Source organism: Pinus tabuliformis, chromosome 5_1 (assembly GCF_031772625.1).
Source record: "Pinus tabuliformis cultivar Carrire ecotype Pingquan chromosome 5_1, CPIR1, whole genome shotgun sequence".
NCBI classification, from domain to species: domain Eukaryota; kingdom Viridiplantae; phylum Streptophyta; class Pinopsida; order Pinales; family Pinaceae; genus Pinus; species Pinus tabuliformis.
This window is the reverse complement of record NC_142305.1, coordinates 257,966,605-258,110,783: the sequence shown is the minus strand read 5'-3', so window position 1 is coordinate 258,110,783 and position 144,179 is coordinate 257,966,605.

Sequence of the window (144,179 nt, the reverse complement as noted above, 5' to 3'; positions counted from 1 at the left end):
GAGGAGTGGTAATTTCTTCCAATGCTTTACAAGACATGGTCGGATTCATTTCTTGACACTTGATGTGATCTTTGACTTCTTGAACATTTTTCTTCTTGATATGTCCTTCTATCTTGATAATTTGATGAGTGATAATTCCAGCCAATGCATTACAAGATATGGTTGGATTCATTTCTTCTTTCTCGATGTGATCTTTCACTTCTTGAACCTTTTTCTTCTTGATATGTCCTTCTATCTTGAGAGTTTGAGGAGTGTTAATTCTTTCCAACGCTTTACAAGATACGGTCGGTTTCATTTCTTCTTTCTCTGCGGTTGGTTCCTCGTGTATATACTCTTCTTTTGATGTTTCTTGATCCTTTTCTTCCTCCTCTTCATATTCTATGTAAAATAATTTCTTCTCGGCACACTTATGACCTTTAGTACATTTTCTATCACAATTGTAACAAAGCCCTTTTTCTCTTTTCTCTTCCAATTGTTGTGGTGTAACCCTTGTAGGTTTTGGAAGGCTAGGAGAAACAACACTTCAATTATTATAGTTGTGAGGAGTATACTTCCTTGTTGCCATAATTTTACTTTCCACTATGTAACAAAGCTCTTTTACTCTTTCCAATTGTTGTGGTGTTGCTCTTTGTGTCCTCATAATGCGCTATCATTTCCTTTGTAAAAATTCACCACGTAACAAGTTTTTTATTAGAACAAAGCCCTTTATACCATAAAAATTGATCCAGTTCTAAATATGAATATGAAATACATACCTTTTTTAACAACGGTACACCATGTAGATCAAAATATTGCTCCATCTGAAGTATCCAATTTATCGGATCCTTGCCATCAAACTTCTTGATATCATCTTTTCTTGATCTTAGGGGCTCGAATCTTGAAACGACTATAACTCTATAATTTCGGATCTTCCAGTTCTAAAATTGTGAATTGTATTAGCCCTCTGCATCCTCTTTCCAATGCCACTACTCTGATCCAAACTAGATTCTCCAAGGAAGAGTTATGCACAATCTCCCAAGATGACCTGAGTATAGACCTTTCCAAAAGAGCGAACTTGTATGAAGTGCCACGTGTCACTGTTTCAACCTCTGGCTCTGAAAAATATATAGAACAAACTAAATTCCATCCTCTTTTTGTACCTTCTTACAAAATTTCAACCCAAAGCTTAGAGAGAAAGTTATGACGCTTTTCCCCAAGTCACTTGTTTGGAATGTATTTTAGGAGTTTGCATAAAGACCAACTTCCTTAGGTCATATCTCTGCAAATATCATGCGAAAAGCTCTGAAATTCAGACCCAAGGTTCAATGAGATTTCATCTCAAATGGGTTTTTCTTTTCGATTCTGAAACATCACAAAAAAAGGTGGTAGTGAAAATTCCACGATGACCTATTTGGAGTAGCGAAACCCTAGAATCCAAAGCTTTGATACCAAATGTTATGAAACCAACTCACAAAAAGATAGAAAAGATAGATCAACACCTTATAATTCAGCCTCTTTGAGGGGGCAACCTCCTTTACATTACACAAATGAAAAATTCTTAGATGATACAAATCAAAGGACCTCCATTCTATATATAGGAGTCTAAGGGGTCGTAATATAATTAGACCCGACATAACAATAACAATGTAAGGCCACAATAATAATAATAGTGGGCTTCTATGGGGCACAATAGTAACAATATGGGCACTACATGGGTACGTCAATATAATAAGTGGGTTGTACTAATAAAAATAAGGGGTTACACTAGTTGTATAGGGGCCTAATAGTCTCTCTCATGGAGACATCAACCACAAGCCTAATCTTGTCTCATACAAGAACATTGTCGTAATACATGAAGATATATTTGTTCCAGCTAGATACGAGATTATTTTCCAATGGGATCCCAATCTTGTTGTCGAAATATATCGTTGTTATATCAAGAACCTATTCAAATATCTCTCCACAGAGCTTCCTTAAGAAAAATGCCTCATAGCTAGCTATGCTAGCAACAGTGTATTCTAACTCTGTTGTGATTACAGCTATGAACTTCTATTTCTTGCTCATCCAAGATACCATCATAGATCCCAAGCTAAAGTAGCACCCAAATGTTTTTTCCCATCAATAACGATTCTAGCCCATTCAACATTGTTGTATCCATGTAGTCTCACATATTTGGAAGTCTATCTCAAACCAACATTGATTGTCCCATGAAAATAAATCATAATGTGTCTAGCGGCAATCCAATGTGCATGAAGGGGCTCAATGATGAATTGAATCAAAATGATCATTAGAAAGCATATATCTAAACTGGTGTTCAAAAGGAACATCAATGCTCCAATCAAGATGATACTTAGAAGGGTTAACTAGGTTGAGTCCAACAACATCTCCACATAACTTCTTATATTATTTTCCATCAGGGTGGCTAATGAATTTCATTTATTCATTCCAAATATCACCAATAACTTTACTATATATTTTCGTTGAGAAACAAAGATTTCTCTGAGTCTTTGCCAAACTTATAATCCCATAAAGTAATACATCATGTCAATACCCTTCATATCAAAGTCAGAGGCTAGGTCTATCTTACACCTGATCATCAGAGGCTCACTACCTATCAAGACTATATCATCAACATATAAAACTAAAATCAAACTCGTACCTTCAACCACCTTGAAGTAGAGGTTGGAGTCAACACTGCTTCTTGTGACTCCAAGTTTCACCATGTAACTATCAATGTGTGTATACCAATCTCTGGGGGCTTGTTTCAAACTGTATAATGCCTTCTTCAATCCGAAAACATGATTATTCTTGTCTTGTACTTCAAATCCATGAGGCTTCTCAACATACACTTATCATTGTAGTATGCCATGAAGAAATGTCGTCTTTACATCCATTTGGTGAAGGGTCTATCCTTGACTAGCATAAAGGGAAATAATTTATCTAATGGTGGTGTAGCGGGAAATTGACGCAAATATGTCATCATAAAATTCTCCCTTTTTTTGGGAGAATCCTCTAGCCATGAACCTTGTGTTGTACTTTTCAATTCTTCCATCGACTCCATGTTTGATCTTGTACAGCCATTTAGAGGTCACGATGAACTTTCCTTTAGGTCTCAGAATGACATCCCATACTTCATTCTTCATTATTGATTCATATTCTTTGGACATGGCATCCTTCCAAACTTGTTCCTTCACATCTTCTTCAGCTTGAATGACTGTACTCATGGCTACAATGTATCCTTGATACCGACATGGACTCTTACTTTCTCTTTTCCTACACTTGTAGAGTCTCCAAAATGTCTTCAAAATATAATCCACTTTCACCTTTATCACCAGCATTTCACTCACATGTCGTAACTCCATAGCCAAATAATCTTTCATTAGCCTCCATTTTCATAATTACATGGGGTTACCTTTATGTTTTCCAAAAGCTAACTATTTCTAGTATTTTCAGTGAATTTATGGTTAAAATGTAGAAAAATGACATATACTTGCTAATACTTAAAAGTGGCTTGAGTTTCACGACATGTGTAGGTCATTTGGAAGCTTCCAAGGCACCCTTAAGTTGCCTCCAATGCTCAAATTCGAATTCCCTTCAAGATATGGAAGAATATTTGGATAAAGTTAAAAGAGGATATGTGTCTCATCATTACCTATTTGAGTTGTAACTCGATGAGATTTTATAGGGATCCAAGGGGAGAACAATGGACCTCCATTAATGAGGTATCTTCTTATGTTTTTGTATAAATAGGATATCCTCCTCCTTTGAAAGAAATGTGTAAAGTTGGAGATACTCGGGTGTCTATGTTAAGATTACTTATGAATGGAATTTAGATTTAACACCATGCTCATGAGTGTTGTTCACCTCTTTCTAGTAATGCTTGCATTGGGAGCCTCTCAAGTTGTCATCACTCTTGCTTTTTGATTGGCCACCTACAATGTGTGAGATTTATTGTTTTTCATAGATTAAAATTTATTGTTTTTCATAGATTAAGATTTATTGATGTCATAGATTAAGATTTATTTATTTCATATCTTTTCCTGTGTGAGAGGTTAAGAGTGAATGTTTTTATTGTCTTTCATATCTAGAGGTTAAGAGTGATTTTTTTTATTTGCTTTCATTTCTAGAGGTTAAGAGTGATTTTCTTTATTTGCTTCCATATCTAGAGGTTAAGAGAGATTGTCTTTATTTGCTTTCATATCTAGAGGTTAAGAGTGATTGTTTTTTTTTACTTTCATATCCTTTCCTGTGTGAGAGGTTAAGAATGATTGCTTTTTCTTTAATTTCATGTCATGTGGTTTTGATTATTCATCTCGTAAGATCTTGATTTGATAATTCACACATGAACCCTTAGAGTAGATTTCATTTCATGCAATTTCAATTCCTGCAAGTGTGATAGATTAAGATTTCAATTCCTCATGATGTACTATAATTGTATGACAATTTTTTTTGAATTGATTTTTGAATTAGAATAGGTGAATTTGGTTTGTCGTTATTTGGTTTTGTAGTTATATTGATCTAAATTGAAAGTTAATTTCTAGCATATAGAGTTCATGCATGCTTCACAAGTTTTAAGAAACCCTCGGGTTGACAATTAAATGATAGGTAATTAATTTGCCTCAACAGCACCTTAGATGATCCTCAAGAAGGATTTGTATATCACATCCGATTTGGAGGTTAGAAGTATCCAAATACTCAAATATCCATGTAGGATAAATCAAAACAATAAATCTAAACAAGAATCTTGTCATCAAGAAATAAATAAGAAAATGTACTCATCTTTAATGAGAGGTGATCAACTCCCTCTTGGACCATCCTTCAAGATTGACTACTTTCCATTATCCATATACAATTTTGCCTTCAATATTTCCAATCGTGTTCATCAGCAATCAGGCCTAATTGATATTATCCCATCTAGGGTTACACTAAATCTATAACTTCTCATTGATCATGCTAGGGTTTCAAGACTATATAACTCAAGCCTTCTTCATACTCCAAGGTTTCTTCCAAAATCTAACATCATGTTATCCATCAAACCCTCATAACCAAATTTTCCATGATTTCCTTCAATTCCTAGAATTCTTTTAGGTCTCTACCATCTTCTCTTACTTCCATCAACAATGTCTTCACATGGGTGAGCTTTAATGACTTTTCTTCATGCCAACTCTGAGACCATGTTAATATTTCTTATAGAAGTATTTTTCTTTGCTTTAGATAATTGCATTAACAAACTTTTCACCATTTACATTGCATTCACCCCATATCATAACATTTGTAGTAATTATGTAGAAATAATAGTAACATCTACTATGAAACAAAATAGTAAAAATAACATTAGAAGGAAAGAATGCACAAATAGAGACCCCATGATTTGGTTAGGGGCCAAGGAAAAAAATCACAAGGGGGAAACCCTTTAAATTTATTCCTCTTATTAGATTGTCATAGAATGTTCAATAAAAAGAGAGTACAATATTCCAATTCAACAATCACAAGATTATCGAGTAAAATAAACCAAATAATATCTAAGAGATAATCCTAATAGACATATATGTTTCATATCATTGTTTTCCAATATATGGTTAATCTATGGTTAATCTATGGTCAGGTTTCTTTTCGTCTCCACAAATCAAAACACTTCTGATATATATGTGGACTTATAACCCATAGTCATGCACGGAATCTTGTAAAGATGCAGTTTTGGTGATTTAAAGCAGTTTAAGCTATCATCAGAGGATCTATAGGAAAACTTCATCAGCAGTCAACCCACAAATTTGAACAGTGAGTGACAATCACCAATCATACTCAAATTTCTGTTACTTCTTGTTATCTTGTTTTCTTGAGAAGAATTAGGTGTCTTTTACCCTCCAATGTAATATTATGTAATGATTTTTACTTCAGGCAGTTAGGAGATAGTTAAGGAGTTTGAAAATTTTGGTGATTACCAATTTTCCTATGATGTGTAAAAAGAGGAAAAATTACATAAAAGGGCTTGAATTTTGAGGAACCCGGAGACGAGGCTACTTTAATTTTGAAAAATTGTTGATTAATGAAAGAATCAGAAGTTTTCCACACATTGTTGGGGATGTTTTTATAACTTCTCTGTTATGTGTCATTGCATGTCTTCTTTCCTTTAAGTATAGTAATGAAGCTACAGGTCTTTGTTTACTTATGCGAATGAAGTTAAAATTCCTTAAAAGAGCACTCCTATACTTAAAACCCGTACTTCTACATTTCTTCTAAGTTACAGATAATAGTTTCTCTGAAAAACAACATATCGTATCTAACTTCTCAAAGTGTTACACATAATAGTTTCTGTGAAGAAAAACATATTGTATTTAACCATTCAAGGTATTCTTTATTCAGCATTTATATCGAGCATCATATGGAATTCCGAGACTTTCATATCACCTATATATTAATGGTTGAAAACAAGGTCTTTCAGGTCCTAGCGTTATATCCAATGTTAGTACATGAAACTAATACCCATAAAATTAATGAGTGTACCTAGTTGAAATGACTTGCCTTGATGATCTTCTGAAGGCATTCTTTCTTGTAGGTGGATTAATTCTTCGAGAAAAAACACTTTAAATATTCTTCTATCCTTCACTTTAATTTGGGATTTGAAGGATTTTTCTCTCAGCCTTTTCTTCAATCTTGCTTTGTGGATGCTTGGAACTCGTACCTTCATTACATGCAGCTTCACCTGCTTTTTTTTACGTCATATTTAAGCAAGAAATTTCTTGATCCTTTTTATTAATGACACAATTCCTCCTTTCAGAATCTTTAATTTTCAAAATAGTCTCATGTTTCTTTTGGGTAACTCACACTTCGTACTTAAAAATAGTTTCCTTCAACTTGGATGTTAATATTTTGACTGTCTTTTCTGCTTCCTCAATTTGAAGTCTTAGAGGGGAAACTTCTTTGTTGCTTTGTAAAAATCCTTCATTTTTTCGTTCTTCCATTCATTTCCCTTTCTAATCAGGTTTACTTATGCTAGAGATGCATCAAGTTCCTTTTTCTTTTGAATAACTTCAGCTTCAAGTATTTTAATTTTCTTCCTTGTTTTGTTAAGATCACTTAAGGCATTGGTCAATTCTATCTCCATGTCCACTTTTTCTTTTTCTTAATTGTCACTAGGATATTTTCTCTAAGTGTCATCATTATCTTCATATTTACTTGCATTCTTTTTAAAGTAAATATTTTGAAGCTTCTCGCAAAGTTATTTAGTTGATGAGCATTGACCTACATTTGATCTCATAGAGTCTAGTAAAGCACTTAAAATGACATTCATTTCTTTCGTATTGTACCTTCTTAAGTCATTGGTAGATATGTTTCAATAAATAATTGAACACCATACATCATATTCAGGAGCTCCCAAGTAGGCTTCCATTCTACCTTTCAAAAATTCATAGCTTGTTTCATTGAAGAAAGGAGTTGGACCAACTTGTTTCTCTTCATCCAATGTAATAGGACCTAAAACTAGGGAAATACCAAAGACTTTCTTTGATAATTTGGATGTGTGCTTCCTTGTCCTTCCCATCTTTGATCTCCTGAGATATTCCTTCCAGTTCTTAGGCTACAATTGAAGCAACCCACTCTGATACCTATTGTTGGAATATGCAGCAATACCAACAGAGGGTGTGAATCAATATTGGGCACTTTTTAACAATTTAAACCATATCATGTAAACATTAAATAATTAAAAAAACCATTCAAAAATGCACAACATCAAATACATTACACAATATTTTTAGGTGGAACCCTTCTGGGAGAAAAAACAGCAAAATCTTTTAATATATGTCTTAAAGATTACATCAACAAGAAGATCTAACTTCTAAGATTCTCCAAAAACAATTGGAAGGGGGCTCCAACCCCCTGATTTATTAGCTCCTATTGAAAGGATGTGCCAACACCCAGGTTTACCATCTCCAACTAGAAGGAGGCTCCAACCCCCTAGTTTGGTCTCCTCTATGCACCACACAACCACCCTAAGGATGAGAGATAGAAAAATAATTGTGGGATCTTGTACAAGGGACAATGACCCACTTTCAATGATATCCAAATAACCATTATTATTGTCTCTGCTAATGTATGTTAGGGATTCAATGATGTAATTTCAATCAACTTCTAAACTTATTCTTGTACACTATTGAAGGTTTTCCTACTAATATTTTACCACAAATCTTTCCTCAACATTCAATTCAAACACAAACTGAACAATTTTACAAAAGCTTCTCTCATGCCTCAATTAATTTTGTTGATGAGAGGTTTTCATTTTTCTACCACTGATTGCTTCAAACTTTTTCAAGTTCTCTTTCCTTGAATATTCCCCTTGTTAGACCTTAATCATTGTCAATATTATGCCCCCAATAAGCCCTTCAATTAAGATCCTTCCTAGGCTTCTTCTAATGAGAATTCATTTTTTGCTTTTAAATTGAGTGAGTCTTTAAATTGTAGATTTTAATTAGCCCTTGAAACTACCTCGGACCTCAAACAAGGCTCAGTTTAATCTTCAAGAAAAGTGCCAATGTCATGCATTGGGGTTCTTCCATAAGGAGCGGTAAAAACAAAGCTTCAAACAACTCCAATACTTAACCCTAATTATGACCTTGATAAGCCTCCAAAAGAACTAGAATTATGCATCAATTGTGACTTTGAAACAACCTTGGATTTTCCTTAAACATCTTGAAATGATCATAGAGAAATCAGTTGTAAAGGTGATGGAAAATATGGCTTAGAAAACTGAACCTTCATCTCAGAAGTATGGCCCCCAGGAGGGGGCCCGAAGTTTAGCCTCTAACACGGCCAAAAATACCATGAATCTAGCAAAAAAATTTGCCTCAAACACCTAATCTTTGTCCAGTCAAAAACCTTCACAAGAAAGATAAAACTATGAATCCATTAACCCATAGAAACTCGACCTCCAACAAATCTTTTCCATTTCCTAGGACTCATAACAAATTTCAATGTAATTAAATTAGATAAGGCATGATTGATTGATACATATTGAAGGGAGATAAATGCCCTAATATATAAAGGAATGAGGGGGCTAAATGGGGGATCAATGAACCCTAAAAGTTATGGAGTTGACCTTAATTGCAAGTTATAATAATTTCCACAATTGAAATTCCTTTTAGGGGCCAAATAAATCCTCCTTTGGAAGCTAGTTTAACAAAGAATACTCTTCAAATTGAGGGTTGATTAGACAACCCAATACCCACTCAATTTAATCATTTTTTCTTAAACATAAATGCCATATTTTGATCCAATATAAGGTTGTCTTTTATCATTGATTTTGAAATTCCTAACCACACATTTGGGGCATCATCTTTGAAGGAACATATCTCCTCAATTGTGAGAAGTTATGTGGTGTGCCACCTACCATTGAAATCGACATGACAAGGAATACACAATGATGATGGTCTTGCTTAAAAATGTCATTGATCTTCTCATCCAAATACCTCGCCAAATGTTTGACATCATGATCACACGATAGAGGCTTCTATACAATTGGGCTTCCTTCTCTTCCTTCAAGGGCTTCTTTTTTTCCCATAGGAAAAATCATAATTTTATTAATAATAACGAAATTACATTTTTTAGATGTTGAAGCACATATTCAAAAGTAGGTCAAAGGCTATTATTCAAAGAAAAATCTAGAAAGGAATTAACCGAAAATAAAAAAAGTACTTTTGGGGAGAAAATTAGGCTTTGCTCCCTTCTTTCTTCTGAACCTTCCTCCACTCCCCTTGAGTCACTCGGGATGAAAATAGCACTAGTGAAGTGTCCTCCACTGAGCAAGGATTATCCTTGTCTGAATCAAAGTGATCTAAAGAATGTTTTCTTTTAACTCCATTGGTGTCTGTTGTGTCTGTTATCTTCTCCGGAAAAGAGTCCATCAGATCATGTGATACTAATTCCTCAGTCTTTGGCTCCTTGTGTGTCTGATTGTTCTCTTTGAAGATGTGGTGTTCTTTTTCCGTAGCTTCATCCTCAACCGAGACATCATCACGATCGGGTGGAGGGAATTTCCATCCTTTGGGTTACTTTCCTTCTTTCTTCTTCCTATGCATATCTTTTTTAGCTTATATGCATGTTTTCTGAAGATGCCATGTTTGGCGACATGTTCTGCATCTGATTGCAACATTTTCATAATCTAGTATCTGTATCCAACATCTCTGTTTATACTTTAGTTGTATTTGGTCGGGCAGTTCTTTGCTGAGATATACTTCCACACACATGCACGCAAATGTGTAAATTTTCTCCTTTGTTCTTTATGTATCCATTTTAATGAATCGCCCTATGGTGTTTCCTATACTAGACAGAACTTGAGGGCTCCAAAAATGTAGTGGTAGGTTGTGAAGGTGAACCCAAACTGGCATCCGAGATACAACCATTGTATTTGGATCAAATTTTGGGAACCATGGAGTAGTGAAGAGACCTGTGGATCCCATAAACCATGGTCCTTCCCTCATAATAATGTCCCTTTCTCTGTTGTACAGAATTTTACAATGAAGAACCCTTTGGAACAGAGATGGATGTCACATAAATTGGTCCAGGTTTTGAAGACCCAAAGGAATAGGTCCATAGGTTTGGGCCAGAAGCAGTTGAATCTGCAAATTAGGGCTTGTTTTTCGAATGAAGAACAATACTCGTATGTTTCTGGTATATCCATATTTATTTCTGGGGTGTAGCTTAGTTGTTCCACAATGTATGGGGTAGATGTTATGCCAACTTGTTTTGTTGATGTTGTAGCTAGTTTATTTCCTTTAAGAATGTATTTTAAGGATAACCCTGCACTTTTTTGCTTTTGATGTGTCTCTAGGATTTTGGCTATGTTGCTTCCTAGACCACTGCCTGAGGGATTTGTTTTTCGATGGTCTACCCCACCACCTCTCAGCCGCATGTTGAGAGTGATGGTAGACTCACGTGAAATTTTGTAATCCATTAGTGATTTGTAGTCTTGGAGTATTCTGCCTCCAGAGATCAAAACCTGTGATCCTGTAGGGTAACTAGTATACTGGAAGATGTTGTTCTTCAAAAGTAGTACTAGTTTGGTTATCTGTACCCAAGCTAGATGTGTCCTCCTAGAAGGGGTTTTAATGAAAACTTGAAAGGGAAGTGGATTTACGTGCAATGCAGGTTCTGGTTGCCGATCCACATCAGTTTCACCAGGCATCTTTGTATTCCCAAATATTTCGTTCTCGGTACACTGAGGAAATTCTTAGGGGGCGATTTTTGGTCCCGACTGAGATGTTCCATATGCAATGTTTGGTAAAACTCTGAATGGAGGTCCCATGGGTCTCAGAGTTATCCAAATCCCCACATTGTTCATCAAACCCCAATTTGCAGTTAAATCTGTGACCATGCACATATATGATGGCTCGGAAGATACTGTGTAGCTAGCGCTATCATACATAGCGTCCACTGGTAGACGGAACCAACCTCGCACACCCCTATGAGAAACATAAACAACAACCCAAAGATTCCTGCTTTGTATCATAAAAGCTCCAACAATGCGATGCTCCCATCCCACTACGTCTTTGTTATCCGAGTGAACAGTCTTCGGTATAAAATTTACTATTAAGTCCGCAGCTGGGTCAATACCCCCACAACCATATGACTCCCAAAGCATCAATCGTGATAGAATCAAAGGGAACTCAGTGAGAAGGGGTGAACGATGGCACCATCCATAACTGGAATCACAACATTGAACAATCTCTGCTTGACCTTGAACACTGCGGCCCGCAACATGTAACCCTAGCCTCTCATTGGTGCCATGTCTACTATTGCAGGAAGCCAAAACCCTAGTATGCTCTATGTACATTCTCTCTTTTTCACCTTCCACGGCTTCTTTCCCATTGGAGCTTCCAATTAATGCAATCCATTGACATATATTAAGAGCATTCAGAAATTGATGTTGGAATCGATGAAAACACTACTGAACATCAGCAATGAGGACTATCTATCTTGAAGGAATGGTTGTTGGTTCAACAAATCCTATTTCTCAAGTAGATCAAGTTATTGTTTCTTACAATGCCATGTTGAAATGCAGATCTACTCTTTTGATTTTTCAAGAAGCTCCTACGTGCAATTTTCCCCTAAAGGATGAAGCCTTTAGTTGTATCAAAACAGATATATATATATATATATATATATATATATATATATATATATATATGAGCTCAACTTGGTCTATAAATTTAATCGATTTTGCCCACAGTTGATTGATCTTCATAAGTGGATCTATGAAACTTAGAAACCCTTACTATCTCAATATTTAAATAGTTATCTAATGGTTTAGGGTTTTTCTTTTGTTGTTTTTTATTCTCTTGAGGATAAGCAACTTATTTGTGATTTTGGGCCCTGATTTTGAGGTAGTGTTGGTCTCTTCATGTAGCCCTAGACTCCTACTTTTGAACTAGTTGTAGCATTGATATCTATGATTCTAGTTTGGGTAAGGCTCTTGAATCTTCCAATGTTGACTTATATTGGAAATGCAATAGGAAAAAGTTATTGCGGTAGTTCAAAATTTGAAAATTTGTTAAGACCACTTATGCTCGAATATGTTTGGAAATGGATTTTAATAATGGTTTCCCTATCGAGATAAATCTAATGGCACCAAACTATGTACGGGTTCAGAAGCTTGATTATGAAAATGTTTCATTTTGATGTCGAGCGTGTTATGAAAGAGGCATGTAACAAGACATTGCCACAAGTGATTATAGAATCATAGAGGCATGAGAAGTAGTTGAAGGCCCAAATGATGGAAAGGATCTCAAAGTGAACATCCTATGATATACAAGGAAGAAGAGACTTAGAAGAAAGGGAAAGGAAAAAAGTAACTAGGAAGCTCTTGTTCTAAAGGATTCATTGGAGGAAACAAAAATTAGTGAGGAAGAAGTACATGTTGAGGAATCTTCTAGCCTAATAATATATAACGCTCATATTCAACAATCCCTTTTGGGAGCGAGTGACTCTAGTTCGTCCAATTTGAGTAGGCAAAAGTGTCCATCTACTGCTTTGTAGCTCTAGGTGCTTGTTAAAAGGCCATATTTTATAGAATAAATAATCAATTTCTATTGTCATTGGATAAAATGGACATTCCTTTGGATTCTGAGGAAATAACACAGGAAAAGCAACATCTTAGGTTGATCAGAAAAATGCAAAGGAAGATAAAGACAACAAAGATCACTCCCAAATGAGTGACCTCTTAGATTGAGCTAAAAATATGGGTTGGATTCAAGTTGGGAAAAAGGATAAAATTATCTCATCAAAGAAAACAGGAAGCCAGTGAAAATCAAACTAAGAAGTAGTAAAAAATGGAACATAAATATATCTGGATTTTGGGAGTCTTGGAAAAAAATTAGTTGGAAAGGGAATAAATGTTTTGGGATATGGAGTTCACCCTTGAGGGTTTGGATTGTGTCATCATGCTCAATTTGAAATCCACAATAGATATTGATAATGCTAAAGAAACATAACAATTATAATTGGGATACCAAATCTCTTTCTTAATATAAATCTTCATATCGATTTCAATAAAAAAATGAAATAAATTAGACTAAAGAAAATTTATAATATAAATCATTTTGAAGTTATTTGCAATAGAGGTAAGAATAAGGCAACCTATTCATCTATACTTATTATTATTCTCCATCCAAATAATCATTTTTTTAATATAGAGAGATTTTGGAATGTTACTTCATTTAAATTAATTTGAAAAATAAGAAGAAATAAGTATTAAAAATATTAATAATAATTATAAATTCCAACAATCCAAAAAAAATCCACGGGTCCAAAAACTTAAAGCACCTTGTTTGTTTATATATAACCCAATCACTTGTCTTAATCTAGAAAATCAAAATTCTTTAATCATTGGTAAGTAGAAGGGTGGTTCATCCATAATTCATCCCTAACTAACCTTAATTGTTTTTATTCTTGAAGAAATAATATAGAAAAATATAACATGACTTAACACCCATGTTGCACTTAAATTACTTTTATTCCTGAAAAATTAATATAAAAAAATATAACATGACCTAACACCCATGTTGTAATTAAATTTTTTTTATTCATGAAAAATAATATAGAAAAATGTAACATGACTTAATACCCATGTTTCAATTCCAAGGCTTCACTTGTGAAGCTTCAAAATAATTCAATGCATATCTTTAAAGATAAATTTTGCATAAATGCCACTATTATAGATTCCAACAACTTAAAAGAGTCTATGAATGCAAGCTTTGATGTAGCTTTGAGGGTTATGTTCCTACCTAGGCCTTTCCAGTGTCTCAACCTTCTAACTCATTATGTAATCCAATGTCTTATTCAGAATATTGATATTAGCCTTCTAACCAAATAATACAAAGTCAATTCGAAAATCAAAGTCGTGGTCATTTAATAAAATAGTAACAATTTTTTCTAATCAAAATAGCATAGAAAGAAACCAAATAACTTTGTTTCAGTAATTATGGTTAAACATTTATGATATATCATTTTATTTTATTTTAAATAATTAAAAAATGTAAATAATGATAGTTAATCATTTAAAATATATTATCTTATTTTTTAAACATATAATTAAAGTAGTTAAATAAAAAATAACTTACTTCTTCCATATGGCCATCCAAACTACACTCTTTTGACCAATAATGTTATTCATTACACTCTTATGATGTCTCCTTGAAAACTTAAAACACATGAATAAAAATTTACTTCCTCCATATAACTCTCCAAACTATACTTTTGAAAATACAATGTTATTCATTATACTTTTAATGATGTCTCCCTAAAAAGATGTGAAACATATTTCCAAAAATCTGCAATGCATCATGGTTCATGTCTCCCCTGGTTAGATGGAAAGAGGCTTTTGTATTATACCTTCAACGATTGGTTGAAGATTGCTTGAAGGTTGCTTGAGCACTTTGGTATGAATAAATAATTTTAGGTAGGTTTTATATTTGTTCTTGTTATTATAGGCTTCGCAAAAAAGGTTACTAGATATTATGAAACAATTTAATGGGAGAGATGTTTAATTTTCATAAGGAAGAAAGCATCATTTTTTATTAATAAAAAAACATGAACTAAATACATTGGTGATATTGGTGACATTGATGAAAACCCAATGACAATAAATTTTAGGTCATTGAACTGTCAAATTTAAACATTAAATAAAATAATAATAATAAAATATAATGTCTACTTAATTTGAAAAATAATAAATAAATTATTTGTGTCGTTGCAGTCTCCCTAGACTGTCGTTGCAGTCTCCCTAGACTAAGTACCACATTAATAGTTTGTTGAACTATATACCATTCATTTCCTTTATGTTCTCTTCTTTATTTGTCCTTTTGCACATTGGGATTGGCTTTTGTCCCCTCTATGTTGGCTTTATACCCAGTAATGAATACCGAGTGACAACAAAAAATTTACGCGTTGGGATTGGGTTTTGTTCCCTCTACGCTAGATTTATACCCTGTGACGAATAGCGAGTGAAAAAAAAACCTTTTTCGCGTTGGGATTGGTTTTTTCCCCTCTATGTTGGCTTTATACCCCATGATGAAAACCAAGTGACAACAAATTTTAGGCCATTGAACTGTGTAGATAAAGCATTAAATAAATAATAATAATAAAATATAATGTCTACTCAATTTGAAAAATAATAAATAAATTCAATTTGATTTTTTATATGGTAATATATATACATATATATGATTTAGATTCCTAACCATTATATTTAATATATTTACATCTAAATTGAATTATTAAATATTTATAATAAAAAAAATTAAGGTCTAATCAATGATATATATAACCCATTAAAAAAAATTATAAAAATGTATAAAATATGTGAAAAGAAAATTGTCAAGCATATTTATATGCAACTATTTGTAATATCAAAGTTATGCAACTATTTTTATTGTCAAAGTTTTAATCAATTGAGAAAAATATATCCAATTTTTTTTTTTTTTGCAAGCTTGGTAGCACCTTTTTAAAAAAAGAAGTAGGTTACATCCACATTCTAGATTGTTAGGTGGCCTCAACCTGCCCCATGGGAAACCAAGTCTGTTGACCACCTAAAGGCATGATAAGCAATCCAAAATAAAAATATGATGAGTCTCACAAGCCAGGCTAAATAAGTCTGAATGTCCTTATACTTACTACATTCTAGATAACTGTAAACATTCTAAAAAGTATGAAATTTTTGCATACAAAAACCAAAACAAGGGGCGCACCAACACACTATGCATCTTCAATTGAATCAACAAGAGGAGGGTCCTTTGCACTAGAGCCTGGTAGCTCAGTTTCAAGGGTACGTGGAATATGTTCTGTGATGTGACTGATATGGCAATTTTGTTGTTGTAGTTGGAATTGAATCTTCTGAAACTCCTTGCTATAGTTCGGGTACCCATGAGAAGACGAAGGTGCACCTATTAGGACATGCTCGAGGGATTTTCACAGTAGGTTCTTCATCATCGAATATAAATGCATTGTTTGTTTGTATTGGGTGGATCTTCCTCAAGAATGACCACGGTCTAGCACAAAATTATACCAATCTTCCAAATCAATTTCAAAAATATCTACTTTTTGGTTGAGCTCCTCTTCCCATTCTACAGTTGTCTAACTGGGGTAGAGTTTCCTAAGTTGTATACATAGGCCACTTTGTTAATGATTCAGGAATCCAACTTATTCCCACCAACTTTACCACCTGATGCACTACGTTGACTACTTGTAGGGGATGTTTTCCTCTATTTACCTTAATTGTGATATCCTCGGGCAACCTTTCCTTTATTAGATGTGGCACTAGCCATGTCGCTGAGGTTCCTACAAGGCTTGTTATAGATTAACTATAACCCTAGAAGTTGATCCAATTGGAGTTAATACACAAGGGCAAGAAGATTCCAAGGGTCACTTCAAAACATGGCACCTTCCAAGGTAACCATATAAGAAGACGAGAAGAAAAATAGAAACCAATTCAATTTCTTATTATCTATGGACAACCAAGAAGAAACAAAGTCCGCAAACCATAACTTAATACAAATTTTCCATGATATGTCTCGGGTTGTAAATATAAATAGAATCTTCCAAATACCATAATGTTGAAGTTTCCAGGCCTAGCACACTTATATTCACACCATAAATAAATCCCTTGTACCGGGGTAGAGACAATAATAGAACCAAGAGAGACTCAAAGACCAAACCCATGCGCAACAACAAGATTCCATAAGCCATTGACATAGTAACATGATAAACAAGAGACTCCTTACACAATTATGTAACAACCATAAGTAATTACTTATAGGCTTCCTTCCACACCGAGCCATTTTAAACATAACCATTCATGAGCCATAAGGGCAGGGATATAAGAATTGGGACTAAAAAACATACACGTGAAAGGAAACTTGAACCAACTGAGATTGAACCAATGCCTAGTGACGATTCATGAGGGCCTCCTTCCCTAGGACAATGATCATCTCGAACCAGATCCAAATCAAAGGGAACTCATACACACAAAACTTATCAAACTTGTCGAGAAGAGACATAGAAAGGTAGCACCTTGATAATACCTCTTTCCACCTTCACGGATGGAATTAATTAACTCCATGCACACAGCCACCTATCCATGTGTTTCATGCATGTGGAGGGTGGTAGAAGATTGCAAATTTTATCCAAATTTTAATCAAATTAAAAAATAAGAATATTTCAATATATAGATATATGAAATTTATATAATATAAATAATATTAATTTTTGTGTGCTTGGAGTCTCACTGGACTAAGTACCATGATAGTTTTTTATGTTAGTTGTTTGTTTAACTGTATACCATTCATTTCCTTTTATGTTCAGTCTCATTCCCATACACTTCTTTGTTTGTGCTTTTGCGTATTGGGATTGAGATTTATCCCTTCTATGTTGGCTTTATCCCATGCTTATTCATACCCTGCACTCCTTCTTTGTCAAGACTCTTTCAACAAAGTTATAACAATTTCAAGTCAACTCATGAGAAGTCACAAAGGCTCCTCTTCTTGAGTAGGAAGGAGTGCTCTTGGAGATCTAAGAACACAAAATGTTGCTCAACAATATCATGATCAAACCCCTACTCCAATACAAGAGGTTTCCCAAGATGATGATGAAGTGCACACAGATTGATATGAACACACCGATGACGTTTGCACTTCAATAGTTGATTGGGTGCAAAACTTAGCTCACACCCAAGGGTGCCAAAATCAATATCTTTTCACAATAGAGCTATATGAAGTGTGAAATTTCTACCCAGAAAAGTTATGTTAGATCATAACCAATGCAGATTAATGAGTTACAAAGGGAACACAAAACTTTAAGACTTGACCACGAGGATATCTCCACTCAATTGGCTAGAATTAAAACTTTGCAGAAGGGCAAGGGACCCCTACATGTATAGGTATCCAAATCTTCCTAAGCACCTTTCATGGATCATTGTTTTGTTGATTTTGTCCTTTTGTTGTTTAGGTCATTCAATACTTAATACATAAGGATTTTTATAATGGCTATGCCCAAGTGAAATACTTTTTATCGCCATAAATGTTTAATATTGTTGTACATCCATTGTTACAACATGCACACTATCTATGTAATTTTTTGGACTACATCTTGGTTATTCTGACACTCCTCAGATGTCAAGTGATAAAAAAGACGACAATTAACCCAAAAGAATGATATAATCTGAACGAATTGGATTCTTGGATAAGAAGTTGAAACAAGAGGACTATAGAATCTACTAAAATAAAAAAAAAAAAAAATTCCAAACAACTAATTTTTCATTTCAACGTACGAAAAACCATATGAATACCCCATAGTCTACATCCCCCTCTCTCGAAATTTTCATAGATTTTCATATTCCTTTTGACTGTGTTTTGAGGGAAGAATTACTCCAGAGAATCAAAGATATTGGCATCTTAGTGAACCTATTGACAACTATTATGCGCCTGTATGAGTCTGTCCTTGGTCGCCTTTGCACGGCTCATGGAATGTTTGATTTCATCCATACCACTATTGGGGTTGAGCAGAATTGTCCACTGTCCCCTACCTTATTTTGGATCTATATCGAGGAGTCAAAGGCATTTTTACATGAGCATAGTGAGGACACTAACAACTACCTTCTTCACCAGCTTCTCATATCTATTTTAGTCTTTTTTTGTGACATGGTTCTCCTTTCCCCATCCTGAAAAAAGATTACAGAGGCAGTTGGATGCCTTAGCTTTGTTTTGTGATCTTCGACAATTGATGGTCAACCTGGGTAACGCCAAGGTTATGATCTTCAATGGGGTGAAGAAATATTCAGAACTGCACTTCCTATTTAGAGGGAAGGAGGTTCAGATGACCAGCACATATACTTACTTGGGGGGTGAAATTCTTAGGTCCTAGATTTAGTTTGCAACCAGCATTTAAACCTCAGATCAACAAAGGATATGGATCCTTAGAAGTTCTCGAGATACAGTGCTTTCGAAGTAACTTCTAGGACATCTCATCCAAGATGAGCCTCATGCACACCTTGATTCATCCCAATATTCTATATAGTTCATATATTTTGGGGCCAACTTTACTTGAGTCAAATTTGGCATTAGCTAAGAGAGTCCAAATTCTTCTTCTCTGCTGCATCATTAGGATGCAAATAGACAGTGCCTCAACACATCATCCTTGCAAAGCTTGGAGCTGAGCCCTTTCGGCTTGAGATGGTATTCAGATTGGTCTCATTCTTGCATTGTGTTTGAGGCTTTGCAGACTCGATCAAGAGTAGGGATTGATATCCGTACTTGTAATATTTATCTTCTGAGACTATTTCCCATTCTACTCCCTCAGGTTGGGCTAGATGTTGGTTTACAGGATTTTTAGATCTTGTTGATGGTGCTGGACCCCCAAAATTCAGGGGATCTCCTCGGTATGAATTCCCAACTAGACCTCACACTATTTCGTGTAGGAGTCTCATCTGGTACAATGGCCTGGTTTCAATTATCTTAAAGACATGCCCTAGATCTTGCTTGTCAACACATGAGAGTGGTATACCTAGTCTTGAAGTAGCAAGGTTCTTGTGCCTCATGAGTGCATCATGTAACTTGTGTCTAAGTTCTTTCACTGCAAAGGGAGGGGTGAGAGTGAGTCTTAAGATGAAAGGGAATAGTCCCAACTCTATTAGAGAGACACAACACAGTAGGATATGCATAGCTTCCAACACAGTAGTCCACATGAATGCATAAATCACAAACACAAAGTGAACAAATAGCACGTACAACACCCAACAAAATAGTCCACAAAGTGAGATGGTTTTTATAACAATTTTACAAGAATGAATCTTTCGAGTGTTCAATAGAATATTCCACACTCGCAAGATATGGTTAACAACTAATACAACCCATTTCCAAAAGAATATTCACTAAAACAACTGAAATAGTTCAACTATATTAGTACAAGTTAAAGAGAAATGCATTACAAGCATCCAAAGAATAGTCTTACAAACAAATACAATACATGTGTGAAAACATGCTAGCATGTTAACATGATTCTGAATTAGCTGAAATTTCGAAGACACATTCGTACAATACATAACTAACCCCAATAATAGGGCATTGGAGCCACTCCTTGCCAATCAAAGAAAAGGACTACAGACTCTCAAGGCCATGTCGGAGGAGCTAAGGTTAAAATTCCTTTGCATGTACAAATGAGGGGTATAAATAACCAAGGGTGAAATTGACCCTTGTGATTGTTCAACTTCCCTCATGACTATTCGACATACATGAATCTTCGACTTACATGACTCTTTGACTTCATCCGTGGGTCTCTAGGACTTCCACATTACATTACATTGATTACACAATGATAACCCAAGGTAGTGATGTGGCTGGGGCAACTCAGGAAGGAACTCGACATGAAACTACTGGTATGCAGATGCTCGTTGTGTTGCTCGTGTTGATTTGTTGTGTTATTGAGTGATGAGTGTGCTCGTGGTGTACCATAGCTTCACCTACGCATGCCAGGGTACGCAGAGTCTTCAATGGTCTTGGTGTTCGCTTGATGGTTCATGCATGTGCATGTGTCTCCTTCACTCTTTACTTTGTATGCTTTGTGTGTTTGTCAAACTGTGAGCAAGCCTCTAATATGTGCACCTTTTTCATCTCATTTTTCGTCATCCCATGTCTTATCCATGTACCTATTCCTGTAATCCCTCACGATGACCCGACATCAAATCCAGAAATCCCCAAGTATACAATGGTGCATTACGTTCAGTTTCCAGGTGCAAGTGACTAGGAGAGAGGACAGGGCTCTGAAACAACGCAAAGCACATGTTATGTCAGGATGCAAGGCTTTGAGGCACTGTCGGGAAAAACTACGTAGAGGTCACTTAGAGGCTGGGTTGATCAGTCTGGGATAGTAGTCACATCTGCAAGATCTAGCTCAGCTAGGAGGAAAAACTCCGTAGTTCTTCCAAGGAGGGAAATGCGAATAGCAAGAGGTACTCGCAGTGAAAAATTCACAGATTTCTAGAGGAGACCAAGAGCGGGTTATGGGAGCTTACTGTAAAAAACTATGCAGATCTCGAAGGCATCCATGCAGGACATGTCTACATAGTGTCTAGGTGGAGTGGGGTGTCGAGCAGTAGGCACACTATCCAAGAGAACTGCACAATTTTCAAGAGAAGTGGCAGGTGTTATCCTCCATAATGTCCCAGGGTGAGAGGAGATTGATAGAGGTAACCGCAGACCAACCTTTCATTTTGGTAGCTGTCCCAACCAAACGAGAGAGAGATCTCTCTATGATCACAACCAATGAATTGACTGGAAAAGAAATAGATTTTAGGCTAGGTATACTAGGCTCATATAGGGCTTGAAAATTTTCATGGTTTGATTCTTGATAAGGGAGAAAAACTAGGTAGTTAGGTCAAAGGATCAAAGGGTTACAACAACAAAGATATGAAGGAGAAAGGTAGAAATAATTATGTGATGGACTTAGGGTTTTTTAGTGTAGAGTAGTGTTTGGAAGATGAAAAAGGGTCTTCATAAGCATGAGCACATGAATTCATGAAACAGGAACTAAATTAACACATAATGATATTCCCATAAAAAAAGAGCTTTATGCAAGGAATTCTGTTTATAAACTTTAAGGAAACTACTAAATAACTGATGATTGGAAAGGAGATGAATATATTTCATATAAAGCTATAATAGAGAAAAAACAACATTAAACAATTACTGCACATGAATTCCTACATAATAGCTACAAACTACATCCTTTGATTTCCATAAAATGTCCAAGTAAAAGCTACAATAGTTCTCTCCTCTGATGTCCAACCCTTTCTATGACTGACAAAAAGATACATAAAGACCAAAACAAAATCTCTCTACTCTCAGGAGTCGAATCCATGAGTCTAGGAACTACTCCATGTTGTGTTCCAACCAAAACCCTAAAGACTAGGGAGGTTAAAACAACTCCTCCAATTAACTTTGACTCCAACCACTCTCATAAATGAAGCTAAATATACATCAAAACAACGTTAACAATACTAATTACCTACTATTACATCATATTTATAGTAATAGGATTAAACAATTACATCATAGAAATCCGAATCCAACTCACCGTACTCGAGAAAAAGTTCCACAAACAAAAAGGTAGTGAAATTGGCAAAAGTAGTTTTGGAAGGCCTTCCTGAAGTCCAAATTCTAATCTTGATAGCGCATTGGAAAGATGAGGATGTCTACTACAAGATGGACTCTTCAAGAGCTGAAATATGTTACTCTAGGCCCATAAAATATGCAGTCTCCCACAGTTACTCTCGAAAATGTAACATGGCCTCCATGAGGGTGGCAGAAAGGTGGTTTTTTTATGTTTTTTCTTATTTTTTCACCTGTTAAAATTTGTCAAAAGTATGTTCCCCTAAGGGAAGAAATGATATATGGACCATGATGAATCTAGAAACGAAAACCTAACTTCATTTGGAGCTCCCTAACTAAAGCACAACGTCAGGCACATTGTGTTTTCTGGTCCATGACAGTCCTAAAATATGCAAAAAATTTAAAAAATCTACATTTCCACAAAAAATCTTCAAAATTGGTATGTGAGGTCACCAAGTGGTATGCTATGCTATGAGTGTGGCATCACAAATCTATTCTAGCTTTTCCTTCCTTGTTTTCTTGATTAGGGTTTCATTGAGCTTCTCCGTCAACTCCTTGACCTTAATCTTAGCAATTTGGCTTCTCGTGTACTAATGGGAAACCATGTGTTTTTGAAATATTTTGCCTCTATTATCCCTCCTGAGAAACATCTCCAAGTGACAATTTACATTGTCAAGCCAAAATTCCCTATCTTCATTGAGTTCTACTTCAATTAGGTCAACAAAAGTCATTTGCTCTCTTTGTTGTTCAAGTGCTCTTTTTAGGCCTCTCATCCTTTGCCTTTTCCTTGTTAATTTCTCTTGATGTTCCTCTGAAACTTCTGCATCCATCACTACCTTTCCCTTGACATCCTCTTTACCAACATCGACCCCACGCTTTTCCAAAAGTGGCTACTTTACCTCCAATTGTTAATTTTCACGCTCTAGAAATGAAATCATGAAGTTTTCCTTTGATATACTATCCAATGAAATGGTTTTGATGACCTTGGGAGTGTTTTTTCCTCTGAAAATGCTAAGAAACTACTTTGTGATGGATGAGAGCTTCTTTGGCAATGAACATAATGGTGAGAGGTGGAACGAAGTGGTCTTTATAGGCTATATAACTCAGCTTTATAATGATAGGGTGGCACACCATAGTTTTCATTTTGCTTTTTATAAAACTATGTAACTTGGAACTTTTACATGCATATTTGAAACATAACTTATTACGTCATTTTGAAGTGAATTACACTTAGAAACATAAATTTTTGATTAAACCCTACCACTACTCCTTCATTTCCCAGTTTATTGACTGAAATGAAAATTTTGATGACTCTAACTCTAATGACCTAATTGAGACATTGTGCTAAATGAAGACCATGGTGAGATGACTGAGATGAGAATGACGATTTGTTCAATGATGGCACATCCAACTGAGTGATGGCGGTGACGAAGCATAAAAACCTTGAAGGAGAAACAATAGACCTAGACACACTAGCCAGTGACCAAACTTTATTTTGAAAACCTAATGAAATGATAAAATTTGACTTTGATACCCCTAACAAAGCTTGTAAGAGAATATTTGATCATTGGTGACAAGAAGAACTAACTGAGACTAAAAGAAGGAAGGATGGCAGAGGGACTCATAGTGTAGTGGCAGGTAGCATTTGCTTTTCCCTCTTGTCTGCACAATTTATTCAGGTAGGTTGGAAACCTCTACACAAGTTTTAGGAGGAGCGTAGTCCTGGGACACTATGCAAGTAAAATTCTCTAGTTGACCAGAGGGAGGCTTGATGGATAGGCTTGTGGGGAGCTTAGACTGAGATAGCTTCTTGGGAAACTTCTATGTTGCTTTGAGTGAAATTTAACCAGGTTGATTCTAGAATTACGTAGTGAAGACTACCTGGAGGGCAGCCTTAGGCTCTACGTAGTTATTGTCAACAATACTTGATGAGCCTACACAATGCAACTCAAAGGAGGCTCTGCTAATGGAGGGTGGTTTGATTGACATATTTTTGGAATAATGGTTGTGTGTCTGAGTGAGTGAACTTGTGTATACATGACCTTGTGAACACACACTCAACATGACTCGACGACAAGACACCTCAAACCAACAAGACAACCTATCATAGTGTGACCCACTGCGGTACTATCTAATGGTGAAAGCGACAAGTGTGAAACTTCAGATAGACCTTCGGACGACCATGGAAAAAGTTTTGTGACAATGCTTAGAACATCAAGTGTGAATGTGATAGATGTTTACGTAGTGAACCCAACTCATACAAATAATTTAACAACACCATAACAAGCTCACAAGAATGACACAACAATCGACGTGCTGAAGACAATAGTTGGTCAAATAAGCGAAAAGAAAGCAATACATGTAGAGGAAACACATGAAATGACATTTGTGTTTGTGCAGATGCATGTTAATGAAGGCATGACGACATGAAACTGGAAAGAAATCCTACAAACTCAACTAAGAGTTGTACTTTGAAAGGTGTTATTTTCTTACCATACTTACCGTCGAGATGATCATGCATCTAATGGAGTTTGCATGTGTTTCTGACCTTTACCATCACTTAGTCTTATTGTTCCTTCTCGCCAACTCCTTGGGAGTGATCTCAGCATGTCACATTTTCATATTGTCACTGAGAGATAGATCAACATAGTTTCAGCGGGTAGTGATTGCTGCCAAAATGAGGCCCTAGGAAAACCATTTGCATAGTTTCTGCATGCAAGATAGACAAGGAAGATTGGAAAACACTGCACAGTTTTGAGGCACCAGACACTGTTGTGGGATGGGGGTCCTAGGAGGACACCTCTATGCAATTTCTGAGTGCAATGTAGTCAGACAATTGGGAGGAAATATTGCACAATTTCTAGATGCAAGGAACTATTACAAGATGGGTTCCATGAGGTGACATCTATTCAGTTTCACGCTGCAAGAAAGACTGAGGAGCTAAGGGACAATACTGTGTAGTTTCTAATGATAGCAGGTTCTGACTGAGGAAGGACATTATAGGAAGACACTACATAGTTTGGATTCCAAGGGACGTTGGGGTCTCTACACACTGTGAGGTTTTAGTAGGCATGGGAGGAAACCTGGGGGTTGCAGAAGCAAAATGCATAGTTTTCGGAAGCTGAGTGAGGCTAGGTTTCTTGGGAAAATGGCTAAGTGTGATATCAGTGAAACTTATGTAAACATCGATAACACTTGACTGTGATTGAACACGAACACTTAGTCATGCAACATAGACCATCCAAAGTGTATAAAGGATAGTTTTCTTAATGCAACAACCTTCATGACAAGAGTGCATGAAGTGAGTGTGAAACATGTCTATGTGATGATAGCAACTCATGCGCGATGTTTTCCCTTGAAGCAAAACAACATTCTATTTACATGAAAAACAACAATCCCTATGCCCAAATATGACACACACTGCATAAATATGAGAGCATGAACAACTCTTAAGATCAATGAGGGGAAGCTTAAGATCATCAGCTTACTAACAAGTGACCAAGGATGATTGATCGCAGGATCCAATGTAGGCTCCGAAATTTTCATGTGAGGCAAAATGTTGGAGGGTGGTTGTAGACGCTACAACATTGGTAATGCAGTGGTACAACTCCAACTCTCTGAATGGACCTTGTTTTGTGGAAATCGAGTCTAACCCTTCCAAAAGTATTGTTTGATTCACTGATCGTGATGGCTTCCACACTAGCTTGTGTTAAAGATGTAGTCGCTGCAATTCTCTTGATCGGTCAGCAAGCCAAGTCAACTTAGTTGTTTCTATTGGGATGAGGGGTACATTGGTGCAAAAGTAATATAATTGTCAGAGTTTAAGTTTCATCTCTAGTGCTGCTCCACTACAAGTAGGCCTAGACAATATCCTGACAGAGCTACGCAGGAACACAAGCATTGCTTTGCTACTAGTGAGATTGGTTAGTAACCCCACGGAGTTACTTTCATCACCTCTCTGCACAAGATGCCTTTATCTTCTTTCACCTTATTCATTTTCGTTTTTTCATTTTTTCACTTTTCAAAGAACTGTGCATAGGCACTTATTTATTTCAAAGGCAGAAGAGGGATCCCAACTTATTGAGAGCAAAAGAGGCTTCCCTTCATAGAAGTATGTTATATATACATCTAACATACTTGTTAAGGTTTTCCCCCTCACCTTACTCTACTTGACTAAGCTGACAAGGGTTAACCCAAAAGAACAGATTAAAGTAGGTGGTTTTAGTTAACTATGAAATGATTGTGTTTTCACAAATAATCACTCTGAACAGAATGTATTTTCCATCAAGAAATCATCGATTGAAGACAACAAGCTCTTCATAAAGAGACAGGACAACAGATAACCCGATCTTGGTAGTTGTATAAGTCCTTTTAGATTTCCCAACTTGTCTCAAGATCCAAACACGGTTTCATGTGAGGCTAACCTACGGATACAAGCAAGCCAAGATAGCAAAAAACAAAAAGCAGAAGTAAATCGAAAGTGAGCTAAGAAGCCAAGAAAGCAAGCAAGCAAACCAAACTACGTAAAAAAGAAAAAAAACATGCAAACAACACAACAATGCAAAGCAAGAAAGCAAACACTACTCCTACTCCTATGCTAAACAATGCATGCGCCTACTCACGTGAATTGACATTTCCAATGCAACCATTGGTGCATTGGCTGGCCCATGTTGGTGAAGGCATGCTAAAGAAGAAAGATATAAATGTAAACCAACGAACAAGAAAGATAGATCAGTGAATACCAACACACTTTGAGTTCTAAAACATCCACAGAAAAGAAACGAGTGAATGCAAAAGACAAACATTTTGTAGATGTACCATGGTATTATGACACACTACATGTAGACATAAACATACACAATATTTGTGCTGTGACATACAAGAGAATGTGAGAAATACAAACAACTTATCCTTTGCAAGCATGCTCATTGTGTAAGATTCATCCAAGGCCGGAGCAATGGTATCATGTGATTCGAGTGGAGGAAGTGAACTCTATGTCTTATTTTGATCTTCAATGTGAACAATAGAGTGATGAGGAGCCTTTGGTGTTTAAAAAAAAATTTGATCAGAAGTGGAAATAACCTCAGGACAACGAGAGCCTAACATAGCCATCAACTCAGGCTGAAGTGCCTCAACATCTTATGGGATTTCCACTTCATCAACAAATACATCATTAGAGATTAGTGGCTTAGAAAGATTAACAATGAGTGAATCAATATCGTGATCAAATGAAGTACAAAGATCACGAAAACCATGATCAAAAAATTTAGGATGTTTGTTGGCATCCTCATGATTTGATGGATCATACAAAGACATAGATGAGAAGCAAGAATGTTCACCCTCTGCCTTTCTGAAACAAGTAGATGAAAATTCAAGTGGATTCTCAACGAAATATTTTTTTTCTCCCTTATCAAATGATGGACTAACATCGGGTGCGTTCTGTGAATGATTGGAAGTAGATGCATTTACAGAAGGAAAATCAGAGATAACAAAATAATCAAGGATGTCACGAAAAAATGGAGGAGTCATAGGCAAAAAGAGGTCAACCTTCACTATGGATTCATGCTGAAATTCCGAGTCACACTCTTCGTAAATGATAGTGCATGTTGGTTGTGCATCATCAACTCCATCGATAGCTTGATCCTCGTTCACAACAAGTGTGGATTCTGAAACAAAAGAACACAAGATAGTACAATCCTCAGGATCAGCAAAATGTGTGGACAGTGTTTGACGTAACAAGTGCATATGAAAACCCATGGGCTCTTGGTGGGCTCCAGTATTTTAGCAATAATTCTACAACTCCTCGAGCTTCCTTCTCTAATTTTATCGACCAGGTAGTTCGTAACAAACTTGGAAGCGACGGTGCTGTATGCACAAGTACTAGCTCTTTTCGCAGCCCTCACTTGGTCAGCTGGCACAAGTCCACTAGGGGCTCAAGCCAACTTCTATGAGCTCTTAGAAGAAGCTTTTTAACCGATGAAAGAAAGCTAACTCAAATGAAATTAACCTACTGCAGGAAGGAACTGAAAGCCATCAAGAAACACAAACCCTAACAAACCCTAATTCTACCAGCTAGTCCTACTGATGAAAAGGTGGGAATGCAAACTACTGAAAGAGATGCCATTACTTCTAGGAAGGTGAGATGCATGTGTCTAGACTACTTTGATCTGAAGAAAACATATTTTTGTCTCTTTGTTCAAGTTGTTGGAATTATTATGCATGTGCTTCTAACTGCGTCTTGACTGTGCAGGTATAGATCAAGGGGAGGAATGCTTGGAAGAGGTCAGGAAGGCTCACAGAGGGTCTAAGGAGTCCCTAACGTCCTTTCAGAGAAGTTCACAAAGTTTAGATGCCTAGAAACCGTGTTTATGAGCTTCTACAGGAAGTCTGCAGGGGTTCTATAGGATGTTCAGGATTTCTATAGGAAGTTCAGTAATTCCTACAGGATGTTCTACAATCGGATTTTTGGGTGATGGATGAGTGGAAGAGGCTGCATGTATGGATAGGAAGGTAGGAGTGGAGCTTGTAAGGACTCAGTGAGAGAGAGATGAGATGAAGAGGGGGTGTGCTAAGCTGGTTAGTCTAAAGGAGAGTAGAGGGAATGGAAGGCCGAAAAGGTAGGATAACGTGGGTAATAGAAGAGTTGGAGGGCAAGTGGTCTAACTGGGAGATGAGTAGATGGCCTAGGCACGGCTTAGAAGAATAAGGGAGTGAGGGAGTAGTGCTAAAACAAATCATCCACGTCCTACACATAACCGATATTTCATCAACCTATTCTAACTGTTTTTATAAAACCAAAGAACATCAACGTTATTTTTAAGGAAAATCATGCATGGTACTGAAGCAAAGAATCATTCCAGAAGATCTAAATGCCTGGACACTTCTACAAACAAAAATATTGCATCAGAGATTGCATGAACATGTAAAACAATGTTTTTGGTGGGTGGCACTGTCTGCAATTCCAGTCCCTAAACAGAGGTGAAAGTGAGTGTGCAGTCAACCCTTTTTGGAACTCTTATTAACTCCAATCTCCTTACTCTATTCTAAACTACTGAAGCAACTTTGTTCATGAAACTAACCTACTTAACCACACCAAGAAATTCAACTCAGCAAACTGCGTTTCCAAATGTATGTAAAGGAAAAGAAATACAATGCTGAAAGAAAGGTAACAATACAAAGGAAGGAGGCCTTAGGCTCTCAGGTTGGGCCCAACCCCGAGAGCTATGGCTCCTTTAAGAACTCAGAAATGAACTCAAATCTTCCTGCTTTTCATTAGAAGATAACAATCATAAGTCAAATAACATGCCACTAATGGCTTACAAAAGAGCAAAACAGAGCTATCAACTCGTAGTTCAGAATATGCAACAAGGTTTCAAAAGTCTTTTCTCGAAGGCTACAGCCCTATCATTTATACATCTTGAGGCCCCAAGCTGGCCTCCTAAATCAGTGGGGCTTGGCTGACCAAACTAAGAGTGATCTGCTGCTTCCTCAAAATCCGTTTGCCTGCCTTCTAACTCGGTGGTCGTGACTGTTGGAGCTCGGAGTTGGGGGTGAAGATCACAAGGAAGGCCATTCAATGCTGTGGACAACCTTCCTACAAAATCTCTATCCCATCTTGGCTGTCTCCTAGCCCTCTTCTGCGTGGTTTTGCTCCATTAAATGTCAAAAAACCTGAAATAAACACGTGTTAGCCACCTAGGAATAGTGACTACCCTCATTCATACAAATGACATAAATATACTAAAAAATGATGCATAAGTTATGAAACATGAAGGGTTGAGCAAGGGTAGTTAGGCCAAATGAGCCAAAATGTTACCAAATTTGGGGCTCATCATCACCCCCCAGCTAAAATGATTGCTCATCCTTGAGCAACTAATCCAGCTCCTCGTCCTTCATTGCCTTTACTGCCACCCTCACATCCCAGGCTTCTGCTGTAGTGTGCTCCTTACTGACATGGAATCCAGACTTTCTTTCCACCTCTTCCCACTTTTCATGCTCATCTTTCTCTGTGCTGCCTTCCATCAATCCTAACAGCAGAGGTGGGCTTAGCTTGAGGCCAATCCAGCTGGCCTAGAGGTTCTGCATAGATTTCTTATAGAGGGGCACCTGTACTAGAGCTTCCCTCATTCGAGTTGGAGTGTGATATTCCCTGATTTTTAGACTGTGGGCCAATGTGTTCCATCAAAGGGTGCAAGCTTAACTACAGTTGTCCCCTAACAGTCTCTCCATATCCTTGAAATGCGCTATGGCCTGGACCTGCTGATCCATATATTTCAATAAAGCTTGAGGGTTGGTGGATAAGTGTTGGTGTGCCAATATTAATGCAGTTGGATCCCCTGGCTCTGCTCTAATTAGTAATGGCTCATTCAGCTCCCGGTTCATGACCGCTTTGGCTTCTGCTGCTCTTTTGTCTTCATGGTTCAACCATGAGGCAAAAGCCATTAAATGCATATCCCCTAAGACCGTGTTGGGATCCCATGAAGTCACATTAGTAAGGGCCAAATTATGGAGGTAGAACTCTGATAGTTTGGCCTTATCCTTTGATGAACTGGTATTGCATAATTCAGTGAACTGCTGCGGGTCTTGGAGCTGAGAGATACCCCTTTGCGCCAAGGTATTGATTTGAAATTGCAGCCACTGGTCCTTCAGGTACAGGCCATAGGATTTGGCCGGCTGTCTGCATTGTATAGCATCCATGGCCCAACTGGCCATGCAGGCCAATTGTGCCTCTTTCTGCTGCAACTACTGTTTGAGAGCTTGTATCTCAATTTGTGCCTGCAGTTCTGTTTCCTGTAGATGCGAGGTTGGCTCCCCAAGACCAGCTTGCAGTCCTTCTCTACCTTGTTGTTCTGCTGTGATTTCCCCTGAGGATGTACCCGTTCCTCTCCTTAGCTCCTGTAGCTGCAGTCTAAGTTTTTTGTTTTCTTCCTGTAGGAACACCCGCTGGCAATTTGCCACGTGTTTAGCCATAGCTAATTCCTTTATTGCCTCCTTGAGTTTCTCCTCCAAGGGGCCTATGTCTTCCACACCTTTTGATTTGGCTATTTTCATCCACGTGTCGGTTCGTACTCTCTCTTCCTCCAATGCAAAGAACAGTGGCACAGTGAATTTCTGTGGTATAATTTTGCCAGCTTCTAAGAAGTTACAATATGAGCTCAGACTTGGCTGAGGGCTAGGCTCCGGAATATGCTCTTTCTCTTCTTCTCTTGGTGGCTCTACTTTGTCTTCCCTCGGTGGTGATGAGGGTGCTTCTCCTTCCATCCTCTTTGTCTCCTTAAGCCGGGCCAAGGTTTCCTGTAGAGCGGCCTCAGCATCCTGTAGCCGGGCTTTTGAAGCCAACTGGTCCAACCTTTCTTTCCAAGTAGTTTTTTTCGGGCTCCCCCTCTCGTAGCTGACTGATATCTTTGAGGGGGACCTCTCCCTGGGCGAAGTAGGGGTATCCTCTAAAGTAATTGGGCTGCTGGATGGAGGCCGTGGCTTGCCCGTTTTGATTCTCACACTTCTCCTAGCTTTAAAATATAGAGGGGACTCCCTCTTTCTCTTTTCCTTTGGCTTAGGAGGTGTACTGAGGGCGGCCAGCACGGATGCTGCCTCCCTTGCAAGAATGTCGGCTCTCTTTTCCTTGGGTTTTCCTTTTTCAGGGCTTCCTGTAGAAGGCCCTTTATCAACTGATTTCTGGCTTCCTGTAGAAGCCGATTTTGGTTTTCCTGTAGAAACAGGTGGCACCATTTTAGTTTGTTTTGCTGAGTGTGTTTTTCTTTTTCACTTAGTCGAGGCTGCTGTCGAGGTTCCTTTACTGACGTGGACCTGCTCAGTCTTGTCCACCCTACTTTGTAATCTTTTCTCTCTGGCCGTCAACATGGGTGTGTCATCCTTCTCTTTGGCACCCTTTTTCTCTTGTTTCTCCTTTTTCTCTTTCTTCGGTGCTTTGGCCATGGGTCTCTGGCCTTTTTCTTTCCTCTCTATGGGTACTGACTCCTTCTCCTCGCTGCTGGAGGAACCAAGCTCTTGGGTCAACATTTTTATATCGCCATCCTTAGTCAAATTTCGGAAGGCTTGCCACGAGAGAGGGACTTTCTATGTGTGGAGTGCATCCTCCACGAGGAGCTTAATGAGCCCGTGATGAGCTACCTGGTCTGGTGTGCCTTCTCTCAACTTGGTGGCACATTCAGTCATAGACTGCGGTAGAAAGTAGGGAATACTTATTTTGTTCTCTACAGGTAGGTCCATCTGATGCCTTAATTTTGTGAGTAGCCGAAAATGGTACCCACACACAATGCTAAACTGTCCTTCGCATGTGATGTATTTCATAATTTGGAGGCTGACCTCGCTCCATAGTGGTAGTAAGCTAGTTCTGCGAACCCCTTTCTTATCCTCTGAGAATTGCTCCTCTGGTGGGAAGAATTATTTTTTGGCCTTTTGGCCTAATTTCCTCTCCTCCTTGTCCCACGGTACCCCCATTGGGAGCTCAGTGACTCAGCTGATGAACTGTGGGGTGAGTCTGAGACTCAGACCCCTGAAATTGACGGTGGCCAACGTTTTTGATTTTGGCTTCAAAGCTCGCAAGAACTCATCTGCCACCTCATCATCATATCCTTGCAATTTGTCGCAGAACGACATCCATTGCGCACGAGTGAACAGATCCACCACCTCAGGGTTCTCCCTTAGTTTCTTTGAGTCGGTCGGTTCCTTTCTGATGAATCCACCCGGCATGGTGAAAACCTGCTATGTAGCTGGAGGTGGCGGGTGAGTATCAAAAACTAGCCTTTTGGGACAGAGCGTAGAACTACGCCTCTGCCACGCACACAATTCATGAAGACTATCTCCAGATGAGCCTTAACAGGGCTTAATTACAAATCACATCCTGTAGAAAACCTTACATACACTTCGACGACAATTCATGCAAACGGAAGACAACACTTGCAATTTTTATGATCAGACTGTAGAACGTCAACTCTACCACCCTCGAAACCAATTGCATGGGAGGCACAGGTTCAAGCTTACCTTTTTAATTCGCCACCTTTGACGTGAAGAGACCAATTTTCCTCGTGGCAGTGAGCTTCCTGTAGCGGAGCTTTCCTGTAGAAGCGGCGCACGGGTTCTGGAGAGCACTGCAGTGGTTCTACGCCTTCTGTGCTGCTATCAGACGTTCGAACAGGCCGAAGAATTGGAGTAGCGAGCTTCAGAGGAATTCGGACGCTCACTCGACTTCTAAACGGCTGATGATAAATGCGTGGGGTGGTGATCTAGCCGATAGATTTGAATCCGGCGGAATTCGTGGCACGGGGGTGAGCTGTCCCTGCCGGACCGTTGGACGACGTCATCTACTCATTCCACTGTAAGTTCCCTGACTGTTGCATCATTCTCCGCAGATCCGCCACCGTCATTTCTTTTAAAACGCGCTTCTCCTCGACTGGACGGTTCACGTGTCCACTACCCGTTCTTTTTGCCACGACCACCACTTTACACATCCGACTAGACCATCTGACTGGTCGTCGTGGCCAGCTGAATGGCCATACGACTGCTCAACCCGTTCATCTCATACTTGCAAACATTTCAAAGTATTATTCATGTAATTCGACGAAAGAAAGGGCGAGGCACTTACATGTGCGGCCGTGACATGATTTACTAGGGTTCAGGACGATGATGATTAGATTTGCTTGTTGCTGCTATTTGCACAGGCCCAGAGGTCCTTCCTTTTCGCAGGCTGCTGATGGTTACGATGCTTATTACCTGGCTGCAGGTGGTGCATGTGCCTGCTCTATTATTGCATGTTGCAGGCGATTTAATGGTGTACACTCTAGCTGGATGAACTGCTACGGGATTCCTGTAGGATGTCCTGTAGCAGTTTTTCCTCCTCGGGTGCATGCTGAACGGTGAAGACAGTGGCATCACGATCACGCTCGCAGGGCCCTTGGATAGCTGTGATGAGTATTGCATGGCATCTCGACATCTTTTTCCATTTGAGAATCGCTTCCTCTTGATAATTCAATGATCTGTTTTGATTGTGCAGGTATTTTCATTGCATGGCAACTGGGGTGGTAGAATGAGGTGACAGCAGTGTGTGATGGAGAAAATAGTAGCTTGCATGCCTCCATGCCAAACCTTGGTCCTTAGATCTCCCCACACAATTAGTTCTGGGCTGTCCAAAACTTCTACAGGAAGTTTCCTGTAGAAATAGAGAACTTCCTGTAGAAAGTCTGTAGCTTCCTGTAGAAGACTAAGCTGTGATGAAATTGTGCCCATACCTTGGAGAAGATGAGTGTTTTCGGAGGGGGTGCTGGTGAGGTCACCTGGTAGCATAATAAGGACCCTTGTCTTTGAGTTGAGGGACCTCTTTTCCTTCATAGAATACCTGCAACCTGCATGCATTGCCACATTGTGAACTTGTTGTCCCTGTTTTTTTTGTTTATTGTTTATTGTTTTTTTTTTTTTTTGAAAGACAGCAGGGGTGCCTCAATGAGGTTTTCACCCTTGCCATCTGCCTTAAGCGCCTCAGAGAAGTTTTCACTCAAGGGTCTTTTTCAAACCTCTTTTTTTTTTTTTTTTTGAAAGACAGCAGGGGTGCCTCAATGAGTTTTTCACCCCTACCATCTGCCTTGGGAGCCTCAGAGAGGTTTTCACCCAAGGATCTTTATTTATTTATTTATTTTTAAATCTTCAGGGCATGCCCAAAACAGAGGCAGAACCCTTCTCTATGACCAGCACTCATTTTTCCACAGTTTTGATGAATTCTTGTCTTGAGAGAGGTTTCCTGTAGATCTTCAGTCGATGCCCATTGAAAAGCATGGGGATGGCCTCCTCATCAATGGTATGAATAAGAACAGATCCATTGCCATGACATTTTTCCACTGCATATGGTCCCAGCCATCTGGTTCTCAGCTTCCCCTTGAAATCTTTATGCCTGGAATCATACAACAGCGCCCAATCTCCCGGCTGAAATTGCTTGTCATTGAGGTGTTGGTCATGCCACACCTTCCTCTGAAGTTGGACCACTTCTGAGTCAAGAAGGGCCTGCATTCGGTGCTCGTCCAATCCATTCAGCTGCAATAACCTTTCTTGTTGGGCATGGCTGAGATCTAGGTCCAGCTGAGCTGCCATCCTCAAGGTGTTGTACTCGAATTCAATTGACAGCAAAGCTCTCTTCCCATAGACCAGCTCATAAGGTGTGAAGCCGGTTGTGGTCTTCCAAGTGGTGTTGTAAGCCCATGTGGCCTCAACCAGGTGATCTGCCCAATATTTCCTGCTGCTGCTCACCACCTTAGTCAAGATCCCTTCCAATGCTCTATTGGTGACTTCCACCTGCCCATTTGCTTGAGGATGATAGGGGGTGGAAGTCCTATGCTTGATTTTGTGATGAGCTAGTAGGTCTTCAATTAAGTTGGAGGTGAACTGGCTTCTTTGATCAGTGACTAGCTCTCTTGGGTAGCCAAATTTGTAGAAGATGTTTTCTCTTAAGAACTCAGCCACCTTTTCTTCTGTCGCTGCTTTGATTGCCTTGGTTTCTGCCCACTTTGTTAGGTAGTCTGTGCGCACAATGATGTAAGACCTTTGCCTCGAAGGAGGGTTGATTGGACCCACAAAATCCATACCCCACTTCTTAAATGGCTCAAGAGTCACTTGAGGTTGGAGAGGCATTTCATCCCTTTGAGTCGATTTCCCCATCCGTTGGCATCGGTCACATTGGCTGATATACCTTCTGACATCTTGATGAAGCATGGGCCAATAGTAGCCTGCCTGCAGGATTTTGAAGGCAGTCCTCTTTGATGTAGATGTGATGGGTACAGACCGAAGGATGGACTCCTTTCATCTCCTTATAGCTCCAAGCAAAAGCATCTAGATGACTGGCCAACAGACTACACAGCTCCTTTTCCTGGGAAGGAGATAGGGAGGAGCTGATCTTTAACGTTCTCTCAGGGCCGAACTCCACATTTTTTACTCTGGGAGTGACAGTGCTGGTCGCACAAAGGTCCACTAAGGTGCTGGCTTGGGCATCCTCCACCAATTCCTCTAAGGACAGTGCACTGGGAGGTGGATTCTAGATCAAGGTCTCAATCAAATCATCCTCGGTTGGGGGGTCTCCCTTAGTGGTGTCTAGGGTGCATAAAAGTGCTGAGTACACCTCATCCTCTTCTCCTTCCTCCAACCAAAGTGGTAAGTCATGCTCTAATGAGGGTTGGGCAGGAGGGTACAAGACTAGCTGTTTGGACATAAGACCATTTTTGATGGTCATGTTTCCTGCACGACAGCTTATGTAAGCATCTGCAGTGGCTAACCAAGGCCTTCCCAAAATAAGAGGGTATCCAGTAAGCTTTGCCTTTGGTTGTAGAACCAATAAATCTGCAGGGTATTCCCAAGAGTCAACAGAGACCAAGACATCCTCTACAATCCCTTCGGGAGTCACGGTGGAGCGATCTGCTAGTTGCAGGACTGTCGAGGTCTTTCACAAGGAACCCTGAAGGTTGAGTTTGAGCATGGTATCTCTGGTCATCACATTAATGGCAGCCCCTAGATCAATCAAGGTGTGAGGTATGCTGGTGCCATTGATGTGGACATCTACTACAGGACTCCCAGGATCTAGATAGTTTGGGCAGATGACTTGTCCCAACATAAGATTAGAGAGTTGTCCTATGACATTGATGGTTGAAGCATCTCTCTTTCGCCTGCCTGGGTGTCTGAAACACTTTTCCTTAACCAGTTTGTTGTATATCGGTACATCTTTGATGGCTTGGAGAAGTGGTATTTTCACACACAACTGTTCGAGTTCTCTCAGAAGCTCATCCTCCTCTGGGTTGGGTTGTGTGGTGGCCGTTAGTCTCTCAGGAAAGGGTGGAATAGCCTTTGGTTCACTTTCCTGTTTATCTTCCTCGTCCTTTGGGGGAGGAGGTTGGCCATCCGGAAGAGTCTTTCCAGATCGCAGATTGATCTCCTGGATCTCCACAGCATAGGTAGGGCATGATGTTTCCCCAGTATATACCTGCTGGGCCTGTCTGTTGTTGGGGTTCGAGTTTAGTTGCCTTGGAGGAGCAGGAGGTAATGGTTGTGGTTGAACTGGTGGTGGAGGAAAAATGGGAGGAGGAGTATTGTACTGGGGCCTCCACCCTGATTGAGGTGCATTCCACTGAGGCTGTGGTTGGGCATGTGAGTGATATGAATGAGTAGTGGGTTTAGTATGGTACTGAGGTGGGTAAGACCATGGAGGAGGCATAGACCAGGAAGGATGAGCAGGGGGACCCCAGGAAGGCATAGGAGTATATTGGTTGGGGCTGTAATAAGCTTGGGGTGTCCCTTGCATCCCTTGCTGGTAAGGTCTAGGTCCTTGTGGCCTCCTTTGGTTGAGGAAATAGAGAGGTTCAGTGGAGGCTTCTGTCCCTTGATACATGGCTTTTAAGCCCAGGTAAGGTTGGACATTGGTTTGTGGGGTGGTCCTCCTCACAAACAAAACATACTTCAACCGAATGTAATGGGGTGGTTCTCCCTTGGTTTCCTTGGACATACAGTAGTCCCGGTATTTGGTATTGAAAGCTTGCTGCATCTGAGCCCAAGTGGTGATACAGTTCCCAGGTAAGCCCATGAACCAGCGTAATGCTGCATCCTTAAGGGTTGAGGGGAAGAGTTTCAACTTCTGCTCATCTTCAGTATAGTCATAGGTTCGACAAAGGACAGAAAACTCAAACAGGAAGGTTTCAGGATCTTCAGTAGTCAGTCCGTGGAAGTGAGGTAAAGCGGAGGGGCTAATGTTCTTCATTTTCATGTCCCCATTGGTCTCTCGGATGGGGAAGGCACGTTCTATTCTCTCATATTCTCCCTATTGTCAGCCATAGCTTCAGATGGAATGGTCTCTAACTCTTCTTCTGCTATAGGATATTCGTATATCTCAGGAGGTTCACCTATAGGCTCTTCTGGATCACTGTCACCAAAGAAGAGAGAAGGGTGACTCAGTGATGTGGTGGGGGTGTTGGGTAATAATTTACCTGCTTTATCTCGATTCCTATGAGGCATGAAATGGAAAGACTTTTGATTTCTTTTGTTTTTTTCTGGTACCTGCAAAAACTGAAACAGATTGATCTAGAACTAACTATCTTACTGAAATGAAAATGCAGAATCGAAATGAAAGCAGGAAAGAACTAGTCTACCTTGCTCAAATGAAATTGCAGGAATTCAAATGCTAGTCTACGTTTGCAGAATTGAAATGCTAATCTACGCTTGCAAAAATGAAATTGCGGAATTGAAATGTTAATATATGAAAACAGGAAATGTTTATGCTACTTTTGCAGAATGGAAATGAAATAAACTACTTAGCAGAAGGCGAGAGTAGGAAAAGTAGAAGAAAAGCAACAATTACTAATACTCTGACACTTCCCCGGCAATGGTGCCAAAAAGATGGTGGGCTCCAGTATTGTAGCAATAATGCTACAACTCCTGGAGCTTCCTTCTCTAATTTTATCGACCCGGTAGTTCGTAACAAAATTGGAAGCGACGGTGCTGTATGCACAAGTACTAACTCTTGTCGCAGCTGTCACTTGGTCAGCTGGCACAAGTCCGCTAGGGGCTCAAGCCAACTTTTATGAGCTCTTAGAAGAAGCTTTTTAACTGATGAAAGAAAGCTAACTCAAAGGAAATTAACCTACTGCAGGAAGGAATTGAAAGCCAACAAGAAACATGAACCCTAGCAAACCCTAATTCTACCAGCTAGTCCTACTGATGCAAAGGTGGGAATGCAAACTACTGAAAGAGATGCCATTACTTCTAGGAAGGTGAGATGCATGTGTCTAGACTACTTTGATCTAAAGAAAACATATTTTTGTATTTTTGTTCAAGTTGTTGGAATTATTATGCATGTGCTTCTAACTGGGTCTTGACTGTGCAGGGATAGATCAAGGGGAGTAATGCTTGGAAGAGGTCAGGAAGGCTCAGAGAGGGTCTAAGGAGTCCCTAACATCCTTTCAGAGAAGTTCACAAGGTTTAGATGCCTAGCAACCATGTTTATGAGCTTCTACAGGAAGTCTGCAGGGGTTCTACAGGATGTTCAGGATTTCTACAGGAAGTTCAGTAATTCCTACAGGATGTTCTACAATCAGATTTTTGGGTGATTGATGAGTGGAAGAGGCTACATGGATGGATAGGAAGGTAGGAGGGGAGCTTGTAAGGACTCAGTGGCAGAGAGATGAGATGAAGAGGGGGTGTGCTAAGCTGGTTAGTCTAAAGGAGAGTAGAGGGAATGGAAGGCCGAAAAGGTAGGATAACGTGGGTAATAGAAGAGATGGGGGGCAAGTGGTCTAACTGGGAGATGAGTAGATGGCCTAGACACGGCTTAGAAGAATAAGGGAGTGAGGGAGTAGTGCTGCACAGTGTAAACGAAACAAATCATCCACGTCCTGCACATAACCAAAATTTCATCAACCTATTCTAATTGTTTTTATAAAACCAAAGAACAACAACGTTATTTTTAAGGAAAATCATGCATGGTACTGAAGAAAAGAATCATTCCACAAGATCTAAATGCCTGGACACTTCTACAAACAAAAATATTGCATCAGAGATTGCATGAACATGTAAAACAATGTTTTTGGTCGGTGGCACTGTCTGCAATTCCAGTCCCTAAACAGAGGTGAAAGTGAGTGTGAAGTCAACCCTTTTTGGAACTCTTATTAACTCCAATCTCCTTACTCTATTCTAAACTACTGAAGCAACTTTGTTCATGAAACTAACCTACTTAACCACACCAAGAAATTCAACTCAGCAAACTGCGTTTCCAAATGCATGTAAAGGAAAAGAAATACAATGCTGAAAGAAAGGTAACAATACAAAGGAAGGAGGCCTTAGGCTCTCAGGTTGGGCCCAACCCCGAGAGCTATGGCTCCTTTAAGAACTCAAAACTGAACTCAAATCTGCCTGCTTTTCATTAGAAGATAACAATCATAAGTCAAATAACATGCCACTAATGGCTTACAAAAGAGCAAAACAGAGCTATCAGCTCGTAGTTCAGAATATGCAACAAGGTTTCAAAAGTCTTTTCTCGAAGGCTACAACCCTATCATTTATACATCTTGATGTGGTGGGGCGTGGCTGACCAAACTAAGAGTGATTTGCTGCTTCCTCAAAATCTGTTTGGCTGCCTTCTAACTCGGTGGTGGTGACTGTTGGAGCTCGGAGTTGGGGGTGAAGATCACGAGTAAGGGCGTTCAATGTTGTGGACAACCTTCCTACAAAATCTCAATCCCATCTTGGCTGTCTCCTAGCCCTCATCTGCGTGGTTTTGCTCCATTAAATGTCAAAAAACCTGAAATAAGCACGTGTTATCCACCTAGGAATAGTGACTGCCCTCATTCGTACAAATGACATAAATATACTAAAAAATGATGCATAAGTTATGAAAAATGAAGGGTTGAGCAAGGGTAGCTAGGCCAAATGAGCCCAAAATGTTACCAAATTTAGGGCTCATCAGCTATCCAATCAAATCTATGCAAAAATTGAGTAGTGAGGGTGGGAGGATGTGAAAATTGAACAGACTTATGTGCACGCTCTCTCACATCACTCTTTGGGGGTGGATTTGTCTGAGGAGGAGAAGGCAGACAAACACTTGTGAAAGTGACTATGTCTCCTTATGATTGTGCAGCTCCATCACTGATGTATGTTGAGTGGGGTTTGAGCCTTTTCTTCATTTTTGGACAAAGAGATTTGTAATAGACATACTCATATCTTTCAATAAGACATTGGAATTTCATCTGACTTTTCAAAGCTTCAAAAGAGAGACAACGGAAGCACCCCCAAAATTCTTCAATAGATTCACAATCGGTCTTCTATTGTTTTAACATTTTCTTATCAAGTGCTTCAAGATCAAAATGGTAAAAGATAGATTCTATTAGATCATTGAACTAATTGAATGAGTGCACAGAGTTATCAGGCAGTATGCTACACCATAGAAATGGGCAGCGGTGAACTGTGTGCGAGCAGTGTACAAACCTCTATTTCATTAAAATCTTCCATGTTCTCCATGAGTGCATGGAAGTCATCTAAATGCTCACGCTATGCCACTTCGCCTTCACCATCATACGTGATTTCCAAAAGGTCATCCCAGAACTCCCTCTCAACGTCAAAGATATGTCCATTGGACAAACATTTCGAAGGGTGAACTATAAAAAAATCCATGATAGATGTGTGAAGATTCAAAATAGATTGTGAGGACTCAACTTTTCATCTGGCCCTCCTAGCACCAGAAATGTTGACGGTGTTAGACCCACCAACATTGAGGGGATCTCCGTGGTATGAAGTCGCAACTAGACTTCACACTATTTGGTGTAGGAGTCCCATCTGGTACGATGGCCTGGAAGGGCTAGCTACCAGGTTAAGCATGGTTTGATGTTAACCTATGTTACAGGGAAAAGTGTCTACTCATAATTGCTTATCCCACTAAGGTGTGATAGCTGCCTTAGAAACAAACAAAGTAAAGCTACTTTCGTTTTTCCTTTATGAAGTATAGATAGAGAAGAACAAAGAAGACCAACCTCTATCTTGCGCTAATCTCCTGGTTCGATTCCTCTCTTCCTTGATAGTCTTTCACTACTTGTTCCCTTGCACGCCCAACTTCACAGAGTACTTGTAAGATCACAGTAGCATAGCACTATACAAGAACATGGATCTATAATTATAAAAAATCTAGGATCAGATGTAAATTGACCATACAAATGCAGCAAATATAAATGACACAAGAGTATGGAGGAAAACTTGAATAGCTTTTATTGATAAACAAGAAAGAGCCAAGGGGAGTTACAGCCAGTTGTTCTGACCCAGAATCATCCTCTCAGCAAGAAAGCCCCTCTTCACCTCATACAAAACTTAGATCACCCAATAATCTGATGTTTGTCTCAAGAAACAAACAACAATTCCTTACAATATGCAAAATTCCAGCCTCTGGATCTCTGGGATGAGGGATTGATATATAGATATCTGTAAGGGAGATGAGTCAGCTTGTGATTTGATTAGTGTCTTCCCTCTGATAGCTCTTGCTTCCACTTGGAGATTGATGATCTCTTACTCATCCTTGGTCGAATTCAGAGAGGCAAGTGTCACAAGAGAAGTTTCTGGAAGCTTCCATTGCCTCTCCACCTTGTCGAATGACACTGCCATTTGTCATTTCTCGCTCATCGCACCCAATAGAAGGGCTTTTTGAAATTCAATGCACCCACACAGTGTGTTTAGGTGAGATGCAACGCACTTAGCCTATGGAGCAGCTGAAATGATCCTGTTTTGACCAATTCTGAGCAGTTTTTCATGGAGAACTTCTGGGAGAAGCTGTAATCAGTTGACCTTGTTCCTTTAAGGGTTAGAAAAACACTTTTAGGGACTTAGGAGCCCTTGGTTTAGGGAAATTTCATTCTTGGGGTTGTAGTGCCCAAAAATGTCTATAACAGTTGCCCCCTAAAGCATGAGGTCGTTAATATTTTTTATGTCGGGTGAAATGCTTTATCATGAGGATCCGAAGTTCTTTCAAGTTGGGAGGAGACCTGTAATAAGATACAATACAATAAATTATCTTCATAATATTTTCATGATCTAGCTAAGGTAGGCATTCCCATGCTCAACTTTATAAATTAATTTTCATATACATATGACAGACAATCGTCTGAGTGTAGAGTGATGATTCTGGTAGAGCCATCATCCCTTTGATTGGATGATTATCTGTGCAGCAACAATGTACATTTAATGTCTTTATTTCCTTGAATATATATCGTAGCCCGGATGGATGAAACTAGATCCGGGTTCTTCAATCTCGTTCGATCTTCACTCGAAGTACAAGTCGATCCATGTGAGAGATGTTCTGGAGTCGAACATGGAAAGACATCGCCTGATTACCAGCCAATGATGTAAGCTGTTAACAGGCACGAGATGAATCACCGATAATGATAATGACCATCAAGGTACTGCAGTACAATTCACGTGGTGCGAATAAAGGACTTGGCATCGAACAACACGCAAAATATTTCGGTCGAAGGCCATTGATGTAAACCTATCGCCAGAAGTGAAAAACATGCCATTGAGGCATGCAAGCTTCAAAGTATTGAATGGGGCGTTCCTAGATCGACTTCTTGGATAATGAGCTGATGTCGACAAGAATCGACCCGTCACGGGAGGGCCTTAATGAATCCCACATCAATGACACAGAACGGAGCAAATGATTTTAATGGAGGTGAAAACGATCTGGTGATATAAGGTTCAGGGTGGCGGTCATGAAAGAATGGAATGTAAATGTATTGTAGCGGGTGAGACACAGGTGAATTCTCTGAATGACTTCTCTTGAACATATCGGCGACATTGACGTGATGGATTGGTAGCATTAACCCCAAATGTGGATGGTATTATGGGACCATGGTGATGTGACCGGTGAATGAAACAACCCAACCCGACTTGGATGCGGCGTGAACATGTCATGTTCAAGAGCATCTTGCTACCAACAAAGTTTCTTCAAGTTTTCTTCCCAATTTTTCCCCAATCATTGCCGACCAGTACCTCTTTATTTTTGTCAAGCTTGAGGAGGATAACATATGCTTGTTCTATAATTTTCCCTTTGGGCAAAACCATCGTTATGTTTTAACGAGCCTAGCGATAGTGAAACTCGTTCTCGTCTATAGACAAGTTTGTCGCTATTAAAATTTTAACGAGTTTAACGACAAAGATAAATCGGTCCTTTTCAATTTTAGAGATTCTGAAAAGGAACGTAAAGGAAACTTTAAAATTCCTTTTTCGTCATCTAATCCCTTAAATGCGAAAAAGTATAAAACAATATAGAAGGGATGAATTTTCGATCCTTTTAATGAGCCGAACAAGACAAGCGCTCGATCTTTTTGTGTAATAATCCCTCAAGTCAAAAAAGATTAAAATTTAAAGGAGGGATAGCACTTCCGGTCCCTTTAACAAGCTGGAGAGTCCAATGGCTCGACAATCTTTTCATATTTTACGAGTCATTTGAAAAGAGCTTAAAGGATACTCGTATTTTGAGGAACGAGTGATAAAATTGGGTAGCAACTGATTCCAGGTAAGGTTTGGAATTTTCCAATCATGGCAGTGTTACAAGGATGGCTAACATGATCACTCTTCGCAGCTGTTCCTTAAAATGGGTAAACAATCAAATGGAGGTGAATGATCGGCCAATGTAAAAGTGGAGGTGACGGTGCAAACACGACCAAGGCTTTAAAGGTTGAAGTGTTACATTCACGATGGTTATTTACCGGAAATTGGTTCATTTTTTAATGAGCTTAAACTTTGGAGGAACATGTGCTCATTGCTTATGTTTATTTTTTAACGAGCATGAAGTCCGCGCTAAAACTACTCAATTAATCCAGTCGTGTAATAAGAATGTCCCATTTAAAATGACTATTTTTAGAGTTTTTCCCCACATCCTTTCTTTATGCAAGTTAGGAAACGAACAATCCAAAAAACAGATAAAACAGATAAATGATCGCTCTTTGCTTTCACTCCAAAAGGTTTGCATGCCCCCAGGTATAAAACAGAGTTTCAAGGTTACCCCTTCTTTCTTCCGTTAAAACATTTGTTTTACCGAGAGAGGTCTACCTCTTACAGGTTACCAAAGATTGTTCTATTCACGGTGTAAACAAAACACTTCTTCGGCGATGTATACTGAAATAGACAAAGGTGAGTGGCAATGCCTGCCAACTCACATAAATTTGACAAGAGAATCTTATTCCAGTCCAACTCCCTCTTCTACTCCCAGACAGGAGTACGAAGCTCATATACTCTCGCGGAAACCTACCCTATACCCGAAGTTTTCTTGCCGAAGCAGACCAGGGTGCATGCCCCCTGGGTTTCGATCATGTCCCCCGAATCACTCGCACTCATCAGGCGGACGGACTGGGGATTGAGACATTTCTTGCATGAAAAGACCATTCAGGGATGGTATATGACTACTTGCTATGCGTGAACCGGGGAATGAAAGCTGGTCTACGAGCTTGACCACTCTTCCTTTGTGCGGAAAACACATTACTCTAAAGAGTGAGGAGACAATCGCTCCCATGCAATAAATATAGTCTCGTCCAAGGAGTAGATTATAATCCAGGGGTCCTTGAACTACCATTACATTCATTTGAACGATTTTCCCCCTCAATGTTATGGGCACATTGGGAAGGATCCCTAACGGTCGACTGGTTCCTTTATCAAAGCCTGTTAGATTTCTCATCTCCGGCAAAAGCGATGGCGAACCAAGCGCTTTCCAAGCAGTAGAGTAAAGGATACTCACAGAAGCCCCTTCATCTATGATGGTACCGGCCATAACCATTCTATATACTTGAACAAAGATTCGGAATGGTACACTAGACGGTAAGCGGGGTCTGCCTAGTTGATTCCAGTCAAAGGAGACAACTAGGTTGCTTGGAGGTGGGACCAAATAGACTGCCAGGTACGAATCTAACGAACTTCCTTCCTGGAGTAAAGGAATGGGTAAATATCCCCCATGTTCATCGGAGTCTGTGCTTATGAAAAGAATTTGGACGGTGTCATCCTTGTTCTCTTCGGTGACTGTATCATCTGAAGATGGAACATCTGAAGGCAAGACCGGGTCAACTGCCATCTCAACCTTTTGACTTTCGTCTGGTATGGGTTCAGATGGTTTGTCTTCAATGATAGACACTTCGACCGACCACCTGAGCGGGTCAGCCAGCTTTTCAAATAGTGACGGACTCGGCAAGAGTTTTTTATGTACAGGAGGAAGTCGTAACGGTGAAACCGGACAATCGTCCAAAAATCTTTTAGCCTCATCTAAGAAGTGACAATGGTGGATGGCATGACTGCCTTCGCACAGTTTACAAGGAAATCTATATTTTCCTTTTTGTCCTAGGGCTTCACTTTCACCAGTCGATGGTGTGTTTTCAACATGATCATCAGAGGTTGATCAGACCAGGTTGTGCAAACGAGGATACCAATTCCTTAAGATCCGAGGTATGCAAGGATAATCTCTATGATAGTGGTCTCCTTTGCAAATGACACATGGCGATTTAGGCCTGGTCGGTGCAGTGTGTGCATTTTCGCTAGACGACGCTTGGTTGCCCCCTTTGGCTTTTAGCTCCTTCTTCTTCTTCTCTTTCTTCTTCTTTTCCTTCTTCTTCTCTTTCTTCTTCTTTTCCTTCTTCTTCTCAGGTACATGACTTTTGGCTTTACCAGCCCCATCAAGCGAAGAGGAAGGAGGAGAGGAAGAATTAGAGGAAGTAGAAGTTTGGTGGGTGACTCTGGAATCATCTAGTTGCTGACTCGATTGTTAAGGAATTGTGGTGTTCTGAACGACAGAGGTTGAGAAGAGCCATATAGGCAAGCCGATTTTCAGTCCTGGAAGCAACAATGTGGCCATATGGGGTGCACCAACATCTCCCCAAGAGGAGAAGGGACTAGGATTTCCTCCAAGTGGAATTTCTTGTTTGGTGGATTCCATTTTCTCAACCCCAGATCAACGTAGGAAAGGGTGATGAATATTCCGTTTAAAATAAATTTTAGATGCTTTGACACAACATGTTTTTTTAATTTTTAAGAGTCGAGAAGAAACAAAAGATGACTCTAGTCTCGTTTGATTTTTAATGAGCCTGAAGTGATAAGTGCTCATATGGAACTTTTCCATTAAAGAGTCTAAAAAGGAAATCTAGGTAGAGGGATTACCAAACCAATCGCAAAACTGCAGAATAATTTTATGGTACGGCAGTCAATCTTCCCGAATGCTGTGTTTAGTGCATTATGATCGATAGGGCGGCAGACATGGCTTCCTATGGATAAAGGATTAAGCCTATTGTGGTCTCCCAAAATATACTCGACGGTACGTGGGAGCACAAGTCCGTACTGGAACTTATCGTCTCAAAGTGGAGGAATCACCCAACCATCAGTGAGAACAACAGTTACCAGTCTTTACGACGCCGGAATACGTCTGTAGCCTAGACTTCTAAATGTTGTGCGTTAGGTTCCAAAGCATTGTTAGATTCATTGAATTTATTTTATAGTTGATCTTGTTTATGAAGTTTGCCTTTCAGGTTCACCGCGAGATGTGGTATAATTACTAAAATGCAATCTAAGATGATAAAAAATCTTTTTATCTTCTTTGTGCAATGAAAATCCTAGCTACTAAGGAAAGAAAGACAAAATTCTTTCACAAAGAGCAAAGAGCACACTCTAAATGCACTTTCCTAAATCAAACCAATCATACTGTCTAAATGCAAATGCACATGCATGTATTTGTTTTCGACTTTCTTAGTATATGAATGATAAAAAGAAAGTTGATGCACAAATCTGAATTTCTTTTCAAGCGACAATTATCAACAAGTTTCTTTTCGAAATAAAAAATGGAGACAATCACAACATTCTACGATTTGGAAATGAATACTTGTTTTCGACCAAAAACAATAGTAACAGGATAATCGACTATCTACAGTAATCAAACTCTTTCCTATGCTTGAAAACGACACTTGCGATGTTTTCAAATCAAAGGACGATGGTACGATTACGTTACTTTTGCAAAGGAGAACTGAAAATGACTCAACAAACACACAAAAACATTTACAGTTATTTTGTACAAAGGAGACGGAATAACAGCAAGGAAAAGGGGTCTCAAACAGAGATATACTGATCACAGGAAGCAAAATTCATGAATAGAACTGGAATGAATGAATCACAGAAACCAAAACTGAATAATGCCTAGTCTGATCAGCACACCTGTATCACAGGGAATTTGAAATGCAGTGCACGTACTACACTTGAGAAGTGCGCTGAATTTCATATTCTTAGAACAATACCTGCGTTGGGCCAGAGACGAGACTTTGGTTGGGTTCCGGGTGACAGTTTACAGTTCAGATCATGGGTTTTGTCTGAGCAAATGGTAATCAGTAATGCAACAATCGTGGGTAGATTAAGGAGGATCTAAGAGCTACCACAAGGGCAATCAGAGAGTTTGTGAATCAGTTGTTTAAATCATAAACAAATCCCAGAGATTGACTGAAGTGGCATTTATCTACTTTGCATTTGCATAGAAAACGCAGTTCGAAAGCTACCTGGCACGACTTCAGACTCCATTTGTAAGTTTATGAAATAGACAACAAGGAAGATAAACAAACAAAATAATTTGTCCCCAGTGGAGTCACCATTTTGTTACAGGGAAAAGTTTCTACTCAGAATTGCTTATCCCACTAAGGTGTGATAGCTGCCTTAGAAACAAACAAAGTAAAGCTACTTTCATTTTTCCTTTATGAAGTATAGATAGAGAAGAACAAACAAGACCAACCTCTGCCTTGCGCTAATCTCCTAGTTCGATTCCTCTCTTCCTTGATAGTCTTTCACTACTTGTTCCCTTGCACGCCCAGCTTCACAGAGTACCTGTAAGATCGTAGTAGCATAGAACTATACAAGAACATGGATCTATAATCATAAACAATCTAGGATCAGATGTAAATTGACCATACAAATGCAGCAAATATAAATGACACAAGAGTATGGAGGAAAACTTGAATAGCTTTTATTGATAAACAAGAAAGAGCCAAGCCGAGTTACAACCAGTTGTTCTGACCCAAAATCATCCTCTCAGCAAGGAATCCCCTCTTCACCTTATACAAAGCTTCGATCACCCAATAATCTGATGTTTGTCTCAAGAAACCAACCTTAATTCCTTACAATATGCAAAATTCTAGCCTCTGGATCTCTGGGATGAGGGATCCATATATAGATATCTGTAAGGGAGATGAGTCAGCTTGTGATTTGATTAGTGTCTTCCCTCTGATAGTTCTTGCTTCCACTTGCAGATTGATGATCTCTTACTCATCCTTGGTCAAATCCAGAGAGGCTAGTGTCACAGGAGATGTTTCTGGAAGCTTACATTGCCTCTCCACCTCGTGGAATGACACTGCCATTTGTCATTTCTCACCCATCGCACCCCATAGAAGGGCGTTTTGAAATGCAACGCACCCACACAGTGTGTTTAGGTGAGATGCAACGCACTTAGCCTATGGAGCAGCTGAAATGATCCTGTTTTGACAAATTCTGAGCAGTTTTTCATGGAGAACTTCTGGGAGAAGTTGTAATCAGTTGACCTTGTTCCTTTAGGGGTTAGAACAACACTTTTAGGGACTTAGGAGCCCTTGGTTTATGGACATTTCATGCTTGGGGTTGTAGTTCCGAAAAATGTCTATAACACCCTAGACCTACCTTTCCCAGCTTGAGGTAGATTTAGGCCCTAACATAGCGACGACCGTGCTGGGGAAGGAAAATTTGTTTGTTCATTAATGTTCCTTGCTTTATGAACTACATACAAAGCCTGAAGTTAGCTAGGTATCCTTCGAACTGCTCTTGCTTTGTGAGTGCATAAGTGGATGAATGCTGCTTCAGTAAATCTCTCGTTTAGTTTTATAAACAGAACATCTGTCTTGCAAATTGCCCCAGTACATTAAATAATTATAAACTTTTTGATGATGAGTTTAGAATTCAGTAGGCTAACAATATTTTAATGTCAATTTGATTTTTGGGAATAATTCAACACACTGGAATCCATAAGATACACTAGAGGCAATCCTGATCCCAATCCTCCTCCCGTATATTAAAATCCCAATCTTATTCCAAGAATTATCCGCCAAGAAAGTTCTGTGATTCCTGTGTTTAGGTCTCATTCATGCCCGATTGTTTTTAAATATCTCGAAGATCTCCCATTTGATGAAAATTTTGAGCTATCATTGTTTGAAACTAAGTTTCAAAGTGCAGTTGGTGCTACTATTCTAAATCTAGAGTTTGTTAAAGATCTTGAAATTAAAAGGGCAAATCGATCAATTGGTGCTTATATTTTGAATATTCAAACTTCAATTGTGGCTACCAATATTCCCGAGTTCTTAGAATCCACATCTTCTACTCTTGGTTCATCTGTCATTGTGTTTGGGTCAGAAATTCCTACAAAGCCTCCTTTTGTTCCCACCATTCCCGTGCAGCCCACCATATCTGATCAGAAATCTACAGTGCTTTCACCCCTTTACACTCCTTCTACACCTCAAACATCAAGAATTTATTCACCTCCTTTGACACCTCATACACAAGTCACATCAGCTGCTATCATTGTTCCAACTCCTCCTACATCCCCAAGGCCAGTTGTAAATCCACCTAGAGCAATGGCTACTAGATATGCACCTCTTGTTCTGCCACAGAATTTGGATGCCATGCCTGCTGATTACCAAAGTAATATCCCATTGTTTGAGGTTTCTCAAGGCATCACAACACAACATCATGTTGATATGATGAGCAATTTCTTTGATCTCCAGAAGATAGATGCAGAGAATGTAACTATGAGATTGTTTGTGCAATATTTTGGAGTCGAAGTGCGAAAGTGGTTCAGATCATTTCCTGTTGGAACAATCAATTCATTGGAGGTTCTTCATAGACAGTTTCTAGATTGCTGGGTGGTAAAAAAAATCCCACTCCAAATCTTTTCTGAATATGAAAATATAAAGAGGAATGTTGGTGAAAGTGTCCAGGACTATTGTGTTAGATTCAATATTGCTTATAATTCCATTTGAGCTGATATCAAGCCACTTGTGGGGCTGGCTTTGATCAAATTTCCTGATGGTTTTGGTCCCAACATGGCATATCAATTGGTAGAAAGAGACTCGGCTACATTGGAGGACATGTAGAAAATTGCAGTAAGTGTTCAAGCAAATCTGCTACCTAAGAGAGCTAGGACAAAGACAGAAAAGAAGGTTACCATAAAGGAAGAGGCTTCCTCCTCAGATCAAGTGCTTTGTAAGCTTGACAAGATGTTTGATAGATTAACCATTACCTATAAGCCTAAGACATAGCTCAGAAATCCAAATTTCATGGTCAGCAGCAACCACAGTTTAGAATCAAGCAACGGGAGTAAAGAGCTCAAGATCCATAAGCTCAACAGCAAGTCAAAACACCATTACAACAGAACTACGTCCATGGCACTGAATTAGAATATGACGAGGCTACAATAGGAGAAGAGAATCACTTTTTTATACTAGATGATTTTCCAATTTATATCACCGAAGATGAGGAGTATTCAAAAAGTCCAGTTGTACAAAAAGATGAAGATTTTATATTAGCAAATGAAACAGTCCTAGAAGAGGAATCAGATCAATATCACAGAGGATACATGAATGCATTGACAGCATAGAAAAGGCAATACTCACTCAGGAGTAGGGACGTACCCATCAATCCAATTCAAAAGTTGAAGGAAGCAACATCACCAAAGAATGATTCTCTAAATGTGCAGAAAAAGGGAAAGGAACCAGCAGATCCTACTTCCATCAAAGTGCAATCAGCAAACGAAAAGTCAAATCATCCAAGTGCAACAAAGGAGAAGACTAAAAAGAAAAATTCTCCAGTCGAAGAGGTAAAGAAAACTACAGCCTCTAGTTTAGAAAATGAAATTTCTAAGTTAAAAGTGTCAATACCTTTGACTGAATTAATGAAGAATAGTAGTTATAAAGGTCAAGTGGCAAAGATTTTGAATATAGATCCTCTGTCTAATATGGTTAATGTGGAAGATGGCCAACCCGAACTTATCTTTGGTCCAGCATTAGAAGGCCAATCTGAGGATAGTGATGTAGCTCCTTTTTACATCAGCCTTAGATTGCATGATTATGTTTTGCATAACACCATGTTTCATTTAGGAGCATCTCACAATTTTATGCCAAAGGCAATTGTCGCATGGAATAAGTCGATCTTGCAGACAAGATAGACCATCCTAGAATCTAAAGAAGACCTAATGACAAGCAAACCAACCAGAAACTATCTTTCTCTAAATATGATTTTATAAACAATGGCAAACAAGTGCTTTTAGGGCCTACCTTAGGTCCAATGCAAGTTTGTGGATTCCCTCGCTCCTTCGATCCAAATGAGCTCCTTTGTCGCAAATCTGCAAACACAAACAAAGCAAACAAATTAAATAGCACCTGAAAAACCAATATCATAAAACATATTTAACATGAAAGTCAAGGAGTCCATGAAACAAATAACATGAGATACTTGTTGAGAAAAATGAGTTTGATTGTATTAATTGAAAAGAAGAAGAACTTTACAACCTGTGCCTTGACGTTGTACAAGCTCCTCCCAGGGTCCAGCAAGAAGTCTCCTCTACTTTGAAAAGTTTCACTCACTCCCCAATGAAGCCAAAAAGGTATGTAATCTCTCCTCTTAAGGTCAACTAGGAAGTCTTGATTTCACCAGCATTGACCCTCAAAAAATTTTAGCTTCTAACCTCCTCAACAACCAGCCCAATGCCTAAATTTATAGTGCAATGGAGGGAGGTTACTAGGTCCTCCTTCAAAGGGATAAAGCCCTCCTTCAAAGGGATAGCTCCTCTCATCAAGGGATTAACTCCTTCTATTTTGGGATGCATGAACCACCTCAGAGCAAACAATCCACGTCAAAATTCCTTCTAGAATCCTCTAGAATTAACCCAAAGTGAGTTTTTTAAGATAAAACTTGAGCGTTTTGACTTTCACAGGGGTCCGCACCCACACCTTTAGGGACAGAGCGGGCAGGTCCACAGTTTTTGTAAACAGAAGGTGCGGGACCGTAGGTGACAGTGAGAGAAAGTGTGGAACCAGAGTTTCATTGATTTTTAATGTCTTTCTCCCATTTTCAAAGCTTGACTTGAAGAGATGAGGTCTGAGACTTGCTTAGGAGGATAGTACAAGTGATGATAGACTCATACTGACTACGAATAATCATGGTGACGATATTTTTGTGTAACAGATTGCCCCTTGAAGTGCGAAGTCTGTAGTAGATGAGGATTTCATTTATCATTTAGGAAGAGTGAAGTACTTTATCATTTCGAGGATCATCTTGTGGAGAGCCCGGTTGGAACTTGTAAAAAAATTCAATGCAAGATATATATATGAGATCATATCATCGCTGAGGTAGGCATTCCCATACTCAAATCAAAACTAACTACTGCTCTGATACAGGAATGATCTTGTAAAACATCACAAGTATAGACTCAGGTGGACACAGTATGGACGCAACCATATGTTTATGAATAGTCAATTATATAATGAATACAAAATTCCTCGCAACCTGGATTGTGGAAACTAGATCCATGGTCTTCATTTCTACTTCCCGAAATAGTACGATTCTATCCATGCGAATGAATGTGTTGATGTCAAACATGGTAGAAACCACTTGATTACCAGTCAATGATGTAAACTGTTCACAAGTGTGAGAGAAACCACCAGTGATGTCAATGGCCCTCAAAGTACCCACTACAATCCATGAGATGCGAATAAATGTGTTGATGTTGAACATGTCATGGAATCCTTTGATCGAAAGTCAATGATGCAACCTGTCGTCAAAGGCGAGAAACCTGCCATTAAGGCATGCAGATCTCAAGGTACTGACGATTTCTAGATCATCTTTCTAGATAATGGGCTGAAGTCGATAGAAAGCGATTCGTCATAGGCAAGCCCACAACACAAAATCATAGATCAAGTCGAAGAAATTTAGTTGCAAGGACTGACTCAGGGATGGTCAATATGGATGACAGATATTTTGCAGATGAATGACTTATTGGCAGTGACCTCTTGAACACATAATGACACGACAGATGGTTTGGTGACAATTGACCCAAAGTTAATACCCAGAAACTAGCTGAAGACTTTCAATGTGGTTTGATCAACTGTTAGGCAAAGGATTTCCCAACCCAGGTGAATAAAAGTGTCATGTTCAAGAGTGGTTACAAAGTATGACCAACAGGCTCATTTTTCTCTCTTTTCCCCCACCATTTCTAGCAAGTACCTCTTTATTTTTGACAATCTTGATGAGGATAACATTTTCTTGATTATAAGCTCATCCTTCAGATGACTCCAACTTAGTTTAAATTCGAACCATAAGAAGGAGTGGTTTGTTCCTGTTTGTAATTGAACAGGTCCTTTACTGTGAAATTTTAACGAGTCCAGTATAGGAGAAACACGGTGTTTTTCAATTTTAGAGAGTCTGAAAAAACATAAGAAGACTCCAGGGTTGACCTTTTTTGTAAATTTTTGTCTCCCAAGCTCAAAAAAGTATAAAATAATACTTGAGAGAACCGCTTGATCTTTTACAACCAAGGATTACTTTTCATCATTAGTGCCCTTGATCCGAAAAAGTAAAAAAGCGATCAATGACACGTCGTTTTCTAACCAATATCGAATTTGAAATGACAAAAATCCGGCAATATTTTCATGTTTTTACGGTCGGAAAAGAGCTGTAAGTGGATCGTCCTTTAATTCCATTTTAAGGAGTTTAAAAGAAGAACTCGGCAATCTTTTCATGTTTCAGGAGTCAGAAAAGAGCTTAAAGGTGACTCTAAATGTTTTTTCATCGAAAATGATAGATTTCGCCTGAATAATCCATTATCCTACACAAAAACACAAACGTTAATCATACATGTTTGAAATGGATAAAAAAGTCGTAAAAATACATTTCCAAAGTGAAACATAAACAAATTTGCAATTTATTTACTCAAAAAACTTATAAAAAGGGCCTTCATCAATTCATTTTCACCGCTTGAGTTTTGGGTGAGAAAATAGTGCTTTTGCAAAACTTCCCGTGAAGATTGCGGAAAATCCAACCGTCGGAATCGAACGTCGTCTTCTCCAGGTAATCCACATCATCCTACTCTTCATTTTTAACCATATCAATTTTTTTTTTAGTCATTAATTTCATTTTTGGGAGGGTTTTTAGGCTTAAAACTCGCGCGCGGGGGCTCGCAGGTTTACCATTGTTGGCCTGCGGACCCCGACTTTTTCTCCATTGGGAAAAATCTCGGGGTCTGCACCTTCCATGTAGACAAGGTGCAGTCCCACGCACTGTTTCTAACCAGGAGGGTACGGTCCCCGTCACAAGGGTTTTTAACCCAAAAATTCTCAAAAATGGACCAATCAAAATAATTTCTAGCAATTTAATTTATGCTTATACTTGATGCAGAGAATACATCATGCTAGATTGGTGTGAATGAGAGCATGAGGACGTGGATGCTGCCGCATGGAATCATCAGCCTTCACTTGATGCTTTGAGGGCATGCGGCTTGTACAAATTCTAGGCCATTCCTGGCATGAGGGTTCAGGTGGATTTCTTAAAGTGTTTGGTTGACAGATGGAGCATACAGGACTAGTGCTTCTTCATTGGTGGCCACCAGCTTGAAATTGAGCTGGCAGACATATATTTCTTGACTGGTTTGCCTAAGAGAGGCGAAGACTTGACTCTGTTTGGGGCTAGGCCAGGTGGCTAGTTTGTCTATAGCCTCCGACTAGAGTACTGCAACAACCACGCTAGAGACAAAGGGATAGACATAAAGACCATATCCCGTCCTGAACTCATGGTGATTGCGTTTACTGTCACCAGACTTTGCGGGGCTGCCACATTACATATTGCCACCGGATCCCAGATGCGTATGGCAGTTGATTGCTTCCGAGGCACCATCTTCAACTGGTGCGATGTCGTGTTGGCCAATCTGAAAGGCCAACTGACCAGGGCCAAAAGCGGACAACTAAAGGCCTTTGGTTATGGGGCTTTGGTTGTGAGTTTTGGCCTAGAGAGGGTTCCTATGTTGATCCCGCAGCACCTTACTCTTGGAGCTGCGCTTCCTCGAGAGCCCATAATGATGCGATGGGTCGCAGTTATGGCCTGTCACCCGGACGAGAGGACAAAGGCTGCTTGATTCAAACCTGAGTATTTCCAATGGCTGGAAAACTAGGTCTTTTCTATTCAGGACTTCCCTTACGCTGGGGTAGATTTTCGTGGTGACCCAGACATGGTTCTTCCACCAGGAGAGCAGTGGGATGACTCAGGTAAAATCATTTTCAACATTTTTCCTATTTTATTTTTTTTTATTTTTCCATCATATCAAAACTAATAACAAAAGTTTCAAATGCAGATATGGGTCCATAGCGACCAGCCACTCTCCGACCTTACGAGAGGAAACAACCAGTTGCACCCGCGCCAGCCCCACAGGACAAATCAGCAGAGGTTTTGGCCGAGTTGGAGGGTCATCTCGAGCGCTTGACAGGAGATATTCCGGAGACCACTATAGATGACATTCCTCGTTGACTTCAGCGCTATGTGATTGGGGTCCCGGGACCTTTCAGGAGGTTCCTTTACAAGGTGGCCTGTGCAGTGGTTTCTTATAGAGATCATCACCAGTGATAGGATGATCGCCTATTGTGGGCACATATGACATTTTTGTTTTTTGTACTTATCAATTTTTCCGATCATAGGGTGTTTTTCAACATATGATCGAGGATGATGTATTTTTTGACACACTCCTATATATATCACTATTACCGGCTTATCTTGTAAATCATGTTATGGAATGGTTTTAAATTTACATGTATGATTATTGCAAATGTCTATTTAACATTCGAGAAGCAATTGCATCTGCTAATGTATTTAAAGATCTTGGAATATGCTGATATTCAATATAATCAAATTCACGTTTGAAGAGATGCACTCTCAAAAATAATCTTAATAACACTGGATTTCCAATGGCATACACTCTATTACGTTGTAATACAACGAGTTCATAATCTAACCTCACTATCAAACTCCGAATCCCAAATGAAATAGATTCTGATAATAACTCAATCACTGCACTATACTTGGTAATGTTGTTTTTTGTTTGACCGAGGCTTACCCCATGCATAGATACTAACTTGTTAGAGGGCGAATAGATAACCCAATATGCGGAAGAAATGTTCCGTGTATTACGACAAGCACCATCAATGAAACCAATGTATGTTTGGAGAGGCATTGACATCTGCAATATCAAGGGTAAAACCAAGATAAGCACGAATAATGACAAAAAAAAACACTCTCTAAGCTAAGCACATTGTTTAAACTAAAACACACCAGCTAGAAAGAAAAACTATCCTAACTAAAATTCTCCATACCCATTCTTTAAGCATAATACCTCTTCAAGTAAAGACCATTTATGGGTTTACCCAAAGAGTCCCTGTCAAACTCTACCAATTCATAGGCCCCTTTTGCTAGCTTTCGCTTGACAATATAGGGACCATGCCACATAGGAATGAATTTTCCAGCGCCTAATTTATCATTAGCTTGATCGTAAACTAAGACTACATCTCCTTCCGAAAAATTTTGAGGGGTCACATTTCGATCATCCTGAGCTTTCATGCATTTTGCGTGAGCCTCGATCGCCAATGCAGCATCACGTCGATTCTCATCTAATTGAGCCAAGTATAACAAACGCTTTTCCTCTTTGGAAGTGGCTAGAAGTAACTCGATGGCCATTTGCAGTGATGAGATTTCGCATTCAATGGGTAACAGAGCTTCCAAACCATAGACTAATTGGAAAAGAGTGAACCCTGTTTATTTTTTTACTGAAGTTCTGTACGCCCAAAGCACTGAAAATAGCATGTTATGCCAATTCGACTGATGAATCCCAATGATTTGTCGGATCATGATAACTAGAACTTTGTTGATGGATTCAACCAGACCATTAGCTTGTGGATAATAAGGGCTTGAACTATCGTGAAGTAAACCAAGCTGGCCTGTAATTTCGGTCATCATAACGTTTCGAAAATGACGCCCATGATCCGTGATTATCGCTTGCGGGACACCAAACCTAGCAATTACATGATTGAACACGAAAATTGCAGTTGTCTTGCCGTCTGCCTCAAATGTAGGCATCGCCTTGGCCCACTTGGTAAAATAATATACCTCAAGAATGATATACGCATGCCCCCCGGCCGAGCGAGGGTTACATGTAATAAAATCGATACCCAATTTGGAAAAAGGACCAACGGAAATTATATGGTGGAGACGAGCAGGTGGAGCACGCATATTTCGATAAAAAATTTGGCAGTTGTGGAATTTTCGGAGTGCCGTAATACAATATTTAAATAAAGACGGCTAGAAGTAGCCAGTGCGCAATATCTTCTGGGCTGTGGCATACCCAGACATATGACCGCCACACGCCCCAGAGTGACAGTCATTTAGAACCCTTTCAGCTTCCTCGTGAGTTAAGCAACGTCAAAAAACAGAGTCCGCCCCACGGAGATAAAGAGTATCTCCAATAATACCTTGAAATTTCTGGCCGAAAGGATTGGGTCTGAAGATAAAGGATAATATCCCCATACCACCGATCTAAAGTGCTAATTAGAAACAAGGATTCGTCTACAATGGGATCCTCTGCCACAGTTTCCGTATCAGCACGTGGGAAGTCACACATTAACTCCGCAAAAACTAAAGATTTCTTAGACTTTGATTTCTCAAATTCCAAGTCGAACTCATGCATGATAAAGATCCATTTAGAGTACTTGCCCCCTAGCAATCACTTGGTCAAAATGTAGATAATTCAGTTGCAATCCCAAATTATTGTAGTTTTACGTAGTAAAATGTAGTGACAAAAACATTGGACAGCTTGAACGGCTGCCAATGCCAATTTATCCATATGTGAGTATTTTAACTCAGTTGGATTTAAAGTTCGACTAAGGTAATATATCACATGTTCAGTTCCGAATTCATTTTCCTGAACTAAGACCATTCCAATGGTGGAATGAGAGGCGGTGAGATACAAGAAGTAATCCTAGTTGTAGTTGGGAGGATGCAATAACGGTGCATGGGTCAACGCGTGTTTGAGTGCATCAAAATATTTCTGAGCTATCTCATCCCAATAGAATGGAGTATTCTACTTCAACAACCGGGTAAAACCCTTTGTAACGTCGGCGTAGTTAGGAATGAATGGTCGTAAAAAGTTTGCTTTCCCTTGCAAACTTTGGAGTTGGCGAAGACTCGAAGGAGGAGGCAATTTGATGATAGCTTCAACCTTCGAGGGATCAACGCGAATGCCAGCTTTCGAAACTACAAACCTCAGTAATCGACCCGTTTCTATACAGAAAACACATTTATGTGTGTTCAACCGAATCCGATAATGCCTACACCTCATAAACATTGCTCGTAAATGGACGAGGTGGTCAGCTCGATGTAATGAATGAGCAGGCAAGAATTTCTGTCCTAAAGGATTGGGTCTGGAGATAAATGATGATATCCACATACCAGGGATCTAAAGTGCTGATTAGAAACAAGGATTCGTCCACAATGGGCTCCTCCACCACAGTTTCCGTGTCAGCACACAGGAAGTCACACATTAACTCCGCAAAAACTAAAGATTTCTTAGACTTGGATTTCTCAAATTCCAAGTCGAACTCCTACACGATAACGATCCATTTAGAGTACTTGCCTCCTAGCAATTGCTTGGTCAAAATGTAGATCATAGGGTTGCAATCCAAAATTACTGTAGTTTTACGTAGTAAAATGTAGTGACGAAAACGTTGGACAACTTGAACGGCAGCCAATGCCAATTTCTCCACATGTGAGTATTTTAGCTCAGTTGGATTTAAAGTTCAACTAAGGTAATATATCACATGTTCAGTTCCGAATTCGTTTTCCTGAACTAAGACCATTCCAATGGTGGAATGACAGGTGGCGAGATACAAGAAGTAATCCTGGTTGTAGTTGGGAGGATGCAATAACGGTGCATGGGTCAACGCGTGTTTGAGTGCATCAAAAGATTTCTGAGCTATCTCATCCCAATAGAATGGAGTATTCTGCTTCAACAACCGGGTAAAACCCTTTGTAACCTCAATGTAGTTAGGAATGAATCGTCGTAAAAAGTTTTCTTTCCCTTGCAAACTTTGGAGTTGGCGAAGACTCGAAGGAGGAGACAATTTGATGATAGCTTCAACCTTCGAGGGATCAACGCGAATGCCGGCTTTCGAAAATACAAACCCCAGTAATAGACCCATTTCTATACAGAAAACACATTTATGTGGGTTCAACCGAATCCGATAATGCCTACACCTCATAAAGATCGCTCGTAAATGGACGAGTTGATCAGCTTGATGTAATGAATGAGCACGCAAGTCATCGAGATACGGTTGCACAATGTGTTTGATGTCATGAAACGCATAAGACATGGCCCTTTGAAAATCTACTCTGGCATTCTTGAGCCCAAAAGGTAACTTGCAATAAGAAAATGCCCCCCATGGACAAATGAAAGCCGTTTTTGGTTGATCGGCAGGTAGAATATTGATTTGTTTGTATCTGGAAAAACCATCCATGAAGGAGAATATTTCGTTGTTGGCACAATCATCAATAATTTAATCGATATAGGGAGTTGGGTAATTGTCCTTTGGACAGGCTCGATTAATGTCCCTATAATCGATGCATATTCTTATTGTTCCCTACTTTTTGTTAACTGGAACAATATTAGATACCCAATCCGTTAATGGGATCGGATAAATGAAACTTGCTTTGAGTAATTTTTCAACTTCTGCTTTAATTGCAACAGCTTTTCTTGGGTGAATCTGACGCAAACATTGCCGGACAGGTTTAGCGTCCGGGTAAGCCTTGATCTCATGAACAACAATTGCGGGGTCAATGTCTGGCATTTCCTCATAGGACTAGGCAAACACATCACGGAATTCTTGAAATAGGGCCTTATATAGCTGGATTTCGTCATCTGTCCACAAGGCACCTATATGAATTTTATCAACAATTCCAGGCTTAATCGAAATGTTAATAGGAATAGTTCGAGAGATGTTTCCCAAATTTAACTCTGAATCATGATGTTTCGTTGGATTTTGAGGTTCCTTGACATATTCAGTCGTAAAAATTGATGAGAAATCATTTTCAAAACGATCATTCTCGGGTAAAAACGAAGATCGATCTTCCCATGGTAAATCATCTACACATAGGATTTCACGAATTTGCTCATCAGAGTGAACAAGTTCAGAAAATGTTATTAAATCTGAGTTTGATGTGAAAAGTGATTCCTCACGGACCACATTCATGAAGTCATTTTCAGTTGAAGTTGGGTCGGCAAAAGACTGCACAGCTTCATAGGCAATTTCATATGGACTCAAAGGCATGACATTACCAAATGAGTCTATCTCAGATTCAGAAGGAACAATCCAAGGATCATCATAAACAATGGTGTCTGATGTGATCATATGAATGGTTGCAAATGAAGACGATGCGTTGATCAGAGGAAAAGGAAAAGTTCCCAGTAAACCAACATCTTTAACTAGTCCTACTCCAACATCCTTGTATGGGATAGTCGTTTTACCGACATGCTGAATACTTTCCGAAGAGGTTGTGTCTGATGAAAAGTAAGCCAACTGGTCTATTGTTACGATCTTTCCATTATGTGGAAACTTTATTACTCGAAAGACCGATGAAACGACCACTGTCATAGTGTAAAACCAACTTCGACCCAAGAGAAGGTTGTAATCTAAAGGGGCATCAACCACCTCCACATCTAGACTAACGGTTTTTCCTTCAACCCCTATAGGAAAATCATGTAGAATGCCAAAAGGATGAAACCCACGGCCATCGAAGGCCTTTAGAATCGTCGGGGATTGATTTAGCGAAGGAGAACCAAGAGATCTCCAACAATGTATCGACATAATACATGTTGAGGCTCCCTCATCAATTACAGTCCGATGAATAGGCATGTTTTTTACTATCACTGGAATCTGGAAAGCCATTTGATGAGGCAAATGTGGTGTACTATTTTCTAGATCAAAAATTATTAGGTTCGAGTCCTGAACGTCAACGGCTCCTATAGCTGATAAAAGTAATTTACATTGTGCTGGACATGATTGTAGCACTTCCAAAGCCGAAAGTGCTGAGGGTGAAACAACTAAATCCTCAGCAATGTTATAATTCTGAGCTGCTCTCGCATGTGGATTGAAAGCTGACTTTCGAAGTATACCCTTGGTGGGAGGTTTGATTACCAAGTCTGGATTAGGTTTCTTGATCTGTAGTGGATCAAAACTGGGAGCTGAGGTTGATGGATTAGAATGAGAAGATTCTACTTCTTTACCATCAACAGGACTCTTACTACAATAATCTTGTGATCGAGTTGCAATCCTAACATGGGACATCATCAATATGGGTTATTCATTGGCACTCGAGGACGAACCTATCATCTTACTGTCTTGAGTTGGAAAAGGATCCTTCAAAATAGCACGAGTTTGGGAACCTTTGAAAATATTTCCAACCTCTACACGATGAGGGCAGTCTCTTGTAAAATGTTCATCATCACAAATGAGACAAGGATAACGAGATTTGCGCTTTTCATCATTGGATTCCGATTTTTCTGGTTTCTCCTTTGGATTTTTGTCTGTTTTATTCTTCTTCTTTCCTTTCTTCTTCCCACTGGATTTTGATTTGGCTGTAGATGACTCTACAATGTGAATATCGACAGAAACCTCTGCAGAAGAATCTCCTGTTTGGGAATCGGGAAAGGTTATGATAGGAGAAGAATTCTTGGAAGATTTCTTCTTACTTTTAGTGTTAATTGTACTAATCATACCAGCAGCGGCATGAGATCCCGAAGGAGCTGCAACGATTTGATTTTTCTTGGGAAGATCGGGGATTTTCTCGTGTAACATACTTGATTGAGTATAGACCAAGTCAAGGTACTGTGCTTGAGCAATTACTTTCTCCTCAGTAACAACTTCGGCTTTAGCTACATCTTCAATGATCTTTGGCAACAAAGATTTTACAAACCACTTGGCCAAGATCTGATCCGGAATAAACACCTTCACTAAACGTCGTCGACGTCTCCACTCATGAATATGATCTGAAATTTAAGTGGATGTCGATTGTTTTAACGAAGTTAACAATTTCGTGCCATTGTCATATCCGACTGGCAACTGAAAATGAGTTAAAAATGAGGTAGCTATCTGACTAAAATTATAAAAAGTGCCTCGCGGTAACTCAATGTACCACTTGGCCGCGAGACCAATTAGAGTGTGCTCGAAAAGTCTAAGAGATATTGAATCATCTGAAATGGAGTTAGACACACACCAGAGGTGTTAAGTCAACACATGGTTCGACGGGTCCTCTCCTGATTTACCTTCGAACTTAGGAATGTCACTGGGCAACTTATTCAGCATTGGCGGCCAAAACGGAAGATAATTAATGGGGTCATTTGTTAGGCACGACAAGTCAGGTAAGTCCAAAGTTGCGATAAACGGTAACTGACGATTAGGGTCCCTAAAACTCTGGGTCATGAGACCAGCCCGAGGAGGAGGATATCCAGGATAACTAGGAATAGGAATTGCATTTGGGATATTGTATCCTCTCGGAAAACCAGGATTAACCGGACCAATTTGAAGTCAAAGCCTACTGGATGTCTTTTTTAAGGATGTTTTACTTAGTTGTATGTAAGCTAAGGACCAATTTATGCAGAATCACAAATAAGTCAAGAACAACCAATTTTGTTTTCTTTTTGAAAATGAAAATCCAAACTTTTAAACACAAGCTTTTCAAAGTTTTGTAAAGAGAAAACTCAAAGCGGATTCCTCAACAAGGGGAGATTTCATAAATGGTCAGACTCATAAGAAGGCTAGTAGACACTAAGGTGATCTGAAGTCCCTACAGCTTCTGAGCTCAGAGACACTACACAACCAAAATGAAAAACAAACCCAACAAGAAAAACTCCTAGGAATTTCACCTAAAACTCTAACACTAATGAAATCAACCTAAAGAAAGCTTCTGACAGGTTATATGCAGGTTTGGGCAGTGGATAACAATTTCTAAACAAAAAACTAAGCTGACTAATAGAGGAAATCTTAGGTTTTTCAAAATTTTGACAGGGTCCGTAGGCCCACAATTGACACAGGTGCGGTCCCGCTCTGTGCTAAAAGAAAAGGTGCGGATAGGTATGCACTGTGTCAAAGGGTTAGGGTGCGGTCCTCTCCAAAAGCTATGAAAAACAAAAAATAACCCTGGATCTACAAACTCTACCCAATTTTACACACAACAAGCCAAAAACAGAAACAAAAACACAGTTTCTCAGATCAAAGTAAAAACAAGGAAAAAAATCAATTCCCCAGTGGATTTGCCATTTTGTCGCACGGAATAAGTCGATCTTGCAAACAAGATAGACCTTCTTAGAATCTAAAGAAGACCTAATGACAAGCAAACCAACGAGACACTATCTTTCTCTAAATATGCTTTTATAAACAATGGCAAACAAGTGCTTTTAGGGCCTACCTTAGCTCCAACGCAAGTTTGTGGATTCCCTTGCTCCTTCGATCCAAATGAGCTCCTTTGTCGCGAATCTGCAAACACAAACAAGGAAAACAAATTAAATAGCACCTGAAAAACCAATATCATAAAACATATTTAACATGAAAGTCAAGGAGTCCATGAAACAAATAACATGAGATATTTGTTGAGAAAAATGAGTTTGATTGTATTAATTCAAAAGAAGAATAGCTTTACAACCTGTGCCTTGACGCTGTACAAGCTCCTCCCAGGGTCGAGCAAGAAGTTTCCTCTACTTTGACAAGTTTCACTCACTCCCCAATGAAGCCAAAAAGGTATGTAATCTCTCCTCTTAAGCTCAACTAGGAAGTCTTGATTTCACCAGTATTTACCCTCAAAAATGTTCAGCTTCTAACCTCCTCAGCAACCAGGGATAAAGCCCTCCTTCAAAGGGATAGCTCCTCTTATCAAGGGATTAGCTCCTTCTCTTTTGGGATGCATGAACCACCTCAGAGCGAACAATCCACATCAAAATTCCTTCTAGAATCCTCTAGAATTAACCCAAAGTGAGTTTTTTAAGATAAAACTTGCACCTTTTGACTTTGACAAGGGTCCGCACCCACACCTTTAGGGACAGAGCGGGCAGGTCTGCATTTTTTGTAAACAGAAGGTGCGGGACCGCAGGTGACAGTGAGAGAAAGTGCAGAACCAGAGTTTCATTGATTTTTAATGTCTTTCTCCCATTTTCAAAGCTTGACTTGAAAAGCGGAGGTTTGAGACTTGATTAGGAGGATAGTACAAGTGATGATAGACTCATACTAACTGTGAATAATCATGGTGACAATATTTTTGTGTAACAACAATTATGGAAAAATTGGGTTTGGACATCACTCGAAAGTATCATGACCTCTATTCCTTTGATTCCGGTAGAGTAAGATGTATTGGTCTCATTAAAGATTTGGTTGTGACTTTGGATCAGATTCCAGTGAAAAATGTTCTTATGGATGTAGTTGTGGCCGACATTCCCCCTAGATTTGGCATGCTTATATCTAGGTCATTGGGTGCAAAACTCAAAGGGACCTTGCAGTTAGATTTCTCCTATGCCACTATTCCCATGTTTGGTCAGATGAGGAAATTATATAGGGAGAAAAAGATGAAACATATGATAACAAGCAAGGAGAAAACATTGAATCATCTAAGTAATTATGTACATACAAATTTAGTGTATTTTGTTATTTATTCTGACAGTGGTTTCAATAATGTAAATAATCAATTACTTGAAGTTGAAGATATACCAGAGATAACAAAAAATTTCAGAGTTGTGCTTGATCAAGAGAGACAAAGGCTTGATAGTACTGCTGAACAGTCAACATTTCGTCAGTAGTAGAAAATTGATGGATAACAGCCAAAGGTAGAAGAGCAGGTAGAATTCCAACACTTGGAGGAAGAAGCCAGTTTTTGGAGTATGGACTTTGATGGAGGAGTAGGTAGGGAAGGTGTCAGAATTGGTATTTGGACATGCAACCATGTTTTCTCACCAAATAAAGTCCCAAGTAATGTAAGAGTTTGTTCATATAAGTTGGCTTTTGATTGTTCCAATAATGAAGTGGAATATGAGGCATTAATTATAGGCTTGAAAATCCTCAAAAAGTTGAATGCAAAGAGAATTTCAGTTTATGGCGACTCTGAATTAGTAATCAGGCAAGTCAAGAGAGAATACCAAGCCAAAAATCCTCCAATGAGGGCTTACCGTAATGTGGTTTTATATATTTTGAGGTTGTTTCCAGATTATACTTTGACATGTGTTCCTCATGTACAAAATGTTATTGCAGATTGCCTTGCTACAACAGTAAGTAGCTTGAAGATTCCGATGAATTCAAACAATAAGTTGGAAATTCATGTGAAGCATCACCTAGCTGTCCCTGATAATCAAATATACTGGCAGGTGTTTCAGGATGAAAAAGAGATTGAATAATTTCTGCGAAATGAAGGCAAATATGAAGACACTTCTATTGATGGTGAGCAAGATAATGGTGAACCAGACTTAGAAGTAAATCAGATGGAAATTTTGTAGCTGAAAGACAATGTCATCCCTAAAGGCATTATACTTTTAGAGGAATTATTTGACCAAGATGATGTAGCCCGGAAGCCAATTTTGATTCCGATTGAAAAGGGAGTCGAAGATGTGAATATCGGAAGAGCAGAAAATCCAAAAATGCTGAAGTTGTCAAAGGCATTGCCTCCTCAGGTAAAGGAAAAGTACATTAGTTTATTGTCTTCATATATTGATGTATTTTCCTGGGACTATACACATTTGAGGGAGTATAATAAAAGCATAATTTAGCACATAATTCCAATCAAGCCAAACCAGAAGCCATTTTGCCAAAAGTTGAGAAGGATTAATTTGAAGTTGTTGCCATGAGTAGAGAAGGAGGTGAATCGATTATACAAGGTTGGTATAATCATTCCAGTAAGATTTTTAGAATGGATTTCCAATTTGGTGCCCATGCGGAAAAAGACAGGTGAGATTAGATTATGTATTGATTTTAGAAATCTGAATAAGGTGTCTTTGAAAGATAATTATCCATTGCCAAAGATGGACCACATACTCCAAAGAGTGGTTGGGGCATCTCATATGTCACTACTCGATGGGTATTCTAGCTATAACCAAATTTTGTTCCATGAGGATGACAGAGACAAAACAACATTCACCACTCTGTGGGGAACATTCCATTATTCCAAGATGCCATTCGGTTTAAAGAATTCTAGTGCAACTTTTCAACGAGCTATGGATATCGCCTTTGAAAATGAGAAAGATGTATTTTTAGTAGTTTATCTTGACGATTTGACAATTTTTTCCAATTCAGATGAGGAGCATCTTTTAAACCATTTGAAGATTGTTTTTCAGCGGTGTAGGAAGTATGGCATATCTGTTAATCCCAAAAAGAGCTTGTTTTCCATGGATGAAGAAAAGCTTCTCGATCACATCATATCTAAGGAGGGCATTTGGATCGATCTTGCTTGAGAGGAAGCTATTCATAAAATTGATTTTCCTCGTAGTAAAAAGAAGATCCAAGCATTCAATGGTAAGATGAGCTTCTTACGTCATTTTGTACCAAATCCAGCTGAACATTTGAGCGAAATTACAAACATGTTGAATAAATATAGTGTGGTAAAATGGACTGCAGAAGTCATCAAGTCTTTCAATTTTGTAAAGTTAGCTCTTTCTTCAGCTCTGATTTTGATCAGCCCAGATTATTCCCAAGATTTCATTCTATTTTCATTCACTTCAAAGCATACTATGGTAGTGGTCTTAATGCAGAAAAGAGACCAGCTTGAGAAGCCAATTGCCTTTTTTAGCTGGAAAGTAAGAGATGTAGCCTTAAAGTATAACATTATTGAAACAAAATCTCTTGCCTTGGTGAAAGCTTTGAAAGATTTCTCGGTATATATTCTGCACTCTCATATTCTTGCTTACGTCCCTAACACAACCGTCAAAGATCCGGAAGGGAGAAGAGGAAAATGGATCAAAACTTTGTTAGAATATGACTTGGAGATAAAGCCAACAAAGCTCATCAAGGGGCAGAGTTTAGCAAAACTGATGGAGGAGTCTAATTTGCATGCCTTGGACATAAACTTGATTGTTTCTATGCCTGAAGAAGATGAAGACAGTTCACTTGTTCAGGTATTTGAAAATTTTATCCATTCGCCTTGTATTTAGATGTTGTATATGTTCTCCATAATCTTTCACCGCCACCAGGGATGACTAAAAAAAAAGTAGAATTCTGAAATTAAAGGCTAGTAAATTTTGTATTATGAATAATGCATTGTATTGGAAAGATCCTGGAGGTATGTTGCTAAATTGTTTGGTTGAGGAGGAAGCAAAACAGGTCATGGATGATTTTCACAAGGGAGACTATGGAGGTCATCTATTTTGTAAGACGATGGCAAATAAAATTTGAGACCAGGGTACTATTGGCCTACCCTCTTTGCTGATGTTTATAAAATTGTTACAAGTTATCACACATGTCAAGTTTTTCAGGGAAGGAGGAAATTACAACCACTACCTCTCAAGCCGGTTGAAGTAAGTGATCTGTTTCAGCAGTGGGGCCTTGATTTTATTAGAGAGATTCACCCTTCATCTTCATCTCAGCACAAGTGGATCTTAACAGGGACATATTATTTTACAAACTTTATTGAGGCAATCCCCACTTGGCAGGCCACAGATGCAGTAATAATTCAGTTTCTCGAAAATAATATTTTGTCACATTTTGGTTGTCCTAACAAGCTGATTACAGATAATGCAGCAGCTTTCAAATCTAAAAATATGATTGATTTTTGTAACCAATACCAAATTACCTTGAGGCATTCTATTGTATACTATCCGCAAGGTAATGGATTGGTAGAATCTTCAAATAAATCATTGGTTAACATCATCAAAAAGCTATTGGAAATAAACAAAAAGAGCTGACACAAGAAGCTAGTTAATGAACTATGGGTGGATAGAGTAAGTCAGAAGAAATCAATTGGCATGTCTCCGTTTGAACTAGTATATGGTGTTGACATGGTGTTCCCGAAATCTCCCGTAGTCCGAGTGGTAAAACTTATGCAGGAAGGTGGTAGCGAGGAGGATAATTTTTAGTGAAGAATAAACCAAATGATCCATTTATAGAAGACAAGAGAGGAGGCTTTCCAGAATACCTTCAGGCTGCAAGAGAGAATCAAGAAAATCTATGATCGGAAGGCAAAGGTAGATAGGTTTCATATTGAAGACATAGTGCTTAAGTGGGATGCTAGAAATGAGGACAAAGGCAAGCATAGAAAGTTCCATAATCTGTGGAACGGACCATATAGAATTGTTGCATATCAAGGTCAAAATCCTTTTCTCCTCAAGGAAATGAGCGGGGAAGATTGTCCAGGAGGGTCGGTCAATGGTTGGTTGTTGAAATGATATTATCTTTGAGAAATTTTCTACTGTCATAATTTGTCATTGTACATACCATTTTATTTCCTTCATTGCAAGTGTGTACTGTCATCATTCATTCAATTTGGGGCCCGAAGTGAAGACTATAAAAATGAAGGTCTGATGTCATTTTTTGGTTATTCAGTGTGGATAGTTTGAGTCAGTTTTGAGTTAGTTTCATTCTTGTAATAAAATCAGTTTTGAGTCAAGATATTCGTTTTAGGTTTTCTGAAATTATTGACTCCATTTAGCCCAATGGAAGAGGCATTATCTGCTTCCTAAAGATCTGTAGTTCTTGGCACCTCCCAGGAGCTACAATCCCCATTGTATCCAATGTTAGTGTCGGTATCTTCATCCCTCCATCAGTGATCAAATTCTCTTCTTGCATGCATTTTAGGTGTCCCATCTAATCAGTTGCATTCCATTAGTTCATGGATCAACTGATGGAAGTGGTTCATTATCAAAACTTCCCTCCTGGACTTTACCTGTTGGCCAAGTTTAACAAGTTCAGGTCATTTGTAGTCATTTTTTGTCATTACATTTGCAAAAGCCATTTTTAGGGTTTTAAGGTCTAATTAGGTCTAGGTTTTGCCAACATGGTCTTAAAAAGCTCAATAAGAAGTTAGCAGGCACATGAGGATGTCTAATAAGTTCATAAAATCACAAATTTTACAGATGGTTTGCTCCATAAAGTGTTGCGGGGAAAAATGTCTATGCAGGACGATCCTATCCACCTAAGGCGTGATAGTGCCTTAGCAACAAACGAATGCAGCTACTTCGATTTCTTCCTTTATGAAATATGAAAGAGAGGAGATTGGTAGACTTACCGTTATCTTTCGGTTGTCCCTCGATCTAGATCCTCTCTTCTTTGTGTGTCCACAGCTACTTGCCTCCTTGCTTTTGCTCCCACGAGATCACAAGGGAACAACTACCTGTGACAAGAGAACAGCTACATGCAACAAGAGAAGGACACAATACAAAGGCAAATATACATATTCATAAATGATTTAGGATTAGAAGTAAATCAAATACACTAATGCAAATCATACAATAAACACCAGCATATAGGAAAGAACCAAGAAGCTTTATTGATTGATAAACAAGGTTCAGGAAGAGATACAACCCATAGGGTTCCAACCCAGCATCTCCTTCCCAGCAGAATGGAATTCCTTCTTCAGCCCCTTTCAAAGCATAAGCACCCAATGATCCAACCACAAACCAACAACAATTCTTTGCAAATACAATCCAACCTCCTTAGACCTCATGAGAGAGCTCTATATATAGGAGTTTTGGAGAAAGGATGAGTCAGCTTGAGGCTGGCATGAAGCTGACTAGTGTCCTCTCCCACTTCAGTTCTTGAGTCCACTTGGAGGTCCTTGCTTCCACTTGGAGATTTGGAACCTCTTACTCATCACCAGTCGAATTCCCTGATCCAAGTGTCATTTTGGAAGCTTCCTGGGCATTGACACCTTGAGAAATGAGTCTGCCACTTGTCCAGTTACGCTCAGCGCAGGTAGCCTTCTTTGCAGTTGACATTCAGCGCAGGTAGACAGTGGAGCAGTTGACATTCAGCGCAGATGCTCAGTGGAGCAGTTGACATGATCCAGAATTGCCTTGTTTTTGAGTGTTTTCAGGTGGAGAACTTTTGTAAACTGCTGTGGTTTGCTGGCCTTGTTCCTCTAGGGGTAGGAACAACATGTTTAGGGACTTTGGATCCCTTAATTATTGACATTCCATGCTCAGTGATGCAAGGCACAAAAATGTCTATAACAGTTGCCCCCTAAAGTATGAGGCTGTTTATCGTGTGAAATGCTTTATCCAGGGGAGTCCGAAGTTCATACATTTGCTGGGAGGAGACCTGTAATAAGATACAATACAATACATTATGATTCATTCTGCTTTCATGATCTAGCTGAGGCGGGCATTCCCATGCTCAGCATTATAAATACATTTTGGTACATAGAACAGACGATCGTCTGATGGTAGACTCATAATTCTGGCGAAACTATCATCCTTTGAGTAGGATGATCATCTGTTGCAATGATGTACATGTCAAATGTCTTTATTTTCCTGAATATATCACGCAGCCCGGATGGATGAAACTAGATCTGGGGTCTTCAATACTCGTTCGATCTTCACTCTAAGTACAAGTCGATCCATGCGAGAATTGCGCTGAAGTCGAACATGGAAAGACATCGCTTGATTACCGGTCAATAATGTAAACCGTTAACAAGCGCGGGAGGAATCACCGATAATGATAATGACCCTCAAGGTACTGCAGTACAATTCACGTGGTGTGAATAAAGGACTTGGCGTCGAACACCACGCAAAATCTTCTGGTCGAAGGTCATTGATGTATACCTGTCGCCGGAAGTGAGAAACTTGCCATTGAGGCATGCAAGCTTCAAAGTACTGAAGGGGTTGTTCCTAGATCAACTTCTTGGATAATGAGCTGATGTCGACAAGAAGTGATCCGTCAAAGGAGGGCCTTAATGAATCCCACATCAGTGACACGGAACGGAGCTAATGATTTTAGTGGAGGTGAAAACAATCTGTGACATATGATTCAGGGTGGCGGTCATGAATGGATGAAGGATAATGTATGGCAGTGGATGGCACCTGGTTGACTCTTTCTGAACGACTTCTCTTGAACATATGGCGACACTGATGCGATGGATTGGTAGCATTACCCCAAGTATGGATGGTGTGGCAAAGACCATGGTGATGTGGCCGGTGAATGAAACAACCCAACCCGATGTGGTACGGAGAAAAAGTGTCATGTTCAAGAGCGACCTGCTACCATCAAAGACTTCTTTGATTCTTTCCCAATTTTTCCCCAGTCATTGCTGACCAGTACCTCTTTATTTTTTTCAAGCTTGAGGAGGATAACATATGCTTGTTCTATAACCTGCCCTTCGGGCAAGCCCATCGCTATGTTTTAACGAGCCTAGCGATAGTGAAACTCGTTCTCGTCTAAAGACAAGTTTGTCGCTATTTAGTGATTTTAACGAGTCTAACGACAAGGAAAACTCGGCCCTTTTCATTTTTAGAGAGTCTGAAAAGGTACATAAAGTTAACTCCAAAATTCCTTTTTCGTCATCTAATCCCTTAAGTCCGAAAAAGTATAAAACAATACAGAAGGGATGAGTTTTCGGTACTTTTAACGAGCCGAACAAAACAAGCGCTCGATCTTTTTGTGCAATAATCCCTCAGGTCCACAAAGATTAAAATCTAGAGGAGGGATAGCTCTTCCGGTCGTTCAACGAGCTGGAAGGCCAAAACTCGGCAATCTTTTCATATTTTATGAGTCAGTTGAAAAGAGCTTAAAGAAGACTCGTCTTTTGAGGAACGAGTGATGAACAGGGATAGCAGCTGATTCCAGGTACAGGTTGGAATTTTCCAATCACGGCAGTGTCACAAGGATGGCTAGGCGAAATCACTCTTCGCAGCTGTTCCTCAAAATGGGTAAACAATCATATGGAGGTAAACGATCGGCCAAATGAACGGTGGAGGTGACGATGCACAAACACGACCAAGGCTTTTATGGTTGATCAGGTTACATACTTCAATGGTTATTTACCGGGATGGGTTTATTTTTTAATGAGCTTGAATGCGCCGCTAAAACTGCTCAGAGCTTATGTTTATTTTTTAACGAGCATGAACTACACTGCTAAAACTGCTCTATCACACGGAATCAGTCAAGGGTGCGGACACAGCTGACCTTCCTAGAAGTCTAAGACATTCTAATGACAAACAAAACAAACTGGAGCTATCCTTCTCTAAACATACATTATGATATGAGTAATCAAGTGTTTCGTTCTTACCTCTGTCCAAACGCTGTTGTAGAAGTCCAAGTTTTGTTGATCTGGATGAGCTCCTCCGTTTCTCCAAAACCTGTAATCACCAACAGTCAAACAATTAAATAGCACCTGATTATAACATAAAACAAAGCATATTCAACACATAGACCAAGGAGTACATGAAATAACCCATTAACAACAAGCTATTGAGAAGAATGGACCAATTTGCATTAAAGGTAATCAAAAGGAACCATTACAACCTGAGCCTTGGTGTTGTGTAAGATCCTTCCAGGGTCCACAAGAGTCTTCCTCTACTTTGACAAAGCTCACTCACTTCCAAATAGAACAAGTAAAGATGACAATCTCTCCTCACAAGCTTCTAAATGGGAGTCCTAATTCCTGCAGCATTTACCCTTAGAAATCTATAGCTTTCAACCTTCTTCCTTCTGGCTCAATGCCTCTTTTTATAGTGCTCAAGAGGAAGTTAATCAGGTCCACCATCAATGGGATAGTCCCCTCTTTGGATGGGATCACTCCCTTATTGATGGGATAAGTTCCTCTTTGATAGGAGTGCATGAACCATCTGGAGGCGCTCAATACACGTCAAACAACCTTCTAGAATGCTCTAGAAATGACCACAAGTAAGTTTTTGAAGATAAAACTTGCGCATTTTAACCTTTTCAGAGGGACGCACCTGCCCCTTTAGATACAGAGCGTCCTTGGACACAAACCTTATGAACAAAAGGTGCGTACCCGCAGGCAAGGCTTGAGAGAACCTGCGTACCCAGAGATAAACATATTTTATAAAGACTTTCTCTCTTTCTTGGAGTTTGACATGAATAGTAGAGGCATAAGACTTGCTCAAAAGGGTAGTATGACTGTTGATTGAGCCATACTGACTGTAAATAGCCATGGTGACATTTTTTAGTGTAACAGATTGCCCCCTAAAGTGCGAAGCCTGGAATAGATTAGGGTTTTGTATTATCTAGGAAGGGTGAAGCGCTTTATCATTTCGAGGATTATCTCATGGAGAACCTGGTTGGAACCTGCAATTTTCAACACAAAATACATGGATAAGATTATATCATCACTGAGGTAGGCATTCCCATACTCAGATAAAAACTTTAACTAACAAACTAACTACTCTGATACAGAAATGATCTTGTAGTACATCATAATCATAGACTTTTGTAGACACAGTATGGATGCAGCCATCTGTTTATGATTAGTCTACTTAGATAATGAATACAAAACTCCTCACAGCCTGGATGGTAAAGATTTGATCCAGGGTCTTCATTCCTACTTCTCGAATTGGTACGATTCTAGCCATGCGAATAAATGAGTCGATGTCGAACATGGTAGAAACCACTTGATTACCAGCCGATGATGTAAACTGTTAACAAGCGTGAGAGAGACCACCAGTAATGTCAATGGTTCTCAAAGTACCCAGTACAATCCATGAGATGTGAATGAATGAGTTGATGTCGAACATTTCACGGAATCCTTCGATCGAAAGTCAATGATGTAAACTGACGTCAAAGGCGAGAAACCTGCCATTGATGCATGCAGACTTCAAGGCACTGACGATTTCTAAGTCATCTCTCTAGATAATGTGCTGATGTCGATAGAAAGAGACTCGTTGCAGGCAAGCCCACAACACGAAATCATTGTTCAAGTTGAAGAAATATTGCTGTAAGGACTGACTCAGGGATGGTCAAATGGATGACAAGTATTTTGCAGATGAAAGTTTTGTTTGCAGACCTCTTGGACACATAACGACACGACAGATGGTTTGGTGCTAAATAACTCAAAGTTAATCCCCGGAACCCGGTTAAAGACTTTCAAAAGTGGTTTGATTGACTATGAGGTAAAAGATTTCCCAACCCAGGTGAATGAAAAGTGTCGTGTCCAAGAGTGGTAATAAAGTTTCTTTTGAGACAAAAGGTAACAAATAGGCTCGTTCTTCTCTCTTTTCCCCCACCATTTCTGGCAAGTACCTCTTTATTTTTAACAAGCTTGAGGAGGATAACATATGCTTGATTATAAGCTCATCCTTCGGATGAGTCCAACCCAGTTTTGATTCGAACCCTAGGAAGGAGTGGTTCGTTCCTGTTTGTAATTGAACAAGTCCTTTACTGTGAAATGTTTAACGAGCCCAGTATAGGAGAAACTCGGCGTTTTTCAATTTTAGAGAGTCTGAAAAACTTAAGGAAACTCCAAGTTGAACTTTTTCGTAAATTTGTGTCCCTCAAGCCCGAAAAAGTATAAAATAATACCTGGGGGAACCGCTTGATCTTGCGACCAAGGAGTACTTTCATAGTTAGTGTCACTGACCTGAAAAGTAAAAAGCGATCAGGGACACGTCGTTTTATTTCCGTATCGAGTTTGAAACGACAAAAACACGGCAATCTTTTCCTGATTTTACGGTCAGAAAAGAGCTATAAGGGGACCGTCTTTTAATTCCGTTTTAACGAGTGTAAAAGAAACGCTCGGCAATCTTTTCATGTTTTAGGAGTCAGAAAAGGGCTTAAAAGATGACTCTGATATTTTGTTTGTGAAAAATTACAATTTTCCCTCTAAGTCCCTTTGTCCTGCACAAAAGCGACACATTACTTATACCTGTTTGAGATAGGCAAAAATTCATCGAAAAACATCTTTCCATGGTGAAAAATGAACAAATTCATCCAAAAAACCTATAAAAAGACTTTTTACCATGTCATTTTTACCGTTTGACTGTTGAGGTTGAAAAAGGAGCTTTTGACAAGAAACTTCCCGTGGTCGCTGCGGAAAATCCGACCGTTAGAATCGAACGCCGTCTCTTCCAGGTATTTCACAACATCCTCCTTGTCAATTTCATCCGTTTAGAATTTTGTTTTAAGTTTCATTTTTGATTTTTAGGGGGTTTTGGGTTTTGGAAACCGCCCTGCGGGGGACGCAGGTTACCTTCAGGCCACCTGCGTCCCGGCGCACTGTGCGCCAAACGCGGGGTGCGTCCTCCGCAAAACGCGGGTTTTGAAACCCCAAACTCCCAAACCAACCATTGAAATTTCTCAAAACTAATTTTAATGCCTGTTTATTCATGTGTAGGGCACTTATCATGCTGGATTGGAGAGAAAGAGAGCATGAGGAGGTTGATGAAGCTGCAATCAATCATCAACCCTCCCTCGATGCCCTAAGAGGATGTGGTTTATACAAATACTGGTCCATACCCGGTATGAGAGCTCAGGTAAGGTTCTTGGAGTGGCTGGTCGAGAGATGGAACATTCAAGAACAATGCTTTTATATCGGCGGGCAAAAACTCGAGATAGAGCCTGCTGACATTTACTTTCTTACTGGCTTGCCGAACAGAGGTGAGCAACTCAATCTGGCTGGGACTAGGCCGGGTGGCCAATCCCTTGATAGTCTCCGAGCAGATTGGTGCCTACCTGATCGAGAGCACAAGAAAGGCATAGAGATCAAATATGTCTCTCAACGTGAACTCATGGTTTTAGCTTTCACTGTGACCAGAATTTGTGGCTCAGCCACTTTACATATTGCTACTGGGTCTCAATTTTGGATGGCAATTGATTGTCTCCAAGGCACCATTTTCAACTGGTGTGATGCGTTGTTGGCTAACTTGAAAGCCCAACTGACCAAGGCAAAGACCGGCAGACTAAAAACCTTTGGATATGGGCCTATAGTCGTGAGCTTTGCCTTAGAGAGGATACCAATGCTGATCCCTCAGCATCTCACTATTGATATTTCGGGTCCTCAGGAGCCAAAGCTGGTACGATGGGTTGCTGTGATGGCCCGGCATCCGGACGAGGGTGCGGCAGTTGTTCGATTTACTGACAGTTATTTTCACTCGTTAGAGGACCAGGTGTTCGCGATTCAGGACTTTCCGTATGCCGGAATAGATTTTCGAGGTGATCCGGACATGGTTCTTCCACAGGGAGAACAATGGGATGACAGAGGTACTTTATTTTTCACGAGTTTTCAAATTATGTATTTTTTTTTTTTATATATATCGTCTCAAAACTGACAGTAAAATTTTCAAAATGCAGATGTTGGTCCACAGCGTCCAGCCAACCTCCGGCTTTTCTAGAGGCGACATCCAGTTGCACCGCTACCGGCCCCACAGGACGCGGCGGCTGCAGAGGTACTGACTGAGTTGGAGAATGATCTACAGCGTCTGACGGCAGATATACCAGAGACTTCTATGGATGATATTCCTATCAGACTTCAGCGCTACGTAGTCGCGGTCCCTGGACCGTTGAGGAGATTTTTGCGCAAAGTAGCCCGTGCATTGGTGTCGTATAGGGAGCACCACCAGTGATTGGCTAGTCACTTTGTAGACACATGTGACATTTTGACTTTTTGTACTTATTATTTTGCCGATCATAAGGTGTTTTTCAACCTATGATCGAAGACGATGTATATTTTTTGACACACTTCTATCTATATATATCACTATTACCAGCTTATCTTGTTTAACATGTATGATGAAATGTTTTTTAAATTTACTTGCATGATTATCGTAAATGTCTGTCCAACACTCGAGAAGCAATTGCATCTGCTAATGTATTTAAGGACCTTGGAATATGCTGATATTCAATGTAATCAAATTCATGTTCCAAGAGACGCACTCTCAAAAACAACCTTAATAACACAGGATTTCTAATGGCATAAACTCTATTAAGCTGTAATACAACAAGTTCAGAATCTAACCTCACTATCAAACGTCGAATTCCAAATGAAATAGATTCGGATAATAATTCAACCACTGCACTGTATTCTGCAATGTTATTCGTTGTTTGACCGAGGCTTACCCCATGCATAGAAACTAACTCGTCAGAGGGTGAATAGATAACCCAAGCTGCGGAAGAGATATTCCATGTACTACGACAAGCACCATCAGCAAATCCAATGTATGTTTGGAGGGGCGTCGACATCTACAATATCAAGAGCAAAACCAAGATAAGCCAGAATAACGACGAAAAACACACTCACTAAGCTAAGCACACTGACTAACTAACAATCAAACTAGCTAGAAAGAAAACCTAACCTAACTAAAAATTCTCCATACCCACCATTTAAGCATAATACCTCTTTAGGTAAAGTCCATTTCTGGGTTTATCCAAAGAGTCCCCATCAAAATCTACTAGCTCATAAGCCCCTTTTGCTAGCTTTCGCTTTACAATATAGGGTCCATGCCACATAGGAACGAATTTTCCAGCACCTAGCTTATCGTTAGCTTGATCATATAAGAGCACTAGGTCTCCCTCCGAAAAACTTCGAGGGGTCACATTTCTATCATACTGAGCTTTCATTCGTTTCGCGTGAGTCTCGATTGCCAATGCAGCGTCACGTCGAGTCTCATCTAATTTAGCTAAGTACAATAAACGTTTCTCCTCTTCAGAAGTAGCTGGAAGTAATTCGACAGCCATTTGAAGTGATGGGATTTCACATTCAATGGGTAACACTGCTTCTAAGCCATAAACTAGCTGGAAAGGAGTGAACCCTGTTGAGGTTTTCACTGAGGTTCGGTATGCCCATAGCGCTGAAAATAACATGTTGTGCCAATTCGACCGATGAATACCAATGGTTCGTCGGATCATGATAACCAGAACTTTGTTGATAGACTCAACCAAACCGTTGGCTTGCGGATAATAAGGAGTAGAGCTGTCATGGCGCAAACCAAGCTGGCTTGTAAGTTCAGTCATCATGGTGTTTCGAAAATGGCTTCCATGGTCAGTAATAATTGCTTGTGGGACACCAAACCTAGTTATTATATGATTGAATATGAAAACTGCAGCTGTTTTTCCGCTTGCGTCGAATGTAGGCATCGCCTCGGCCCATTTAGTGAAATAATCAACCGCGAGGATGATATACGCATGCCCCCCGGCCGAGTGAGGGTTACAAGTAATAAAGTCGATACCCCATTTGGCGAATGGACCAACGGCAATTATAGGGTGGAGAGGAGCAGGTGGTGCGCGCATCTTTCGATCAAACACTTGGCAGTTGTGGCACTTCCGGACTGCAATGATACAATCTTTAAACATAGATGGCCAGAAGTAACCAGCGCGCAACACCTTCTGAGCTGTGGCATACCCAGACATATGACCGCCACATGCTCCATAGTGACAATCATTCAAAACTCTCTCAGCCTCTTCGTGAGTTAGACAACGTCGAAAAACTAAGTCTGCCCCCCGGCGATAAAGTGTATCTCCAATAATTTTGTATTGCTGGGATTGAAACCTAATTTTTCGTCGTTCCTCTTTGGAAGCTTCAGGCCGAAAGGTTTGGGTTTGGAGATAGATGATTATATCCCCGAACCACGGATCTAAAGTACTGATAAGAAACAAAGATTCGTCCGCAATGGACTCTTCTGCCACAGTCTCTGTGTTAGTACGCGGGAAATCACACATCAATTCCGCAAAGACTAAGGATTTCTTAGACTTGGACTTCTCGAACTCCAAGTCGAACTCTTGCAGGATAACGATCCATTTAGAGTACTTGCCCCCTAGCAATTGTTTTGTTAAAATGTAAATCATAGGGTTGCAATCCGAAATAACTGTAGTTTTACGGAGAAGAATGTAGTGACGAAAACGCTGGACAGCTTGAACGGCTGCCAGGGCCAATTTCTCCACATGCGAATATTTTAACTCAGTGGGATTTAAGGTTTGACTGAGATAATATATCACATGTTCTGCTCCAAATTCATCTTCTTGAACTAACACCATCCCAATGGTGGAATGTGAAGCTGCGAGGTATAAGAAGTAGTCCTGGTTGTAGTTGGGAGGATGCAACAACGGTGCATGGGTCAACGCGTGTTTAAGTGCATCAAAAGATTGTTGGGCAATCTCGTCCCAAAAGAATTGAACGTTCTGTTTCAACAACCGTGTAAAACCTTTAGTGACCTCGGCATAGTTTGGGATGAGTCGATGTAAAAAGTTCGCTTTCCCTTGCAAACTTTGGAGTTGGCGCAAACTCGAAGGAGGAGGAAATTTGATGATCGCTTCGACTTTCGAGGGATCGACGCGAATGCCGTCTTTTGAAACTACAAATCCCAGCAATCGACTTGTTTCTATACAGAAAACACACTTGTGGGGATTCAAACGAATTCGATAATGCCTACACCTCATAAAGATTGCTCGTAAGTGGTCAAGGTGATCAGCTTGATGTAAAGAATGAGCAGGCAAATCATCGAGATACGGTTGCACAATGTGCTTGATGTCGTGAAATGCGTAAGACATCGCCCGTTGAAAAGTGGCCCCGGCATTCTTAAGCCCAAAAGGTAATTTGCAATAAGCAAATGTCCCCCATGGACAAATGAATGCCGTTTTTGGTTGGTCGGCAGGTAGAATATTGATTTGATTATAGCCCGAAAAACCATCCATGAAGGAAAACATTTCACTTCCGGCACAATTATCAATAATTTGATCGATATAAGGCGTAGGATAGTTGTCCTTTGGACAAGCTCGATTGATATCCCTATAGTCGATACAGATTCTTATTGTTCCTTGTTTCTTGTTGACCGGAACAATATTCGATACCCAATCCGTTAACGAGATCGGATAAATGAAACCTGCTTTCAACAGCTTTTCGACTTCTGCTTTAATCGCAGCCGCTTTTCGAGGGTGAATCTGACGCAACCGTTGCCGAATGGGTTTAGCATCCGGGTAGGTTTTGATTTCATGAACAACAATGGCAGGATCGATTCCCGGCATTTCCTCGTAAGACCATGCAAACACATCGCGGAATTCTTGGAATAGGGCCTTGTAAGTTTGGATTTCTTCTTCTGTACATGAGGCACCTATATGAATGTTCTCCTCAATTCCGGGTTTCACTGAAATATCAATGGGAATAGTACGAGAAATATTCCCTAAATTCAACTCTGAATCAGAATGTTTCGTTGGATCCTGAGCGTCTTAGACATATTCAGCGGTAAAGATAGATGAAAAATCATTTTCAAATGCATCATCCTTAGGTACAAACGAAGATCTGTGATGGAGATCTTCCCATGGTAGATCGTCTACACTTAGGATTTCGCGAAGTTGTTCGTCAGATGACACGACTTCGGGAAACGCTATCCGTTCTAAGGTTGAGGTGAAAAGTGATTCTTCACTGACCACATTCATTTGGTCGACTTCGGTTGAATGAAAGTCGGTAAAAGACATGAGAGCTTCATAAGCAATTTCATATGGACTCAAGGGCATAGCATCACCGAATGAGTCTAACTCAGAGTCAGATGGAACATACCAAGGATCATCATAAATAATGTTTTCTGACGTAATCATATGAATCGTTGCAAACGAAGGTTCTACGCTGAGTGGAGGGAGAGGAAAAGTTCCCAGTAAACCGGAATCCTTAACTAAACCTACACCAACGTCCCTATAAGGGATTGTCGTCTTACCGACATGCTGGATACTCTCTGAAGAGGCTGGGTCGGATGAAAAGTATGTCAACTGATCAATAGTCACGATCTTACCGTTATGTGGAAACTTAATTATTCTGAAGACCGATGAAACGACCGCTGTCATAGCATATGACCAACTTCGACCCAAAAGAAGGTTGTAGTCTAGAGGGGCATCAACCACTTCCACATCCAGACTAACGGTTTTACCTTCTACCCCTATAGGCAATTCCTGTAGAATACCAAACGGACGGAACCCACGGCCATCAAAGGCCTTAAGGATGGTGGGGGATTGGTTCAACGAAGGAGAACCAAGGGATCTCCAACATTGAATTGACATAATACACGTAGAAGCTCCCTCATCAATCACAGTTCGATGAATAGGCCTGTTTTTGACTATCACTGGAATTTGGAAAGCCATTTGATGGGGGAGTCGTGGTGTACTATTTTCTAGATCGAAGATCATTAGATTCGGATCCTGAACGTCAACAGCTCCTATAGCCGACAAAAGCAATTTTCGTTGTGCTGGGCATGATTGCAGCACTTCTAACGCCGACATTGCTGAGGGTGAAACAGCTAAGTCCTCAACAATGTTGTAATTCTGGGCCGCTCTCGCATGTGGATTGAAAGCAGACCTTCGAAGTACACCCTTGGCGGGCGGTTTAATCACTAAGTCTGGGTTAGGTTTCTCGATCTGTAGTGGATCGGAACCAGGAGCTGAGGTTGATGGGTTAGAGTGAGAAGATTCTGCTTCTTTACCATCAACAGGATTCTTACTACCATAATCTTGCGATCGAGTCGCAATCCTCACATGAGACATCATCAAAATGGGTTCTTCACTGGCATTCGAGGAAGAACCTATCATCTTATTCTCCTGCTCCGGAAATGGATTTTTTAACACAGCAGGAGTGGGAGAACCTTTGACTATTTTCACTACCTCGGCCCGATGAGGGCAATCTCTCGTAAAATAATCCTCTTCACAAATAAGACAAGGATATCGAGGTTTGCGCTTTTTGTCATTGGTTTCCGACTTTTCAGTTTTCTCCTTTGGAGCCTTGTCTGCTTTAGCCTTCTTCTTTCCTTTCTTCTTTCCACCGTTTTTTGATTTGGCCGTAGATGACTCTACAGCGTGAATATCGGCGGTAAGTTCAGGAGAAGACTCTCTTGTCGGGGAATCGGGCAAAGTGATAATAGGAGTAGTTGAAGCCTTGGAAGACTTCTTCTTGCTCTTTGTATTCACGATACCAATCATACCATCAGCGGCATGAGATCCCGAAGGAGCAGCAGCGATTTGGTTCGACTTTGGAAGATCCAGAATCTTCTCGTGTAATGTACCCGACTGCGTGTAAACTAAGTCAAGGTATTGTGCCTGAGCAATGACTTGCTCCTCAGTAACTACTCCGGCCTTAGCTACATCCTCAGTAATCCTTGGTAATAATGATTTAACAAACCATTCAGCTAAGATTTGGTCCGGGATAAAAACTTTCACTAGCCTTCTTCGACGTCTCCACTCATGAATGTGATCTGAAATATACGTGGAGGTTGATTGTTTTAGTGAAGTTAATAACTCCGTACCGTTATCGTATCTGACCGGTAACTGAAAGTGAGTTAAGAACGAGGTAGCTAACTGGCTAAAATTGTAAAAAGAGGCCCGTGGTAACTCAATGTACCACTTGGCCGCGAGACCAATGAGTGTACGCTGGAAAAGACGTAAACGGATCGAATCATCCGAGATGGAATTTGAAGCACACCAGAGGTGGTAAGTCATCACGTGATTGGACGTATCCTCTCCAGACTTACCTTCGAACTTGGGTATATCGCTGGGCAACTTATTTGGCATTGGCGGCCAGAACGGAAGATATTGAATTGGATCGTTCGTTAGGCGCGTCAAGTCTGGTAAATCCAAAGTTGCGATAAACGGTAACTACCGGTTAGGATCTCTAAAACTCTGGGTCACAATACCGGCCCCAGGAGGAGGATATCCAGGATAACTAGGAACAGGAGTCGCATTTGGGATATTATATCCTCCTGGAAAACCAGGATTAACCGGACCGTACTGGGGTTGCTGAGGTTGTTGATAAGTGTACCCAGGATACGGTTGATACTGGTAAACCGGTTGTTGGACAGCTTGCCCAGATTGATACTGTCCCTGGTACGGAAGTTGAACAAATTGAGGTTGAGTAGTAACAACCGTACTTATACCAGGTTGGCCTACAGGCATCTGGACTGTGGTTTGAATCGTAGATCCAGACAACGGTACAGATGTCTGAGGAGTGGTTACAGAGACAGTAGAAACCGGAGCCGTCGATACTCCAGAAGTAAGTATGGTAGATGTGGCGGTAGTTGCAGCAGCCGTTTGAGATGGAGTACTAGGTGCAATTGGCGGCTGAGTAACTACCGCAGTTACAGGGGTCTGAACACTTGACTGGACAGGTTGCGGTTGCTGGGGTGGACCAGGAACTGCAGGTTGTCCTGCTTGAGGTACCGACTGTATACTTGGCTGCAACATCTGTTGACCCTGTGACGGATCCCACACTAACATTCCAGGGTATTGACCCATAACAGGTTGAGGGTATTGAGATCCATAGCCGGATTGAGGATAGGATTGATAATTGTAAGGTGCAGTCCCATATGATTGCCCTTGAGGTGGTTGATAACCTTGACCTGAGTATTGACCTTGAGGTTGATAACCTTGAGGTAAATACGGGTACTGGGGTTGACCTTGACCTTGAGGTTGGTATCCTTGAGGTTGATACCCTTGGGGTTGATACCCTTGGGGTTTCCATCCTTGAGGTTGCCATCCTTGAGGTTGATATTGGTACTGAGGTTGACCTTGGGGTACATATTGAGGCTGGGGTTGACCTTGAGGTATGTATTGCCCCATAGGAGCGTACTGACCTTGAGGTTGCCCCCCAGACACGAATGAAGTACCTTGAGGTTGCCCCCCAGGCATTAACGAAGGCTGCCCCCCAGGCGGTAATTGGCCACCTTGAGGTTGGGTAACGGGAACTGAACCTGACATCATGTAAATGTCTTCTACACTCAATGGTACATTACCACTGTTTCCAACTAATAACCCATGATCAATGGGTTGAGGAGACGCTCCCGCAAAGGTACCAGAAAGAGATTGATACCCAGTAGGAACAGAAGGACCGCCATGTAAAAAAGATTCAGGACTTTGTGTAAACACAGATGACTGACCAGACATATTTACAGGAGTATGAATACCTCTAGGTGGAAAAGGAGTACGAGGTGTAGAAAAAACTAGCCCAAAGTTGTCTAAATAATTGGTTAACGAAAGGTACCAAGTAGTACTTCTAGGAGGACTGTAAAAGGTGGATTCACGCTCCCTTAGATCAAGGGTAATTTGATCTTCAGGATCAGAGACGCCTATTTCTTCCTCTGGAACAAGTTCTTCTATAGCAATCAAACCAACAGGAAGATTTTCGGTGATAATTCTTTCTATTCTCGGTGAACCAGGAACACTAGGAGTCGGAGTAACAGGTTCGGATATTTCTGGTTCTTCGCCTGTATCGCTAGCAGACGAAAAACTACCAACAAGCTCAGAAACTGTAACAGCTTTGGGATTATAACCTATCTCTAAACTTTGGTAATCTGGATGGACTACCAAGGAAGATTCTCCTTCTTCAGGTGAACCTACTCTACTGCCACTAGGAGGAGTTATAAGGACCTTTAAACCTTCTAAATTACTGGGGTCGTCTCGAGGAGGTTCACCCCTAAGTCTACGGGATCTTCTCAACAATTCGGCCACAGAAACAACTTCAGGAGACTGGCCCCGAAGTCTACGGGACTGTCTCGGTAATTCCGCCACAGCTAAAAACTTTTAACTACTACACACGAAAACAAAATAAAATTTCAAATCAAACCACCTAAAGTCTCTAAAGAACCAAAAAAATTTGAATCACACGCCTAAAGAATCTAGGGCGTCAAACCAAACACAAACAGTATCTTCCGGACCAAAAGCGCTAGTTGGTGATTAGGTCCAACCTCGCAGGATTCAGTACAGAAATGGCGGGTGGAACAGTTACGCCGACAACCTGCTTAATGAATAGACTGGACCAAGTTCCTCCACTTTAACCGTCTCGAGTGAAGTGAACCCCCCAGAAAATCCAAGTGAGTATAGCCGACGTCTGCTCCAGGTACAGTGGGACCTTCCCTCCATCGTCACCTTGGGTAGAATCCTAGAGATTATGGTCACTAAGGTTACCAACGGCCACAAGTACACCTGGGGGAACAGTCTAAACTCCGACAGCACGCAAGGGCAGAGTAGCAAGCTCAATCCCCTTACCGGCTCCTTGACAGTAATCCAAGGTTTACCGATAAGTGACCCCTGGCTCCTCGACAATGGTTAATCCGAGGTTTACCGTTTGTAATACGTACTGTCTGGCGTCGTTCCCAACGAGGGGGGAATGATCCCCTCACTGGTTCGGACACGAGCTCGTGCTTCTCCTTTAAGAGGAGCTTTCCCAGAGTGTAAATGTAACAATTGGATTTGATTCTATCACAAGATCGACTACTTCTTTGGTTTTACTGCCTTGGAGAGTTAAGTACTCACCTACTCCAAGACACTAGCCTAAGCTATGTTGGTGCTTCAGAACCCTAGAAAATAAAAGTTACTAGTTCAATTTTACTTTAAGCGATACTTTTAAGGTTGTTCTTTAAAGTCACAAGGTGATGGAAGTGAAACCAATGGTGTGCAGACTCGACTCCAACCACTACAAAGATGCACCTAAGATGATCTATGCTACTTTGCTTTTTCAATGAAATTCTTTAACTAAGAGAGTTGAGAGAATGCAATTTTTAAAGAAAACAACTTCCTTAGAAAAGACAATCAAAGAAACAATTCTCTTTTTCTTTTCGAGCACACAAACATAACCACTCTTTACTTGCACGAAAAACTCTTTTTCTTTCAAAAACTTTCAAAGCTACTTGAAACAAAACTTTTCAAAGGAGATATTTTTGTATTTTCTCTTTTCAATAAAGCATGTAAACCTACCTTTAACAAAAAATAATCTCAAAAGCTACAAAACTATGAAAATTTGACTCACAAGCAAACCAAAAGAGAGATTACTCTAAGCAAACCTAACAAGGCAAAAGCTCTCAAAGACGATTCTAGGATGTTTTACTTGATCAAAATCAAATCAAGGACTAGCTAATGCAGAATCAAAAGACTAGTCAAAACAAAACTCAAATCTTTTTGTTCTTTTCGTAAAATGGAATTCAAGACTTAAACAACAAGCACTTCGAAAATGGCCCAAAAGACAACTTGATGGTAAGTTACTTCTACAGGTAGACTTTTAGAACAGGTCTGACTTCTTAGAAAGTTGACAAAACCAGAGAGATCTAAGGCTTGACAATTCCTACCGCTAAAGTCACTACAAGACCTACTCAAAATCAAACCCTAGGGCTTACACTTCGACGAAATCCACTAAAACACTTAATGCTAATGAAACCAGTTCAGGTGAAGATTTTGGACAAGGGACTGATGAATCTGGGCAGAAGAAACTAAGAAAAAACAAAATCTAAGAGCAAAAAAGGCAAAAAGTGGAATTTTCTTAAATTTTGGCAGGGGACGCAGGCAACCCGTTAGCACAGGTGCGGGCCCGCTCTGTGCACACAGCAAAAGTGCGTCCAGGGACGCACTGTGCAGCACTCAGAGGGTGCGTCCTACTGAAAAACTCAAGAAAACTTAAAATAAAACTAATCCTAAGCTAACCCACCCAGAGACAAGATCACAGAGCCAAAACCAGAAAAATAAACCAATTTTCTCAAAGCAAAGTTCAAACAAAAGAAAAGACTCTTCTCATCAATGGAATCTATCCCCAGCGGAGTCGCCAATTTGTCACACGGAATCAGTCAAGGGTGCGGACACAGCTGACCTTCCTAGAAGTCTAAGACATTCTAATGACAAACAAAACAAACTGGAGCTATCCTTCTCTAAACATACATTATGATATGAGTAATCAAGTGTTTCGTTCTTACCTCTGTCCAAACGCTGTTGTAGAAGTCCAAGCTTTGTTGATCTGGATGAGCTCCTCCGTTTCTCCAAAACCTGTAATCACCAACAGTCAAACAATTAAATAGCACCTGATTATAACATAAAACAAAGCATATTCAACACATAGACCAAGGAGTACATGAAATAACCCATTAACAACAAGCTATTGAGAAGAATGGACCAATTTGCATTAAAGGTAATCAAAAGGAACCATTACAACCTGAGCCTTGGTGTTGTGTAAGCTCCTTCCAGGGTCCACAAGAGTCTTCCTCTACTTTGACAAAGCTCACCCACTTCCAAATAGAACAAGTAAAGATGACAATCTCTCCTCACAAGCTTCTAAATGGGAGTCCTAATTCCTGCAGCATTTACCCTTAGAAATCTATAGCTTTCAACCTTCTTCCTTCTGGCTCAATGCCTCTTTTTATAGTGCTCAAGAGGAAGTTAATCAGGTCCACCATCAATGGGATAGTCCCCTCTTTGGATGGGATCACTCCCTTATTGATGGGATAAGTTCCTCTTTGATAGGAGTGCATGAACCATCTGGAGGCGCTCAATACACATCAAACAACCTTCTAGAATGCTCTAGAAATGACCACAAGTAAGTTTTTGAAGATAAAACTTGCGCATTTTAACCTTTTCAGAGGGACGCACCTGCCCCTTTAGATACAGAGCGTCCTTGGACGCAGACCTTATGAACAAAAGGTGCGTACCCGCAGGCAAGGCTTGAGAGAACCTGCGTACCCAGAGATAAACATATTTTATGAGGACTTTCTCTCTTTCTTGGAGTTTGACATGAATAGTAGAGGCATAAGACTTGCTCAAAAGGGTAGTATGACTGTTGATTGAGCCATACTGACTGTAAATAGCCATGTTGACATTTTTTAGTGTAACATGCTCGGAGCTTATGTTTATTTTTTAACGAGCATGAACTATGCTGCTAAAACTGCTCGAATCTCGCTTTTCTATTTTTTAACGAGCATAAATTCCGCGGTAAAACTGCTCGATATACCAGTCATATGATACGAGTGTCTCAATGGAGATTGCTATTTTTTAAGGAGCTTCATCTCTCTTGCGCTTTACTCCTCACCCTTCCTTTATGCAAGTTCGGAAATGGCTAACCCAAAAAACAGATAAATAACTGCTCTTTGCTTGCACTCCAAAATGGTTTGCATGCCCCCAGGTATAAAATACAATTTCAAGGTTTCCCCTCCTCCTTCTAACCTCTGCCTTTCTTTAGGTGTTCACAGCTACTTGTCGTCTTGCTAGTTCAGTTTTAACGATACTTGTCTTCTCGTTAGTTTTAACGGGTCCATATGATACTTGTCTTCTCGTCAGCCCAACTTTCAATAGATTTTTCGCAAGATCGCAAGAGAACAGCTACTTGCGACAAGAGAGCAGCTACTTGCGACAAGAGAAGAACACTACTCAAAGACAAAACATTTGTGTTACTGAGGGAGGCTTACCTCTTTCGGTTACCCAAAGATTGTCTCGTTTTAAACCAAACACTTCCTTGGCCTACCTTTTTCAGGTTACCTAAAGATTGTCTCGTTAAACAAAACACTTCCTCGGCAATGCCTACCGAAATAGACAAAGGTGGGCGACGGGTCCCGTCCTTCCCACGTAACTTTGACAAAAGAATCCTATTCTAGAACAACCCTCTTAACTCCACGGACGGGGTACGGACTAGTCATATTCTCTCGTGGAAATCCTACCTTATACCCAAAGTTCTCTGCCGAAGCAGACCAGGACGCATGCCCCCTGGGTTCCAGTCATGTCCTCCCAGATTACTCACGCTCATCAGGAGGACGGACCGTGGGTTGAGACACTTCTTGCGTGAATAGACCATTTAGGGATGGTATATGACTATTTGCGATGTGTGATCCGGGAAACGAAAGTTGGTCCACGAGCTTGACCATTCTTCCTCCATGCGGAAAACACATTACTCTAAAGAGTGAGGAGACTACTGCTCCCATGCAATATATATAGTCTCTTCCAAGGAGTAGGTTATAATCCAAGGGTCCTTGAATGACCATCACATTCATTTGAACGGTCTTCCCTTTCAGTGTTATTGGCACATTGGGGAGGATCCCTAAAGGGCGACTGGTTCCCTTATCAAAGCCTGATAGATTTCTCATCTCAGGCAAAAGCGCAGGCGAACCAAGCGCTTTCCAAGCAATAGAGGAAAGGATACTCACAGATGCCCCTTCATCAATAACTGTACCAACCATTACCATTCTATATATTTGGACAATAATTCTGAATGGTATGCTAGCTGGCAAGCGGGGTCTGCCTAGTTGGTTCCAGTCAAAGGACACAACCAGGTTGCTTGGTGGTGGGACCGAGTAAACGGCCAGATAGCGCTCTGATGAACTTCCTTCCTGCGATAAAGGAATGGTGGCATTGCCCCCTTGATCATCAGAGTCAGTGCTGATGAAGAGAACTAGGACGGTGTCGTCTTTATTCTCCTCTGTGACGGTGTCATTCGAAGATAGAACCTCTGAAGGCAAAACCGGGTCAACTGTCGTTTCAACCTTTAGACTTTCGTCAGGTATGGATTTAGACAGTTCATCTTCAATGACAGGTGCTTTGGCTGACCACTTGGGCGGGTCAACCAGATTCTCAACTAGCGAGGGACTTGGCAAGAGTTTTTGATATCCAGGAGGAAGATTCACTCGTAATATCGGGCGATCTTCCAGAACTCTTTTCGCCTCGTCGAAGAAGGGACAACGGTGGATGACGTGATCGCCTTCACACAGTCTGTAGGGAAATTTAGCTTTCCCGCTCTGTCCTGGAGCTTCACTCCCACTAGTTGACGGTGAACAATCGACATGGCTATCAGAGGTCGATGCTACCGAATTGTGCAAACGGGGGGACCAGTCTCTTAGTATCCGGGGTATACATGGACAATCTCTATGGAAGTGGTCTCCCCTGCATATAATGCATGGCGATTTAGGCCTTACGAGTGCTGTGTGTGGATTTTTGTTAGATGATGCTTGTTTGGCCCCAGTTGCCTTAGGCTCCTTCTGCTTCTTTTCTTTCTTCTTCTTCTCCTTTTTCTCCTTAGGAACTCGGTTTTTTGACCGACCAGTTCCGTCAAGTGAAGAGGAAGGAGGCGAGGAAGATGAAGTCGAAGGCTGGTGGGCAACTCTTGTCTGATCTAACTGTTGACTCGACTGTTCAGGAATGGTGGCATTCTGAACGACACTGGTTGAAAAGAGCCATACAGGTAGGCCAATTGTCAATCCTGGAAGCGACAATGTGGCCATGTGGGGTGCACCAACACCTCCCCAAGAGGAGAAGGGACTAGGATTTCCACCAAGGGGAACTCCCTGGTTGGTGTGCTCCATCTTTTCAACCTAAAGATCAACGTGGGAATAAGGGTGATTGTTCCGTTTAAAATAAATTGTTAACGACGCTTTAGACACAACTTGCTTTTTCAGTTTTAAAGAGTCGAGAAAAAGCTAAAGATGGCTCTAGTCTCCTTCGATGTTTTAACGAGCCCGAAGTGACAAATGCTCGGTTGGACTTTTTCTGTTATGGAGTCTGAAAAAGGTCAAAAGAAACTTCTCTGGAGATCTAGGTAGAGGGTGTGCCAAACCTTTCGCAAAACCACAGAATACGTTTTATGGTACGGGTGGTCGATCTTCGTGAATGCTGTGTTCACTGCATTGCGATCAGTAGGGCGGCCGACACGACTTCCTAAGGATAAAGGATATATGCCTATAGGGGTCTCCCAATATATACGCGACGGTACGTGGGAGCACAAGTCCGTATTAGTGCTATCGTCCCTCAGGAGGAATCACCCACCTTCTTAGAGATTGACAGTCACTACGTTTAACGACGTCGGAACACGTCTCTACCTAGACCTCTACGATGAGCGTTATGTTGCAAAGCGTTGTTAGATTCATTCAATATATTTTAAGTTGATCTTTTTAAAGTTTGTCTTTCAGGATCACCACGAGATGTATTGGTACAAATTCCTAAATGCAGTCTAAGATGATAAGCAAGCTTTATAATCTTTCAACTTTGAAAATCCTAGCTACTAAGGGAAAAGAGAGCGACTATCTTTTCTCAAAGAGCAATCAGCACACTCTAATGCACTCTTCCTAAATCAAACATGCAATCTTATCAAAATGAAAAATGCACAATGCAGGTGTTTGTTTTCACTTTCTTAGTATAAATGCCTACAAAGAAAGCTTTTTGTACAACTTCGAATTTGCTTTTAAATGACTGAAAAATAAAAAAGTTTACTTTTTCCCAAATCAGCAAGGGTAGAAGAGATTACAATCACTTTGCGATTTTTCGAAAGAAATACTTGTTTCGACACTTAAAAGTGACAAATTCAAACCAATAAGCAAAAGCAAATGATAATCAAACTGCAAACAGCCAATGAACTCTCTCCTAAGATCACAATCAATCACTCAATCAGATCTGAATCAAGGCTATAGGATGACTATTTCGCTCATGCAAAGGAAAACTGTAAATGACGCCACAAACACATAAAAACACTTACAGTCTTTTTGTACAAAAATGAGGCGGAATACCAGCAAAGAAAAGGGGTATCAGAGGTGGTACCTATGCTGGTTAAAGGCAGCAAAAACAGAGATCAAAACAGGGCAAAAGACAGCAAGGAACCCCAGCTGCACAAGGCCACACTGGTTCAGCGCAGGTGTAACACTGTCAGTTTGACATTCAGCGTAGGTAGCCTTCACGGGACCTACGTTGAAATGCAGACTGCCTTCACAGTGTCTGCGCTGAAAGGAGAAACTCTCGTTTCTCTTGGTTTCCGGGTCATAAAATGCTCAAAAATCAACTTTTTCAGGCCAAATCAGAAACACAAGCAAGGTATAATCAGAGGGATGCTTTGAAAGGGTACTAAAGACTATCACAAAAGGATCATCAAGTCATTTGTGAGTCCATTGTTGAGATCATAGACAAAAACCCAGTGAAGGATCAAAGCAGCAACATTCTACTTTGCAAAGCAGTTCAATTGTTGCCGTTGAGTCTATGAAGTAAACAATGATGCAAACTCAAACAAAATGACTAAAACAAAGTTCTTCCCCAGTGGAGTCGCCAATTTGTTGTGGGGAAAAATGCCTATGCAGGACGATCCTATCCACCTAAGGCGTGATAGTGCCTTAGCAACAAACGAATGCAGCTACTTCAGTTTCTTCCTTTATGAAATATGAAAGAGAGGAGATTGGTAGACTTACTGTTATCTTTCGATTGTCCCTCGATCTAGATCCTCTCCTCTTTGTGTGTCCACATCTACTTGCCTCCTTGCTTTTGCTCCCACGAGATCACAAGAGAACAACTACCTGTGACAAGAGAACAACTACATGCAACAAGAGAAGGACACAATACAAAGGCAAATATACATATTCATAAATGATTCAGGATTAGAAGTAAATCGAATACACTAATGCAAATCATACAATAAACACCAACATATAGGAAAGAACCAAGAAGCTTTATTGATTGGTAAACAAGGTTCAGGAAGAGATACAACCCATAGGGTTCCAACCCAGCATCTCCTTCCCAGCAAAATGGAATTCCTTCTTCAGCCCCTTTCAAAACATAAGCACCCAATGATCTAACCACAAACCAACAACAATTCTTTGCAAATACAATCCAACCTCCTTAGACCTCATGAGAGAGCTCTATATATAGGAGTTTTGGAGAAAGGATGAGTCAGCTTGAGGCTGGCATGAAGCTGATTAGTGTCCTCTCCCACTTTAGTTCTTGAGTCCACTTGGAGGTCCTTGCTTCCACTTGGATATTTGGAACCTCTTACTCATCACCAGTCGAATTCCCTGATCCAAGTGTCATTTTGGAAGCTTCCTGGGCATTGACACCTTGAGAAATGAGTCTACCACTTGTCCAGTTACGCTCAGCGCAGGTAGCCTTCTTTGCAGTTGACGTTCAGCGCAGGTAGACAGTGGAGCAGTTGACATTCAGTGTAGATGTTCAGTGGAGCAGTTGACATGATCCAAAATTGCCTTGTTTTTTAGTGTTTTCAGGTGGAGAACTTTTGTAAACTGCTGTGGTTTGCTGGCCTTGTTCCTCTAGGGGTAGGAAGAACATGTTTAGGGACTTTGGATCCCTTAATTATTGACATTTCATGCTCAGTGATGCAAGGCACAAAAATGTCTATAACATAAAGGGTTTTTGCCTCAAAACACTATTTGAGGTGAAAACAAAGTTTTTCTATTTCATGATGTAATTTTATTGTTTTCATATGTAATAAAGCATCATCTGCAGCCCTTGGTCACCTTGCCAAACTTCAGCACCCCAGCTCCTGTAAAAGAAACATAAACATCGAAGCATCAGTCCATCAAATGACAAAAAAGAGACAAAAACAAGGTTTTTAAAAGAAAAGTGAAATGAAACTTTAGAAAATGGGTTTTTTCTACATGAAAAATTAGAGTCCAAATGTATATAGAGTGATCATTTGTGATAGAAGACCTCATTTGTGCTAAAGAGAGAAAGAAAGAGGAAAATTCGCATTTGAGGAGAAAAAGGTGAAGTTGGAGCAAAAAACTCCAGTTTTCATTGGTGCGACGCACCTGGGCATTGGTGCGATGCACCTACCAGGCACTACACACTAGGCACAAGATTTGCAAAGGAATTTCAATGCGCGCTACACACAGGAAATGAGCTACGCACTTGGGCATTGCCGTGGCGCATCTGTCAGATAAGCTTAAAAACTCATTCCATCAATTTTCCAAGCCTCCAAATTTGCAAATATCATCTCTTTAAATAAGTAAACCCTCCCATCTGCCCTAGCAAGAGAATTTATCATCCATCATAGTGATTTGAATGGTGAAAAATCAAACCCTAGTTGCTTTAATGTTGTCTGGAAAAACTGTCTAAGGTTTTTGTTGTTTTTGCTATTTTCACTCCCTCGTATGATTTTCCCAAATCCCACCCCCCTACACTAAATTTCCCTAATTCCCTTCCCCTTTCCCTCTCCCATTGACACTCACCTTACCCCATATCACAAAACCCTAAACCCTATACATATTTCCTACTATACCCCAAACCCTAATTCCCTTTCCCTAAACCCTATCATTCCTTACAAACCCTACTGCTATCATCAAAACCCTCTTTTGCACTTATACTATCACTCAACCCTTTTATCCCCAAAAGAAAAACAACAATCACCTTATATTTAAGAAAATCTCTTCATACTCATCATTATGCACTCTATATTTGCAAGAATGGAAACAGATTCAGCACATGAGAGGGATGATGAAACTGTCAGTGATTTTTCCCAAGAGGTTCATGCACCAAGAAAACCACACAAGGGAGGAAAACACATCTGGGAGGAGCCTACACTACTCATAGAGTTACTAGCTTGCCCTCTTGTAGTAACATGTTTTAAACATCATTCTTGCTACTAGTTTTTTGAGATGGTGGAGAGGTTGAAATACCACCATGAACTTGCCAGCCTATTTGTCCTTCATCTTCACAATGCCCAGTTGAACTTGGTAGGTGTTTCCTTCCCTTTGACACTTGAAACCATAGCTGCAACAATACGTATTCCAAATTTGGGTGAACAGTGCAACAAAGGATAGCTTCTGGGAAAAGAGCACTATGAGCGTTATGTGAAGGCTAGTTATCAGAAGAAAATCAGTAGGGTTTTCCCTTTGAGATACCTACAAGACAGTTATGCTCTGCTGATGAAGCTCATTGTCAAATATTTCACCAGTGAAGGGAGGTTTTCTCGCTTGTACACATACCATGTTAGATTATTGATGCATTTCACTAGAGTGAGGATGACGAACCTCCCTTATTTCATATGTAGAAATATTGAGAAGATGGCTAGATTGGTGCAAAGAAAACCTCTTCCTCAACAATTCAGTAGCCTTTATCATTTTTCATTGATCAATATTGTTGTTTTACATCAGCTGAGTTCGTTGAGTATTTCATGCGATACATTCATTTCACATAATGTTTTCAAAAGCCCTCATGTTACCCCATCAGTGTTTCAAGAGGAAGGAGGGCCTTCAAATTAGGAAGAGATTCATGAGACTCAAACTACAGGTGTGCCAGTGTTTGTCACTTATGAAAAGGGCACAAGGAGACTATTTACAGCTGCCAAATGAGTATAATCTCCACCTGGGGTGGAAGGGGTCTCATTTCCTTCATCAAACCACATGAAATTGCTATCTTCACCTGGGGTGAAAGGGACTTTGCCTTCTTATTTATTAGCATAGGTACCAGATAAAGGGAAGAAACCATTGCATGATCAAGGACCTTTTGAAGGTCAAGAGAGAGAGTTTGTTTTGATTCAGGAGGAGGATATTGATTTGATCTCCCAAAACTCAAGCCTCAAGGAGGTCATTAGAGAGAAATAAGTTGACATCCATTCCTTATCACTTTACCTTGAGAGGGCTAAGTGGATTGTCAACTTCCTTGAGCAAGAAAACAAGCAGCTTACCAACAAACAAGAACTCCTGGAGCTCCAAGTCATTAAAGAAAATCGGCGAAAGACCAAGAGGGAAAAAGGCAAGTTGACATCCATTGAGAAAAAGGACAATGACCGGTAATATGTGTTAGAGAAGGTGAATATCCACCTTGAGAAGTTGCTAAACAAGGAAAACAAAGAAAATAACATGTTGTGCCATATGGCTTATCACTACTTAGCCCGAAATAAAATCTACAAGACAAGGATAAGGTACCTAAAAGCCAAGTTAAGGAGACCCTTAAAAGCTAAAAAAGAGCAAGGTAATCTCAAAATATTGGTTGAAGCTTCATTGGCCCAATATAGCACCTAACATAAATTAGGCATGCCAAATTTCAAGAAATTTGGTGAAATTTTGACATTTTTTAATCTTTCAGGGAAAAAATAGGTTTTTCAAGCAGGTGCGTAGCGCCACCAGCGCTCGCCTTTGATAGGGACCTAAATTTGAAGAAAACTTCGCATTTTTGGATTCCTTATGAAAAGTTATGCATGCTCAGAAATTACTAGGAAATTTTGACAATTTTGGACCTCCAAAAGGGCCAAAAACACCCAAAAAATGCCCACTCTGTAACGTTTTGGCCACACAGGAAGCAGTCTTGGGAGATTTCAATTTCAGAGTGGTAAATGGCCTCCAAATCAAAAAATTCAAATTGCTCTGGAAAGTAGACTCACTAGGCTTTCCAACAAGCTATCTTTCACTTGATTTTAACCTTAGGAAGCCCTCCAAAAGCAGCTTGTAAAAAGCATTATGCACAAAAAAATGGCGCTAAGCACAGGATGAAAAAGTACCAATTTTGCTCAAAAACTCTATTTCTTACCTAGTTTTCTTCTAGTTTGACTTTTTCTCTCTTATGGTCAAAATAACGATGTAAATTGATGTTATTAGATGTAAAAATGATGAAAATTAACAGAAGGAGGTAGATACATCATGTATAGGTGGTTTTGAGCTGAATGAATCAGTTTCCATAGTTTTAGAGGCAAGTTGTTCCATTGCCTATCTTTCAGTTCCTAGTTTAGATCTGATTGAAATAGCTCCTAGACTCATGGATTCGACCCCCAAAGGATAGCATGGTTGGTTTTCTACCTATATCTTGTACTTTCTTAGTCATTTGTCACGGTTGGACTCTTGTGGATGCATTGAGCACTATTGTACATCACTTCTGCAATTTGGCAACGAAATAAACCAGGGTTTTGCAGCATTTTGTTGGATTCTTGTGGTAATGTGATTTAGCATTGTTTTCTTCTTAGTTATTCAGTGATCTTATTTTTATGTGTGCCATCATCTCTTTTATTATTCATAGCTAAATGAATCAAGTGTAAAAGGTAGGATTCATCGAAGTTTCAGTGCTATGCCTTGGGGTTTATTTAGTTTTACATGTTTTCTATTATTTGAATAGGATTCATGACTTTTTTCATGCCCTCTCTAGCTCCTCACCAGTATTTAGACTCACCATTACACTCATTTCAAAGTGATAAAACACTTTCTTACCTCGTCCCACAGAAACCTCTGCAAATCTGTGTTGATTTCCCGGACCCAAAGCTGCCTTCCCCATCTGATCCAGCAACCAACCATTAAAACCAATCAAACTCCTCTGAGCAAACATACCTAGCCAAAATGTAGTATTCATATCAGTAATATTAATCCTTTCTTGCCATATTTTCATTGAGATTGAAAAGGAGAGATCCCTCTCCCGACCTGGTAGGGCTAGCTACCAGGTTAAGCATGGTTTGATGTTACCCTAGACCTGCCTTTCTCAGTTTGAGGTAGATTTAGGACCTAAAAGGGTCCATCCTTGACTAGCATAAAGGGAAATAATTTGTCTAATGGTGGTGTAGCTGGAAATTGTTGCAAATATGTCATCATAATATTCTCCCTCTTTCTGGGAGAATCCTCTAGCCATGAACCTTGTGTTGTACTTTTCGATTCTTCCATCATCTCCATGTTTGATCTTGTACAACCATTTAGAGGTCACGACGGACTTTCCTTTAGGTCTTGGAATGACATCCCATACCTCACTCTTCATTATTGATGCATATTCTTTGGACATGGCATCCTTCCAAACTTGTTATTTCGCATCTTCCTCAGCTTGAATGATTGTACTCATGGCTACAATGTATCCTTGATACCGACATGGATTCTTACTTTATCTAAAGGTTCTTTTCGAAGGAACATATCTCTCAGGATCTGTTGAAGGCTCAAAAAATTGGGTATACAACAAGGGGGATAACCACCCAATCAGAACCTTAAAACAACTCCCTTTCCATTTGTAATATTGGCTCCAACTGGTGATGATGGGACTAGTTTCCCAATATGTTTATGTTGGGTGCACTAACGGGATGATGTTTTTCGCTTTTGGTCTATGGGGTGAATGCTTGTTCTAAATCTAGTCTATCTTTTAACTAACATATGAAATCTATTCTAATGAAAGAAAACATCTAACTTTAAACTATCTTGGGAGTAACATTTCACTTATGTGAACTAAAATAATTTCTAACAACAATTGATAATGGAATTCATTCGATCACTACAAGAAAGGACTCCATTAACAATGAATTGTTTCATATAAAAAGTTAGTCGAAACAATTATGAGAAACATATCGCATAAGGGTTATTTATATACTCAACATAAAAATAATAGTTATCACTATACAAAAGTGCAATAATGACAACTGAACATTCATACTTTCATATATTAATAACTAAAAATACTTTATCACTTCGCAAATAAGTAAAAAGTATTAGGAGATAAAAATACCATTGGTAATAGGTTCTACTCATGAGCTCTAGTGATATAGATTTCTCTTCAAATAAATCAACATCCACTAAGAGTACAAAAGTGCATTTCAGTAGCAGACTTCAAACTCATGTAAAAATAAATCTCATTCCATTCATTTTATCAAAACCTCCTTAGTGGGGGGAAAACTACACGTTCTAAAGAATTGTTTTTGATAAAACTCTGGACCCCTTTCTAAATGTAATGAGAGGGTTAAATACTACTCTATGAAATCTAAAAATAAATATTACAAAAATAGATGACGAGGTTTCAATGAACTACCTCATTTTAAGCAAAAATGAACTAAAAATAAAACTAAAACTGAATCTATGATAAATCCTACATCTGCTCCTTTAAATTGCGAATATCCAACATCGGTTTCAAAAGTGTTGGTTGGATGACTTCAGCTTTTAACTATCCTATAAATATGGTGCTGGAAAGAGTTGGCAATATCTTCTCGACAGAGGTTATAAGGCAATTCAGGGTCATCCATTGGCTATGCGACTTTACCGGGTACTGCCAGTATGTGTCCCAATTTAACCTGTTTACCTGTTTGATCAATTCTACCTTTACTTCTGTTGTTTGTTTCCACTTTGTCTGAAGCTGTTGTGCCGTTGGGAGGAATCTTGGGGTGGTCTTTGATATTAAATTTTCCTTGTGCATATTTTCATTGATGAACTATATGACATTGCTTGTTGTTGTCACTACCTCCTCCATCGCCTGCTCTAATTCTTTAAGCTAGGAATCCCATTTTGAAAATAGAATTTCTTTATGAGATTCATCGATTATGGGAAATTCCACTCTTTTTCCTTCCTCTAATGTCTTCGAGCTCAAAAAGTTAGAAGCCTTCTTAAAAATTGAATCGTAATCAAGTCTTAAATCTACAACTTGATTCGTAATATTATCACTTATTTCACAATGGGAATTCCATTGCGAGATCTTTTGACAGAGTAATTCTTCCTGATGCAAGAGTTGGGAATTAGGAGCGAGTGCTTCTGTGATGAACTCTCCAATATTAGGATCATCCTTATGCAGTTATATCATAGCTTGTAACTATTCTTCTTTATTGGCCAATCTGCTTTGATGATCCAATTGCATCTGTTGGAAGTCCTGCTACAGTTTTTCCAATTGCATCTTTGCTTCTTGCTGATGTTGAACTACTACAGCTACTGTTCTAAAAACAAAATCTTATACTATTTTTCTTTTACTAACATCTGAACTTCTGTCGCTTTATCAATTGTTGTCGAAGCGTACGCTCCTGTGATCTGAGAGAGCCTAGTTACATTTTCTGATGGGTTTGTTGTTGAGTCCTTCCAAAGAACATCCAGAGGTTCATCCTCGAGAGCGAGCACGACATCCATTTTTCATTTCTTCCTTTATCTCCTGACAATTTCCTTATGTTGAGGGCTATAAAATACGTCTAGAGGAGGAATCTCCTCTATCTTTAGTACAATTTCAGATGACGGGGAAATAGGAATATGCTCTATTTCCTGAGTATTTATAGTCCCTTCTACCACCATTTCTGTGGCTGTATCTCTTTGGTTTGTTAGTGGCTCTTCACTTAATTCCTCAGTGTTGATTATCTCATTAAAATTCCCCCATTCCTTTTCTAGATCCACTACAAGCGGCTTTGTTGGCTTTGCGAGGGGAGCGGGAGTCTCAGCTTGTTTCGGGGACAAAACCTGCTGATCAGGCTTTTTTTTAGATTGAGCTGTGTCTTTAATTGATCCCTCACTTCTCCAGTGTTCACTCTTGGACTGCTCAACAGATTTTTCAGCTAATCCTTTTTCGGAATTTGATTTAGACTTCTCTTCTTCTGAACTTCCACTTATGCTAACAATGGGAGTGGGCTTCCTTATTGGTTCAATGAACAATTGGTCCAATGGGACCTTTGTTAACCTCATTTCTCTATAATTATTAAACCTTTGAAGTTTTTCTTGGTCAAACTGAATTTGTGCCATATGTAGAAAATCTCTGAAAATGTTCTTCTGCAGAAAGACATCATCAAAGAGATCTTCTTCATTGGTAAACATTTTATTTGGACCATTGCGGTAAAATTACTTATAACACCAAAGGAATTATACTGCCTCCCTTAGAACTTTGGTAGTTGTAAGCATAACATATTATCAACCTATTTAAAAGCATGCCCCAAATAAAATAATGCAAAAGATTTGCAGACTACAGGGAATTGAGGCCAGATTTCCTTCATAGAATCCTCAAGTACTTTTCTCATTCCCCCAACACCACATGTCTGGTAAGCTATTTCTTTGGCCACTAGTTTTTCGGGGACATAAAATAGAAGGACTTGGGGTGAAGCAATGCTTCCAAACACCCTGATGTATTTGAACAACTCCTCCCCAAACCACCTTCCCACAGGGAGAATGTCAACTTCGGCTTCTGGGGAGAATCTTGGGGTGTCTTTATTATAGATCATTCTATGTATAGGGAGCATAACTCGATGAAAAATCTTTTAAAAGTGTGGGATGAAATTGGATTCCTACAATACTTTGTGGTAAACTTGAATGGGAAGAGGATTCTGCACTATCCACTTCCTTCTCATTATAGGAAAATCAAAGACAAAACAAATGGCATCCATGACGTAGGGAGTTAAAAAGAGTGGAGGGTAAACCCTATGAGCAAAGCTTCTTTTAGTTTGATATCCTAAAATAGCAGAGGCTAAATTATCTCATAAAATTTGGGCCCAATCCATTATGGTGGCATTGGTGACCACATCCAATAAAGGTAACCACTCCCATGAAAACTTATTGATGTCTAGTGTTACACAGTAATTTGTCACCATTTGTCACCATCCCTGTTACCCCTTTCCCACACTTTGGAGGACTCATTCTGGGACCTGTGAGAAGTGAGATAACTTGGAAAAACTTACATTATGTTCCCCTAAGTATTGACTTCATATGCCTTGAAGACATCTCCTGTAGAATATCCTTAAAAAGTCCCCTTTTTCCATTAGCGCGGATCCACAGTGTATTACCCGCGCCAATGGGGGAAATCCTCCAAAGAGGGTGCGCCAGTTGGCGCTCTGTCTCAGATTTATACCCGCGCCAACCAAGTTTGGGAAAGCTTTTTAACAAACGCACACCCGAAGGTTTTTTCCTTTCGACTCATGAAGCTTTTTAAGTATAATGCCAATCTCATGGATGTTGAGATTCATCGTATCTCCCTTTCCTCTATCCACAATAGCTTTTCGAGGATAATGTCAATCCCATGGATGTCTTATTTTCATTGTATCTCTTCCTCCTCCTCCATCTATAAAAGCTTGTTGTGTTGCATTTGACAAGCTAGTTTTGGAGCATAGGGAGAATTATATTGTCAGAAGTCTGAGAGATTGTTGTAAGAGTCTTCTTTGCATTCATAATCAAAGAGAGGGAGGCTTGTTCCCAATCCCGACAAGCTTTGCAAGGCATATGTAGCTGATCACCCAGCCAAAGGAGGATTTGACGTCAGAACTATGGTTGTATTATTCTTTGTTGTTTATCAATAATAGATGACTATCATTATGGTTCCACTCTCATTGTTTCTTGTAATGATGTTTGAGTTATATCTTTTCTGACTGATATATAATTGCATCTATTAGATTTTATACTTGTATTTGTGTTGTTCTTTGCATGTGCAGGTGTCCATTCACGAAGATCATGGGGATCGTGACCGGCCAGAGCAAAGGAACGAGAGCGACGACTCTTCTAAAAATATTAGCGTTGGAATCCAAGTAGGCTCTCATCATCCACCTTTAATTTGCAGTTAGGAACTTGTGTGATAGCATTGTTTGGTTGTTGGTAGACCCAGTCTGGGCTAGTAGGGATCGCCTCTGTCCGCAGAGGGGATTTACCTCTCCAACATCTCGTCTCCCAAACAATCTACACAACCTTGCGGTAGCAAAACAATAAGGAGAGAAAAGAGAGCCAGTGGCATACATACCATTTTTATCCTTCTTCAATATTTCCTCATTGCTTGACCAATTCTTTGTGAAATCTGCGAAGTCTTCGTTTTCTTTGACAAACTTTTCTACAAATTACTTGTTGTAGGTAGCCTAGGGTTTTGGTGAGTGATACATGTGTATCAAATTGCTTGGGGTAAATAACCGCAGGACTTGTTGATTGGTCGTCTTGAACTCTCTATCAGATATATCTATATGATCTATGACCCATTTAAGCATATCAATGTAGGGGAGTATCTTCAGCCTTGCAGCAATACGATGTAGAAATGAACATGCAAGCTCTATTAGGGATGCTTCGGAAGAGCTACATCCATCTGCTGTAACTATAACCTTCATAATCCTCAGGTTTTCCTCTTCTAACAGTTGGTACATTGACTCCTAGAAAGACATCCCTGCTTCCCTAGTACAAGTGGTATCTGTGAATAATGGAGTCATTTCTATTTTATCAGATGTGGGTGCCTTGCCTTTCTTTCCCATTCTGTCGTGTATTACGTTCTACGTACTACTCCGAAAAATTGCAAGCAGAGAGCGAGGATATGATCAAGATGCTAGTGAATACAGGAAATATCAATGAAAGACAAAAGTAAGGTGACGGGAAAGATTTAATTCTTAAATCATATCAAATATATCACCTTGTGTCAAATGGTCCTTTTACCTTGATCCAAATCGTTTTTTAATAAATAACCACTAATGGAATGTTGAGTTAAAATTTAATGCTCATAACTTTGTATCAAACAACAGAAAGTACTATCATAGAACTCTGAGCCCTTAGATCTGTGATAAAGTGATTTTGCGATTTGCTTCGCAATGTCACAGATCGCAATATTGCAAAACCTATTATCATTAAAAATCATTGTTTCGTCGGGTTGCTACAACATGCGATTTGTGAGAGGCTATCGTATTTCACGACATTTGGGTGTGTTACATTAAGTAGTGTTGTGGAATTTCGAATTTGTGATGCGATAAGGTTGTTAGACTTTATGATCTCGCATTCTCGCGAATCGCATTTTGAAGGATTTGCTTTTATAAGAGGTGCCTGCTGTGATCTTTTGGGATGCAATAATATTGTTCAAAAGTGGGTCTTTTAAAGCTTCTATTATTATTCAAGACTTTCCGCTTACAAATCTTTTCTTAGGTCTTGTGGTCATATAGTGCTTTTTATAAAGAAACACAAAGTTTGTGATGCTTGGAATATGGAAAAGGTAAATTTACATGTCTTAGCAGGTTCCACTTTGATATCTTGTTTTATTCTAAACAAAAAGGCAACATTAAATGATAATTTTTGTTATTTTTGGAAGGGTCCCCATTTATTAATGTTATTGGTAACACTAATAAAAGGGAGGGGTTGTTGATGGTCACAAAAATTGGTGATTCACTTGAAAGATCCAGTTATCTCTGATGGTTTTTTTTTTTGAATTTTCTAAAGCTTCTAAAATAGAAATGGTTTTGGAAAATCAAACTTTATTATAGAAATATAAGGTAAACAATGCTATTCACTAACAAAAACATCGTGCCTCAACTATCCTTATTCTGATTATCTTCTTCCCAAAGTCAGTGATTGTACTTACATCAGCCATTACTTGGCTTGTAAAGATAAAAACAAATATATCTTTGTACATTAGTTTAGGTGTACTCATTTGTTGTAGGGAGAGCCTCTCCTTCTAGCAGGCATCCATAGCCTCAGCAGCGTTACTTGTTACCTACCAATGATCCAGTATCCTACTTAAGAGGCATGCAATTTTCAAAGATAAATCCTCATATACACCTATTGCGTTTTCTTTTCCTATTTTTCTTTTAATTATTAAAGAGCAATGTCTTTGTTTGGTGGCAAAAATTGGCAGTGCCATTCACTTGATTTATAATTTAATTGAACAAGCTGGCTCATGATGAGACCCCTTGTCTTTCGATTGAAACAATCTCAAGCCACTACCTTGTTTTGGTATGCAGTTTGGCAATGTCAGTTAGTTATAATATTTATGATCATGATAAGTTGGATGTTAATGAGACCTCTTATTCTTTAAGCTTGAAGCGCATAGTTGGATTAGTCTTTGAATCTTGAAATTTCCTAAAATGGGGACTAAATCATTGGTTCCTTAAGAATTCTTCTGGACAACAATTGTAGAGTTTAAAAGTAGCTTTTCTGTAGAGAATCTTTGTGTTGTTATTGATACTTTTCATGAATGATGTGTAGCAAACCTCTACATAAGGTTGATTTTAATCAAAACTTGTAAAGGTGGGACAACAAAACAAGTAAAAATTTTCAGAATAATATCGCTTGACCCTATGTTTCAGAAATAAAGATTAGTTTTCTTAATCACTTCCACTTATACAAGCGAAAAAAATAGACAAGAGACACTACTCTTTTTGTGGAAACCAAAAGTAAACATTTTCAACATGTTTTATTACCAAAAAGAAAACTAAACTAAAAAAAATTAATCTACAGACAAATAGAAGAGATCATCTTCTATGGGAAATATTTTTTAAAGATTTGTCCATTAACAGGTAAAGAATCTATTTTCCCTGCTAAGTCTTGTAACATGAAAGTTGATGGGCCTATGATCTCAACAATTTGGAATGGTCCAAGCCACATCCATTGGAATTTATTATGCTTGCCTTTCTCTTCATGGGCTTTATCCCATTTCAATACTAAGTCTCCAAGCTGAAAATCTTTTCTAGATACCATGTTTGAATCAAAAGAGGCCTTTACTAATTGTTGATGATGCAGATGGGTAATTTTGGCCTTTTCTCTCTCCTCTTCGAGCTTAAGAATCTACAATTGTCTTAATTGCAAGGACGAGGAAGGGGTTTCTTCAATGAATTGAACTAAGGGTAAAGAAGGAATAACTAGATTAGTTGGGAGGACCACGTCTTTCCCATAAACTGAATTAAAAGGAGAAGTGTCAATAGAAGTTTTCTAAGTTATTTGATCTACCCAAAGAGCGTACATTAAATACTTACACCAGTTTCTATGATTTTGATCAATAGTCCATTTAATGATTCTAATAAGGTTTTTGTTTGTTGATTCAGCCAACCCATCTTCTTGCGATAATAATTCGTAGAATACTTAAGCTTAAGACCAATTTTGCGTTCAAATTCAGTCATAGCATTACTTAAGAAATATGATGCATTATCGAACATTAAGGAAGAAGGTAAGCCAAACCTGGTAATTATGGATTGATCTATAAATTCGATGATACTCTTAGAGTTGGCTAACTTGAGTGGAACTGCTTCTAACCATTTGGTAAAGTAATCAGTAGCTGTACGGATGTACTTATGCTATTTGGAAGAGTGAAGAATGATCTCACCTATTATATCTAATCCCCGTTGTTCAAATGGTTGATCAATTTTGATAAGCTATAATGGCAATGATGGTTTCCTCTGTCTTCCAGTAGTAATTTGACAAATTTGAAATCTTCTTACATAGCTATGTGCATCCTTAAATAATGTTGGCCAGTAGTAGCCTGTGCACAAGATATTGTGCATTATTGCATCTGTTGCGTAATGTCCACCTATTGGTCCATCATGAAGTTCCTCATACATTTGTACCTCACTATCTGGGGACTGTGATATGTACGATTCTCCAGCCAACATCCTGCAAAAACCTTGACCTTTTACAATATTTGCTGGTTTGATTTCAGCATCATATTCTTGTAGGGCTGTGACCCAATTTTCCATCTTTCACCCACGTTGTTCTATACTAAAAGAGTTCTTACTACTGGAAATGGTAATATTATTGTCATATGAGTCTTGAGAAGGAAGGGTCTAAAGTGTTTGATTTCTTTGAATACAACATAGGCCAATTTCTCAATGTCAAATTAATTTAATTCAGCTCCTTGCAAATTTGAACTAAAGAAGGAAATTGGGGCTCCGACTTTATCTTGATTAGCTTGTGTGAGTATTGCAACATATGATTTCTCAGAGGAAAGTGTATACAAAATGAGAGGATTAGAAAAGTTTGGAGTCGCTAGAGATGGGGCATTTGTAATTACTTGTTTTAGTAGGCTAAATGCTTCATGTTCTGCCTGACCCCATTTGAAGATAGAGTTTTTCTTAATCATTGCTTGGAGAGATGACACGATTCTTGAGAAGTCGGGGACAAACCTTTTAACGAAATTGATCTGACCAGGGAAGGATTGCATTGCATTTTTGTTATGGGGTAAGGATATCTCATAAATCTCCTTAATCCTATCGGGATCAATATGGGTTCCAGATTTAGACACTATGAATCCCAGAAGCTTTCCTTCACTTAATGCAAAAAATGACTTTTTTGGATTAAGTGAGATCCCATATTTTTCACATCGTTGGAAAATCTATTTTATGTCTCTAAGGTGACTACTATGGTTTTTAGAATACACTGTTATGTCATCCAGGTAAATCACCACTGAATTATTCACTAATCCTTTAAACAAAATGTCCATTCCCCTTTAAAACATGGCACTAGCGTTAATCAGTGCAAATGTCATCTTTTGATATGCATATGTGCCCCATTTCATTCTAAATGTAGTCATCAATTGATCATTCGGGTGGACTAAGATCTGGTTATAGCTCGAGAAGCCATCTAAAAGGGACATCAGTTCAGACCCTGCAGCTGATTGTAATATATGTTCCATAGGGGGTAGTGGAAAATTGTCCTTTTGGCAAGATTTATTGAGATTTTGAAAGTCAATACAAATATGGATATCTCCGTTTTTTTTCTGACTGATACCAGGTTGGAAACTCATCTAGAATGTCGAACAGGAAAAATAATTTTGGCTTTCAGTAATTTTTTCAACTCAGACTTAATCTGGTTTTCCAAATTACGATGGATTTTCCTCAACTTCTGTTGGATTGGATTTTCATCAACTATCATTGGAATTGTATGTTGTATGATTGAAGTGTCATAAGTTTTGAGCTCATCATAATTCTAGGAAAAGACATTTTTATATTGTTTCAACAGTCGAATAAAAGCTGATTTTTCCTGAGGGGTTAGACGAAGACCTAAGTTGATATTCTGTGGTTTTATGTCACTTCCTAGATTCACTAATTCATATCTCAAAGTTGAACTCTGAAGTTTTAAATCTATCCTTTAAATCATATAGGTCTTCCAAATTGACTATGGATTTGGGCATATCATTGTTGTTGCTTCCTTGTTTCAGTTATTTGTCATGTTGGTATTCATCAATTATCTGATTATTGTAAGAGCCTTCTAAAGTCAGAAAACTTACAATATTAGGGTCATCCTTGAAGATTCTCCATTTGGTAACATTATCAGGGATGGAGGGTCTAAAGATTAATTCAATTGAGAGTCTGTCTAGACTATAGTCTTCTGAGGGAATGAGCTTGGAAGCTACATTAGCAAGGAGATCAACACTATCATTTTGGAGTTTGGGAATAGATGAAATATTAAATGCTATAAAGTGTGAAGTGATGTCTTGCACTAAAGATTGATAATTCTTCAAGTGTCCTAATAGGAAATGTATAATATTTCTTATCTACTTTACAACAATTTCAGAATCTCAAAAGACTTGTAGGCATTTAATATCAAGCCCGATTGCCTTGTATAACCCTTGACCTGATGCTTCATATTCAATAGTATTGTTTGTACAATCCAACTCAATTCTACAAGTTAGCATGGTTTTCTCTCCTTTTGGACTAATCAATATACAACCTGCTCCTGCTCCATCATTAGACTTAGAACGATCAGAAAATAATTTCCAAAACAAAGATTTATTTACAGGACTATCTACCAAATTAATGCATCTAGAAGTATCTGTTTGAGAAAAAATTTCTATCTGAGATAAAACTGAATTTTCTAAAAAAGGTGAACTATGAGCATTAAAATTCCCTAAGAATGAATCAACATAATAGTCTCCAATTATATTATTGTTGTACACTATAGGTTCGTTTTCTCCTTCTAACTCCGTTACTATATACTTTTGGTGTCTTTCTCGCTCAACCTTTATCCGATTTGGTTTACCATTATAATGTAGCCACATATGAGACTAGTTGGTCACAAAGTAACCGTGAAGCTTCTCCGACCAATCCCTGCTAAGAATTAGTCCATAAAATTTAGGAATTTCTACAAGTATATTAATGACTAGACATACCTTTGGGTTTGATGAAATCCTTATGGTCACTTGATTAAGGTCATTGATAACCTTGACTTGAGACTGATCTAGCTGTACTATGCATACTGCAGATTTCTGAGGTTAGGCATTTAACATTGCGAAAACTTTCTTAGGAAAAATATTAGATGAAGCACCAGAATCTACCAAATAGTTATGAAAATTTTTATTGAAAACTTCAAAGGTAAGGAGAAATGGAGGAGTATGGGATTTCGACCTTCCTCCAATTAAAGCAATGTCATTCGAATTGGCTTTATTTGACATACTAGTCAGAGGTATTCCCATTTCATGAGTAGCTTGAGATATTATAGTGGCAGGTAGAGGCACAATTAGTACTGCATTGTGTTCTTTTAAGGGCAATTTCTATTGATTCTTTAATTTTTGAAGCTCATGAAAAGTAATATTAGCCCTAGTCTTCTTCATATCTTCAACAATTCTATACTCCATTCCATCGGAGATGATAAGCGTTTTAGATGGAGTTGTTGAATCAGATTGGACTGGGTTTGTCTGAGTAGCCTTTGGAGAGGATTTCTTACCTGCGATTTTATCCTTAGGAGCGGGGCTAGGATTTTCCGTTTAGAATTGGATTGTGGAGGATCAAGTTGATTTCTACTCGTGGTAGTAATTGGTAATGCATCCTGATCTTCTTCATCCAGAAGAATGAAGACCCACATTCCTTGTAGTTCTACAACTTCATCATCATCAGTATGTTCCTCATTTGAAACCTCCTCGTCTTCCCCTTCTGATTCTATGTTTGTGATAGCATTTGGAGGTTTCAAATCAGTTGAAGGGTTTCTCTTAAAGGTTTTATAAGGTTTCCTGGAAGAGGTTTCTACTACTTGTTTCTTTATATCTACCATTTTGTTTGACATGGTTTTCAAGACTTTTTGTAAACCATCTAGGTCAAACAGGTCTTTTGATTGTTTTTTTCTAGGGTAATCTCTAAAGGACACTTTTTTAGACTTTTTTTCATCTACAGTGTTTTTCTTCTCTACAGCTAGGATACGTTTCTCTACAGCTATCGCCTCTTTCATATTTTCAGCTAACATTGGCTTGGCAGCTCTATCTACAAAGATGGTTGAATTTGAAGGAAAAGTAGAAATGTACCAGGGCAAAAGCATGCTAATGTGTCTCATTATATGGCAAAAGAAAAAAATTACTCAAATGAAAAAAGATAAAAAAAATAATAGAAAAATATCAATTAAATGAGTTGAGTTTCATACTTGTTAATTATAAAAAATAAATGCTAAATTTGTAACAAAGCTAACTCACAATAAATTTTGGTAAAAGCTATAGTGAACCTATTTAATGGGTTTAAAAAATATAAATAATGTTCTAAAAGGTAAATACTAAATTTGCAAATAAGTCAACTGATAGTAAATATTGGTAAAAACTATGGTTAATCACTCACAAAATATAAATAACTTTATGTAAAGTTAAATGAAATGCTAAAACTCTTTAAAAATATATATAAAAATAGAATTAGAATTTCTAAACAAATAATTTTATATATTATATCTTGAATAATATAAAATATGTTATTATAATCATAATTAAAAATTTTATTATAAAAAATTTAAAATATATTTTCAAAATTTTCAAAAAATAATTTTAACATTTTGTTATATGTTATTTTCAAATTTATATTAAAAAAAATTGATTTTATAAACTTGAAATGGTAGTTTCTTGGGTGGCGGTTTTATATATACGAAAAGATCATCATTTTTACTAGTATTTTAATAATAATTAAAAAATATGCTTACTTTTTATTTTTAAATTTGTTTAGCAATCTTTAGAATGTTTACAACACATCTCTTAAAGAAATTGGAATTGAAAAACATAAATCAATAGAGAAATTGGGGGTCGCAGTTTTGTCACTACTTAAAAATTTACGTAAAATATTAATGATATCTTTTAAAGAAAATGAATAAATTAGATAAAAAATATATATTAAATTTTAGAAAAAATATGACATGAAATTGAATTTAAATTGACATGTTTTGTTTTCTTTTACCACCACCTAATTTTTGATGATTTTGTAAATTTAAGAGTAAACTTTCCAACTCCATTTATTTTTATAAAACTTCTTTGCCACAAAAAGGGAAAAAGTGATACACATTAACATGCTTTTACCCACCATTCATTTTGGACTTCATTGCTAGGCTTTGATGCCGCTGGTATTCTACTTAATGATTTATTGAAGCGAGAATTGAAATCCATAATTGGTTCTCTTGGTTCAGCTTTCAAATTGGAGAGGTCATTGATTAAAGTTGATGCAAATTGGTCATCTCCAAATTTGGTTAAAAGCTGATCTTGAAATTTATCCCAAATTATTAATGGAGTGTGATGGTAACAAAAAGTACCATGACCCTACTGCTCCTTTTAAAGTATAACAGAATAATCATACAACTGCGTCCTCTTCCATTAATCCATTTAAATTTACAGACAACATGAAATTATTTATGTGCTCTTCGGTTGATAGACCATCATCACGATTTAACTTAGGGAGCCATTTCTCAGGATGAGCTGGTAATTGCGATAAGGGTGCAGACATGTTCACAACTCCTAGATTAGCCCATGGCCTTGGTGGTGGATTTCCTGCCATTGTTGGAGTATGAGTAGGAGGAGGAGTGGTAGTAGTTGAAGGTGGTTGGGTAGAGGTGGATGTTGCTCCTGTACCTGTGTGAACCACGATTTGCAGTTGAGGGATGGATGATTGAAATTGTGATGATATGGATGGTATGGTGGATGAAGATAATGATAAAACATCACTCTGAGATTCTACTGACGTTTTCCTAGCTTTCTTACAACTCGGTAAAGGAAACTCAACTGGTGGGATTCCTAGCTTTTCGATTTTTTCTCTAGTCAGTCGTTGAGTCGGGGTCAAATGAGAAGTGACACTACCTTGGGAAAACTCAGATTCTTCTTGAGATAAAGAAATTCCCTGTAACTTACGAATTAAAGTTTGTAACTCATGGGGATCTGAAGAAGAATGTTCTAGCTTGCTTGGGATTTCAGTAATGTGCTCTGTAGTTTTATTTTCAACTTCTGGTTCAGTGATGGAAGATTCAGAATGCGAGCGAGAAGTTGAAGGTGACGGTGAGGGAGTTTTACTCTTAGAATGGCGTGAAGATGTAGAATTTCTTTCCATTCACAATCAGGCCCTCCTTCTAGTACCAAATATGTTGAAGGCTCAAAAATCCGGGCCTACAACAAGGGGGATAACCACCCACTCTAGACATTAAAGCAACTCCTTTTCCATTTGGAATAGTGGCTCCAACTGGGGATGATGGGACCCGTTTCCCAATCTGTTTATGTTGGGTGCACTAACGGGATGATGTTTTTCTTTTTGTGTTTATGGGGTGAATGCTTGTTCTAAGTCTAGTCTATCTTTTAATTAACATATTCAATCTATTCTAATGAAAGAAAACATCTAAATTTAAACTATCCCGGGAGTAATGTTTCACTTATGCGATCTAAAATAGTTTCTAACAACAATTGATAATGAAAATCATTCAATCACTATAAGAAAGGAATCCATTAAAAATGAATTGTTTCATATCAAAAGTTAGCCGAAACAATTATGAGAGACATATCGCATAAGAGTTATTTACATACTCAGCATAAAAAGAATATTTATCACCATACAGAAGTGCAATAATGACAACTGAACATTCAGACTTTCATATATCAATAACTAAAAATAATTTATCACTTGGCACATAAGTAAAAAGTATTAGGAGATAAAAATATCATTGGTAATATGCTCTACTCATAAGTTTCAACGATATAGATTTATCTTCAAATAACTCAACATCCACTAAGAGTACAAAAGTGCATTTCAGTAGAAGACATCAAACTCATATAAAAGTAAATCTCTTTCCATTCATTTTATCAAACCTCCTCAGTGGGGGGCAAACTACATGTTCTGAAAAATGGTTTTTCATAAAACTCTGGACCCCTCTCTAAATGCAATGAGAGGGGTTAAATACAACTCTATGAAATCTAAAAATAAATATTACAAAAATAGATGAGGAGGTTTAAACGACTTACCTCATTTTAAGCAAAAATGAACTAAAAATAAAACTAAAACTATATCTACGATAAATCGTGCATCTTCTCCTTTAAATTCCAAATATCCAGCATCAGTTTCAAAAGTGTTGGTTGGCCAACTTCAAATTTTAACTGTCTTGCAAATACGGCGTTGCCAAGAACTGGCACTATCTTTTCGACAGAGGTTATGAGGCGTTTCAGGGTCATCCATTGGCTATGCGGCTTTACGAGGTACTCCCAGTCTGTGTCCCAGTTTAACCTATTTACTTGTTTCATCAATTCTACATTTTCTTTTGTTGTTTGTTTCCACTTTGTCTAAAGTTGTTGTGCCTTTGGGAGGAATATTGGGGTGGTCTCTTATATCAAGTTTTCCTTGTGTAGATTTTCATTGATGCACTCAATGACATTGATTGATGTTGTCACTACCTCTGCCATCTCCTGCTTTGCTTCTTTAAGCTTGGAATCCCATTTCGCAAATAGCATTTCTTTATGAGATTCATCAATTCTAGGAAATTCCACTATTTTTCCTTCCTTTGATCTCTGCCAGCTCAAAAATTCATAAACATTCTTAAAAGTTGAATTGTAATCATAAATCTACAACTTGATTCGTAATATTATCACTTATTTAGCAATGGGGATTCCATTGCGAGATCTTTTGACAGAGTAATTCTTCCTGCAGGAAGAGTTGGGAATTAAGAGTGAGTGCTTCTGTGATGAAATCTATGATATTAGGATCATCCTTATGTAGTTCTCTCATAGCTTGTAAATGTTCTTCTTTATTGGATAATCTATTTTGATGATCAAATTGCATCTGCTAGAACTCCTGCTGGAGTTTTGCCAATTGTATCTCTGATTCTTGGCTGATGTTGAGCTGCTGCAATTGTTGTTCTGAAAAATAATATCTTATCCTCTTTTATTTTAGCAACATCTGAACTTTTTTCGCTTTATTAATTATTGCCGAAGCGTACGCTCTTGCAATCTGAGAGAGCCTAGTTAGATTTTCCAATGGGTCTGTAATTGGATCCTTCCAAAGAACATCCAGAGGTTCATCCTCTGGAGCGAGCACGACATCTATGTTTCTTTTCTTCCTTTGTCTCCTGACAACTGACTTATGTTGAGGGCTATTAAATATTTCTAGAGGAGGAATCTCTTCTATCTTTAGTACAATTTTAGATGATGGGGCAACAAGAATATGCTCTGTTTCCTGAGTATTTATAGTCCCTTCTACCACCATTTTTGTGGATGTCTCTCTTGGGTTTATTAGTGGCTTTTCACTCTATTCGCCAGTGTTGATTAGCTCATTAAAATTCTCTGATTCCTTTCCTAGATCCACTACAAGTGGCTTTGCTTGCTTTATGAGGGGAGCAGGGGTCTCATCTTGTTTCAGGGACAAAATCTATTGATCATGCTTTTCTTTAGATTGAGATGTGTCTTTAATTGACCCCTCACATCTACTGTGTTCACTCTTAGACTTCTCACAGGATTTTTTGGCTAATCGATTCTTAGAATTTGATTTAGACTTCTCTTCTCCTAAACATCCACTTATGCTAACACTCGGAGTGAGCTTCCTTATTGGTTCAATGCGCAATTGGTCCAACGGGACCTTTGTTAATCTCTGTTATCTATAATTGTTAAACCTTTGAAGTTTTTCTTGTTTAAACTGAATTTGTGCCATATGTAGAACATCTCTGAAAGTGTTCTTCTGCAGAAAGACATTGTCAAAGAGATCTTCTTCATTGGTAAACACTTTTATTTTGACCATTTTGATATAATTACTTATAACACCAAAGGGATCGTACTGCCTCCATGGGAACTTTGGTAGTTGTAAGCATAACATATTATCACCCTCTTTAAAAACATGACCTAAATCAAATAATCCAAAAGCTCCATATACTATAGGGAATTGAGGCTAGATGGCCTTCCTGGAATCCTTGAGTACTTTTCTCATTTCCCCAACACCACAGGTCTTGTAAGCTATTTCTCTATTCATTAGTTTGTCGGGTACATAAAACAGAAGGACGTGGGGTGAAGCAATGCTTCCAAACACCCTGATGTATGTGAATAGCTCCTCCCCAAACAACCTTCGCACGAGGAGAATGTCAACTTCAGCTTCTGGGGAGAATCTTGGGGCATCTTTGTTGTATAGCATTCTATGGATAGGGAGCATAACTCCATGAAAAATCTTATAAAAATGTGGGATGAATTTGGATTCCCACAATACTTTGTGGTAAACCTGAATGGGAAGAGGATTCTGCATTGTCCACTTCCATCCCATGATTGGAAAATCGGAGACAAAACAAATGGTGTCCATGAAATAGGCACTTAGAAAGAATGGAGGGTAAACCCTTTGAGAGAAACTTCTTTTAGTTCGATATCCTAACATAAAGAGCCTAAATTATCTGATAAAATTTAGGCCCAATCCATTATGGTGGCATTGGTGGCCACATCCAATAGAGGTAACCACTCTGATGAAAACTTATTGATGTCTTGTCTCCCAAACAATCTACACAACATTGTGGTGGCAAAACAATAAGGAGAGCAAAGAGAGCTAGTGGCGTACATACCATTTTTATCCATCTTCAGTGATTCCTCGTTGCTTGACCACTTCTTTGTGCAATCTACCCAGTCTTTGTTTTCTTTGACAATCTTTTCTACAAATTGCTTGTTGTAGGTGGCCTGGGGTTCTGGCAAGTGATACATGCATCTCAAATTGCTTGGGATAAATGACCACATGACTTGTACACTGGCCATCTTGAACTCTCTATTAGATATATCTGCATGATCTATGATCCATTTAACCATATCACTGTAGGGGAGTATCTTCGGCCTCACAGTAATACAATGTAGAAATGAACAAGCAAGCTCTATTAGGGATGCTTCGGAAGAGCTTCATCCATCTGCTGTAACTGTAACCTTCATAATCCTTGGGTTTTCATCTTCTAACAGTTGGTACATGGCTTCCCAGGTAGATATCCCTGCTTCCCTAGTACAAGTGGTATCTGTGAATAATGGAGTCATTTATGTTTTCTTAGTTGCGGATGCCTTTCCTTTCTTTCCTATTCCATCATGTATTACATTCTACATACTTCTCCTAAAAATTGCAAGAAGAAAGCGAGTATATGATTAAAATTCTAGTGGATACAGGAAATATCAATAGAAAGACAAAAATAAGGTGACGAGAAAACTTTAATTCTTGAATCATATCAAAGATATCATCTTGCATCAGATGGTACATTTACCTTGATCCAAATCGTTTTTTAATAAATAACCACTAATGGACCATTAAGTTAAAATTTAATGCTCATAACTTTGCATCAAATGACAGAAAGTACTATCATAGAACTCTAAGCCCTTAGATCTATGATAAAGAGATTTTTTGATTTGCCTCGCAATATCGCAGATCAAAATATCACAAAAGCTATTATCATTAACAATAATTATTTCGTCGGGCAACTGCGATATGAAATTTGTGAGAGGCTATCACATTTCGTGACTTTTGGGTGTGTTAAGTTAAGTAGTGCCACAAAATTTGGAATTTTCTATGTGATAAGGTTGTTAGACTTTGTGACCTCGCATTCTTGCGAATCACATTTAGAAGGAGTTGCTTTTATAAGAGATGCCCGCTGTGATATTTTGCGATGCAATAATATCATTAAAAAAATGCGTTTTTTAAAGCTTATCTTAATATTCAAGACTTTCCACTTACAAAGATTTCCTTAGGTCTTGTGGTCATATAGTGTTTTTTATAAAGAAACGCAAAGTTTGTGATGCTTGGAATATGGAAAGGGTAATTTTACATGTTTTAGCAAGTTCCAGTTTGATATCTTGTTTTATTCTAAAAAAAAGGGCAACATTAAATGCTATGTTTTGATTTTTGGAAGGGTCCCCATTTATTAATGTTATTGCTAACACTAATAAAAAGGGGGGGTTGTTTATGGTCACAGGAGGATCCTATAACGTATCATGAAATCACTATGGTATCTTCCTTCAACAACATTATATGATAATCTATTCATGTCCAGAAGCCTTTCTTTATTCTGCAATCATCCATCACAAATAATAATAGGTGTTGGGATCTTATGGAGATTTTGTCCATCTCAAGGAGAAGCCTTTTCAATCATCATCAAACAATACATCAACTTGTATATCATCATACTTTCATGCATCAACGAAATTGTCACATTACGAAGTCAAACTATATCAAGTTATGAAACATATATACATCATAATCATGACAAGTCATCATCAGTTGCTTCAGTGTCATGTATGAACAAGCCATCAAATACTCATTAAGGGTTAGTGTCATATAATCAGGGTAGCTAAAAAGTGTATCTTCATACTTCAAGGATCATAATCACTTCGTCGTCACATTACTCAACCACTTTTCTTCAGAATTCTAACATCGTCAAGTTAGGGCATCCATCTTTGTCACATCATAAAATTTACTATGTGTTTAAGTTATCATAGCAGTTATAGATTATCAAATCCTTATCAAGATCAACAATAGGATAGTTACAATCTACTAAGTATCAATATTACCTCCAAATTGTTATCATCAAGGTTACCATGCTTATCACAATCATTGAAAATAGTATGAAGTTACCATATATCAAAATCAATGCTTCTACCATTCCTTATAAAATCAGGAAATCGACCATGTCTAATAAAATGTAAGATACTTGCTAAATATCAAGTGCATCAAAATTACTTTAATATGCATGTGACTAACATGTATGAGTCATTTATGAAGGTTATATTCTTGTCATACCTTAGGGATTAACTTTCCGTCCAATCTTGCACCTAAATCATAACATTGAAACAATATACTATACATATCTTGTAATATTTGGATACCTTAGCAACTTGTAGCACTTATTTGTCATTGGTAGTTGTAGTAGTTGCATATAGTAATTTTCATATTTTATGCTACTTTGTGAACTTTTCAAAAACTTTCATCAAGTACCTCTTCTTTTTCTAGCACTAGCTCTTCTCTCTATGCACTATTTCTCTTTTCCTGCACCTGTAAAGTCTGCAAAATGTCTTCAAAATATCGTCTACTTTCACCTTTATCACCAGCATTTCATTACCCTCCATTTTCATGATTAAATAGGGTTACCTTTGTCATTTCTAAAAGCTAATTATTTCTAGTATTTTAAGAGAATTTATGGTTAAAACGTAGAAAAATGACATATAGTTGCTAATACTTAAAAGTTTCTTGAGTTTCATGACATGTGTAGGTCATTTGGAAGCTTCCAAGGAACCCTTAAGTGGCATCCAATTCTCAAATTCGAATTCCCTTCAAGATATGGAAGAACATTTGGATAAAGGTCAAAGAGGATATGTGTCTCATCATTACCTATTTGAGTTGTAACTCGATGAGATTTTCTAGGGATCTAGGGAGAGAATAATGGACCTCCATTCATGAGGCAGCTTCTTATGTTTTCGTATAAATAGGAGATCCTCGTCCTTTCAAATGAATGTGTAAAGTTGGAGATACTCGGGTGTCCAAGTTAAGATTACTTTTGAATGGAATTTAGATTTAGCACCATTCTCATGAGTGATGTTCACCACTTTCTCGTGATGATTGCATTGGGAGCCTCTCAACTTGCGATCACTCATGCTTTTGTATTGGACACCTATAATGTGTGAGATTTATTGTTTTTCATAGATTAAGATTTATTGATTTCTTAGATTAAGATTTATTTATTTCATATATTTTCCTGTGTGAGAGGTTAAGAGTGATTTTTATTTTATTTTATTTCATATTTAGAGGTTAAGAGCATTTTCTTTTATTTGCTTTCATATCTAGAGGTTAAGAGTGATTGTCTTTATTTGCTTCCATATCTCAAGGTTAAGAGAAATTGTCTTTATTTGCTTTCATATCTAGAGGTTAAGAGTGATTGTTTTTATTTAATTTCATATCGTTTCCTGTGTGAGAGGTTAAGATTGATTGTTTTTGCTTTCATTTCATGTTATGTGGTTTTGATTATTCATTTCATAGGATCTCGATTTGATAATTCACACATGATCCCTTAGAGTAGATTTAATTTCATGCAATTTCAATTCCTACAAGCGTGATAGATTAAGATTTCAATTATGTGTGATGTACTATAATTGTACGATAATCTATTTTGAATTGATTTTTGAACTAGAATAGGTGAATTTGGTTTGTCATTATTTGGTTTCGTAGTTAGATTTATCTAAATTGAAAGATAATTTCTAGTATATATAGTTCATGCACGCTTTGCAAGTTTTAAGAAACCCCAGGGTTGACAATTAAATGATAGGTAATTAATTTGCCTCAACAACACCTTAGATGATCCTCAAGAAGGATTTGTATATCACATCTCATTTGGAGGTTAGAAGTATTCAAATACTCAAATATTCATGCAGGAAGAATGAAAACAATAAATTTAAACAAGAATCGTGTCATGAATAAAAAAATAAAAAAATGTACTCATCTTTAATGAGAGGTAATCAACTCCCTCTTTGACCAGCCTTCAAGATTTACTACATTCAATTATCCATATACAATGTTGCCTTCAATATTTACAATCGTCTTCATCAACAATCAGGCCTAACTGATATTATCCCATCTAGGGTTACATTAAATCTATAACTTCTCACTGATCATGCTAGGGTTTGAAGACTATATAACTTAAGCCTTTCTCATACTCCAAGGTTTCTTCCAAAGTGTAACCTCATGTTATCCATCAAACCCTAATAACCAAATTGTCCATGATTTCCTTCAATTCCTAGAATTCTTTTAGGCCTCTACCATCTTCTCTTCCTTCCATCAACAATGTCTTCACAAGGGTGATCTTTAGTTACTTTTCTCCATCCCAGCTCAGAGACCATGTTAATATTTCTTAGGGAAGTATTTTTCTTTGCTTTAGATAATTTAATTAACAAAATTTTCACCATTTAAATTGCATTCACCGCATACCATCATAACATTAGTAGTAATTATGTAGAAATAACAGTAACATCTACTATGCAAAAAAATATTAGAAAGAGCATTAGAGAAAATAATGCACAAATAGAGACCCCATAATTTGGTTAGAGGCCAAGGAAAAGCCCCACAAGGGGGAAACCATTTAAATTTATTCTTCTTATTAGATTGTCATAAAATGTTCAATAAAAGGAGTGTACAATATTCCAATTCAACAATCACAAGATTATCTAGTAGAATAAACCAAATAATATCTAGGAGATAATCCCAATAGACATATATGCTTCATATAATTGTTTTCCAGTCTACAGTTAACTATTATCAAAACCTTAGGTCATAGTCGCAAGGAGCTAGTGATCATCAGTGTGGTTGGAATGCTCCAACCACAAGGAGCATATTGTATGCAAGTGGTTGCAACCAAAATTTCCATGTTCCAACCCTACAACTACAAACCAAAAATTGTACGTCACACATGTGAGCTCATACCCTGCAATTCTAGACATGTATGAACCAATTTCGCAAAACAACCTCACACCTATGTGATCCAATCCAAAGGAGGGAGAAGAAGAAGATGTTTGATGATCATGTCAAAATGAGACTCAATTGAATAGTATTTATAGGCTTCCAAGGGTGTCCAATTTATATTTAGGGCCAACTTGCCCTTTTTTCCACATGTGGATTTGCATGTTAAAAATGATTTTTTCCTTAACGAAATTAAATTATTCGAACGGCTAGGAGGGGTCTTTCATGATGAGGAAGATTTTCCAAAGGAGGGAATTTAACTGTGAGCTACCAAATTAATTTTTTTTGGATACATAATTAAATTATGTTCCCAACAAGTTCCCACACTTGAAATTTAAGTAAGCTGATAAGGATATAAGTCGAAAATACAATAAAAAAGTAGTCTTCTTTCTTTTCCTTTTATTTTATAGTTTTTACTATTTTTCTTTTTATTTTCTTCAAGAGGCACATTTTTATACCTTGAAAGTCCTCTAATGCACTAACCATTCTTGGCCTCTACACATTATGATTTCTTCCCTCCTCTTAGCATCATGCAATTATGCCCCTCTAATGTGTCCTTTCTCCCTATTGGTGTCAGCACCAACATGAATTGTAAGCCTCGAGTCCCTGAAGGAAGAAGTTCTTTTTCTCCTCATTGATTGATGAAAGTTCATCCCAGTGACACAAAGTCTTGTCAAGTCAGTTACAAGGTCGTGTTGATTTGAAAGGGGTTGATTCATAGGAACTAGTGAGCAAAAGTGTGGAATTGCATTCAACGCCACCCAATTTAGCCTATCCATTACATTGCCAATGTCATTTTCTTTGAATTGTTCCCTAGTTCATCATTCTAGAGGTCAATCCTAGGCCCAGTTGGAATAAATCCCTTCTCATGTTTACAAAGGATCATAAATTAGGAACTACTTGAATGCTAGCCAATTATGCAATAGTTATGTGCATTGTCATAATTCAACTTGATCTATAAGGCATAATCAACTGTAAAGGGGGACTCCCAATTACAAGCTGTGAGTCCTCTACATGGAATTGACATGGATTCCACATAATTTTCCACAACCTTTGACATTTTATCACCAAACAAAAAATGATATTGGAAATTCCTCTCTTCCTGTGAGCTTACTGCTTCATATATTTATGACCCCACGTCTCTATCCCACATGCAAGGTGAGTAATGGTTGCATCTATCTTCATAAAATCATGTCTATAGTATGTAATCATCACTTGAAGTGGGATTCCTACTCTACAACTATACTATGGCCATTAGAATGTACTCTTTCATTGCAATAGATATGGGGTTACCTCATCTGCATGCTTCAAATACATTGAGATTCCACGATAGAAGTTGGGGCCACATCCTTATCTTTATTAATGTTCCTTGTAAACATTATGATATAATTTTTGTATACTCCTTGTTAATGAATATTAGTTTTTGGACATAGGCCATGGAGCCTTACATATTTTCATACAAACTTTGGGGTTATGTCAAGTTCCACTGCCCCAATTCTTCATTGGTTTCTAATTACCCAAGGAACATGTCGTTGGCACTCTAGCTAGCTTTTATATTTTAGCTTCTTACGGTGTGGAAAAAAAATGAGGAAATTCAACCACAAGCTATATTATTCTCTTCCGAAGTTTCTCCAAGTGTTTTTCTCTTAACTAAGTTCCTTTGTGTAAATATTGTGTAAATATTGAATAGTAATGAGAAAATACCCCAAGATGTTAATATTGGTCACTCGTATGGTTCAATGAAACAATGATTTGAAAAATGAAAAACTAGTAAGAAACATATATCCCAGCAATAGGAGCTTGAGGAGGAATTTTTACAATATGGAAAATAGAGAAGTGGGAGTTGATGAAAATAGATGTGAAAAACAAAAATAAAAAAGCGATATACTACATTGTCAACATTTATGCCCCAAATCATTATAGGGATAAGGAAGTCTATTGGGACACTTTAAAAAATCATCTATTGCAGGTCCAAAACATAGAAATAATAATAGGAGGGGACATTAATTTGGTACTGAGTGCAGAGGAGAATCTTGGTGGGAAATTTAATATTGATCCATCAAGGGAAATGGTAGAATCTATCGTGGATACCTGCATATTAATGGACACGCCTCTTAGGAATGGGAAGTATACATGGAGTAACAAAAGAATTGGTAAAAATAATGTAAAGGGAAGGTTGGACAAATTCCTAATCCAAGACACCATAGCAACCTCCTTCAGTGAAATAAAGTCTAAAATAACTCACAACATAGCATCAGATCATAAACTAGTGGCACTCTCACTTGGGTTATTAGAGAACGTTGGCCGTGTTCCTTTTAGATTCAGTTCCATTTGAAATGACGATGAAGAAGTAAAAAAAAAAATCATCGGAGATGTTTTGGAAAATCAAATCATTGACTCTCCTAATTATGTCTAGGAAAATAAACTTAAATCATTGAGGAAAGAGCCAAAACAGTGGGAAAGGAGCAAACAAATAGAAACACAAAAAAGAAAGCTAGAAATAATAGAAAAAAAAAAGAGAGAATCCAAGTTGAAAAATAGCAATAAGTGGAAACACATGAGAGTCTATGGTAGGAAAAACAAGCGTATTGGGAATTTTATAGGAAAAATAGAGTGGAAGAAGAAGAGTGGAGACTAAAGTCTAGAAGTTTATGACTTAAAGCGGGTGATACAAATGCAGCTTTCTTCCATAATACTACCAGGATCAGAAGAATGGAGAAACATATTGATAGAATTATGGATAATCAGGGCAACGAAGTGAGAGGACAAGAGGAAATAAAGAAGGAGGCATTTAGATATTACAAAAATATGTTATCATCCTCAACACCAAATAGTGAGTATGAAGATTTTCTACAACGTACCCCAAAAAAGTCAACGAATGAGAAAACAATGAATTAACAAAATAACTTGAAGAAAAGGAAGTGGTTGTTGTTATTTTGGATCTACATCTAGATAAGTCTCCAAGCCCAGATGGGTGCCCTATCTCCTTCTATAAAAATAATTGGAGTACCATAAAAAAAGTCTTGATAAGAATGATGAGAAATGTTTTTGGGAAATTCAAGATAGGAGAATTCACAAATTCCTCCTTCCTTGCTCTAATTCCAAAAGAACCAAATGTAAACACTTTTATCAAGTTTAGGCTAATATCTCTATGTAAATACTACAAATTATTACAATGATTCTACCAAATAGAATAAAAGCAGTGCTCCCAGAAATTATCTCAGAAAATCAAAGAGGACTCTTTCCAAAAAGAAAAATTATTGACAATATGCTAATTGTCCAAGAAGCTTTGCACTCTAACCTTCATAAAGAGGAAAAATGTATGATTATAAAGCTTGATATGGAAAATTCCTTTGATAGGGTCCATCTGGACTTCCTTGTGGTAGTCCTTCAGTAATTTGGTTTCTCAAAAAAAGAAATAGATATAATTAAGGAATGCATATTAGGTCCATGGGTTTCTCCATTCATCAATGAAGACCAAGTGATTATTTCCAAAGTTCAAGAGGACTTCGTTAGGGCTGCCCCCCATCTCCTTTCCTATATTTATAATGGCAGACTCTTTGAGCTAAAGTCTTGAAAAATGCTGATAGGGGTAGTCTATCACAGGTCTCTCAATCTCTCCTGCAGTAAAAACCATAAACCACTCTCTATTCACAAATGATATCTTGGTCATGGGAGGGGCCTCTTGTATAATTGAAAGAAGAATAAAAAAGGTGTTTAACAATTTTATGGAAGTCTCTGGTGGACTTCTAAATAACAAAAAATGTAGAATCTTTAGATGGAACTCTCCTTTGCGCGATCTAAAAAAAATTTGACAAATTATGGAAATTTCCTTATAAGAAAAATGGAGCCACTTTCATTATCTTGGCCTCCTTATCTCCAGATAAAATCTAAAGACTAATATATGGAATAAGTACATGGAAAAAACGAAAAAAAGGTGAAAAAATGGGGAATGAACTGGATAAACATGGCAGGAAGAGTGTTATTAATCAAAGCATTAGTCACAATTCTCCCAATTTATCAGTATGCAACAATACTAGCTCCATAATGCATACACAAACAATTGAGCTAGTAATCAGGCGGTTCATGTGGAAAGGAGGTAAAGTAGAAAAAAAGAAGCATAGTCTAGTGAAATGGGATGAAGTAACGCAACCCTAGGAGAACGGTGTCCTAGCAATAAGACTTCTGGGGATAATGAATCTAGCACTGGGGGAACAATTCACCTTAAGATTTATAACTGGATAGAATTGTTGGTGGAAGAAAATCTTGGAAGAAAAATATATGAACCATAATAGAATCCTATTATCAGAAAACGGTTTCCCAACAAGGTTGTGTTCCCAGATCTAGAGTTTGATTAAAAATACCCTTTCAAGAAAACTCCTCTAAGATCCCTAGGAATGGTAGACTCATCAAAATATGGAAGGAAAGAATAATGGGAAATCAACCTATATCTTTCCAAGAATCTTCGAGACCTAATAAGGTGGATGAATTCAAAAGGTATCATTATGGTGGAAGACATCTCTATTTGGAGAGCTGGACATTTGGAGGATTGGAGAGTCCATAATCTTCCCCAGGGCCTTGTCCCTTAGTGGAGGTCTCTAATCTCGCATCTTAAAGGGGTGGCCCCTTTGAGGTTGGACTCAAATGACTCTCTTTGTTGGGATCTTGATGGAGGAGTTTTTTCAATCAAATCTATATATGCCTCCTTACATTAGAAAGAAAATAATGATTGGATCACTCGAGGGAGGCATGGAAAATAGAAACCCTACCAAAAATCAAAGTATTCATGTGGACACTCCTGAAAGAAAAAATTCTTACTATTGATAATCTTCGAAAGAAAGGCTATGAAGGCCCTCTAAGATGTGCAATGTGTCAAAAAAGTGAATAAAACATCGAACATCTCTTCGTGGGATGTTCCTTTGCTCGTTCCTATTGCCAAGATCTCTTAAGACCTCTAGGGGTAAGTATTCAACATTCGTTGCCTATGCAATCACTCTTAATAAATTGGAAAAAACTGTATCCTTATATTTTAAAAAACAAGGAAAAAATCAAAAAATATATATTGAGCTTGCACTCATTTATGTGTTGCCAAATTTGGTTAGCAAGAAACCAGAGGATCTTCAAAAAACGCATTCCATGCAATAGAACAGTACTAGAAAAAACTTGGAGAAGGATAGTTGAGTTCATAAATTCCAAAGGAACTAAAGCTATAGATATCAAACATATGTGGCATGGGGAAATGACCTGGTTCGAATTTGCGATGAGTAAGCAAAAAAAAGAAAACACCAATAAATCAACCATCAGTAGATCTGCTATTAGCACTTTGAGTTGGAAAATCAGAAATAAAAAAGAGGATTTTAAGGCATGCATGGAGAAATGAAATATGACCTGATTATTGTTTGATGGAGCTTCTAAGTCTAATTCAGGCAAGGTTGGAGCTAGAGGTCTCATCTTCGATCCAGGAGGAATAAATCCCATCACTTATGAATGGGGATTAGGAGAATTATCCAACAATAGGGAAGAATCATACAACCTCCTCTTGGGAACGGAAATATTAAGGAAACAAGGTATGAAGAACCTAATCATAATGGGGGATTTGGAAAAAATTATTCAATTGATTGTAGACAAAAGAAGCCTCAAGAACCAGATTCTGAGTTAAATAATAAAAAGGGTGGAAAAAAATCTTCAGTATCTTGGAGAAGTCACCTTCAATCATATCCTAAGAGAAAATAATGGTACAACAGATATGTAGGCCAATTTGGTTGTCAATCGTCATATGGGAGAATCCATAATTGACAATGAAACTGCTCAAAAAATTGATCCCACAAGACATCAAGTGCTCAAGTGTAGAGAATTGCACTCAAGTTGAGGTCATCAAGGTGGGCATTAGTCACCTCAATACAAAAAGTGAGAACTCAAAAGAATGATAGAATCAGGAATATCACAATGTACAGACAACATTTCTAGACTCTTTCAATAATGCGAGTCTCATCCACTCAGGCTCCCCATGAAATGAACAAATTATCTATCCTACAGAGGCCCTTAGTGTAGATATATAATATTTATTTCTGAGGGCTTGTTCGTCTCTCTTCTTTGCTCTTTCTCTTTGTCTTTCTCCTATACCTGGGCTTAGTTCCGTTGAGTCCGAGATGCATATTTCAAATTCCCTACATTTGTCTTTGCGCCCCTTGGGTGTTTGTGATTATCCTCTCTGATATTGCCTGGCCCCTTCCTTTCATGCACCTTTGGTGGTACAGGTTCCTTCCCTTCACACTAAGTTGGTGGGTTTTTCATCTTCTCCCCCTCGTGCAAGTCTAGTGGATCATGCTTCTCCCCTTCACCCTACTTTGGTGGCTTCTTTCCCTGCTTTGACTCTTGGCTTATTGGAATGGATGCCTTCACCTCTATCGTCACTCTTTTTCCTCTCCTCTCCTTAATTCTCTACCTACTCACAAAAGAAGCTCTCAATATCCCTGTATTTGTCTCCACACTCCTTTGGTCTTGCTCTTCCTCTCAATTATAGTCGTTCCCCTCCCCTTCTCGTAACTTCGGTGGTTTGGATTCCTTCCCTCCATGGTACACTGGTGGTATCTGCCTCTCCTCATCATGCACCCCAAAAGTTCTATGTCTCCCCTAACACAGTGCTGGTGGCCTCTGGTTCGACTCTTGGTTTATAATTATTGGTGGCTTGTCTGGTGGAAAAACCAACATGTATTCTTCTCCCTCCTGGAAAGAACACATTCATCCCTTAGGAAAAATTTAATGGAATCATGTCGAAAATGTTCCTAAGTGTGAAAGTTGCACTCTGTATAGAGCCAAAACATTCATGATCGAACAAATAAGAGAAACGATAAAGGACTATAAATTTGAATCAAAATATGAGAACTCATTCCTAAAGAGACAACTAGAAGAGCATATAAAGGAAATTGCAGAACTAAAGCACAAATGCAAGCATATGGAAGAAATGATCAACTATTTGAAGAGTTTACTAATTAACTAGATGGGAGAGAACTCCAACTATTAAAGCAACAAGAATCGACTTCTGTCTCATTATGAATCTTTATTAAACAAAAAATAGTCTCCTCATTTCTTCTCTTCTTATTTCTACAAAGCTCTTCCTTTAATAGTTTATTATGTTATATAAATGTATACTCCTGTTGAATCAGTTCGTAGATATTTCTAACGATAGTGCAATCGGTACTTTCAGAATAAAAAAGGGAATGACTTGGAAGATAGGGAATGTTTTCCCTCTAGTTTCTTCCAAGTCTTACCTCTCCATTTGGCATTGATGTATTGGGGATTGCCTCTGATTTTCTTTTTGGAATAGAAATCTAGTAATCAAATCTGTTAAAAAATATATATATCATAAACCTCTTTTGTCAAATTTTCCTATGAGAACCCATCTAATTAATCACATGAATCCCCTAGAATACATTTGATTGTTTTCATGGATTTATTCTACATTTTCTGGCTTCTAGGAACTATCCCTCCTATAGTCATGCCCTAAGGCTTGTGTGAACCTTTTATTGTTTATTTTTCTTCCAATATCTAACTACTAGTGAATTACCTAGGTGGCTATAGACTCAACTAGTTGTTCAACTCCACTAAACATCTAGGTTGCATCTATTTCACTCCATTTAGAATCCACATTGCTTATGATCACATTATGGGATGTTGTGGGCTTCAACTCATTTACAACATCACTATTTGAGCAAGGTGATGCAACTTGCATCTAAATCAAATATTGGAACTCTTTCCATGTATCTTTGTCGGGTAATATTTCTTCATCAAGATTATTATGGTGAATACAACCTGAAGAATTTAAATCAATTCTTTTCTTTCAGTATAAAGTGGTAACAGACATGATGCCAAGCTAAGTTACTCCCATATTAAAACCAAAGGAGTTCAACATTCTATTTACAACCTCAAGTGTAGATTTACTCTTAAAAGTAAATGAAAACGCTTGTGTCAATAAGGTAAAATATGATTCATGATTCTTGGAAGAAAAATGAGTATAATCGAAAGAGAATATTTGCTTCATATATCCTAGGGAAGAAATCCTTAAAGGAATAAAATTTGGTAAAAAAACATGGTTGAATTTCACATGTTAAAATTTGGGTACCAGAGGACAAGTGGTTCCCTAAGGCTTTGATCTTTGGCCTATGGAAAGGTGTCCAAATTTATTTTTTACTTTTCTCCTAAAGTGACTTTATAAGTGGTAAAGTCAATTTAATATAAAAGTGACTTTATAAGTGGAAAAGTTACATTCTAATTTAAGGGTGACTTTATTAAAGTGAATGAAGAATTAGAAAGTGAAAAAGTGACTATGGAAATAAAAGGCTAAGTGGGTCTTTATTTAAATGGGTGAGTTAAAAAATAGAAAGTGAGAATTAAATTCACATTTATTCTCATCCATAGATCTAAATGAATCTCAGCCATTAGATCATAGGGTAACCCAAAAGGTCATTTAGAGAATAAAAGGAGAAGAGAAGAGGAAAAGATCATTCATTTCTTTGATGAGAATTTTAGAGAAAGGGAAGAGAGTTCAAGGAGATTCTTTCATGAGCATTTGAGAGAACGAGAAAAGAGAGCAAGGAGAAAATTTCTGAGCAGTGAGGAAGTGAAGGAGAGTAGCAAGAAGACATTTCAGTGAATCTGGGAAGCAGCATTTATTGGCACGCATCCTAGGGAAAAACCGTACAGCAGGAGAAAGGCATAGAAATTGAGAAAGAGGGACAGCAAGTTATGGGCACATTTTTCAAGGCTAGCCGTAAAACATTCAATGTTGTTTCATTGCTGTGAAAATTTCTATTTTGGCTGTTTGTTGATTGGCATGATTTTCGAGGCAGAGTTCAAGCACAAAAATCGAGATAAGTTGTAATTTATGGTTGCTGAAATTTTTATTGTGTATTTCAGTTTCTCTATAAAAGCATTTTCCAAAATAAAGAAGAGCTCTCAAACTGGTTTTCCCCAAGAGTTGTAGGGGGTTTTTCTAGGGTCACGTTGACAAAAATCACTCTTTTAGGTAGAGGAGGAATGACCTGTTGTAGAGTTTTAGGTAGAGGTCGTTCCTCCTATACCTAAAACTATCCTCACCTGTATGGATTCATTATTTAAAAAAATCACTCTGTTATTTTCCATGTGTGGTTGTCATAATTTTGTTTTGTTTTATTTCTGCAATTTCAGCAGTTGTAAAATCTCTAAATTTTTGTTTTCAAAAAAATATTATCATTTCCAGATTTTAGAATTTTTATCATGCTTCGATTTAAAACTAAATGCATGGAGTGATAAGGAAAACTAATAACTGGAGTGGGGGTTGAAATTTATTCATGGCATCAGAGCTTGGTTGGTTGAAAGGCGTAGTTTGGGATACCAAATTGAAAAATACAGCAAGCTGATTTTTACACAGAAAACAAAAGCCTTTACCACAGATTTGAACATTTCAGTTTGATAGGACAGTGAGACATGCCTTTGGGTTTGAGAGTTGAAGACAGGCTGGATGGGAAAAACAACTACAATGCATGGAAGGAGAGAGTTGAGAGCATCTTTGAAGAAGCAGAAGTCTAGGGCATTATGGTAAATACCACACAAAATCCAGTAGTAGTACCTGTTGATCCTATACTGTTGGTGGAGTTTAACAAAAAGAATGCTAAGGAAAACAGATTGATTCTGGAAGGAATCAAAGACCATGTCATTCCTCATGTGAGAGCAAATACTTATGCACATGAGATGTGGATAACCTTGACTAGTCTTTACCAGAGCTCAAATGAAAATAGAAAGATTGTCCTAAAGGAGAAATTGAAGGCCATTAAAATGGATAAGACTCACAATGCTACATCATACCTCACAAAGATCACTTTAGTGAGAGATGAGTTGGGAGCTATAGGTGAGATCATTACACCCACTAAGTTGGTGAGAATTGCTTTGAATGGTCTTCCCATGACTTGGGAGAATCTTGTCGATGGCATTGTTGCACGGGAAAACCTTCCCGATTGGGAGAGGTTGTGGGATGATTTCATTCAAAATGAGATAAGAAAGAACCATCTTGGGGCAGCCAAACAAGTGGACGAGGATGACAATGTGGCATTTTTAGCAAGAGGTAAGAAGGGCGGAGCAAAGAAGTAATCTTCCAACATTACAGGCAAAAGCAAAGGCAAAGGAAAGCAGTAGAACAAGGAGAAAGACTATTCCAAAGTCAAATGTTGGAATTGTCAAAAGTCGGGCACTATGTTATTGTGTGTCATTGAAGAAGAATAAGAAAGGGAAAGAAAAACCCATGGCAGGTTTTGCAGAGATCGAGAGCTTCTTAGAGAGATTTGATTGGGAGTTTGGGTTCATAACTTGTGAGGCCACTAGTGTAGGATCACCTACCATACAATTTTAGAGGGAGTGTGCCTTCCCCGCTATTAGTAGAGCATCTTCTAGCATTTGGTATGTTGACAGTGGTGCTTCCCACCACATGACAAGAGTGAGAGAGTACTTCTTAGAGCTTTCAGAGGGTGATACTGATATGGAGGTAGTACTTGGTGATGACAACATTGTTAGAGCAGTCGGTGTGGGGAAATTAACATTTGATAGGGGACCCAAACCTCCCTTGAAAGTTTCAGATGTTCTATATGTGTGTGGAATGAAGAAGAACATAATATCCATATTAGCACTTAAGGATAAAGGGTAGGATGTGTTGTTCAGGAAAAGATAGGTGCTTATATATCCTATGGGAACTCCAGCTTCTTTAGCTAGAGAGATTGGTGTGCACCATGCCAAGGTGTACGAGTTATCATCCAGCCCCTGATGGCATTGAGTAGCAGCACCCGGGACAGGATCGACAATAGATCTAGCAGTTCAAAGTTGTGTGAGATTTGGCACTGCAGGATGGGGCACATGTATCACAGGGCCATGAGTATATTATGGGAGATCACCACTGGTGTGTCAGATTTTAGTTCTAGTCACCTTTATGGATGCAAAGGTTGTGCTTTGTGGAAGTTTGCCGGATCCCCTTTTCCCAGTAGTGACAACAGAGCGACCGACATCCTTGACTTGATTCATATAAATGTGAGTGGTCGAATGTCTCATGTATCCTTGAGTGGCTATGAGTATTATGTTCTATTCATTGATGACCACTCCAAAAAGACCTGGATTTATTTCTTGAAGACCAAGAGTGAGGTCTTCAAGCAGTTTCAAGAGTTCAAAGCTCTTGTGGAGACCCAAATAGGTATTAAGATCAAGCTCCTCAAGTCAGACAATGGAAGGGAGTATACCTTTAGTGAGTTTGTTGATTTTTGTGCTGAGGCAGGCATTAGAAGGGAGTTCACAGTTCCTTATTACCCGTTGTGGAATGGGGTTGCAGAGAGGAAGAACAGATCCATTGCAGGGGCTACCAAAGCCATGATTCATGATCAGGGGTTACCTTTATTTTTGTGGGCAGAGGCCTACAACACTGTTGTGTACTTGTAGAATAGGAGTGCACATCATGCCTTGGTGAATGTGACTCTAGAGGAGACTTTTTCTGGGAAGAAGCCTAATGTTGGGCACTTTCGTATCCTTGGGTGCCTTAAATATTCCTATGTCCCCGAGGAGAATAGGACCAAGCTAGAGCCCACTGCAGACAAGGGCATCTTTGTGGGTTATAGCAAGACATGAAAATATTATCGAGTTTATATTCCTACATAGAGGAAAGTGGTTGACAGGCGGGATGTGAAGTTCGAGGAGGACAAAGCTTTCAGGAGGTCACAGGAGTTAGAGTATCTAGAGTCACCAGAGCCTTAAGAGCAGCTGAGTCGGTCACAAGGATTCAGTGGTCAGGGATCGGGAGGTACGTCAATTACAGTGTCAGGGCCATCAGTGAGCAGTGGTTCTAGAGTCAGGTGGGTAATTCTTCTGGCAGCATGCAGGGAACTCTGCAGAGAAGTTGAGAGGGTAGTCCACTAATGGACAGTTCGCACGGTACTTCAACATCTATAAGCACAGGTTCGGGCATGAGGTTAGTTGACAGGCCTTCAGGAGTTGAAGCTTCTGATGATGATGAGGATTCTTTCACTCCAGAGGGAGAAGTATGCCCAGGGAAGAGGAAGCCCAAGCGACTTGAAGATACCTTGTGTGAGGCCACATCAGTTGTTGGGCCAAAGAGACAGGTTAGAGAGAGTAAACCACCTGAGCGGTTTTGTAGTTACATGGCACTGGTAACAGGCATTGTTAACTCCAAGCCTTCTAGTTATGGGGAGGTAGCCAGTCGGCAGGTCTGGAGAGAGGCCATGATGGAGGAGTATTCTTATATTATGAAGAATGATGTTTGGGAGGTAGTGCTGAGGCCTGAAGGTAAATCGGTTGTTACTTCCATATGGCTCTACATGATAAAGCATGTTGCAGACGGTAGCATTCAGAATTTCAAGGCTTGATTTGTGGTGAGAGGGTTCTCACAGGTAGAGGGAGTTGACTATGAGGAGACCTTCAGTCCCATAGATTGGTGTACATCTATTCGCTCCATTATATTGATTACAGCAGAGACGGGTTGGAAGATCCACCAGATGGATGTGAAGACTGCATTTCTCAATGGCTTCATTCAGGAGGAGGTTTATATTGAGCAGCCGCAAGGCTTTGAGGTGCATGGTAAGGAGTCCCATGTATGCTGATTGAAAAAGGCACTTTATGGCCTGAAGGAAGCTCCTAGAACATGGTACTTGAGGATTGATACATAGTTGCAGCAGTTGAGTTTCACAAAGAGTGAGGCTAATTCGAACCTATAATTCATTGTGGTGGGTGAGGAGCCACTCATTCTGGCATTGTATGTTAATGACTTGATCATCACTGGTGCAGAGAGACTCACTGAGGGCTGCAAGAGAGATCTTGATTCAGAGGTTGAGATGAATGATATCGGCTTAATGCATTATTTTCTGGGATTGGAGGTGTGGCAGGAGGAGGGTCATTTCTTCCTGGGACAAGGGAAGTACATTGTGGATATTCTTAGTAGATTTCACATGGAGGATTGTGAACCCATGTCTACACCTATGATCACTAACTGGAAGAAGCTTCACGCTTCTAATTTCGAGTTGGTGGATCCTACTCTATATAGACAGTTGATTGGTTGTTTGATGTATTTGGTCAACACTTGACTAGATATATGTTGCAGTTAACACTATGAGTCATTTCATGTGTGATATCAAGAGAATGGACTGGGTAGCTACAAAACACATCCTTTATTACTTGCAGGGGAGAGTGGATTTTGGTCTAGATTATAAACAGGGTGATGGAGTGAGACTTGCAGGGTACACAGATTCAGATTGGGCAGGTTGTGATTCAGATAGGAAGAGTACTTCCGGGTGTTGTTTTGGCTTCGGTTCGACAGTTGTGTCGTAGATCAGCCGGAAACAACAGTCAGTTGCATTGAGTTCAACTGAGGCAGAGTATATGGTTGCTAGTTTGGATAGTTGTGAGGCCATATGCCTTCACAAGATGTTGTTTGGTCTATTTGGTTAGACATTGAGACCTTCAGTAATTTACTGTGATAGTCAGAGTTGCATAAAAATCACAGAGAATCCAGTTTTTCATGACAGGTCAAAGCATATTGAGATCAAGTATCACTTCATTAGAGACTGTTTCCAAAATGGACCTATAAAGCTTGAGTACATTTCGACAAGTGACAAGGTAGTGGACATTTTCACCAAAGCCTCACCACGTGGCAAACATGTATACTTCAGAGACAAGATGGGAGTGGTGAGGAACACTTTCCTCGGTAAGAGAGAGTGTTAAAATTTCGGTATCAGAGGACAACTCGTTCTCTAAGGCATTGATCTTTGGCCTAGGGAAAAGTGTCCAAATGTATTTTTTACTTTTCTCCTAAATTGAATTTATAAGTGGTAAAGTCAATTTAATTTAAAAGTGACATTATAAGTGGTAAAGTTACATTCTAATTTAAAGGTGACTTTATTAAAGTGATTGAAGAACTAGAAAGTGAAAAAGTGACTATGGAAATAAAAGGATAAGTGGGTCTTTATTTAAATGAGTGAGTTAAAAAATAGAAAGTGAGAATCAAATGCACATTTATTATCATCCCTAGATCTAAATGAATCTTAGCCATTAGATCTTAGGGTAACCCAAAAGGTCATTTAGAGAATAAAAGGAGAAGAGAAGAGGAAAATATCACTCATTTCTTTCATGAGAATTTGAGAGAAAGAGAAGATAGAGCAAGGAGAAAATTTTTGAGGAGTCAGGAAGTGGAGAGTAGCAAGAAGACATTTTAGCGAATTTGCGTAGTAGCATTTATTGGCATGCATCCCAAGGAAAAAGTGTACAGTAGGAGAAAGGCACAGAAATCGAGGAAGAGGGACAAGAATTTTTGGGCACATTTTTCAAGGCTAGCCGTACAACATTGAATGTTATTTTATTGCTATAAAAATTTTTGTTTTGGTCATTTGTTGATTGGCACAATTTTTGAGGCACACTTCAAGCACAGAAATTGAGATAAGTTGTAATTTGTGGTTGCTGGAATTTTTTCTATGTATTTCAATTCCTGTGTAAAAGCATTTTCAAAAATAAAGAAGAGCTTTCAAACTAGTTTTCCCCAAGATTTTTAGGGGGTTTTTCGAGGGTCACATTGACCAAAAATCAATGTGTTATTTTCTATGTGTGGCTGTCATAATTTTGTTGTCTTTTATTTATGCAATTTCAGCAGTTGTAAAAGCTCTAAATTTGTGTTTTTAGAAAAATATTATCATTTCCAGATTTTAGAATTTTTATCATGCTTGGATTTAAAACTAAATGCGTGGAGTGATAAGGAACACTAATAACCAGAGTGGGGGTTGAAATTTCTTCAACACCGATGGATTCTAAGGATGCTAAAATCCTAGTAAAGATACATGTCTCTTACCTTGGTTTCTGGACTAAATGATTTACAATTCTAGTTTGTTAGTGTGATTTTGGAATCTAATCCAAATAAATCCTTGTAGATACCAACTTCAGTATTCACAAATTTAGAGAATCATTAAAGTGATATCGTAATTATGTAAATCAATTTTATATCATGGTTATTGCTTTGAAAATAATGGAAATGGATTAACTTTATAAGTAATTAATATTGTGCCAAGGTTCAATGTGACCTCTTTTACTTCTACATGTGTTTCAATATAACAAGTAGTATTTTATATAAGAATTCCTTACCTATAATTTTTGAGAAACATGGCTACATACTAATATCAAGCTCATTCAAAGACTTGTCGTATCCCACAATGGAAAACTGTAACTTACTGTATAATCATTTTAATCCATTATTGACCCAAATTTTTAGTGGCTTTGTATAACGATAGAGGAGAAAAGAAATGCACAAGCTAAAGAAGCTCTTCAAGATTCAACATGAAGGCTACAGATTTCAAAACATTTAAAAATGGACTATAAAACTAAAACTAACAAAAACATATCATACATGGAAATGAAAAATAAGACATTGTCAAGCTTATCCTATGCATGAGAAATATAAATACGATGAATTCCAACATTATTTATAGGATGACAAAGTATAATTATGGAGTGCCATGAATGGGAAAAACACATGTTAAACTAAAATACCAATGAAGAAACTTTTTTATTTCACACTTTGATGGTTAGGATTATGCATTGGTGGAATTACTTAGACACATCTAATAAATTGTTCCAATGTGCGTGACTTATGGAATAGTGGAATTAATTGGGCACCTTTGTCACATTATTTGAATATCAACATCATTGGGCACAAAACATCACTAAGGCAACATGATGGCTCATTAGGTATATGCATCAAAACTACCACACGAGACATAACCTACCAAACTGACAATGTTGGTTTTCATCTCTATTACATTATTGTTGATATTATGATTCAATTATAGCATTATCATGTGCCAACTATCTTAACCCAGAATTACCAACCTTCTTAGCCCAACAAAACACTTCACACGAGGATATCATCACTTAACTCAAGAGACTTAGCCTACCACCACGGAATAACTTTCAATAACGTGCTTTGATAAAATTAGTTACGTGCCTTCATTACATTCTGGTTGATATTTATAAATACGAGACGAAGCAATTGATTTAAACGAGGGAGCCACTGTCATAGCGGTAGTCCCTGCTGTGGTTGAGAATCTACAGTAGTTTGAGTTGTTCGAACAGACTTCAACATTTGTTCAAATTTAAGAGCCAAATTGATTACACCTTGGAAGTGCTGGCTTCAGATGTTGGAAAAGTTTGATCTTTAGACTCTATTATAGAAGAGAAGGCTATGGTGCCTGCAAAGATGATTGCTCGCTGAATCTAAAATAGGCACCAAGGACGGAGTGGTCAATGCTAAAAAAATTCTTAAGCACAATTTGAACTCTATAAAACCTAGAAGGAATGTTGCTAATTCATCCACATATTGCATGTTATTCATCCACATATTGCATGTTATTTTTTGGAAATTTCTGGAAAATAGATTCATGAGGCAAGTGGCCCTCGTGTTCTGGAAAATAAGGTTGTGCCCTCGTGAGGAGCCCAGATGTTTCTCAACATGTTTCATTATTTGAATATTTGGTTCCACATGGCTCAATCCCGGGATCCTACGAACGGGACATTGAAACCTTCCAACACAGAGGGATAAGTGTCATCGATATATTTATTACGATGCATGCCACAAAAAATCCCATTATTATGGTATGCTCATTCCTCTTTTGTATATGTATAAATAAAACCATACATTTTATTCCAGCCTCCTACGTTTCCACTACGGGTTCTAGATTCACAGTTTTTACCCAAAATATTCCACATTTAGAGGTGAATTTTATGGTAGAACCAGACCAGTCCTAGTCACATCACAGCTAACCATCTCTAGATTGAGGAAGCATTAACAACTTCATTATATTACCAGTTTCTCTTGAGTGAAACTTCTTTTGGAAAACTAGCCTTAACAACTCTATTTTGCCATCATTTTTTACGGTAAAAAACCAGTCCCTAAGACTTAAATTATAATTATTTTTGGGTAAATTTACTGCAGGAATATGACTTTATCATGCTTCATACGAATGATGAGATGAAAGAAATGAAGAACTTTATCACATAAATTTCTTGCATTTACTTGATTCTGAATCATGGAAATGCAAAAAAAAAGAAAAAAATGTGGCACATAAATTCATGACAGAAAAATGCAAGAAATTTAGAGCACATTAACCAAGCTATGTCTAATTATGGATGGCCATCTGGCCCCAGGCTTTGGACTATTTCATCACCATCTATCCTCCTTTCCAGCGTAGATTTGTTACATCTAGCCTTCTTTCAAGTTTCGATTTGTTACCCAAGAAACGAAGTCAGATTTTCCCTAGGGTACCTTTCTGGTAACCACTCCATCCAACTCTGCCTTCCACACTTCATTTGCACTATATGTTTTGGTAAGATTCCTCTCTGAGTATACTCTCGGTGATGGAGGGCTTGTAACCCTTCCTATTTTCACTATTGTTGTCACTTGGCGAGCTGCTACTTTAGCTCTGCAGCTTTCCAAGGGATTTTCAGCACTAGGAGACCATCCCTCAGGTGAGTAGCAACACATTTTATGTCTATTGTGTTATTATTACTCTAATTTGATTCCCATTTTCTATGTTTGGGATTCTAATCGAACTTGAATTTGGTTGTTGACAGGTTACAGTATGTCAACCTTCCTTCTTTGCACGTAGGCTCAAACCATTAGGGTTTTGCTTCAGGGTAAGATCTTCGGCATATTTGTTTTCATTGTTTTGGCCTTACGAGACTCTTATGTTGTCAACTCTTGCTAATTCCATGGGAATTTTGGTTGCCCTGGCATGCCTTGATACTTGGATTGTTGATTCTTCGTATTCAAACATTGATAGTACATTTTTCGTGCGTATTGATACGGCCATGGCGAAGACCAATCAGTACTCAGCCCTTCTTATCCCGCTACATTGTGCAACGGGTGTTGCTGGGGCTCCTAAAGTCAATTTCTATGATTATAGTTGTCTAGAAGCGGAAACCTCTGTGTTCGAGGTTGTGAGAGATGCCTTCTTAAACAGTTCAAAAGTAGCTTCTGGACTCATAAGGATGCATTTCCATGATTGTTTCGTCATGGTAGGCTTCAATATTCCATTATTACATTTTTATAAACATATCGACATCAAAAAATTCTACTAAAAATGCATGTTTTCACAGACTTTCCTAATGCTTTCTGCTTACAACTACATGTGTTCCTCTTTGTCTCTATCCCTGCCAATTTACATATATGTGCTTCTGCTTATCGTTATACATTATCATCATTTACTCCCATCTGTAAATCATGAGTCATATTCTAACACAATTATATGTTATAGTGTGTTCGAATAATGTTGAAATCATGTGCGCTTTCAGGGATGCAATGGTTCCGTTCTCATAGACGCCACTGCCAACAACACTATCGAGAAAAATAGTCTTGTTAGCAATCTGAGCCTTCATGGATATGATGTGATTGCCAGGGAAAAATCGAGATTAGAGACCATCTACCCAAACATTGTTTCCTGTGCAGATATCCTAGCATTTGCTGCTAGAGATAGTGCAAAGCTAGTAAGCATATCACAAAGTTACAATTTTATTACAGGAGTCTACATAACCGTTTAAAGTTTTATTTATTTCAAATTTTGAAGCATTACTGATTGGAGTCTTTTAATTGTTTAAATGTAGGCATGTTGAATGAAGACTCTGCAACCTGAGAGCCAAGAATGTTTTTTTGGGGCCTCTTGAAAAGCTTATGGAAATCAATAGTAGCCCAAATTAGGCACAACAAAACTAGATATTCGAAGTGACATATGGGAAACTTAATAACACAAATAAGGTTTGTATTTCTGTTTTTGTTCTATTTTTACTCTAACTATTTTACCATAGATTAAATAAGTACTCAAATTTGGAATTTGAAAATACATTTCAGCACTTCTTCTACAAGTGAGCCTGTAGAAATCCACTGCTTCTTCTATAGATGAGCCCGTAGCTATGAATCCCTGTGTACTGTACTTGCAGCACTTGCAACAAGCGAGTGCCAGGGCCAGTGGTTGAAATGCTCAAAGCACGATTTTTCTTTCTTCTATGGTTATTCACTTACAGATGAACCAAACTATTTAAGGTGGTAGGTGGCTAGAGTTGTTGGCTTTGCGATGGCAACCAAAGATGGAAGGTGGCTAGTAGGTGGCTAGCTTTACGGTGGGAAGCAAAATTTGCTTAAAGTTCACAAAGAGCCAAACTACTCATCCTAAGTTTTAAGAAAAATACATGATCCTGCAAAACTGCTTATCCTAAGTTTTAAGAAAAGTACACAGTCAAGCCCAAAACTCTTTATCCTAAGTTTTGAGAAAACTATACAGTCGAGCTGGAAATAAGAGGTTGAAACAAAAACTTTCGATAAAAGTCTGTTGAGAAAAATATTTTATTTAAAACATTTCTTAAACCTGAAATGTACGAGAATATATTGTTTGGTAATGTGATTTAATAGGAAGTCAACAATCGATCGATCACAATAGTCCCTGTTATGGTGAAGGCAGGGACTAATAACTTAAAAGTTGTGACCTAGCAAAATTAGTTAAGTTCCTCTTTACATTCATTACATTGTGGTTAATCTTTGTTATAGACATTTTTGTGCCTTACAGCATTGAGCATGAAAATGTCCATAATCCAAGGGATCCAAAGTCCCTAAAAGAGTTGTTCCTACCCCTAAAGGAACAAGGTCAACAAAATACAGCTTCTCCCAGAAGTTCTCCACTAGAAACTGCCCAAAACTAGTCAAATCAGGATCAATTCAGAGGCTCCACTAGTTGCCTGCACTGAAATGCAGAGGCTACACTGGCTAGGTGCATTGCAACGTAGGTGGAAGCACTACCAGGGTGCGCTGAGTGGAAAATGACAAATGGCAAGCTCATTCAAGGAGGTGGAAAGACCATGGAAGCTTCCAGAATCTTCTCCAATGACACTTGCCTCAATGAATTCGACTAGTGATGAGTAAGAGGCTCTCAACCTCCAAGTGGAAGTAAGAACTGACAGAAAGAAGCCACAAGTCAAAACATAAGCTGACTCATCCTCTCTGCTTACATCTATATATGGATCTCTCACCCAGAGGTTCAGGAGGCTGGAATTTTGTACTTTGCAGAGAATTGTTGTTGGTTTGAGATTGAGATTAGTACATTGGGTGATTTATGCTTTGTTGGAGGAGAGGAAGGGATTCCTTTGCTAGGAGGTAGATGCTGGATCGGGACTCACTTGGTTGTATCTCCTCTTGAACTTTGTTATCATATCAATAAAGCTATTTGAGTTTCTCCTATATGCTTGTATTTCAATGATGTTTTGTTATATTTGCATATTTAGTTTATATCTGATCCTAAACTAGTTATGAATGTAAATCCATGTCTTTTGTGTAGTTTTCCTCTCTTGTGATCTTGCAGGAACAGGGTGAAGCTGGACCAGTGAAAGAGTAGGAAGCAGGAAGCGAACAAAAGAGAGAATGATTGGATCGACAAACTAGCGGAAGACACCGGTTAGTTACATCCTTCTTTCTCTATTTACATCTCATAAAGAAGAATACTCAGATAACTTTCCTTGTTTTTTGCTAAGGCACTATCACCTCTTAGAGTGGGATAGGTGCATTCCGAATTGGATACCTTTCCCAACAACAAATTGGCGACTCCGCTGGGGAAAGTATCTTGTTAGTTTATTTGTGTTTCTATTGCTATTCATTTCATAAACTCAAGAGTGCCGAATCGAACTGCATTTGCCATTTACAAATGCAAAGTAGAGATCAGTTACTCTAGTCCATTCGCTGGGCCTGTTTATGATCTGTACAGCTGATCCACAAGTGCTCTAACAGCCCTTTGTGATAGATCTTAGTCCTCCTTTAAATCATCCTTCTAATTGTACCTAATTGATAGCTTTTATCTGGCCAAAAACCGTAGATTAAACTGCAAACCGTGACCCAGAACCCTGAAACAACTCTCGTTTCTACTTCAATGCAGACTCTATGAAGAGGTTCTACATTTCAGCGCAGGTCCCATGAAGGCTACCTGCGCTGAAGTTCATTTTCTCTGTGCTGAGGGTGCGCTGATCAGTCTTTGCCTTGTGCAGCTATGGTTCTCTGTTTCTTCTGGCTCAATTTTCTCTCTGTTTTTTGAAGCCTGTTATCAGTCAGTGTACCTATCTGAAACCCCTTTTCTTTGCCTCAATTCCGCCTCGGTTGTATAAAGAAACTGTATTTGTTCTTTGTGTATTTGTTACGTCATTTGCAGTTTCCCATTACAAAAGTAAACTAGTCATACTGTCGCCCTTAGATCTAGACCTATCGTAAGTGTCATTTTGATCTTAGGAGTGAGTTTGTTTACTGTTCACAGTTGATTTAGCTTTTACTTTTGTCTTTTGGTTTGAATTTATGCATTTCAAGTGTCGAAACAAGTAAATCATAAAGTGTCGTAATCGTCTTTTTGATTTCGAAAAAGGAACTTGTTTGTGTTTTTCACTTAAAATCGAATTCAAATTTGTACAACAGCTTTCTTCTTAGGCATCAATATTAAGAAAGTGAAAACAAATACAGGCATATGTGCATTTGCATTTTGACAGTTTGTATGTTGATTTAGGGAAAAGTGCATTACTGTGTGCTCTATGCTCTTTGAGAAAAGATGGTGTCTTTCTTTTCCCCTTGTAGCTAGGATTTTCATTGTTGAAAAGATATAAAAGCTTGCTTATCATCTTTAGACTGCATTTAGGAATTGTATCATACATCTCGTGGTGATCCAGAAAGGCAAACTTCTAAGAAAGATCAACCTAAAATAAATTTAATGAACTTAACAACGCTTTGTAACATAACGCACAACATAGAGGTCTAGACTAGAGACGTGTTCCGGCGTCGTAAAACCTGGTCACTGGTCACCTCACTGATGGTTGGGTGATTCCTCCTGAGAGACGATAAGTGCCAGTACAGATTGTGCTCCCACGTACCGTCGCGTATATATTGGGAGACCCCTATAGGAATAAAACCTTTATCCATAGGAAGACGTGTCGGCTGCCCTACTGATTGCAATGCACTGAACACAGCATTCGGGAAGATTGACCGCCGGTACCCTAAAAAGTATTCTGCGGTTTTGCGAAAAGTTTGGCACACCCTCTACCTAGAACTCCATAGCAGTTCCTTTTGGCCTTTTTCAAACTCTATAACAGAAAAAGTCTATCCGAGAATTTGTCACTTCGGGCTCGTTAAAACATCGAAGGAGACTAGAGTCATCTTTAGGTTTTTCTCGACTCTTTAAAATTGAAAAAGCAAGTTGTGTCTAAAGCATCTAAAAATTCATTTAATTCGGAAACACACTTTCCCCTTTTGTATTTTGGTTGATCGAGTAATCCGCAATCGTGGAATAATGTCAATTGAAACCCCGTCGTTCGTGGAGGCTTACGAGTCAACCGCCTTTGTCTCCAGAATCGAAAACAGTACGGACAAAGCGGACTCGTTTAACCGGTTCGAAATCTCCTATCAAAGTTAGAACAAATGTTCCAACAACATCCGAGATTCCGGTTACTCCAAACATTTCTGGAAACCCTGCCTCTATAGAAGAAGTTCAACAACCATAGAGGGACAGTGATACTGATCCTAGTCTGAGAGCAAACACTTGCGTTACTGAACGAGTTCCATCTGCAACCGGTTCAGAGAGTCTTGCTCCTCAAACATCTGTCGCTGTCGATTCAACCCCTTCTTCGGCACCAGAAATATTTTACGGACCTGACTGTCTTCCCCTTCCACCTGGTTTGATTGCGATAGAGGAAATTGTAGAAGATCCGCAAGCAAGTACTCCAACACATTTTGGAGTCGGGGTCACTCTATTTCCTTCGACATCAGAAGTTAGTCTACCACCAGTGGAAGTTCCTATAGAATCGCTAGGTGATATTTTGGATAGACTCAAAATGTCTGAACAACCGTCAGCATCTAGGACTGTGTCAAATGACACAGCGATGGAAGAACTCCCTGCCGTCACTCCGACAATGTTTGTCGGCGTACAATCTGTCTCGACTAGCTCACAACCGCTAGAAGGAGTCCATCCAGGGACTATTTCGACAGTATGGTCCGTTCCTGTTTGTTCCTCCGGAATAATATCTGGCAATTCTTATGTTGAGACTCGACAAATTGATCCATTTGGAGGTGAATTTGGGCCATCCAGTCCCCAAGGGCAAACAATCCCCTTGAGTTCCGGATTACCACCGTATGGGGGGCAGTATGCCCTTTCATTACCCCCTCCGGGAGGATATCCATACGGGAGTTCTCAACAATATTCAGGTTATATTGGAGTTACGACAAGTGGTTGGGTACCTATACTACCCCAACAACCAAGATTTGTGTATTCTATGCAACAATGTGTACCTATGTCGAACATCCCGACAACACCAGCTATTGTAACAGTGTCACAAGTTCAAATGATGCCTATTGTATGTCAACCTCAGATTTCTCAGGTTGTAATGCAACAACCCCTTGACCCTGTGACTCAACCACAATCTCCAACT